Here is a 144,179-nt window from a genome sequence, read left to right on the forward strand (position 1 = left end):
TTATCCTGTGATCAATCCTTAGTTCAGATCGCTCCTTTGATAGATAGATTGTGGCTTACTGTGCTGTTCTATTTTAGATAGCACAATTGCAAATTCTATTATCACTTATAGTGTAACATTTAATGTTGAGATATATTGTTGCATTGTGCTTTATACGTTACCACTTGCCGATCTGTGGATACTTTCTCCCCCCTCTATAGTAATCTTTCTCCTGTCGGTGGTACGGCTGGATCGCAAATCCCGCTGCCCTCCGCGTCCCACGTGGTGAATAATTTGGGGTTGTGCCGGGCTTGTAGTGGAGTTCGGCTTTCTCACTGGTTAGTTATAAGTAAGTAGAAGTGCATTTAGATATCTCAATTCGCTGTTCGGCTAGTAGTTAGTGCATGGAATACACACTACAAAAATATATATATATGTAAGGTACACGTCCCTATGATATAGCAAACACAATTATTATGAAAGAGGACGCTTAAAATGGAGCAAAATAATAAATCTTTTATTGTGCTCAATTAGGAAAGGGGTGAGACCTATCTAAATCAATAGGGCCGAACCCGTCTATCCTGATTTATCCAGCCTCATACAAACATAGTAACACTACCTAAATAGGAGGACTTATCATAAATGTCATGAGGGGATAGACGGACTAATAATCTAAAATCCACCGCACTAATATTCGGATATGGTGCTCCGAAAGGCAAAATACAGCCTGTTTGATTATAATGTGCTAACGGAGGTAGATGCTGTGTGTTGTAACCCCTGGGAAGACTATTAATGTATAGAGATCCCACATTAATCACAGGGATTGACACACATTACAAACACTGGACTGACCAGTGACCAGCGAGTCACTGAGCAGCGGCGGTGAGTAACAGGAGCGGCCGTGCACTGTGCCGACTCACGGACTCAAACCACCATAGGTGAGTAAACCACATAGACACTTGCTGATGTTGGCAATAACACTCCAACAACCAGCCGGTCTAAACACTGAGCTACGGCTCTACGCGTTTCTGTGCAGTTGGTATATGCACGTCATCAGGAGCCAAGTAGCCACTACACCTAGACTGCCTAACGCCGATACCACAGGTTTGAGATCGGCTATCTATGCAGTGTAATTAACTAGAAGCACCGAAGCCTAGTGTGGGAGACGGTGTACTGTTTGTTGTAAACATAGTCTCGGCTCTGTAATGGCCGCGAGCGGCCAGGCAGACGCCGTGATTTAAAGGGACACACCACGCCCCCAAGAACACGCCTCCAGCCGGCAACCAATCCACCAGATGATACAGCCATACTGGGCTGGTCCGCTGACGGCAGTGGAAGAACACGGATGTGTTCAGGGGGTCAGTGCAGCAGCACTGTACAATAACAAAGTATCAGGGAAATATCAGCGGTTTATTAAATGATAGGCAACAGTATTTTGAAAGCAACATCGGAAAACCCTGAAGGTAGGCAATTAGTATCAGACCTGTAATGTTATGAAGTTACAAGAAATTACACTACTAGAATGTATGATGGATAGCCAAGTGTATATATAATGAATATCCAAAATATATGGATGAGAGAACAAAACACTCTATCATTCATAAAAGAACAATAACCAAGGACTAATCAAATACATATAATCTAGTGAGAGACAGAATGAAGAGAGGGAGGTACTATGATACCATTAAATAAATGGAACATAGGAGATGGCATCATTTAGACCATTAGGCTAAAAATCCATTGCGCCTCCTTTTGTAGGAGGATGCGATGCAAATCACATCCACGTGGTGTCCTCTTCACAGTGTCAATGCCCTGAAATTTAATGACGGACGCATTGCCACTGTGGCATTCAACCACATGGCTGGCGATAGGTGTGTCCTGACATTTATTAATATCAGATACATGTTCACCTATGCGCCGTCTTAGTTCGCGTATCGTTTTACCGACATATTTCAGGCTGCATATACATGTCATTAAATAGACCACACCGGTAGTTTTACAATTCACAAATGGTCTGATAAAAAACGTTGTGTCAGATGTGTAGCCGGAAAATGATTTGTTCTTATTAATGTAGCCACAAAACTTGCAAGAGCCACAGGGAAAGTAGTTAGTGCATGCACTACATATGGTGTGGAATTCAATATTTCTTGGTCACATATGGCGTGCTGGCTATCTTAATAACCCAAATACATTTCGGAGCGTAGATGCTCCTTCCTCAGTGGGTATTAATAGCCATCTTGTTTGATGGGTATATAAAAAGGTATGGGTCCGGAAGTAAATGGTCCATGATAGGTATGATAAAAAGCTGGACCGGACTTTACCTAGTTAGTGGACCAGATGGTCATATCTAAATCCCATAATATCAAATCAATAATAGATGCTCTTTTATTTCAAATATATACCGGAGTGCAAACATATAGCGTGAAGATATAAATATAAAAATATATATAATACACAATATATATCTCTTAAAAAAGTAGTTAGGGACCACTCAATTGAGACGACCTTGACGCGGTGAGTGGCTTACTATGCTTTGGCCAAAATATAAACCAATGTCTCATCCAGCATGGAGGGCAGAGTGCTGGATGCAGTGTGCGATCACATTTGCATTTTCCGTTTGTATATGTATTTCGCCATAGTGATCTGCACCTGCAGGCAGGTTGTGCTGACTCAACCTTCCACTTTTTTTCTTTGTAGCATATATTGGAGGCGTGGCGATCTCCTTTGAGTCAAGCACACCTGACCAGCCAATCTGTCCTGGAGGCTGGTTTTAAAGTCAGTATAAAACTGAGTCTGCTTATATAGAACCTACCATTAGCCATCTGGCTCCAGGAGAAGTATATGGTGGGTTCAGCATGCATGTTGGTACTTGCATCCCTGGATCCGATGAAAGCTGTAATGGCACCGGACGGGGTTACAAGCAAAGTGTACTTGGCTTGCATGCTGACCTGCATTCCCTGGATTTTATGTGGCTGTCATGGCCCATGAACAGGTAGGAACAAGAGTTAGGGACCACTCAATTGAGACGACCTTGACGCGGTGAGTGGCTTACTATGCTTTGGCCAAAATATAAACCAATGTCTCATCCAGCATGGAGGGCAGAGTGCTGGATGCAGTGTGCGATCACATTTGCATTTTCCGTTTGTATATGTATTTCGCCATAGTGATCTGCACCTGCAGGCAGGTTGTGCTGACTCAACCTTCCACTTTATTATTGAGGTATTCCTAATATATTCTCATATTAATCCTATGTTTTGGGGTTAGATGTACGTATAGTAGAGAGGGGTTGTGGATGGTTGAGGACCAGTTTAAGATAAATGCACGTTTGTGGCAATAGACTGTACTGCTTGTGGTCAGGATTAATTGCTTCTGTCACCTGACAAACTTCTGAGACAGACTGGCCATCCGTTGAAGCACTGCACCCAGAAACTAGGCACTGCGGAAGGTATTTTGATATTGCACGCCTGTGGTCATTTGGGAGTATTGCATAGAATATCTAAAGAGAGACTTAGAGTCCCCCACTGCACTCTACTCCACCTCACCTATCCCTGCCGCCTGGCGTTCTGCAAAGGAAGGGCGGTGAAACACATCCAAGGCCTAAGTGCACCGCCAACCCAGGTAATAGATGTATTATTCTAATTATATTGCATATTATAACTTCACTTATGCTGGCATTTAACCAAGACCTAACAAATTATAGCACAATGGTAACCCATGAATTGCGCGCCTGCCCAATTTCTAAAGAAAAGGTGTCATGTTGTTCAGTAATGCACCTACCCCCAACAATAATGGGCAGATTGTTGTGGCAGAACAGCTATTGCTGAGTTGGAGATTTAGAAGATTATATAAAGTGACTCAAACTGTAACCCATGTGTAGTATCCCAGACCTGGGGGCACTACAATTGATTTGTAATGTTATGCTTTGTAATATTCATGTTATGTCACACTTTATGCTATATACCTTGTGTGACGGACTGAACAGTCACTGGGGCTGCTGGAGTTACAAGGAACTATGAACCCTGATTTATGTGTGGAATTTATATGCCACATATTTCCTATTGCCCATTAAAAAGGCATGGTGTGGATTCAGCAACACAAAAAGGGTTAACTCTGCACTGAGACTCCCACTGATTGTGTTAGTGATGTGATTAAGTAGCTAATTATAGGAGCAGCCGACTCCTAGATGAGTAGATCACCATATGATACACTCAGGAGATAATCCAATCACATGTGTCTCCTCCCTCCCTATTCATTCATTATGGAGGGGGTGAAGATGTCTGTTTGCATGTTGTTCATGCTTGATTGCGTTATGTTGTTAGACTTCTTGAACTGTATATATATTGAGTTGATCTTCAATAAAGTGAGTTTCTGTTTTACCCTTCATCATGTTGAGTCTGGTGTTTGGGTAACTAATCAACACTGGGGATTGCTATACGCTTAAGATTTCCTTTACTCCCCTGTCTATAACTACTAGCTCTTGTAAGAGCTGTTTCTGCTCTCTGGATTTAGGAGAGGTTCACCCACTGGAAGCGGAAGCCCGGTCTTGGGTCCAGCTTGGGTGGAGGACAGTGAGACTTCAACCAAGCTTTGGCGGTTCATGGGGTCTGCAGTGCTTACGGTGTCAAGTGGAGTGCTTGGAGTCCTCGGGAAGCACTAGGAGCATCCATCGACGGAGGTACCCGGTCGGGGTGCCAGGAGATCCGTTACATTCCTTGTTAACCAGCAGATAAAGTATGGTTGGCAATGTTTGGCAACATTCCATTCCTGTAGGAGTGGGCTGGTCTGACTTCCTGCCAAGGGAGGAGCTGAGCAAGTTACAGTCAGTTTTGAAAAGAAAAGTGAGGACTGAGGGAGCATGTAATCCATCTCCTACTCCTCAGCTGCAAGGTGGTGGGTAACACGTTTCGCATCACGCATTGCACCCGCGCGGAATACTCGCTCGTGTGAAAGGGGCCTCAGTGTTCAGTCCGAGTGCCTTCCATTTTTACCATATTTATTTTACCTTTATTGCCCGTTCTGGGCTCTTGTCACATGACCATGCCCATGCAGGTCTTTCTTATTTCCTGTGATGTTATGTCCATGGACGTGTTAAAGCAGCAGTAGGGTCAGCGATAGGGGAGTGTCTATGTAACAAGTTGGTGGGAGGAGCTATAAACTAGCTGGGTGTTGTTAGGGGCAGTGATAGGTTAGTGTCTATGTAACTAGGTGGTGGGAGGAGCTATAAACTAGCTGGGCGTTGTTAGGGGCGGTTCTGTAGCTGGGTGGCAGAGAAAGGAGAAGTGCATCATGGGATTGGTTGGATACAGCAACAGAAAGTGCTACACACAGGATGGAAACAAGCAGTTTTTACATGTTTTGCATACATACACCTTTTTGATCACTTTCTATTAAATAATAAAGCTCACCATAATGCCCCCCACTAGTAATAAGATAATATACAAAGTCCCTTTTAGAGACCCTCAGGATATTATTATATTAATGCTGCAATGGTCAGTAAGACCAAGAATCCCTTTAGGGGTCCCTAACTGATATTTAAAATTATATCTTTATTGGTTAATTTTAAAAAAGTTCAAAAACACACAAAATAAAGAGGGGGGAACTTTAAAATTGTCAGTATACAGTGAAGTATAGGATGGTTCTGTCACGGAACCATGAACCAGACGTACAACAAGGGATAAGTGAAAATAAGAAGGCTTTATTGAAAATAAAGCTGTAAAGCAAAAGTCCAAACGGATGGCGAAACCGAAGCAGAGTCTTTGCGAAGCCAGAGGTCAGGAACCAGAAGGGTAGTCAGACGAAGACAGGATCAGGAACCAGCAGGGTGGTCAGACGAAGCCAGGATCAGGAACCAGCAGGGTAGTCGGACGAAACCAGGATCAGGAACCAGCAGGGTAGTCGGACGGAACCAGGATCAGGAACCAGAAGCAGCAGCAGTCTAGAAGCATGTGAACACAGGAGGACCAAGCAAGGAACTGAAGCCACAGACCTCCTATATATATGAGCTAGGCATCCAGCTCCTCCCAGTGGGAAGGAGGAGCCGCAGGGTGGGAGGCTACAAGAAACCCAGAAACCAAGATGGCCGCCAGCACATGTCAAACGAAGGAGAACAGCAAGAAGGTAAGACCATGACAGTACCTCCCCCTCAAGGGCCCCTCCTCCGCGGAGTAAAGAACGGTTTCTGAGGGAAGCGTGCGTGGAAGGCTCGGAGCAAGGCAGGAGCATGGACATCTGCGGAGGGAACCCAGGAACGCTCCTCAGGACCATAACCACGCCAATGGACCAAAAACTGCACCCGACCGCGGACCAGGCGTGAGTCCAGGATATTGCTCACCTCATACACCTCACGATTACCCACTTGGACCGGACGAGGCCGAGGAACCGAGGAAGTGAAACGATTACACACCAGTGGCTTCAACAGGGAGACATGAAACACGTTGGAGATCCGCATGCCAGGAGGAAGCGCAAGGGCATAGGCTACCGGGTTTACCCTGCGAAGCACTCGGAAGGGACCAACAAAGCGAGGCGCCAGCTTGGAAGTGGGCACTCGAAGGTTGAGGTTGCGGGTGGACAACCATACACGGTCTCCGACCTGGTAGGAAGGAGCAGGCGCTCGTCTGCGATCAGCCTGGAGTCTCTGGCGCTGCGCAGAGACCTCAAGGGACTTCTGGATCAGTACCCAAGAAGCACGTAGGACGGAAAGGTGATCCTCCACAGCCGGAATATCCTGGGGAGAGAATACCTCCGGTAACACGGCAGGTTGGAACCCATAATTGGCCATGAAGGGAGACGTCCCAGAGGAAGAGTTCACCGCCGTGTTCCTGGCAAACTCAGCCCAAGGCAGGAGGTCAACCCAATTGTCTTGGTGATCGGAGACATAGCAACGAAGGAATTGCTCCAAGGCCTGATTGGATCGTTCTGCGGCCCCATTGGACTGAGGGTGGTAGGCCGAGGAGAAGGAGAGATGAATCCCCAACTGGGAGCAAAAGGCGCGCCAGAACCTGGACACAAACTGACTCCCCCGATCCGACACAATCTCCTTGGGCAAACCGTGCAACCGGAAGACCTCCCTGGCAAAAATCGTGGCCAACTCTTGTGCAGAGGGTAACTTCTTGAGAGGAACACAGTGGCACATTTTGGAAAACCGATCCACAATCATGAGAATGACCGTATGGCCTCGGGATGCAGGGAGGTCCACAATGAAATCCATCCCCAGGTGTGACCATGGGCGCTCCCCGGTGGCTATGGGTTGCAGAAGGCCCAACGGAAGGTGCCGAGGGGACTTACTCTGGGCACAAACGGAGCATGCCGCTACATATGCGGCGATGTCGGAATGTAGGGAAGGCCACCAGAACAGACGTGAAACAGCCCAGGACAGCTGATTCTTTCCAGGATGCCCCGCGGTCTTGGAGTTATGGTAGGTTCGCAACAACCGAGTGCGCAACTCCTCAGGCACAAAACATCTGCCGTTGGGTCTCCCAGAGGGAGCACCAGATTGAGCCGCCAAAATCTGCTCACCCAGGGGAGAGGTCAGGCTGGTGCGAATGGCGGCCAAGATCTGATTCGGAGGTATGACCGAAGTCGGAATCGACTCCTCCCTGGACAGCTCGGAGTACTGCCGTGATAAGGCATCCGCCCTGATGTTCTTGGAACCGGGTAGGTAGGAGACCACGTAATTAAAACGTGACAAGAACAGAGCCCATCTGGCCTGACGTGGTGTCAATCTCTTGGCCTCAGAAAGGTAGGTCAGATTCTTGTGGTCCGTCAGGATGAGAACCGGAACCACCGAACCCTCGAGCAAGTGCCTCCATTCTTTAAGGGCCTGCACGATGGCCAATAACTCCCTGTCACCAATCTGATAGTTGCACTCCGCGGAAGACCGTTTCCGGGAGTAAAACCCACAAGGAAGCAGAGGACCCTCTGGTGTTCTACGCTGAGACAGAAGGGCGCCTACTCCCGTCTCAGACGCGTCCACCTCGAGGACAAAGGGCAACCCAGGGTTGGGATGCGACAGAATCGGAGCCGACACAAAGGCGGACTTTAGAGCCTCAAAAGCTCGGATGGCCTCGAGCGGCCAGACCTGGGAATTACTGCCCTTCCTGGTCAGATCCGTGAGAGGCTTGGCTAGCATGGAAAAGTCCCTGATGAACTTCCGATAATAATTGGCGAAGCCCAAAAAGCGCTGCAGGGAACGAAGACCACTGGGCTGGGGCCACTGTAAGACAGCCGAAACCTTCTCAGGATCCATGGAGAACCCCTCAGCGGAAATGATGTAACCTAAGAAGGTTACCTGGGATCGGTGAAATTCGCATTTCTCAAGCTTACCGAACAGCTTGTTCTCTCGTAACCGTTGCAACACTCGTCTGACATCCAGAATGTGGGCCTCCATGGATTCAGAATATACCAAGATGTCATCCAAATAGACCACCACACACTGCTGCAACAGGTCACGGAAAACATCGTTGATGAATTCCTGAAAGACTGCGGGCGCATTGCACAACCCAAAGGGCATAACCAAGGATTCATAATGACCGGTCCTGGTGTTAAACGCGGTCTTCCACTCATCGCCCGCCTTGATCCTTACCAGGTTATATGCCGCCCTCAGGTCGAGTTTAGTAAAGACCGTGGCCCCTTTAAGGTGATCGAACAGCTCGGAAATCAAGGGTATCGGGTAAGCGTTCTTGATCGTGATGCGATTGAGACCCCTGTAATCGATGCAAGGCCTCAACTCACCGCCCTTCTTTTTCACAAAGAAAAATCCAGCCCCTGCCGGGGACGAGGATTTGCGAATGTGTCCGCGTGAAAGCGCCTCCCTCACGTACTCCTCCATGGCCTCATTCTCCGCTACCGACAGTGGATAGACTTTGCCACGAGGAGGAACGGCACCAGATTGTAACTCTATGGCACAATCGTATGGGCGGTGCGGAGGTAGGGCAACCGCGCGCACCTTATCGAATACATCCCGGTACTCCTCGTATTCAGGAGGCAACAGAGAGTCCGAGGAAGTACACAGCAACTTGACAGACCCATGGATGCAACTAGCACCACACTGCGGTGACCACGAGAGGATCTCGGCCGATCTCCAATCGAAAGTCGGATTATGCTTCCGGAGCCAGGGGTACCCCAAGACCACCGAGTAGTGTGGAGACGAAATAACCTGGAGGCAGACCGACTCTCTGTGAACGGCACCAATGGCTATCCCCACTGGAAGGGTCTCATGAGTCACGTGTGGCGGCAGAAGGGGTCTGCCGTCTATCGCCTCAAGAGCCAGTGGGGAACCTCGAGCCTGCAGAGGAATGGAATTGGCGGCAGCAAACACATTATCAATGAACAAACCACCAGCACCAGAGTCCACCAACGCCTGGGTCGTCACCGAGCCCCCGACCCAGGAGAGGACAACAGTGATCAGTGGTTTGTCAACACGGGAAACCGGGGACGAGGAGACTCCACCCAAGATCTGCCCCCGACAGGATCTCAGGTGCGAGCGTTTCCCGGACGGTTCGGACATGCCAACCGAAAATGCCCACCGAGACCACAGTACATGCATCGGCCCTCGCGTCTCCGGAGTACCCTCTCCCCCTCGGACAGGCGAGCAAACCCCAGCTGCATGGGTTCACCCCCAGACAAGTCATCCCCAGGAGGCGTGGGAGGAGAGGGAGGCACGGGTGGGACAGCAAACGTAGGCGCCAATCTGTTAGAAAACCTCCGCAGGCTCTCCTTAAAGGAAGGTCTCTCCCTGAGTCTGGTGTCAATCAAAATCAGGAAAGAAATAAGAGACTCGAGCTCCACTGGTAGGTCCTTAGCTGCAACCTCATCCTTCAAGGCATCCGAGAGACCATGAGAGAAAGCAGCGACCAGAGCCTCATTATTCCAGCCCACCTCTGCTGCCAGGGTACGAAACTCAATGGCGTATTCAGCTACGGATCGTGAACCCTGTCTGATGGACATAAGGAGCTTCGCAGCAGAGGCAGCACGAGCCGGCACATCGAATACCTTCCGAAGAGAAGCAACAAAACCGGAAAACTCGGCAACCACCGGATTGTTGTTCTCCCATAAAGGGCTGGCCCAGGCCAAGGCCTTGTCCGAGAGCAGCGAGATCAAGAAGCCCACCTTTGATCTCTCAGTAGGAAAGGCATGTGGCAGCAACTCGAAATAAATGCCCACCTGGTTAAGGAAACCTCGGCACTGAGTTGGCTCTCCCCCAAAGCGCTGTGGAAGAGGGGCAGAACCGGTCATACCCCGAAACACCGCAGGTGCAACAACAGGTGTCGGGGTAGACTCTGGCGCAACAACCGGAGCGGCAGTAGGAGCGGGCCCAGGAGCGACAACCGACCCATCGGCAACGGGAGCGAAATGAGCCGTGCGTTCAAGCAGGGTTTGCAACGCCACAGCGAACCGACCCAACAGGTGATCCTGCTGATCAAGTCTGGCAACCAGCGTGGGTAGCGAGGATGGCCCTGTACCGTCAGAATTCATGGCTTGGTCCTAATGTCACGGAACCATGAACCAGACGTACAACAAGGGATAAGTGAAAATAAGAAGGCTTTATTGAAAACAGATGGCGAAACCGAAGCAGAGTCTTTGCGAAGCCAGAGGTCAGGAACCAGAAGGGTAGTCAGACGAAGCCAGGATCAGGAACCAGCAGGGTGGTCAGACGAAGCCAGGATCAGGAACCAGCAGGGTAGTCGGACGAAACCAGGATCAGGAACCAGCAGGGTAGTCGGACGAAACCAGGATCAGGAACCAGAAGCAGCAGCAGTCTAGAAGCATGTGAACACAGGAGGACCAAGCAAGGAACTGAAGCCACAGACCTCCTATATATATGAGCTAGGCATCCAGCTCCTCCCAGTGGGAAGGAGGAGCCGCAGGGTGGGAGGCTACAAGAAACCCAGAAACCAAAATGGCCGCCAGCACATGTCAAACGAAGGAGAACAGCAAGAAGGTAAGACCATGACAGGTTCCTATTGCGGTTGCTAACCACAACCACTTTTCACTCTTAGATGTCTGTGGAGTGCATAGGGAATATTTTATTCCAATTAGAGTTATGATGATCTGTTCACATTTGCTCTGTGAGGGTCCCTAGTTGGTTTATCTCATCCAACTTGTTCCCTTGGGATGGTATTAACTCTGATGTTATGATCTTATTGATACATTCTGGCGTTCTCTTGTGGGGAGCGACACCACCTAATATGTGATTGCGTCAAATCTGCAGGAAGCCTCCACTGTCTGTCCCCTGTACAGAGGGTTACAATTCTGGTGACAGTGTTGCTACCCCTTAGAGGTTGCCACTAATTGCGTCAAACTGCAGGTCGACCCTCAACTCACTAGACTTGTTCCCTAATATGGCTACGCTTGATCCTCTATTGCTATTGATAGAGGTCTGTATAGCACTGTCAATACCTAATCCCTCACTCTGTCACACTCCAACTAACTATGCTGCTATTGAAGCATCCACTAGACTGATCCTCACTATCACTGAAACTGTCTAAAATTCAGCCGCACTATACCACCCCTCCCGACATGTTTCGCCACATGCTGTTGCTTCGTCAGGGGATGTGGGGTATATGTATGCGCTCGCTCGCTAAGACCTCCCTTTATGCTTTTCCAGGCACCGCCCTCCTTTCACTTGCGGCCAATCACAGGCCATTTCCTGCGATCGGCACATCCAATCACAAACAGGAAGCGTCTGCTGACGTGTATCCTGTGCGCTCCCTTGCTCCGTCTCGTCACAGGTACTAGCAGGTAAACAAATGCCAATTCACCTATGTAATGATCATGTCGATTTGTCCATAGTAAGTGCGATCGCAACCAATCTCCGCCCCTTTTCCGTGACGTACCCCTTCCTTTGCAGCCGATCATTAACCCGTTCATGCCGGTCGGCCGGGATATCCTGCATATAATATGAGGGGATTACAATTCAGACTTGTTGTCAATAGTCATGCTCCATTACCTGACATCACTCCAAAAATTAATCTGGGGAAATGTGCATGTTACAGTTAGTCAGATGACAAATAAAGACTCCCACTCGCCTGTGGGTTAAGCCACGCATCCACTGGGGCTTTCAAAGTCACCCAGATATATTTGAAAAGAGTACAAAGTTTTAATAAAATCGCCATTCACAGACCGTACATGACACATTATTTTATTCTACAGGTATAGAGGTTATGCTGTGACTAGCCAAATCTACAGGGAGTGCAGAATTATTAGGCAAGTTGTATTTTTGAGGATTAATTTTATTATTGAACAACAGCCATGTTCTCAATAAACCCAAAAAACTCATTAATATCAAAGCTGAATATTTTTGGAAGTAGTTTTTAGTTTGTTTTTAGTTTTAGCTATTTTAGGGGGATATCTGTGTGTGCAGGTGACTATTACTGTGCATAATTATTAGGCAACTTAACAAAAAACAAATATATACCCATTTCAATTATTTATTTTTACCAGTGAAACCAATATAACATCTCAACATTCACAAATATACATTTCTGACATTCAAAAACAAAACAAAAACAAATCAGTGACCAATATAGCCACCTTTCTTTGCAAGGATACTCAAAAGCCTGCCATCCATGGATTCTGTCAGTGTTTTGATCTGTTTACCATCAACATTGCGTGCAGCAGCAACCACAGCCTCCCAGACACTGTTCAGAGAGGTGTACTGTTTTCCCTCCTTGTAAATCTCACATTTGATGATGGACCACAGGTTCTCAATGGGGTTCAGATCAGGTGAACAAGGAGGCCATGTCATTAGATTTTCTTCTTTTATACCCTTTCTTGCCAGCCACGCTGTGGAGTACTTGGACGCGTGTGATGGAGCATTGTCCTGCCCGAAAATCATGTTTTTCTTGAAGGATGCAGACTTCTTCCTGTACCACTGCTTGAAGAAGGTGTCTTCCAGAAACTGGCAGTAGGACTGGGAGTTGAGCTTGACTCCATCCTCAACCCGAAAAGGCCCCACAAGCTCATCTTTGATGATACCAGCCCAAACCAGTACTCCGCCTCCACCTTGCTGGCGTCTGAGTCGGACTGGAGCTCTCTGCCCTTTACCAATCCAGCCACGGGCCCATCCATCTGGCCCATCAAGACTCACTCTCATTTCATCAGTCCATAAAACCTTAGAAAAATCAGTCTTGAGATATTTCTTGGCCCAGTCTTGACGTTTCAGCTTGTGTGTCTTGTTCAGTGGTGGTCGTCTTTCAGCCTTTCTTACCTTGGCCATGTCTCTGAGTATTGCACACCTTGTGCTTTTGGGCACTCCAGTGATGTTGCAGCTCTGAAATATGGCCAAACTGGTGGCAAGTGGCATCTTGGCAGCTGCACGCTTGACTTTTCTCAGTTCATGGGCAGTTATTTTGCGCCTTGGTTTTTCCACACGCTTCTTGCGACCCTGTTGACTATTTTGAATGAAACGCTTGATTGTTCGATGATCACGCTTCAGAAGCTTTGCAATTTTAAGAGTGCTGCATCCCTCTGCAAGATATCTCACTATTTTTGACTTTTCTGAGCCTGTCAAGTCCTTCTTTTGACCCATTTTGCCAAAGGAAAGGAAGTTGCCTAATAATTATGCACACCTGATATAGGGAGTTGATGTCATTAGACCACTCCCCTTCTCATTACAGAGATGCACTTTACCTAATATGCTTAATTGGTAGTAGGCTTTCGAGCCTATACAGCTTGGAGTAAGACAACATGCATAAAGAGGATGATGTGGTCAAAATACTCATTTGCCTAATAATTGTGCACACAGTGTATTTGCTGTTGAGCTAAACTAACTATCTTATATTTGGTGGGTTGTACTAACCTGGATATATGCTGAGGTCTATTATATTATTCCTCCTTTTTTTACTGTCATGTTATTTCTTACTCTTTATACATTCTCTTATTATTCTATGTTCTATTTAAATGAAGGCCGTGTAAGAAAAACCTTCATTGAGGCCTCCTGGACTTAGGGTCTGCAATTTATGTATCCATCTGGCCTCTTCCTGCAGAAGTTTGACATCTAGATTGCCCCTTCTTGGTCCCAGAGTTTTTTTCGTCAGTCCCCAGAATTTTAGGACCTCAAGATTGCCACCATGGGCATATGTAATATGCCTATAGAGTGACGTGTCTTTGCCTGTATTTATGGCACTGATGTGACCAGATATTCTCCGCCTCAGCTCCTGTGTGGTCTTACCCACATACAACTTAGGACAATTGCAAGAGGCAATGTAAATAATGCCACTACTCCGGCAGTTGAAGAATTCTCTTATTGTATACTCACGTCCATCTATGGGGTTTTTTTTTTTTTTTTACTCTGGGTAGATATTTACAAAAAGTGCAATTACCTCAAGGAAAAGAACCAATGATGCTAGATTTTAACCAGTTTGTATTTGTTGTCTCTTTTTCAGGAAGGAAGCTATGGACAAGCTTATCCCTTAGATTTTGTCCCCTCCTATATGTAACGCTGGGATATGGTGGTAGTACGGTCCTCAATTCTTCATCACTGGTGAGTACCTTCCAATGTTTCTTGAGGATTTTCATTACCTGTTGATTGCCACAATCATATGTACCTATGCATCTAATCCTTTTTTAATCTTTTCTCTGATTCTTACCGTAATTCTGAGATATTAGATCTTCCCTGTTAATGCTTTTAACACGATTAAATGCCTTTTTTAGGCATTTTTGTGGGTAGCCTCTGCTCCTAAATCGATTAAAGAGCTCATCAGCCTCTTTCTTAAAAGTCTCTTCTGTTGTGCAGTTCCTCCTCGCTCTCAAATACTGCCCCACTGGTATTCCTTTCTTTAGTGCCACTGGATGCCAACTCGTCCAGTGGAGTAGACTGTTTGTCGAGGTGGGTTTTCAGAAAATTTCCGTAAGGATCTGCCCATCCATATCTTTCTGGATCAGCAGATCCAAAAAGCATATTTGATTTGGATGGATTTCGAAGGTAAAATGCATGCCTATTTCGTTATGGTTCAACATATCAACAAAGGTAACGAATTCCCATTCCTCCCCCTCCCAAAATAACAGAACATCATCAATAAATCTACCCCAAAATAAAATGTGACTAGTGAATTGTGCCATTGTGTCTGAAAAAACTATAGTGTCTTCCCACCACCCCAAAAACAAATTAGCAAAAGTCGGTGCACAAGGTGTCCCCATCGCGGTACCCTTCATCTGTTGATAGAAGGTACCGTTGCAGAGAAAATAATTGTGAGTTAGAATAAATCTTAATAAACATAGAATAAACTCATTGTGCTCGTGAAAATTAGTGCTCTTAGTGTCCAGGAAGTACTTTGTAGCCTTAATGCCCAGCTCATGATCAATGTTACTGTAAAGGGCTTCCATGTCCAAACTTGCCAGGTATGTGGATGGGGACAATGAAATTCCACTAATTTTTGTTAATACGTCAATCGTATCCTTTATGTAAGAGGGTAGAGATGACACAAAAGGCCTCAATATCTCATCCACATACTCGCTGGCAGGTTGGCTTAGAGAGTAATTCCCCGAAACTATTGGGCGCCCAGGTATTGGGTTCTTCCTCTTATGCACGTTGGGCAGTGTATAAAAGGTGGGAATCGTGGGGCTCTTGTTGTATAGAAAATCAAACTCATCTTTAGATATGAGGCTGTTATCTCTGGCTGATCTCAAGATCCCTTTGAGATCCTCCAGGTATCTCCTGGTTGGATTTTCCTGTAAGATCTGATACACTTCCTTATCCATTAACAGCCTATTCACCATACCTTCATAGTCATCCCTGTCCAAGATAACTATGTTACCCCCCTTGTCACTCGGTTTCACAATTATGTCCTTGTTGGTTCTTAGTTCATTCAGTGAACTGAGTTCTTCCTCTGTTACATTCCCAGGAGTTAGGTCCTTATTTATTCTTACTTTATTAATGTCCTGAGACGCAATAGGAACCTGTCACGGGGTTCCGAAGGTGCACTCGGTCCCCCATTGCCCGCAGAACTGTTGCTTAGCTTTTGGAATGAGGTTCTGTGTTTGACCTCATTCCCAGGGCGGCTTTACTAGCTAGGTGGCTCCTTGCTCCTAAGTCTGCCTTGAGCGCCGAGCTGATCACTCGGTGCTCGACTGGTTGGTCTGTCGGTCATGTGACGCTGGCCACGTCACATGACCCTCACTCCCCACTATAAATACAGGCAGCCTGCTGGCTACAGGTTGCCTGTTAATTTCTAGGTTCCTGGTATTTGTTGGACTGCTGAATACTTACCTGATCCTGTTCCTTGACCATCCTTTTGCCTGATCCTCCTGTACTGCGCATCCATCCTGGTATTGTGACCTCGGCTCCCACCTGACTACTCTCTTAGGACTCCTCTTGTACTTCTCTGCTCTCCTGGTATTTATGACCCCGGCTTCTCCTGACAATTCTCTGCTTGCTCCATTTGTACTTTGCAGCTTTCCTGGTATTGACTCGGTCCGTTCACGTCCTGTTGTTTGTCTGTCTGTCATCCCTGCACTTACTCCAAGTTAGGGATTGCCGTCCAGTTGTCCCCTGTCATTAGGACTCGCGAGGCAAGTAGGCAGGGCCAGGGGTAAGGGTGGAGCGCAGTGGTCACTTCCCTCCTCCCTGTGTGTGTGTGTACGCGACCGTTACAGAACCATCCTATACTTCACTGTATACTGACAATTTTAAAGTTCCCCCCTCTTTATTTTGTGCGTTTTTGAACTTTTTTAAAATTAACCAATAAAGATATAATTTTAAATATCAGTTAGGGACCCCTAAAGGGATTCTTGGTCTTACTGACCATTGCAGCATTAATATACCACTAGTAATAATTCTCAATATAATGTGATAGTAGAAGAATGCTGTCACAACCAGACAGCTGAGAAGCTCTGACAGAAGCCTTTCAGAACCTCCTCCTTGAGTTTTCTTTGTTTTGGTTTTCAGTTCCTCATCTCGTTAGTCTCTCTCAGCTGTCATGTAGTTGGACTGATTGCATCCCTTTAAATTCCTCCCCATAATGCATTAGTGTGCGGCTTATACAACTTCCTGGAGTGTGTGTGCATGCTGTTCCTATTTCCCAGTCTTCTACAAGATAAGTGCCGTACATTCATTTGTGATTTTCTGTTTGCTGGATCCCAGATGACCCTGACTCCCTCCGTGTCTAGTGTAGGGAGCCGGTGGTCGTGTCCCCTCACAATTGTAGGGTGTTCAGGGATTATATAGTCGAGGTACGGGGATATGCGATCATCCACCTTTGGGGTGTTCGCATAGGCTGAGCAGTCAGGGAGAGTACCAGGTCTCATGCAGGGGTCTCCCTTTTGTTCCTTAGTTTTGGATCCAGTGAGTCATAGATTCTTTTGCATTGTCTTGTTTCCTGTACACCTTCCGTGACAAATGCCCCCTAATGTGTGCCAGTACAAAAAAATGCCCTCTTAAAATGAGCGCCAGTACAAAAAATGCCCCCTTATAATGTGTGCCAGGGCAAAAAATTCAAAGGGCAAACTAGTAGAAAAATGCCCCATAGTGGCCCTCTCCCCCTTTTATCATAGTGCCCCCATAATGTACCAGTATAAAATGCCCCTATATAATGCCCCCAGTAGATGCACTCAGAGTGCTCCTCTTTTCCCCTTCCCCATAGTACCCCCCACAATGTGGGCCAGTATAAAATGCCCCTATGTAGTGTCCCCAGCAGATACCTTCATAGTGTCCCCCATACTGTGCCAGTATAAAATACCCCTTTTTAGTGCCCCCATAGTGCTTCTGTCCTCTCCTTCTCCATAGTGCCCCCATAATATGGCAGAAAATAATGCCCCTATATAGTTCCCCCATAGTGCTCCTTTTCTCCCCCCATCATAGTGCGCTCAACAGCATTGTGCCAGATGAAAAAAAACAAAACACTAAAACTTACCTCTATGCTTCTGGCAGTAATGCGATGCAGACCTTTTCTGGCCTGTGTCCCATGCTGTACTGTGCCCGGCTCAGGTGGCGCGACAATGATGATGTAATCGCGTTGCCTGCTCCAGATTCAGCCTCAGTTTGCCTCCGATAAGTCTCCATTCTGCTCTGGAGGCGTACACCAAAACGCTGTCTGCAGCGTTTTGCTGTCCGCTTGACAAAACTGAGCCAAAGGGATCCTACCTGGCACACAATGTAAGTCAATGGGGACGGATCAGTTTTCTCTGACACAATCTGTCCGTCTTCATGACGGATGCATGCGGTTGTATTATTGTAACGGATCCAAAACGCGAGTGTGAAATTAGCCTTAATAATAAAGTTATTACAGATATTCACACATACATGTGTTTGCCACATGTCTTTTGTAATTATTTTCTGTGCTATGTGCCATGTAGAACATTCATTATTACAAGTGTCTATGTACACTTGACTCTTAAGCTCCAGTAAAATCAACGACAGATTTCATGCTGAGCAGATATATTTACCATGCAGTAGGTTGTGGGAATTTAGTCACCAAGTCATCTTTCTCTACAGACCTGCTATGGTTTACGGCAGTGCTCCTCAACTCCAGTCCTCAGGGCCCACCTACCGGTCATGTTTCCAGGATTTCCTTAGTATTTAGCAGGTAATATAATTAGTGTCCGTACATCAGGACTTCCCACACTTTCCACACACTTTCATTCTGTCGGATTCCCAAAATCATGACTGGCAGGTGGACCCTGAGGACTAGAGTTGAGGAACACTGGTTTACGGGACAGAATTCTGTGTCTTTACCTTTCTAGTGTGAGAGATTTGTGTCTCCTGGTAACCCACCAGTACATCTTGTCTTTCGACAAAGAAATCAATTGCCTGCCTATTTCCTTGATGCATTTAAAAAAATGAACAATTAAAGAGGTTATCTCATGAAAAGTATTGCTATGCAATAAACAGAACATTTCAAATGAAGTATTATTCCAATATACATGCAATAAAAATATTATTTGGTTTATTATGTACATTACATTTTCCTCTCTGGTAGCGCCACTTGCTGTTTATCCTTCTGGTCCACCTTCTCCTGCATTGAGTGGTGGACTAACATTCTCAGTAACTTCCCTGCCCCCTCCTTTCTCTCAGGGCCAGTGTGGTTATCTCATAGAGAAGCAGGTGAAGTGACTCATATACCTTTCAGGTCTCACCATCTCCTACCCACCCTGGACCTACGACAAGGCCCCAGGCGGTGAACCTCTCCTACATCCAGAGAGCAGGAACCATGAACAAGCTCTTACAAGAGCTTCTACTCAGGGGAGTATTGTGATATAGCAATCCCCAAGAGTGTAGTTATTCCATCCCCCAAACATGAGCCAAGACTTCATGAAGGTATAAAACAGAAACACTTTATTGAGGGCTACCCGCCCGTATTTATGCAGGTCCCCATCTGGTGGACACGCCCCTAGGGGACCAGAAGGAAGACTGTGACACAGGACAGATACGTAGCACCCAGGATACACAGACACAACACATCCCCACAATGCATCATGGTTTCCTCCTCTCTGCCTGTCACGAGGGTATCAAGAGCCACGTCTGACTCCGTTATACCCGGGGTCAGGAAGTCGCAGCGGGTGGCTGCGCGCTCTATATCTAAAGATCACGTTGTCTTTTAGTGATTGTTTTCTGTGTTTGCCTTGCTATCCTTTTTGTCTCTCTCAGGGATCCGTAGCTTCTCCTCCTCAGCTGTTTCTTGTCTGCCACTCCCTACCTCCTTATATTCTCCCCTCACACTTCTCTAGTTGCCAGTTATAGAGCTTCCTGCCTGGACATCTATACTGACCCACTGGAGTGGTTAATCCTGGTTGTCGTTCCTGTGTGCTACCCTCCGGATCCCTGTTGGGCTTATTGTTGTTTCCTGTTGTCGCCCATCTGGGAATATATGTTGAGTCTGTGTTGTCTGTCCTCCCCTTGGTGTTTTCCCTTAGAGTTAGTGGTGCGGACTAGTGTTCCCATCGCCCTGTTCACTACCGAGGGTTCAGCTCAGGGAAAGCCAGGGCTTTAGGCACGTGATCGGCGTACGGGTGAGGAACCCGTCTAGGGACGTCAGGGCAGCCAGGTGCCAGCCGCCAGGTGAGTCAGCGGTCACCATCTTCCCTCTCACTTGGGCAGGGCCTTCCTCGTTCCCTCCCTCTGTGTCATGTATGTGATAGCCACGCCGACCGTGATATTATAACTGGCCCTTACTTTTTGAAAAAAAAAAAAAAAAAAAAAAAAAAAAATTAAAAATTTTTTATTTGTTTTTTTTTTCTCTCTCTCTACTTAGAATCCAATATGGATCCTATTGATGCTTTGGCAGAACAGCTTCAAAGCCTGTCTTTGGAGGTGACAGGATTGAAGGCGTCTGTTCTCCAACAACAGCAGCAAATGCAGCAGACCGCACCCCCAGCGGTTGCTATGGGTAACCAGGTTGTCACTGAACCCAAGGTTGCTCTTCCCGACAGATTTTCTGGGGGAAGGGACAAATTTGCGACGTTCCGTGAGGCCTGCAAATTATATTTTAAGTTGCGCCCTTACTCCTCAGGTCATGAAGAACAGCGGGTACGGATTGTCATTTCCCTGCTTCAGGGGGATCCGCAATCCTGGGCGTTCTCGTTACCCCCTGGTTCTCAGGCTCTTCGGTCAGTGGAGGGATTTTTTGGGGCTTTGGGTCTCATATATGATGACCCTGACCGAGTCGCCCTGGCTGAGTCGAAGTTACGGAGACTCCTACAGGGAGATCGGTCAGCAGAGGAATATTGCTCAGAGTTCCGTAGGTGGGCTACGGATACTCAGTGGAACGACCCGGCTCTCAGGAGTCAGTTCTGCTCTGGGTTATCTGAAAGGGTTAAGGATGCATTGGCGCTGTATGAGACCCCCCTTTCCCTTGATGCTGTTATGTCCCTCTCTATCAGAATAGATAGACGTCTTAGGGAGAGATCGAAAATTCCGGAGCAATTGGTTACCTCTCCCAAGCAACAGTCAGCCTGTACTGACTTAGATGAGCCTATGCAGCTAGGCGGAACTTCTCGTCAGGTCCGTCCTCCCGAGGTTCGCCGTAGGGGGGGGGCTTGTTTTTTCTGTGGGGGGAGGGGTCATTTCATTAATGTCTGTCCCTCCTTTCTCAAAAACAAAAAGACCGTCGGAAAACTACTAACCCCGGGCTGTGCGGAGGATGTCAGCCGGGGGGTATACGTTTCCTCCATACGAACATCTCAATTTGTGTTACCAGCGGTCATTGTTTTTGGTGTTAAGACGGAGTCTATTTCTGTTTTTCTAGACAGTGGAGCAGGGATAAACTTGATTGATGCCCATTTTGCCCGCACTATGGGTTTGTCTCTCAGTACGCTGCAGAGACCTATTCCCGTATTCGCTATAGATTCTGCTCCTCTGTCTCAGAGAAACCTCACCCACATTGTTCGTAATTTACACCTTCGGGTAGGGGACCACCATAATGAGTGTCTTTCATGTTACGTTTTGGAGGGCCTTCCCTCTCCGGTGGTATTGGGTCTTCCCTGGTTGATAGCGCACAATCCAGTGGTGGATTGGCAGGCCAGGGAGATATTGGAGTGGAGTGAGCATTGCAGAGAGAATTGCTTAGATAACAATTGCTTAATCGCCTCCATAGCTTCCCTACCTACATTTATTTCGGACTTTGAGGACGTTTTTTCTGAAAAGGGTTGTCAGAAACTACCACCTCATCGTCCTTATGATTGCCCGGTTAACCTGATTCCCGGGGCAAAATTACCCAAGTCCAGGTTGTATAATCTTTCGGGTCCCAAGAGACAAGCCATGAAAGATTATATCTCCGAGAGTCTGGCTAAGGGACACATCAGACCCTCTTCTTCACCCGTGGCTGCAGGGTTTTTCTTTGTTAAAAAGAAAGATGGGGGCCTGCGTCCTTGCTTAGATTTCCGTGAGTTAAACCAGATAACCATCCGTGACCCATACCCTTTTCCTCTCATTCCTGACCTTTTTAATCAGATTGCGGGTGCTAAGTGGTTCTCCAAACTTGATCTTAGGGGGGCCTACAATCTGATTCGTATCAGGGAAGGGGATGAGTGGAAGACAGCTTTTAACACCCCTGAGGGGCATTATGAAAATCTAGTTATGCCTTTCGGTCTGACCAATGCCCCTGCTGTCTTCCAACATTTCGTTAATGATATTTTTAGTCATCTCATCGGCAGGTTTGTAGTCATATACCTAGATGATATCTTAATTTATTCGGCTGATCTGAAAACACATGAGGTGCATGTCAGGCAAGTACTGCAGGTCCTACGGACGAATAAATTATATGCGAAAATTGAAAAATGTGTCTTCGCTGTTCAGGAATTACAGTTCCTGGGATATCTATTATCTGCTTCAGGTTTCCGCATGGATCCTGGGAAGGTCCAGGCAATTTTAGATTGGGATCTTCCTGAGAACCTTAAAGCCCTACAACGGTTTTTGGGTTTCGCTAATTTCTATAGAAAGTTCATTAAAAATTATTCAGTGATCGTTAAACCCCTTACCGACATGACTAGGAAGGGGACGGATTTTTCCAAATGGTCTGTCGCCGCTAAAGATGCATTTTCCTCTCTAAAGGAGAGGTTTACCTCGGCACCTGTTCTAATTCAACCTGATGTCCCCCAGCCTTTTATTGTCGAGGTAGATGCGTCAGAGGTGGGAGTGGGAGCTGTATTGTCTCAGGGTCCGTCTCCTGGCAAATGGCGTCCTTGCGCTTTCTTTTCCAAAAAATTATCTTCTGCGGAGAAGAATTATGATATTGGAAATAGGGAACTGTTGGCGATTAAACTGGCGCTTGAAGAGTGGCGTCACTTCTTAGAGGGAGCAATCCACCCCGTCACGGTGATTACGGATCACAAGAACCTTCTGTACCTAGAATCGGCTAAGCGTCTCACCCCTAGACAAGCTAGGTGGTCGCTATTCTTTACCAGATTTAACTTTGTAATCACCTATCGTCCTGGGGCAAAAAATACCAAGGCAGACGCATTATCTCGTAGTTTCCCTGGAGGGGGTAATGTTTGTGATCCGGTACCTATTTTACAAAGAGGTGTGGTTGTCTCTGCTGTACACTCTGTTCTAGAGGGAAAGGTGTTAGAGGCTCAGGGGGACGCCCCGGTCTCTTGCCCCTCAGAGAAATTGTTTGTACCGTTAAACCTGCGTCTTGAATTATTAAAAGAACATCATAATTCGGCACTTGCTGGACACCCGGGTAGTAAAGCAACCTTGGAGCTTTTATCTCGTCGTTTTTGGTGGCCAAGGTTGCGTCAGGATGTAATGGATTTCGTGTCTACTTGTTCTACTTGTGCACGCGCGAAAGTCTCTCATACACGTCCAGCAGGGTCTTTATTGCCACTTTTCATCCCCAATAGGCCATGGACACATCTGTCAATGGATTTCATCACTGACTTACCGTTGTCGGCGGGTAAAACAGTTATCTTGGTAGTAGTAGACAGGTTTAGCAAAATGGTACACTTTATTGCGCTACCCGCACTTCCTAATGCTAAAACTCTTGCTCAGGTGTTTATCAGTGAAATCGTGAAGCTTCACGGGGTCCCTTCCGATGTGGTTTCGGATCGGGGAACCCAGTTTATTTCTAAGTTTTGGAAAGCTTTTTGTTCCCGTTTGGGGGTTCACTTGTCCTTTTCCTCAGCTTTCCATCCTCAGTCGAATGGACAGACTGAGCGTACCAACCAAAACCTAGAAACATATTTAAGGTGTTTTGTGTCTGAAAACCAAGAGTTGTGGTCATCATATTTACCGTTAGCTGAGTTTGCCATAAATAATCATTATCAGGAGTCCACTGGCAAGTCACCATTCCTTGGTGCATACGGTTTCCATCCCCAATTTTGTACTTTCAAAGAGGGGGGGTCTTCTGGGGTTCCCGAAGAGGAAAGGTTTTCTTCATCTCTTTCATCGGTATGGCAGAAGGTGCAAGTTAACTTGAAAAAGATGAGTGGTAAATATAAATGCATGGCCGATAAGAAACGGTCGCCAGGTCCGGACCTAGGAGTGAATGACTATGTGTGGTTGTCTACTAGGAATATTAAGTTGAAGGTTCCTTCTTGGAAACTGGGTCCTAGGTTCATTGGTCCCTATAAAATAGTAGCCGTCATTAACCCTGTGGCTTTTCGCCTGGAGCTACCTCAGACTTTTAAGATCCATAACGTCTTCCATAAATCGTTACTCAAGAAGTATGTTCCACCTCTAGAACCATCGCCGCTGCCACCTCCTCCTGTCATTGTGGCTGGTAATCTGGAGTTTCAAATAGCCAGAATTGTTGATTCTCGTCGGGTCCGCCGCTCTCTTCAGTATCTGGTGCATTGGAGGGGTTACGGTCCCGAGGAAAGAATGTGGGTTCCAGCGTCAGAGGTAAACGCCAACAGGTTAATTCAGACTTTCCATGCCTCTCATCCGGAGAGACCTGGTCCTGAGTGTCCGGAGGCCCCTCGTGAAAGGGGGGGTACTGTCACGAGGGTATCAAGAGCCACGTCTGACTCCGTTATACCCGGGGTCAGGAAGTCGCAGCGGGTGGCTGCGCGCTCTATATCTAAAGATCACGTTGTCTTTTAGTGATTGTTTTCTGTGTTTGCCTTGCTATCCTTTTTGTCTCTCTCAGGGATCCATAGCTTCTCCTCCTCAGCTGTTTCTTGTCTGCCACTCCCTACCTCCTTATATTCTCCCCTCACACTTCTCTAGTTGCCAGTTATAGAGCTTCCTGCCTGGACATCTATACTGACCCACTGGAGTGGTAAATCCTGGTTGTCGTTCCTGTGTGCTACCCTCCGGATCCCTGTTGGGCTTATTGTTGTTTCCTGTTGTCGCCCATCTGGGAATATATGTTGAGTCTGTGTTGTCTGTCCTCCCCTTGGTGTTTTCCCTTAGAGTTAGTGGTGCGGACTAGTGTTCCCATCGCCCTGTTCACTACCGAGGGCTCAGCTCAGGGAAAGTCAGGGCTTTAGGCACGTGATCGGCGTACGGGTGAGGAACCCGTCTAGGGACGTCAGGGCAGCCAGGTGCCAGCCGCCAGGTGAGTCAGGGGTCACCATCTTCCCTCTCACTTGGGCAGGGCCTTCCTCGTTCCCTCCCTCTGTGTCATGTATGTGATAGCCACGCCGACCGTGATACTGCCCTGGAGACACCCGAGGAGCAATTAAATTATCTCCCAGGACAAAGGGAAATCGCCAATACACATGTGGATACAACAGGACAGAAATCACCACCCAAACACACAATGTCACACCCCCACAGCAAACACAGACATTTAACATAGCCCCAGATAGCTCAAGTCTGAGTGCATATCATTAGGTGAATGGCACTCAGAATAAGCGAATACAATAAAATGGGCTATCTGGGTACCCTCACATAACAAAATACAATTCCAAAGACAGATTTAAGCTGTGTGGCCGGTCTGTCTACTCCTTTAAAGTTAGGATGGGCCATAATCCTGAGGCAAGAGGCTGGTAAACAGGCCTCTCCAAAACCCAGTGGCGAGGTTGGTTTCGCCACACATCTCCCCGTCCCAGGGAAGACTAACCAGATACCTGACCTCATGCCGGTCGGTATCTGAGTTAGTCTGGCAGTCCACCCACAACCCAATACTGGACCTGTTGAATTTTGGGGCCTGGCTCTGTTCTGTATGTCCCCAGCTGTTGAGGGGGCATCTGCTACTCCTTGCTTCCTTGTTGCTCTCTAGCTTGGAGCTGTAGGTACTTGGTGGGCAGAGGCCGACTGCGCTCTGCCCAGATGCCAGCTCTTCCACTGGGGTAGCCTGTGGGAAGTCCGGCTCTGGAGAAGAGGATAGGGGAGGGCAGAGGCAGACTGCGCTCTGCCCAGATGCCAGCGCTTCCGCTGGGGTAGCCTGTGGAAAGTCAGCCTCTGGAGAAGAGGAGAGGAGGGCAGAGGCCAACTGTGCTCTGCCCAGATGCCAGCTCTTCCGCTGGGGTAGCCTGTGGGATGTCCGGCTCTGGAGAAGAGGATAGGGGAGGCCAGAGGCTGACTGCGCTCTGCCCAGATGCCAGCTCTTCCGCTGGGATGTGGTCAGGGAATCCTATCCCCAGGACCTTGTTGCAGATCGGCTGTGGAGAAGAAGATAGGGGAGGGCAGAGGCTGACTGCGCTCTGCCCAGATGCCAGCTCTTCTGCTGGGGTAGCCTGTGGGGAGTCAGGCTCTGGAGAAGAGGATAGGGGAGGCCAGAGGCCGACTGTGCTCTGCCCAGATGCCAGCTCTTCCGCTGGGATGTGGTCAGGAAATCCTATCCCCAGGACCTTGTTGCAGATCGGCTGTGGAGAGGAGGAATCGCTTACCTCCTCCTCCTGGCATTCCTGCAGGGTTGGTGGGGGATCTGAACCGGCCGTCCAGCATCCCGGTAAGCCTGGTGCAGAGACCGCGGTCCCATCTGCACCATCAGAGTTAGGGGTGCTGTCCCCCTGTGGTTGGGGAGAGAGATCAGTGGGTATAGCAGGCTCATCCACTGCCCCCAGAACTCGGTTGGGAAGTAGCTGGGAAGGGAAGGGCTCACTTACCTCCTCCTCCTGGTATCCCTGCGGAGATGGCTGGGGATCTGGACCGACCGTCCAGCATCCCTGTAGGACTGGAAGAGAGACCTCGGTCCCATCTCCACCTGCCATCTGTGGGTCCTCCCAGGACCAGTCTGTGAGGTCCCTCAACATTTGTGAGTAAGGACCACCTGCGTCCACACCTGGCAACTCCGGCTGCTGTTGAGAGTCTGGGCCAGCTGCCCAGCATCCCGGTGGAGAGACCTCGGTCCCGTCTCCACCTGCCTGTTGTGGTTCCTCACAGGACCAGTCTATGAGGACCCCTACTTTGGGTTCCTCTGGCCGCCTCAGGGGGAGACTGCTAACCTCCTCGGATGCAGCCTCTGCTCGGCTGCTGTAACACTCCTTCCGCTGGGCAATTTCTCTCTCTTTCGCCAGTCGGAATTCTCGTTCCATCCTTGCGTGCCGCTTGGCTGTGACCTGGTTCCAGATGGCCTGGTATATATCCATGGACACATTATCTCCATACTGGGCCACTCGCTGCCTCACCTCGGCCAGCCAGTCATCTTCAGAGCCTTCCATACTTGTCTGCTCCAAGTCGCTGGATACCTCTGCTCCCAGGGGCGCTGCACGAGTGCTAGCGTTGCCCTCAATTTGTAACTCCACACGTTACCAGTGTCTCTGAGCTGCTTCTCCTCGCACTAGGATGTCATCCCACTGCTGCCACCAATGTAACGGAACGCCTAGCACCCCGACCGGGTACCTCCGTCGATAGTTGCTCCTAGTGCTTCCAGAGGACTCAAAGCACTCCACTTGACACCGTCAGCGCTGCAGACCCCACGAACCGCCGAAGCTTGGTGGAGGTCTCACCGTCTCCTACCCACCCTGAACCTACGACAAGGCTCCAGGCTCCAGTGGGTGAACCTCTCCTACATCCAGAGAGCAGGAACCATGAACAAATGAACACACAATGTCACACCCCCACAGCAAACACAGACATTTAACATAGCCCCAGATAGCTCAAGTCTGAGTGCATATCATTAGGTGAATGGCACTCAGAATACACGAATACAATAAAATGGGCTATCTGGGTACCCTCACATAACAAAATACAATTCCAAAGACAGATTTAAGCTGTGCGGCCGGTCTGTCTAATCCTTTAAAGTTAGTATGGGCCATAATCCTGAGGCAAGAGGCTGGTAAACAGGCCTCTCCAAAACCCAGTGGCGAGGTTGGTTTTTCCACACTTGGCCAATTCAGATGAAATTATGGGGGGGAGCATTACATGCCATAATGTCTTTCTGGGACTACATGGGAGTGACTGTTGTCTATGCAGGGGAGGAACCATGAACAAATGAACAAGCTCTTACAAGAGCTTCTACTCAGGGGAGTATTGTGATATAGAAATCCCCAAGAGTGTAGTTATTCCATCCCCAAACATGAGCCAAGACTTCATGAAGGTATAAAACAGGAACACTGTATTGAGGGCTACCCGCCCGTATTTATGCAGGTCCCCATCTGGTGGACACGCCCCTAGGGGACCAGAAGGAAGACTGTGACACAGGACAGACACGTAGCACCCAGGATACACAGACACAACACATCCCCACAATGCATCATTGTTTCTTCCTCTCTGCCCTGGAGACACCCGAGGAGCAATTAAATTATCTCTCAGGACAAAGGGAAATCGCCAATACACATGTGGATACAACAGGACAGAAATCACCACCCAAACACACAATGTCACACCCCCACAGCAAACACAGACATTTAACATAGCCCCAGATAGCTCAAGTCTGAGTGCATATCATTAGGTGAATGGCACTCAGAATACACGAATACAATAAAATGGGCTATCTGGGTACCCTCACATAACAAAATACAATTCCAAAGACAGATTTAAGCTGTGCGGCCGGTCTGTCTAATCCTTTAAAGTTAGTATGGGCCATAATCCTGAGGCAAGAGGCTGGTAAACAGGCCTCTCCAAAACCCAGTGGCGAGGTTGGTTTTTCCACATTTGGCCAATTCAGATGAAATTATGGGGGGGAGCATTACATGCCATAATGTCTTTCTGGGACTACATGGGAGTGACTGTTGTCTATGCAGGGGAGGAAGGGGTTAATGAGAAATTATGGCAATGCAGGTGCTTGATGAGCTGCAGCCTCCCCACAGAAGGGTAAAAAAGCCCTCCAGATAAGTAGATGAGTAAAAAAAAAGTTTTCAATATTTAGGATAATCCCTTTAAGTCAGGGATGCTCAAACTACAACTCCCACCATTCCCTGCTGTAGGCTGTTCAGGCATGCCGGGAGTTGTAGTTTTGCAACAGCTGGAGGGCCGCAGGTTGGGCATGCCTGCTTTAAGTGATATATATTTAGCTGCTTTGTGTACTGTAGTTTAATTATGGAAAACTCAGACAAGAGGTTTTGTGAATTGATTTCTTATCAAATATAGAATAGACTGCAGTAATGAGAGTGTACTGAACGTTTGGCTTAACACTACTTAAGGCTTTTAGATGTATTAATGTAGACAAGGCTTTTCCAATCAAAGCCCCATTAGGCTTTGTCTAGTTGATTATGAGTAAAACAAATGTGTAAATGTCTGTCCTCCATTGCTTCCAGGGGTTCTATAAACCACATGGAAGTGATGAGAACAGACAAAGAGTCATCAATACTTTACAATGGGCTTGCTGTGAAAACTAATACCCGATTCACGACTTTCGGATTTGACAGTGGAATTATTGATTTAGTCTAGTTTGTTGCTATGCTTAACTCCTCCATCCTGTATTTCCAGGATACTTTAGTTTATAGAAAATGTAGAGGGTATGAAGCCCATGAATTGGAGAAATGTCTTGAGGCTAATTATATAAATACCAATGCTTTAGGAATACCCGGTATGTGGGCTGATAGGATGAGTTCTGCATTTACAATACATCTTTCACATCCCCCTTCATCTTTCTTATTCTAGGGTCACTTAGAATTCATAAATTGTGCCCATAGGATGGTTCATATTGGTATAGTATTGGGGGCCAGGAGAACTTCAGCATGGACATATATGTACAATGTTTCCTGTACCCTATGTAATTTGCATCATGTCTAGTCATGCGTTTTGCTTTACACTGATTTGATGAATGTAATCCTGCCTAATTATGCTTGTTGACAATACGTTACTCTGCAGGGCATTGTTCCCCAAAGAAAGATACCTGGAAACATTGTATCTATGTCTTTCTCTCTGATGCATCGTAAAGGAATCCATTTGAACCACGCTGACAGACTTGAAGGCCCATTGAAGTCTCTCCCAAATTCCAGAGAAGAGTGTTTCCATAACAGGGGGTAATATAATAGTGACTCTTAGGGTTCGGCTACGTGGCGATCTTGGTGGCAGGACAAATGTTTCACCCAAGAATTGCAGTGTGGCGGTGCTAGCATAGAAATTAATGGAGACGCAGCGTGACTCCCATTTTCCGCAATCGTGGCTGTGCTGGGGTTCGAGGTTGTGGCACACATGTAAGTCGTGATACGAACCCATTCATTTCTATACTAGTACCGATACACTGTGATGCACTAGGATACTTGGGTGCACAACTAAGATCACCATGTAGTTGAACACTTATAGGTGGATGAACATCTGATACCTATTGCACTGTGGGTTCTGCTTTGCATAGTTTGCATGTGATATATGCATTGTGAATTTTCTTTTTTAAAGTATTTTTTTTCCAGAAGGATTCAAAAAAAGAGAACAAAGTATGAACAAAAAAAGCATAAGAGAAAAAACATATGCACATCCATACATGTCATGCCCAAAGCCACGAAAAACAAAGGAAAAAACTAATATATTTAATTAATAGAATGACATTTTATTATAACTATAGGGACAAGACCTGAGAATTGCTTCTGCACAAAATGCAAGCTTATCGACATACTGTTTATGACCCGCACATTGAGTCCCATATGTACAGTGGAACAAGAAACAATATCTTCAATAGATGATTTCCTCTCAGCAAGTACCACCAGCTAGCTCCAGTAACCTATGAACCAAAATTGTAAAGCTGGGTACTAAGGTAGGAATGGATTACAACTCATATGTTCTTAATAAATGTCCTATACACAACTTAGGCTACTTTCACACTCGCGTTTTGGGCGGATCCGTCATGGATCTGCAAAAACTGATCCGTTACAATAATACAACCGCATGCATCCGTCATGAACAGATCCGCTTGTATTATCTGTAACATAGCCATTGAAAAATCAGTTTTCTATCGTGCCAGATTGTGTCAGAGAAAACGGATCCGTCCCCATTGACTAACATTGTGTGTCAGGACGGATCCGTTTGGCTCAGTTTCGTCAAGCGGGCAGCGTTTTGGTGTCCACCTCCAGAGCGGAATGGAGACTTATCGGAGGCAAACTGATGCATTCTGAGCGGATCCTTTTCCATTCAGAATGCATTAGGGCAAAACTGATCCGTTTTAGACCGCTTGTGAGAGCCCATGACGGATCTCACAAACGGAAAGCCAAAACGACAGTGTGAAAGTAGCCTTAAATAACCGTAAAAGGTCTGTGCTTGTTCCTGATGCTATGGTAATTAAAATGGACATGACATAAAAACAACAAAAGAAGACTTTCTAGAAGAAATCATATCTCATCATCATATGATATTCAGAAGGTTTGGAAAAGTAGACAACAATTCTCATGTGTACTTATTAGGCCATTTTTAAAGCCATCTTCCAGCCAAATTCTGAAAACGTACCTAAGAGTTGGACCTGCAAGTTGCCATAACCATGCGTCATGTAGTTCTGACTTTCTCACCTGAGTATTTTATTATGTGTAGCAGAGGAATGGTGGTTATAGTGCCATCCAGTTCAGCCCTGCTCAATAAAGGATCAAGCACATGAAAGCATATGGAATCTGACAGAAAACAATTGCTTTAGGTCAGTGTATCTCCATGGTGTGGTATACAGTGACACACAAAGTGCCTCCTGCTCTATACTTCACAGCCATAAGGACCCTGTGTCAGGTTATATAAGCTCTGTGTGCCATGGCATGCAAAAGTTTGGGCACCCCTGGTCACAATTACTGTAACTGTGAACAGTTAAAGGGGTTGGCCACTTTCTGGTTATTGTTGACCAATGTGTATATAAGATAATTCTAAAACACTAATATAGCCTTTGTTGAAACTCTGCACCATTTTCTATATTTCATAAGGTGCACACAGTCTTTTGTGCCGTCGACACAGAGGTTTTGTCCATAAAATGGCTGATGATGGAAGATCATGTTACAAAGCAAACCACCCCCATGTGATGTCTCCTTCATTCACACACGCTGTACCTGCACTAAACTCCAAACAGAACAAGTGCAGATGGCAGGGGCAGTGTATCTGTCACCGCCAGTTCTGTGAGAAGGTCTGGCAGATGTCCTTCTCTACCTCTTGCATGATGTTCTTTGTTTTGGTTTCACTTCGTCATCTCCTTTCCTTCTCCCAGGTGTCACCTATTTAGACTAATTGTCTCCCTTTTATATTCCCTCCCATACTGCCTCACTTTGCGGTTTATACTACTTCCTGGATGAAGTGTTCACTGCTGGAGGCTGCTGCTGCTGTTTACTCAGATAAGTGTTTTCATGTATTGTGTTTCCTTGCTGGCTTGATTCTAGGTGACCCTGACTCCTTCCGTATTAAGTGCAGGGAGCCGGTGGTCGTGTCCCCTCACTATTATAGGGTTTTCAGGTGTCACACAGTCTAGGTACGTGGGCATGCAATCGTCTACCATTGAGACCCTTGCATGGGCATAGCAGTCAGGGAGAGCTCTTAGGGTTTTATAGGGATCACCTATATGCTCCTTAGTTTGGGATCAAGCCAGTCTGACGTTTATTCATTAGTTCCAGCTATCTGTAACATCATCCGTGACAGTATCTGAATGGAGGATATGATTTTCCTGGTCACATGACCCTCCATCAGCAGCCATTTTATAGACAAGACCTCTGTGTGGACAGCACAAAAGACTTTGTGTACCTTATGAAATATAGAAAATGGTGTAGAATTTCAACAAAGGCTATATTAGTGGCATATGGTCATCTTACATACACACTGGTCAACAATAACCAGAAAGTGGCCAAATTCCTTAAGCAAGTTGAAGATTAAATGATCTCCAAAAGGCAGACATGTTTACATGCACAATGATTGGAAATGAACTTTCATATGAATGTTCATTCTGCCAATTACTGGCCTGTGTAAATGGACCTTAACCTGAACCACCAAAATACTATAACAAATATTTTAAATTGCCATTGCGACAAAATTTAGTCGCAAGTGGTGTTTATGCTCCTCCCTCTCCAGTTTCCCAAAACAAGTGTGCAGCAAGAATGGATAATGCTATCAACTAATATGACCAAAAAGGCAGTCTTTACAAAAACAAAGATGAGTAAGTAATTGGCCATTCTCCAGTTCTCTGCCAGTCTAAAAACCATACTCTATGTAAGAAGTTGTACTTCTTCTTTCATATAGGGGATTTAGAAAGTGTCTAAATGATGAACTCTAAAGTCTCTCTAAAAATTAAGAACAGCTACTACTACTAATGACAACCTTGTGATGCTAAGGATACAGAATTTTGGCTGAAATAACCAATTACACCCTTGTTTACGATTGTGTTTATTGCAAGTGAACTGCAGATGGGAATTTAGAAATCCAGATCTAGATTTGGATATTTTCCACCTGTAGAGAGTGCTCAGCACATGTCAATTCTGCACAAATTGGAGATAAATAGAACAGCATCAGGCAGTTAGTTTGATTCGCCATTTCCAGATGGGTTTATTTGGGATTTACATAGCACCATGGAGGCTTTTTTAGGCAAGTTTATATTCCATGCATCCACATCTTAAGTGCAATTTTAGCAGCATTGTTCACATGAGTCGAGGTTCAACATGTTGAGAGTAAAAAAAAAGTCGAGTCAAGGGTTAAAATGAGGCTCAGATACAATGGAATGTAAATGGTGCTGACAGGAATCAAACCTGTGAACTTGCACATTCAGATTGAACAGAAATGCATGGTCACCTCCATTCCACATGCAGCACGTCAACAAGTATTGGAATTTACTGCAATAGTTTTGTCTTCCTATACTCAGACAGGTTCTCCATTTTCACTTGTCGAGATTGTATGTATTTTAATAGTTGGAATATTGTGGCATGTGCGTATTTGCTCTGTGCCAATGCAACAGCAGGCCCGTAAAATTGACTTACTGCTCACCCTGGCAGTTGAACGGTTTGAGAAGTCCTTTGGTGGTCCATATGGAGAAGATGGACTTGGTACTGGTGAAAAGTATTTCCATTCACAGACTCCATCAGACTTTGTGATCTTGTAGAATGTCTCTCCAGAACCTACTGGGATTCTCACAACATCTCTTTGCTCCTCTGGACTTCGATGCACTGGGCTGCTTAAGATGTATCCTGATGAGAATTTACTTGAAGCCTGTCTCCTATGAGAGCAGCGGCCATGCAGAATGTTCTGAAAGGCTTTCCTAAACTCACGGCTGGAACAAGGGTAGATAACTGGGTTGATGCAGCTGTTAAAATAACCCAGCCAAAAAGTTATTTTGAAAATGGTCACAGATGGTTTGGCTGAAGGGTACAAGGAACCTATAAAAGAAACAAAATCCAGTCAGCATTACTATGCCACAATGTAAAGTAAACAGATGTATACATTTACTGAATTTTGGGGAAATATTTTCTATATTTTTGTCCAAGAAAATTTAAAAGTTAAAAGAACACTCGCAGAAAAAAAATTATACACTATGTCCTACCTATTATGGTCCTGAAGATGCGGTGCATGACTTCTATTTTTGGTGTTCTTTAAGTTATGCACTGCTTCCTATGATCCTGCACTAGTCAAAACATGGTGTAACAGTTTGTCCTATAATGTTGCTTTAAAATGTAGATCACTTGGTTTTATAGCTCACATTCAGTCTGGACATTTTGTTTAAAGTGAAAATCCACATTGACATGTCACAGTGGTAAGCCATAAAATGTTAACAGCACGAGTCCTTGAGCTTGGGCACTGATTCTTAAACTGAAAGGGGCCTTAAGAAGCATCTGAATTCCTCTGCCATAGTTGGAGATTTTCTTGACTGTAAATCTCCAAACCAATTCTCTATCAGTATGTTTCTCTATGTCCATTGCATACTCAATCTACTAAACAGACCATGCCCAAATGTACAGTACACTATTCATAAAAAGTTAGAGATATTTGACTGTCGGGAGAAATTTATGGAAAGCGTAAAACGGTGATATTATATCATGAAAGTAGGACATTTAAGAAGAAGCATGTAATGGTGATTTCCTCATCTCAAACTATTTATTAACTCCTAAAGGACCCAGCCTTATTTCACCTTAAGGACCAGGCCATTTTTTGCAAATCTGACCAGTGTCACTTTAAGTGGTGATAACTTTAAAACGCTTTGACTTATCCAGGCCATTCTGAGATTGTTTTTTCGGCACATATTGTACTTCGTGACAATGGTAAAATGGAGTAAAAAAAAAAAACAATTTGCCAAAAATTTGGGAAAATTTGCAAATTTCCAAGTTTAGATTTCTCTACTTCTATAATACATAGTAATACCTACAAAAATAGTTATTACTTTACATTCCCCATATGTCTACTTTATGTTTGAATCATTTTGGGAATGACATTTTATTTTTGGGGGACGTTACAAGGCTTAGAAGTTCTCAGAAATTTTCAAAAACCAACTTTTTAAGGGCCAGTTCAGATCTGAAGTCACTTTGTGAGGCTTACATAGTAGAAACCACCCAAAAATGACACCATTCTAGAAACTACACCCCTCAAGGTATTCAAAACTGATTTTACAAATGTTGTTAACCCTTTAGGTGTTCCACAAGAATTAATGGAAAATAGAGATACAATTTAAAAATTTTACTTTTTTGACAGATTTTCCATTTTAATATTTTTTTTCCAGTTACAAAGCAAGGGTTAACAGCCAAACAAAACTTAATATTTATGTCCCTGATTCTGTAGTTTACATAAACACCCCATATGTGGTCGTAAACTGCTGTACGGCACACGGCAGGGCGCAGAAGGAAAGGAATGCCATACGGATTTTGGAAGGCAGATTTTGCTTGACTAGTTTTTTGACACCATGTCCCATTTGAAGCCCCCCTGATGCACCCCTAGAGTAGAAACTCCAAAAAAGTGACCCCATTTTAGAAACTACGGGATAGGGTGGAAGTTTTGTTGGTACTAGTTTAGGGTACATATGATTTTTGGTTGCTCTATATTACACTTTTTGTGAGGCAAGGTAACAAGAAATAGCTGTTTTGGCACCGTTTTTTTGTTTTGTTATTTACAACATTCATCTGACAGGTTAGATCATGTGTATTTTTATAGGGCAGGTTGTCACGGATGCGGCGATACCTAATATGTATACAATTTTTTTATTTATGTAAGTTTTACACAATGATTTCATTTTTGAAACAAAAAAAATCCTGTTTTAGTGTCTCCATAGTCTGAGAGCCATAGTTTTTTCAGTTTTTGGGCGATTATCTTAGCTAGGGTCTAATTTTTTGCGGGATGAGATGACGGTTTGATTAGGCCTATTTTGGGGTGCATATGACTTTTTGATCGCTTGCTATTACACTTTTTGTGATATAAGATGACAAAAAAGGCCTTTTTTACACCGTTTTTATTTTTTTACGGTGTCCACCTGAGGGGTTAGGTCATGTGATATTTTTATAGAGTAACTTATTACGGACGCGGCGATACCTAATATGTATACTTTTTTTTATTTATGTAAGTTTTGCACAATGATTTCATTTTTGAAACAAAAAAAAAAATCATGTTTTAGTGTTTCCATAGTCTGAGATCCATAGTTTTTTTTAAGTTTTTGGGCAATTATCTTGGGTAGGGTATGATTTTTGTGGGATGAGATGACGGTTTGATTGGGACTATTTTGGGGTGCATATGACTTTTTGATCGCTTTCTATTACACTTTTTGTGTTGTAAGGTGACAAAAAATGGTTTATTTAGCACATTTTTTATTTTTTTTATGGTGTTCATCTGAGGGGTTAGGTCATGTGATCATTTTGAAGAGCCGGTCGATACATTCATTTTAGATACTTGTATACCGAAGGGTTTGAACAGAAAGCATGATTTAACCTTGCAGTATATGTAGTGCACCAGTATATGTTTCTGAATGTGTAATTCTTTGAATTGCTGCGTCCCCACCAACGTATTGCTGGGAGGGTTTTCCTAATCTGGGAGCACCTGGGTCTGGGACGCAGCCTTCATCCAATTAGAGAAGGAGGAGGAGCCCATTTGTGTTGTATATAAAGCACTTGTTTTTAGTACACTTTGTATTGTCTTGATGAAGGGCTCAATACCATAGCCCGAAACGCGTCACAATCTATCTGTGTCTCTCCATGTGACATTTGTTGGATCTTAATACTGCAAGCCGAATAAAGAATACTTTTTATACGTCAAAAGCTGGAATCAACCTCTTTGTTTTTTGGACATTCCAATACCTCTGTATTGGAATGCATTGGCTGTATGAGTAATACTGTGTGCATTACTCATACAGCTTCCGGCCTGCGAGATCCAGGGGGCTGGATCTCACAGGCTCGTCACCGGAAGGGGACCCGATGGCACCGCTGCCACCGCAATTGGTAAAAGCCGCAAACCGCAGGTCTGAATTGACCTGCGGTTTGCGGCGATCGCTGACATGGGGGGGTCACGGGATCTACCCGTGCATTTAGCCGAGGTGCCTGCTTAATGATTTGAGCAGGCACCGGCTTCCGATCACTGCCCGCCGCGCGGCGGTGATCAGAAATACACAGGGCGTACAGGTACGCCCTGTGTCCTTAAGTACCAGGACATCAGGGCGCACCTGTACGCCCTGTGCTGAAGAGGTTAAAACAAAAGCCAACACCAGTGGTGGGCATACCCCCACAAAAAGTCTTAATGTCTGAAAAACTTGTCATGTGGCCTTGAGCATGAATTACAGCTTAAAAACAACGTCTCCTGCTGTTAACAAGTCGACTTCTTGTCTGCTGATGCATGGCATCCCACTCTTTTTGAAGGGCGGCCCTCAGGTCATTGAGGTTCTAGGGTACAGAGTTACAAGCCTCTACACGGCGACTCAGCTGATCCCATAAGTTTTCGATGGGATTCAGGTCTGGAGAAAGGGCAGGTCACTCCATTTAAGGTACCCCAGTCTCCAGCAGCCATTCCCTAATGATGCGACTTCAAAGAGCTGGCGCTTTGTCGTCCATGAAGATGAAATTAGCCCTGTGTTGTTCATGCAGAGGCACAATGACTGGATCAATGATGTTATTCAAGTAGTATGGGCTTGTCACTGTACCATTCACAAAGTGTAGGGCAGTTCTGTATTGACTAGACACACCTGCCCACACTGTAACGCCAGCACCACCAAAGGCCTGTCTGGTGACAACAGCGGCTGTTGCATAGCGCTCTCCTTGACGTCTCCAACATGTTTGGCGGCCATCATTTTTGCTCAGCATGAACCAACTTTCATTAGTGAACGGTTTCGAATGATCTGACGTGACACTTGGATGCCTCTCAGCTCCCTTAAATCTGCCTGGAGTTGTGAGGCATTCATCATGCGGTTCCGCAGGCCATTGTTCACAATGAAGGAGTCATCAGTGTGGGATGTGGCCAAAGAACGTCCACTTCTATGGCTTACTGTGATTCTTCCAATCTCTCTGTATCTCTGTTGCAACCCGCTGATGACACTCTGTGACACTCTAAGCTCAGTGGCCACTTCTGTCTGAGAACATCCTGCTTGAAGCCTTACAATGGTGAGGTACTGTTTATCAATGGTTAGGTGTTGTCTTGGTCTCATGATGTCAAAATGTGAACGGCATGATGAGCAGGACTGTTTAGATAACAATTCTAATGGAACCAGGACATTTATTGGGCAATTCAAGGATCTAATACATGTTGTGAATTTTGCCATTAAGCTCCTTGTTAGAGAACAGCAAGTTGTGCAAAAAGTACGGAAAAACTGAATAGTTGGATATGTGCATTCAAAAGTTTAGAGAAGGTCACATTAAGTTCACCTGTAAAGGTTAGAGTGCATTTTAGGTTCATCCTGTAATATCACCCACAAGTCAAATATTCCTAACTTTTTGTGAGTAGTGTATAGTGACTAGAGCTGAACTACATTACACTAAGACTAGAAGAACTCAGTAGGTTCACACCTCTAGCACCTAACTTCAATAGTCTAAGCCGGCAGAGGAACAGACTACCAGCATTACCATATCTGGCATAGCCGGATAACACTGGGAACCGCTGAATGCCCCATAAATGCCATATTTCTGAAGGACAAATAACCCTGCCTGCTTTTGGATGGACAAATAGCATTGCATGCAGTTGTATTTGTCTGGCCAAAAGCAATCATTTATGCCGTACAGCTACTGGATCCAATTATAATTAATAGGGTTCCAGCAGTGCCCAATGGTATACAGCTCTGCTGGATATGATAGCTACGTTAGTCTGTATCTCTGCTAGACCAGACTACTGGAGTAGGTATCGGATGTTTTAACCTACCCTTACAACCTCAATGGCAGCAGGAAAAAATGGTCGCAGAATTAAGAGGCATGGGCAAGAAACTGCCAAACTGTAGTACATCCGGGACGAGGCAGAAATGAGAGCGGCTACTTTATATTGACAATGGGTTATCTATGATTACAAATGAGTGAATCTGTGAAAATTAACTTTGCCAGCAGTTTGCTGACAGATCAGTTTCCTTTCATAGATCCTTATTTCAGCTTCCATTGTCTTGGGTTTTGTATAGGAAATTTGCTTATTAAAAAAAAACTATGATGTGAAATTATAAAAGTTTTTTTCATCTCTAACCATTATAGCACTTTACTTTAAATCTACTATGCAGACAGCAGTGTAGACAATGGATTCTTTCATACAGGTTACCATGGCTACAACCTGTAAAATGTAAATATGCAAATACAGTACAGTGTTTCCTCTAGTCTCAATGAATTCAGAAAGTCTTCAGACTCTTTCACTTTTTTCACATTTTTTCCCCATCAATTTGCACTCAAAACAGAATGTTCGAAATCTTTGGTAATTTATTGAAAAAGAAAAACTAAAATCTTGCATTGAAATAAGTATTCAGATCCTTTACTCAGTACTTAGTTGAAGAATCTTTGGCAGTGATAACAGCCTCCAGTCTTCATGGGTATGATACCACATGGTTTTCACTTGGATTTGGGGATTTTTTGCCATTTTCTGTAGATCCTCACAAGCTCTGTTAGGTTGGATGGGGACCGTCGGTGGACACAGCCTTTTTCAGGTCTCTCCAGAGATGTTTGATTGGTTTCAAGTCAGGCCTCTGGCTGGGCCAGTCAAGGACATTGACAGAGTTGTTCCTAAGCCACTTCTGTGCTGGGTACTTTGGGTCATTGTCTTGTTGGTATGCAGAGCACTAGATCAGGTTTTTATAAAGGATATCTGTGTACTTTGCTCCATTCAGCTTTTCCAACCCTGACCAGTCTCCCTGTCCAAGCTGAAAAACACTCCCATAGCATGATGCTGCTACCACCATGCTTCACTGTAGGAATGGTGTTGGGTAGTTGGGTATGCGAATAGCAGCGCCTGGTTTCCTCTAGACATGATGCTTAGAATTGAGCCCAAGAAGTTCCATCTTGGTTTTACGAGACCAGAGAATAATGTTTCTCACAGTCCTTTCTTTAGGTGTTCTTTTTTTTCCTGCAAACTCTAGGCTTTCATGTGTATTATACTGAGGAGAGGCTTCTTTTTGACCATTCTACCAAAAATATTTAGTACACATACAGTCCTGATCAAAAGTTTAAGACCACTTGGCAAAAAATCATATTTTACATTGTTGGATCTTATTAAGGTTCCAAGTAGAGCTTCAACATGCAACAAGAAGAAATGAGAGTGAGACAAAACATTTTTTGAGCATTCAATTAATTGAAAATAACGATTAAACTGAAACAGGCTGTTTTTCAGCTGATCCAAATTTTAGGACCACATGAGTTTAAAAGGCCAAATCTGTGCAAAGATGTGGATTCATTGTCATTTTCTGTCAGGTAGTCACACGTTGTGATAGAAAAGGCAAAAAAACTCTCCCTTTTTGAACGTGGTTGGGTTGTTGAACTGCATAAGCAGGGTCTCTCACAGCGCGCCATAGCTGCTGAGGTGGGACACAGTAAGATAGTCATTTGGAATTTCTTAAATGATCCTGAGGGTTATGGAACAAAAAAGTCAAGTGGAAGACCCAAAAAAATTTCATCAGCACTGAGCCGGAGGATCCAATTGGCTGTCCGTCAAGACACTGGACGATCCTCGACCCAATTTAAGGCCCTTACTGGTGCTGACTGCAGCCCCATAACCATCAGGCGGCATCTGAGACTGAAGGGCTTCAAAAACAAAAAAACGTCTTCAAAGACCTCGTCTCCTTGAACGCCACAGAACTGCTCGTTTGGACTTTGCAAGAGAGCACCAAACATGGGACATTCAAAGGTGGAAGAAAGTTTTATTCTCTGATGAGAAAAAATTTAACCTTGATGGTCCTGATGGTTTCCAACGTTACTGGCATGACAAGCAGATCCCACCTAAGATGTTTTCTACGCGCCACAGTGGAGGGGGCGCCATAATGGTCTGGGGTGCTTTTTCCTTCAGTGGAACAATGGAGCTTCAGGAAGTGCAGGGGCGTCCAATGGCCGCTGGCTATGTCCAGATGTTGCAGAGAGCATTCCTCATGACTGAGGGCCCTCGTCTGTGTGGTAACGACTGGGTTTTTCAACAGGACAACGCTACAGTACACAATGCCCGCAGGACAAGGGACTTCTTCCAGGAGAATAACATCACTCTTTTGGCCCATCCTGCATGTTCCCCTGATCTAAATCCAATTGAGAACCTTTGGGGATGGATGGCAAGGGAAGTTTACAAAAATGGACAACAGTTCCAGACAGTAGATGGCCTTTGTGCGGCCGTCTTCACCACTTGGAGAAATGTTCACACTCACCTCATGGAAACGCTTGCATCAAGCATGCCGAAACGAATTTTGTGATAAAAAAAGTGATAAACAATAACGGCGGAGCTACTCATTACTGAATTCATATTTGGAAGTTAGATTTCTGTTTTGGGGGGGGGGTTTATTTTTTTTTTTGGAGGTGTTGTCCTAAACTTTTGATCAGCTGAAAAACAGCCTGTTTCAGTTTATTCGTTGTTTTCATTAAATTGAATGCTCAAAAAATGTTTTGTCTCACTCCCATTTCTTCTTGTTGCATGTTGAAACTCTACTTGGAACCTTGTTAAGATCCAGCCATGCTAAATATGATTTTTTGCCATTTTTCAAGTGGTCTTAAACTTTTGATCAGGACTGTATAATAGAACACATGTGAGTAAGTTAGCACATTGTTATAGAAAAAAATCTAACTGATAAAGTTATGGACCATATAAACCTACAATGTTGTTGAGTTACCTTACCTCCCGACAAAGCTAAGGTGAAACTCGGGTCGAGGTTCCTATCCTGAACTGTGCCTGCTGTATCCACCCTCCATCATGTCTTGTGGTATGCCTTGATTTTGATCATTAGTTATTTGCTGGGCTCCTCTATATTCTTTATTATAGGCTATGTGAATTGTTATATTTTGATGGTCTAACCTTTCCCTCTATCACTATATTCTAGCCTTTGCTTAAATCTTCTTCTGACTGATTTTTGAGTTGAGCCCTGTTTGGTGGCCATGCATCAGGGTGATGACTGTATGTTTTACACTTAGTAATAGCAACATTATTAATGTTGCTTCATGCAGAATCACCTTGATAGATACTACCTGTATACCCGACATGTCCTCCATCTTTTGGTGGGTGACAGCGGCATAGGCCAGTGGATTGCGGCATCCACCTTTCTGCTGTTTCTCTACTCATCTTTAGTGTTTTATAAATCATGATATGTCTATTATAATTAAATAAACTATATTTTTGGAATATTTGGGCATTCTTTTTGTTGTTTGTTCTTCAACAACATTGTAGGTTTATATGGTTTGTAATCCCTTGCACATACGTATAGATTGTATATTGAGGCGTTCTTTTTTGGTTCTTTATTGATAAAGTTATGGGCGGCAAGGCTCTTGCATAGGCAGCGAAGGCCAGCCCATCAGTTAATGCTTGCTTTGATAAAAAGATGTCAACTATCAATAATATTTACAACAGGCATGTGTGCATGAGAACTTGTACATTGCTTATCAGAGGAAGAGAAGGATGCAGTATAGAAATTACACAAGCTGGAGGAGACAGTGAGATACTCTGAGCGATGTTCTGCTGGGAAACCTTGGCATTTATGTGGATGTTATTTTACACATACTATAGTATCTATCTAAACACTCTACAGACTGAATATAACTCCCTCATGGCAGTGGCAGTGGTATTCCCTAATAGCCATGGACTATTTCAGCAGAATAATACCTCTGCGACACTGCAAAAATTGTTCAGGAATGGTTTGAGGAACGTGGCACAGAGTTCAAGCTGTTGACTTGAGCTCCAAATTCCCCAGATCTCAATCCACTTGAGAGAGAGAGAGAGAGAGAGAGAGAGAGAGAGAGAGAGAGAGATGTGAGGTGTCTTATAGGCCAGGCAATGCTCCTCTGGGTTTCTGGGAAAAAAGATATGCAAATTAGCTTTCATTCGAAAAAGAAAAGAAAGCTAAGCATCTTCTTCCACCACATGTAAGGTAGCTATCCTATAAGTCAATATTTGACCTATTAAACAGGCTTTGAGGAATTACTTGGATAATAGCTGTTTCTCCTGCCTAATTGGAGTGAGCAGTCTTATCGGCTAGGCAACACTCTTGCAGGTTTTTGGGGAAATAGATATGCAAATTAGCTTTCCTTACAAAAAGAAAAAAAAAAGGGTGGCTTCACACATGGTGCAAAAATCCACCAGAAAATATGCGGGCGAGGATTTTTGCAAAAGTGAGTATTTTGCAACACAAGGGGAACCTACACAAAGTTAAGGTTATGGCTAATCCATCTATATACACATATAACACTAACCTCTAATGTCAGACACAATATTTTCTATTTTTGCCCTGACCCCATAAGGCTCCCACATTCCAAACATAGCTTGCCAAACATAATTTATTTTGCATTACTATAGGATCCATACAGTAATTTCTTGATTTGACAGATCTGACATTTCAAGATGGATTTAATGTTCATCACACAATGCAGCCCCTTATTTTATAAATTACCTGTGGAAGACACATGTATAGTACTAAGCAATCTTTTACATTAATGTATTAATGGCTGAGGAGTTTCATTTTGCATTGCTTAGAAGAGACAAAAAGTTGTTGCTGTCAGTCTTTGCTTGTACAGATGTAAAGATCAATCACTAGCTACCTTGTCTGCTACAATGCAGAACTCTGGAAATATGGTAAAACAAACATGAAATATGAGATAAGAATCGACTTCACAACACTATAATATCATGAAAGTGGATGACATGCCAGGGACTGTCCACTTTTTGAAACCTCTTTAACTAATAATAATCATCATTGTCATCATCCTAAATTATTATCTAACATATGCCTGAGAAATGACAAAGCTCTAATAAAACAGCACCCATTTGTACTATCACATTGCAATACTTCATCATCTGAAGAGTTACCTCGTCTATAGCCAACAGTTTAAATAGAGTCACAAAGCACTGAAGGCCATGCAGCACTGAAAAGAACCTGTCCCATTGTACAGGGTGGGCCATTTATATGGATACACCTTAATAAAATTGGAATGGTTGGTGATATTAACTTCCTGTTTGTGGCACATTAGTATATGTGAGGGGGGAAACTTTTCAAGATGGGTGGTGACTATGGCGGCCATTTTGAAGTCGGCCATTTTGAATCCAACTTTTGTTTTTTCAATAGTAAGAGGGTCATGTGACACATCAAACTTATTGGGAATTTCACAAGAAAAACAATGGTGTGCTTGGTTTTAACGTAACTTTATTCTTTCATGAGTTATTTACAAGTTTCTGACCACTTATAAAATGTGTTCAATGTGCTGCCCATTGTGTTGGATTGTCAATGCAACCCTCTTCTCCCACTCTTCACACACTGATAGCAACACCGCAGGAGAAATGCTAGCACAGGCTTCCAGTATCCGTAGTTTCAGGTGCCGCACATCTCGTATCATCTAAAGGCAATTGTCTATGCTGTGAAGATACGAGATGTGCAGCACCTGAAACTACGGATACTGGAAGCCTTTGCTAGCATTTCTCCTGCGGTGTTAACTATCAGTGTGTGAAGAGTGGGAGAAGAGGGTTGCATTGACAATCCAACACAATGGGCAGCACATTGAACACATTTTATAAGTGGTCAGAAACTTGTAAATAACTCATGAAAGAATAAAGTTACGTTAAAACCAAGCACACCATTATTGGTTGGTTGGTTTTGGCATAATGGGGCAGCATGACCGCGTATCTCTTTACGCAGATGATATCCTGGTTTTCATCCATCAAACAGATACGACTCTTCCTCGTATAATGGACTTGGTTGGCCACTTCTCCGAGTTATCTGGACTTGAGATCAACTGGGATAAGACCGTCCTTCTTCCTATAGATGAGTTGCGAGGCGAACTTAATAATCAGGTAATGATCTCTGATTCAATAAAGTACCTGGGGATAACAGTTTCTGCTAAACCTCAAGAATATTTACAACTTAACCTAATTCCTTTGTTAGTAAAGTTAAGAGCAAAAATTAAGATATGGCAAAAAATTCTTCTAGCAAGAGCGGATAGAATTTCAATAATAAAAATGGTAGTGCTTCCCCAGGTTCTTTATGTCTTGCGCAACTCGCCTATATGGATTACAGATAAACACTTTAGATTGATAGAGCGGGTGCTCAATGATTTATTATGGGGGAGGAAGCGCGTGAGATTGAAGGCACTCTATTTTTCTATGCCCTACAATCGGGGAGGTCTTAACCTCCCCTATTTTAGGGGCTACTTTGTGGCCTCCCAACTCTGCCTTTTTAATGATTGGGAAAATAGCCCCTTCTGCAGTAAAGTGGTGAAAGATGCAGGTTTTTCCGATTTTTTTACCGTACTGGAATCTGATTATTTGTCAAATTCTATAAGAGGGTTTACACTGTTCTGCAGAATGGCTATAAAGACTTGGTCGGCCATAAGGAGCTGGTGTGGAGTTAAGGCATCGCTTATCTGCACCCCATTATGGCATAACCAAAAACTTCTTAATTTAAAAGACTTAAGTTGCCGCCAGTACTGGAGGACCAAAAATGTGCAATACTTACATCAAGTAGTTAGTGGAGGACAAATTTTGCCCCTTATGGAACTAAGGGCAAATTTAGGCGAGGTGGCTTGGTATGCATATTTCCAACTGAGGTCAGCACTTTCTAATACTTTGAATAGTCACCTTTTTATTATAGATACTTCTGTATTTTTACAGGACTTAATTTGTAAGAAAATTGTCACGAGAATTAAACTATCTCACTGTTACAGACACTTAATGGATAATTTTTTTTTGGATGTTTTCTCTCCGGGACAGAGAGCCTGGTCTTCTCTCCTTTCAGAGGCAGGCCCTCCTAACTGGGAGAATATAGGGGAAAGTTTAAAATTGGTTTCACATAATTTTAACCACACTGTTGTACAATTTAATATTTTGCACAAAATTTATGTAACACCCATATGGTTATATAGAAGAGGACTCAGGGCTTCCTCTGACTGCCCCCGTTGTGGCGAGCCCGAGGCAGATCATCTACATCTGTTCTGGGACTGCCCAATGGTGAGTAGTTATTGGAGCATGGTCCAAAAGAACCTGGCGAGTAAACTTAGAATTGTGGTTCCCTTGTCTCCCAGGATATGGGTCCTGGGAGATTTATCTGAGGTTAATTATCAACCCATAAAAAGCCATTTGTTGACTAAGGTGATGTTCTTAGCTAGGCTCCTGATTTCTAGATCCTGGTTTTGTTCTTCCGCCCCAGACTGTAATAACTGGCTGGGCTTGGTAGAGAAAGTGAAAAGTTACGAGAAGATCCTGTACAAAAAAAGAGGATCCTATTTAAAGTGGAATAGCTTATGGAAAGATTGGGATACGACTAATTAATTATGATCCCTTTTTCTTTTTTTTTTTTTTTTTCTTTTTTTTCCCTGCAAGGTGGGGGGGGGGGGTGGGTTTATGGGGTGAGTTGGGGAAAATTCTAGCTGTCCGGCTGTTCTGTATGTATTATATTGATTAAGAATGTGGAGGTATATTGGAAGCATGGGAGGGTCTCCAGGACTGAAAGAGGGGGGACTTCCCGGTATTAAATAATGGTAAAAATTTTTTTATCCAGGTATAATATCGAGCGGTACATGGGTAGGGGACCGTGACTCGAGGTCTGGAGGTGCCCGGATATCGGGCGCGGCTCGGGATACGGCTCTTCCCGTCAGACATGGGGCTCGATTGCGGGCAGGGAGGTGACACACGCGGTGGGCGCGCTACTATGTGCTCATTTTAAGAGACAGAGCAGGTATCTGGCTTTGTTTTTTGCTTATATCCTTTTTAATTGCTGAGTGACACTCGGTTCGAGTTCTCTGTCGCATGAAATATCAATGCGAATAAACGCAAAGTATGGTGAACCATGCAACCGATAGCTGACTTAATCATATGGGGATGAGGCAGTAAAATATACGAGTGGGTTTCTACCACTGTGGTAAAAGACTGCTGGACTCCCCTCTCTGGTTTTTTGCTTTATCAAATGCCTGCGATTAAAGATCGCTGCAAGCTCGCCTTTAGGCAGCATGTGAGCATAAAGCGATCGGCCACATGAGTGCCAGTCCTTCCGCTCGTACTTGCCCGTGTCTGGGGGAGGGCGTGCGCGGGCGGCGCTCGCTGCCGGGCGGCTGTCTGGATTTCGGGCCCCTATCCCTGTAGCGAATGGAGAACCTGGGCTAAGTGGGTTGCTTTTTCCACTTGCATTATCAAGCCTAGGATGTCGGGTGAGCCCTGTCACCCTCCCCAGTAGGAGACCTCCCTTTGATTTTCAAATACTGACATATTATGGATATTTGCATGAAATTATTGTCAATTATGTTTACAGATCAGAATTGGCGGATCTATGGAATTTATAATATCAAGTATGTAATATGGATTTAAATTTTTGTATTATAACAATAAAATATTTATAAAAAAAAAAAAAAAAAAAAAAAAAAAAAAAAACCAAACACACCATTGTTTTTCTTGTGAAATTCCCAATAAGTGATGTGTCACATGACCCTCTTCCTATTGAAAAAACAAAAGTTGGATTCAAAATGTCCGACTTCAAAATGGGCGCCATGGTCACCACCCATCTTAAAAAGTTTCCCCCCTCACATATACTAATGTGCCACAAACAGGAAGTTAATATCACCAACCATTCCCATTTTATTAAGGTGTATCCATATAAATGGCCCACCCTGTACATGTAGTCCTATGTGTAGGAATTGATTTTATTTTCATATTCATATCTCTCTTTTTGCTAGGGATAGGAGTCTAGTGGGAGGAGTGATAGAGATGGCTGTCAGTCACTGATTAAAACCAGAAATTATTGGGCCCCATAGCAACAATCTGAATTAGGCCTCATGCCCTGTTCCTAGTCCCTCCGACTACCTGTCCCTTGGTGCCACCACTACCTGCCCTAGCTCCTCCTCTGCACCGCCCCCTTTTCACCTGCAAACTCAGGAGTAGTCCACCTTGCGTGCCGGCCAAAACGTTTCCTTATGTAGTGATAGATCTCCTCCTGCATAATGCTAAACAGCTAGTAACAATACCTACATTCACACGACCGCATTTTCAATCCACGTCTGATCAGCATTTTTTTGTGGATAGCATGCAAACTGGATTTTGAAGCCCACAGTGAACAGAGATTAAATGAATAAAGAACAAGTTATCCTGAATCTTTTTCCACAAGAATCTATTGAGAGGAATATCGATGGGAGGAATTTATCATGGAGAGAATTTTGAAAGTCAATTTTGCAGGAGTCTGTGTTGCCATGATTTGCACCAAATTTATCACGTTACACAATGTTTCAAACATTTGACGCATCTTTAAGTGGAACATGCCTGTCTTGTGATGTTACTCCACTTTTTATGTTACCTCTTTACTGATAAGATTGACACAGAGTTCGAAACTCAAAAAAATAAATAAAAAGTTACAATTGATAAATATGGCTTATTTTGTGACTTTTTGATACCAGAACTCTTGAGTGCATGCCTTTATAAAATCTTCTGGCAAAAGAACTAGTTTCCAGCAATATTATTTAAGGTATGGTCACATGTGGCAGATTTTTTTGCAGAGAAGGTGTTCCATACACCTGAATGGAATAATTTCTGCAGCATGTGTTAAGAACCCCTATTCACACATATGGCACAGTCAGAGGAACTTCTACAACAGGTCTGCTTGTGACCATGCTCTTAGGCTAGGGCTTGCATGCTAGCTCTGGCCATACAGCACAAGGAGTGCAATTTGGCATTGTGACATTGCATCTGATGATTGTCAAAGAGAATTTTTGGAGGCATTCAACATGCAGAGACTGTGGCACAACCATGGCCAGAAAATCCAAACTTGTTGAACTTTTGGCCACAGGTCTTAAGTTGCGCGTGATTTTGCTATCATAGACCACAATGGAAGCTGCATGCTACTGCTTGTGACCAGCCCAAAATGTGGTTGTTTTTTTATAGCCAAACTGAAATTCTAAAATAGTTGTACAACAAGTTGCAAACAAATTGTACAACTACCTTGACTGCATTATTTGTCTGAGACTTGATGTCATATGCTGAAAGATACTGTGTGGCCCTGGTCTAATCGTTGTCTAACAATATGAGCTTAAACTGATATGTGCTCACTTATCAAAGTGTGGCTAGATTAATTTTCCATTCAGCAAACCACTCATACACAGGGAGCATAGAATCATTCAGCCTTTTGCTGTCTAGACCTCCAAACCATTTCCTGACCTACTCCCTTGATATTTGGAATAGTGCTGGCTATTTTTGTACATCATTTTAATTTTCCCCTGACAATATGCATAGCTGAGCATTTTGTATTTTACTTGTGAACCAAAGGATGACATGAGATTGAGGGATATGTTTAGGGACTAGGCCCCTATAAGGGAAAGGTTCCAGGTGGGGTCGTCCCTATCGAGGCGGGTGCTCCGTATTGCTAGGTAGGGACGGTTTAGCCCCTATCCCAACCAATGTCTAGGGCATTTACTTAGGGGGCTATGTAGTTTTATGTCCCCGGAAGAATTACAGCAATTATACGGACCCCGTCATTTGATTATCTAGGACGGTTAAAAGGTAGACATTCATCTACAATCTCAACTAATTGGTAAGACATTTCCATTTATTTATGGCTTTTTTTTTATTTGTATTTTTAATACGTCCTTTTGTGTCATATTTTTTATATAGATTTTCTCACCGTTTTTTTTTAGCACTATGTTGGTTTATCCTTTTAATTATTATGAGTAAAAGCTATTCAGCTTTAATGTCTTCAGCCTAGGTCTTTTTTCTAAGGATTTCTTGCTGTATTTTACTTCTGGTTACAAAAGCTCTGATGGGTCTCCCCTTGCTTCCCTGGCCCAGTCCCAGTCTTGGTAATTTAAGGGTATGGCCGTATATTCAGATTTTTTGATGTGGTTTTGGAAGCCAAATCAGCAGTGGATTCTAAAAAGGGAGAAAAAAACTACTTCTTCTCTTTTCTGAATTCACTCCTGGTTTTGGCTTCCAAAACTGCGTCAAGAAACTGAAACGTGTGGCCATATCCTTAGTGAATCTATAAATGATTTTGAAATAACTACAAGTCAAAATGCTAAATGTATGGGCCAACTGTCGAGACCTTGAGGCAGATTAAAGAGCTGCAAAACACAAAATCTGTAAAAGGGTCTACAACGTACTATTTATAAAATTGATTTCTTCTTATTTGGTAGAAGGCTCCTATCAGGACTGAGGTGCGACTGTTACAGTAGGGCTGCACCCTGTCTATAGAATGGGAAAATTTTGAGTTTCAGAGTATCTACAGGGTGGGCCATTTATATGGATACACCTTAATAAAATGGGAATGGTTGGGGATATTAACTTCCTGTTTGTGGCACATTAGTATATGTGAGGGGGGAAACTTTTCAAGATGGGTGGTGACCATGGCGGCCATTTTGAATCCAACTTTTGTTTTTTCAATAGGAAGAGGGTCATGGGACACATCAAACTTATTGGGAATTTCACAAGAAAAACAATGGTGTGCTTGGTTTTAACATAACTTTATTCTTTCATGAGTTATTTACAAGTTTCTGACCACTTATAAATTGTGTTCAATGTGCTGCCCTCTTCTCCCACTCTTCACACACTGATAGCAACACCGCAGGAGAAATGCTAGCACAGGCTTCCAGTATCCGTAGTTTCAGGTGCTGCACATCTCGTATCTTCACAGCATAGACAATTGCCTTCAGATGACCCCAAAGATAAGAGTCTAAGGGGGTCAGATCGAGAGACCTTGGGGGCCATTCAACTGGCCCACGACGACTAATCCACTTTCCAGGAAACTGTTCATCTAGGAATGCTCTGACCTGACACCCATAATGTGGTAGTGCACCATCTTGCTAGAAAAACTCAGGGAACGTGCCAGCTTCAGTGCATAAAGAGGGAAACACATCCTCATGTAGCAATTTCGCATATCCAGTGACCCCCTTAGACTTTTATCTTTGGGGTAATCTGAAGGCAATTGTCTATGCTGTGAAGATACGAGATGTGCAGCACCTGAAACTACGGATACTGGAAGCCTGTGCTAGCATTTCTCCTGCGGTGTTGCTATCAGTGTGTGAAGAGTGGGAGAAGAGGGTTGCATTGACAATCCAACACAATGGGCAGCACATTGAACACATTTTATAAGTGGTCAGAAACTTGTAAATAACTCATGAAAGAATAAAGTTACGTTAAAACCAAGCACACCATTGTTTTTCTTGTGAAATTCCCAATAAGTTTGATGTGTCCCATGACCCTCTTCCTATTGAAAAAATAAAAGTTGGATTCAAAATATCCGACTTCAAAATGGGCGCCATGGTCACCACCCATCTTGAAAAGTTTCCCCCCTCACATATACTAATGTGCCACAAACAGGAAGTTAATATCACCAACCATTCTCATTTTATTAAGGTGTATCCATATAAATGGCCCACCCTGTATTTACTTTCATAAGCACAACTTGCCAAGATACTAGCAAGCATGAAATAAAACATTACTTATAGACACTGATGGAACCCCACCCCACCTGAAGAGAAAGATGATCAATGAGATTTTGCAAAATGTAAATGGCTTTACAGAGCGGAGCTCCAGAGACACCGCGGGATTGTGCTGTTTACTGATTTCTGTGATGGCAAAAGTCATATTTTTGAAAGCGGATGAGGTTGGAAATTTTAATGTAATCCCCTGAAGCAACACTGCTAAACAATTATGGATTTGAAGGCCCTGAGCAGAATACAAATACACATAGAGCAATCCCTCGCTCCTTGAGCTGCTCTTTGAAAGGCTACTTATATCTGCACATGTTGGACAGTTGGAGGTACAGATAAGGAAGCTTATTATAAATGTCAATGTAAAGACTCAGCAAAGTGTTTTATGTTCTTTATGATGTGATAACTCGCAAAACAGAAGTTTATGGATTTCTAGGATTATGAATTTAAGTGCCCAGTGACTGGCCCTTTATCTGTTGTATGGTTTAGCTATTATTCAGTAAATAAGCAATGCTTACTGCTATACGAGAGCAGGTACCAACACCAGTATATCAGAAAGAAACATTTATTTTGCCTTGTATCTTTTTATTTCTTTACCTAATTTTTTTTTTTTTATCTTACAGCTTTCTATTACTGTCTCTTTCTTTTTCAGGTTTACACAGCTGTATCTTTTTTTCTGTGCTTTATTTGGGCCATTTTTCATATATTATAATTTGTATAAAAACATATTGGGCACAGCCTGACCTCCTGTAGCATTTGTCAGATGACCTTCTGTCCTGTAGGCCCTAACAGAGACTTCCAATTCTGTATCTGTTCTATTGTTCGTTTCTTCAAGTATAGAAATAACTAAAGGCACATTTACTGTAGATGCTGTGAGAAGCAGTTGATTGTTGGAAAGGACAATTGGCTGCCCGTTAAGTGGAGGTGAAGTGCTCTGTTTACATGCAGAAATCCCCTCCACAGCATGAGGACAAGCTATTGCTGCTGTTATCATTCGTCCCCATACAAAATCATTGTTCCTGGGCAGCAGAGTTCTGTTTAGACAGCATGATCTGCTACCTGGGAACGATGATTGAGGTGTACGCACCTCAGATCATTTCACCCGAGTGTTTCGCTTGTTCATCGGTGATCTGCGGCACCTTTAGATGGGCAAATTATAATCCAGCTTTAGTGCTGTGTACCACTAAAGGAGACTGCAACCACCAAGCTTGTTGTGCCTCTGCGTAAGACACATAAACATCTTGTTTGGTACCAAAGAGTGTCTGCGGTGTCCTACATGTAAGACAATCCAAAAATGGGTCTACCCCCATGATCACTACTTTATCTCATTTATAATACAGGGAGTATGTATCACATTTACTTATGTTTGTGTGTGAATAATATTTGCAGCTTCTTTTATAACCTTAACTTTTCTAAGCTTTGGCTTTAGATCTAAAGATCTCTTTATTCTCTCTTATTGTTACTTCTTGGGTCCAGCCAACATAAGGACAGTCTGAATGAACATATTGTTAGCAGTTAATTGGATTCAGCCAAATAAGTAGGAGGGAACAGCTGTAAGGTGAAAAGTTCTATCCCTTTAAACAATCCATGTTATTTCGATATGCACCACACGTCTCTTAGAATGGCTCTCCATAATTACTAAAATACAGCCATAGATCGTACTACATATCAAATGTGGGGAAAGAAAGTAGTTAGACTAGATGTAAAGTAATTAACATGTTAGGGATGTCATACACCTTGACAAGATCCATTTTCGAACAATATTCATTGGCGATTATGTAGGACACAAAACCACAGGGAGGGATACCAAGATACTGGTCTAATGAATGCTAGCAGATCCACTATTAGCATGTCAAGGCCTTCTGGTCACTTACAACTCAATACCAAAACTTAAAGGGCATCTGTCACCAGCGACCTCTCTATCCAACTGTTTGCATAGACACATAGCTGTGGTTCCCCAGATTAAAACACAGTTTTTGTTGATCTGAGGGTTGGTTCCCAAGTTACAATACTTTTTCTTAATATGCAAATTAGGCATTTGGTGCAATGAGGGCATCACCATTGCTCTTGTTGTAGCTGAGCTCCGCTTTTTTCTATGGCCAGCCAATTGCTGCTTTGCCACTGCCTGTCCCTATCAATCAAAGCAGCCTAAGAGTGGTTGGCCACAGAACAGAGTGGAGCTTGGCTGCAACAAGAGCAATGGTGGGAAGGGATCCTTGGATCAACAAAAGAAAAACAGCTTTTTAATCAGGTGAACCACAGCTACTGTATGTGTCTAGGGAAACGGCTTGATGGTGACAGATTCCCTCTGAAATCCCTGCCTGGCTATAAATGGGATTACTGGATTATTCTGTCTGTATCTACATCAGGCGAACATTGGGATTACTTCTAGAACATTAGCTTTAGAGCTCATGCACAAGGCCGTTGGTCGGCCGTTCCGTGCATTGGGAACCACAATTTGCGGTCCGCAATGCACGGACAACATCTGTGCGGATTCCGCAGATGGAATCAGACCCATTCAACCTAAATGGGTAGATGATCTATACGCACCGGGAAAAAAAATAGAACATGTTTTTTTGCGGTGCGGAGGCACTGAGAGAAACCCCACAGAAGCACTCTGCAGTGCTTCCGTGTGGTCCCATGCCTCTGTTCCGCACTGCACCTTCAAGTGAAAGGGTTCGCATCCGTGATGTGGGGTGCATCCAGCTGGTGCCCACATATTGCGGACTTGTTTGCGGTGTCGCCATACAGGAACGGCCGGGCAACGGCTGTGTGCTTGAGCCCTTAGTGAAATTTCTTCTAATATCACTAAATCTACATATATTTATCAGTATCTTCCTATTGCCTAACTTGCAACTGGTGGATCATGTTTATTTGTCAAATTATGGAGATAACGCTATACATTCACTAGTCAGATTTGGGTTGTAGCTGTGTACTTTGTTTTTCTTTTCAGTTATGTTGAGGATGTCAAAGAAATGGTGTCTTTACTGAATAAGAGAGAGTTGTCCGACAAGATAGAAAGTTTTAGATTAGGGCAGAATGGGTTAAAAAAAAGAAAGAATATTATTCACCTCAAAATCCCACTCCCAGTGCTTACTGGGTCCCTGCTGGCCTCCACTTCTTAGTCCATGCTCGACACACTGGAAATGGCAGGAAATGCCCGCTCCCTCAATCCCTGGCTGAGACGAGTCACCGCTGTGTCCAGTCATTTTATGCCACTTCCTGTGTGTTTAGCTGGGACCAGGAAGTGGAAAAGAATGGGAACCCGGTAAGCTTTAGAACAACAGTGACGGGGATTGATGAATTGGGTAATGTTTCCTTTATTTTTTAACCCATTCTGTACCTTATCTAAAACTATAACCACATTTACAACTCCTTTAAGATATATAAATCCCACCTCAGAAATGAGAATAAGATGCAGATATCACCAAAAAGTTTAACATGTTATAATAACCATCATGTATGTCTTTGTGCTGCATGTTTTATTTATGGCTTGTGCATTTCATAATCCCATATCATGGTTTATGGAAGCTACTGATACCCCTTGTAGAGTTTCAGCTAGTTGTAGGCCTTAAAGGGGTTATCCGAGACTCGAAATGGCCCCCCATATGCCCCGGGCCCCTCACTCTGAATCTACTTACCTGGCTCCCCACTCATTGCACTGCTCCTGGTCTCCACACTGCTGCAGCTGCTTCTCCCCATGCACGGAAGAAAACATCCGGTGTCGGGGGGAGCAGCCAATGGCAGGCGGTGATGCTAGGGAGGCTTTTCCCTCTTCACCGCCTGTCATTGGCTGCTCCCCCCCGACAACGGATGCTGTTGAGAAGCAGCTGCAACAGTGCGGAGACAAGGAGCGGTGCAGGGAGTGGGGAGCCAGGTAAGTAGAATGAGTGTGACGGGCCCGGGCGTATGGGGGGGCCATTTCCAGCCTCAGGTAACCCCTTAAATGTAATATTAGTATGCAAAGTAGCTCTTCTCCAGAAGAAAAACTGTGTTTCTACTGCCGACTAGAGGTGGTATAAACATAGAAACATAGAAACTTGACGGACGAAAAAGACCACCTAGTCTATCTAATCTGCCCTTATATTATTTATTTTTCATCTTAGGATAGACATGTTTAAATTCACTTACTGTTCCAAGCTACAACCACTCTTTCAGCAAAATAATATTTCTTGACAATGCTCCTGATCTAATTTCAGATTGTGCCCTCTTGTTCTTGTGTAGGGATGAGAGAACCCGAACTGTATAGTTCGGGTTCGTACCGAATTTTGGGGTGTCCGTGACACGGACCCGAACCCGAACATTTTCGTAAAAGTCCGGGTTCGGTGTTCGGCGCTTTCTTGGCGCTTTTTGAAAGGCTGCAAAGCAGCCAATCAACAAGCGTCATACTACTTGCCCCAAGAGGCCATCACGGCCTTGCCTACTATTGGCATGGCTGTGATTGGCCAGTGCAGCATGTGACCCAGCCTCTATATAAGCTTGGGTCACGTAGCGCTGCACGTCACTCTGCTGATTCAAGCATAGGGAGAGGTTGCTGCTGCGACATTAGGGCGAGATTAGGCAGATTAACTCCTCCAAAAGACTTCATTCTGTGATCGATCTGCAGCTGTGGATCATTGAAGTGCTAATATCGACTTGCTCACTTTTTTGAGGCTGCCCAGAGCGTTTTTAGATCACTTTTTTCTGGGGTGATCGGCGGCCATTTTGTGGCTTGTGGTGCGCCAGCACAAGCTATCACCAAGTGTATTTAACCATCAATAGTGTGGTTATTTTGTGCTATATCCTACATCAGCTGCAGGCTGAGCCTGTGTCACCGAAGTGCATTTAACCATCAACAGTCTGGTTATTTTTTGGCCATATACTACATCTGGTGCAGGCTGAGCCTGTGTCACCCAAGTGCATTTAACCATTAATAGTGTGGTTATTTTTTGGCCATATACTACATCAGGGGCAAGTTGAGCCTGTCACCCAGCGCCTAAAAAATAGACCTGACATTTCTATTCAACCAAATTTGTACTGTTTTAGCTGGTCAAGTTATTTGTAGTGACCGTAAAAGCACAGTTTTTGTTCTGGGTTGAAAAACTATTCCCAAATTTGCCATTCTCAAAATTGTGGTGAACGGGAACAATGAGGAAAACATCTAATAAGGGACGCGTACGCGGACGTGGACATGGTCGTGGTGGTGTTAGTGGACCCTCTGGTGCTGGGAGAGGACGTGGCCGTTCTGCCACAGCCACACGTCCTAGTGAACCAACTACCTCAGGTCCCAGTAGCCAGAAGAATTTACAGCGATATTTGGTGGGGCCCAATGCCGTTCTAAGGATGGTAAGGCCTGAGCAGGTACAGGCATTAGTCAATTGGGTGGCCGACAGTGGATCCAGCACGTTCACATTATCTCCCACCCAGTCTTCTGCAGAAAGCGCACAGATGGCGCATGAAAACCAAGCCCATCGGTCTGTCACATCATCCCCATGCATATCAGGGAAACTGTCTGAGCCTCAAGTTATGCAGCAGTCTCTTATGCTGTTTGAAGACTCTGCTGCCAGGGTTTCTCAAGGGCATCCACCTAGCCCTTCCCCAGGGGTGGAAGAGATAGAATGCACTAACGCACAACCACTTATTTTTTCTGATGATGAGGACATGGGAATACCACCTCAGCACGTCTCTGATGATGACGAAACACAGGTGCCAACTGCTGCGTCTTTCTGCAGTGTGCAGACTGAACAGGAGGTCAGGGATGAAGACTGGGTGGAAGACGATGCAGGGGACGATGAGGTCCTAGACCCCACATGGAATGAAGGTCGTGCCACTGACTTTCAGAGTTCGGAGGAAGAGGCAGTGGTGAGACCGAGCCAACAGCGTAGCAAAAGAGGGAGCAGTGGGCAAAATCAGAACACCCGCCGCCAAGAGACTCCGCCTGCTACTGACCGCCGCCATCTGGGACCGAGCACCCCAAAGGCAGCTTCAAGGAGTTCCCTGGCATGGCACTTCTTCAAACAATGTGCTGACGACAAGACCCGAGTGGTTTGCACGCTGTGCCATCAGAGCCTGAAGCGAGGCATTAACGTTCTGAACCTTAGCACAACCTTCATGACCAGGCACCTGCATGCAAAGCATGAACTGCAGTGGAGTAAACACCTTAAAAACAAGGAAGTCACTCAGGCTCCCCCTGCTACCTCTTCTGCTGCTGCCGCCTCGGCCTCTTCTGCTGCTGCCGCTGCCTCTGCCTCTTCTGCTGCTGCTGCCGCCGCCTCGGCCTCTTCCTCCGCCTCTGGAGGAACGTTGGCACCTGCCGCCCAGCAAACATGGGATGTACCACCAACACCACCACCTGCGTCACCAAGCATCTCAACCATGTCACACGGCAGCGTTCAGCTGTCCATCTCACAAACATTTGAGAGAAAGCGTAAATTCCCACCTAGCCACCCGCGATCCCTGGCCCTGAATGCCAGCATTTCTAAACTACTAGCCTATGAAATTCTGTCATTTAGGCTGGTGGACACACACAGCTTCAAACAGCTCATGTCGCTTGCTGTCCCACAGTATGTTGTTCCCAGCCGCCACTACTTCTCCAAGAGAGCCGTGCCTTCCCTGCACAACCAAGTGTCCGATAAAATCAAGTGTGCACTGCGCAACGCCATCTGTGGCAAGGTCCACCTAACCACAGATACGTGGACCAGTAAGCACGGCCAGGGACGCTATATCTCCCTAACTGCACACTGGGTAAATGTAGTGGTGGCTGGGCCCCAGGCGGAGAGCTGTTTGGCGCACGTCCTTCCGCCGCCAAGGATCGCAGGGCAACATTCTTTGCCTCCTGTCTCCTTCTCCTCCTACTCAGCTTCCTCCTCCTCTTCTTCCACCTGCTCATCCAGTCAGCCACACACCTTCACCACCAACTTCAGCACAGCCCGGGGTAAACGTCAGCAGGCCATTCTGAAACTCATATGTTTGGGGGACAGGCCCCACACCGCACAGGAGTTGTGGGGGGGTATAGAACAACAGACCGACGAGTGGTTGCTGCCGGTGAGCCTCAAGCCCGGCCTGGTGGTGTGCGATAATGGGCAAAATCTCGTTGCAGCTCTGGGACTAGCCGGTTTGACGCACATCCCTTGCCTGGCGCATGTGCTGAATTTGGTGGTGCAGAAGTTCATTCGCAACTACCCCGACATGTCAGAGCTGCTGCATAAAGTGCGGGCCGTCTGTTCGCGCTTCCGGCGTTCACACCCTGCCGCTGCTCGCCTGTCTTCGCTACAGCGTAACTTCAGCCTTCCCGCTCACTGCCTCATATGCGACGTACCCACCAGGTGGAACTCCACCTTGCATATGCTGGACAGACTGTGCGAGCAGCAGCAGGCCATAGTGGAGTTTCAGCTGCAGCACGCACGGGTCAGTCGCACTGCGGATCAGACCCACTTCACCACCAATGACTGGGCCTCCATGCGAGACCTGTGTGCCCTGTTGCGTTGTTTCGAGTACTCCACCAACATGGCCAGTGGCGATGACGCCGTTATCAGCGTTACAATACCACTTCTATGTCTCCTTGAGAAAACACTTAGGGCGATGATGGAAGAGGAGGTGGCCCAGGAGGAAGAGGAGGAAGAGGGGTCATTTTTAGCACTTTCAGGCCAGTCTCTTCGAAGTGACTCAGAGGGAGGTTTTTTGCAACACCAGAGGTCAGGTACAAATGTGGCCAGACAGGGCCCACTACTGGAGGACGAGGAGGACGAGGATGAGGTGGAGGAGGATGAGGATGAAGCATGTTCACAGCGGGGTGGCACCCAAAGCAGCTCGGGCCCATCACTGGTGCGTGGCTGGGGGGAAACACAGGACAATGACGATACGCCTCCCACAGAGGACAGCTTGTCCTTACATCTGGGCAGCCTGGCACACATGAGCGACTTCATGCTGCAGTGCCTGCGCAACGACAGCAGAGTTGCCCACATTATAACGTGTGCGGACTACTGGGTTGCCACCCTGCTGGATCCCCGGTACAAAGACAATGTGCCCACCTTACTTCCTACACTGGAGCGTGATAGGAAGATGCGCGAGTACAAGCGCACGTTGGTAGACGCGCTACTGAGAGCATTCCCAAATGTCACAGGGGAACCAGTGGAAGCCCAAGGCGAAGGCAGAGGAGGAGCAAGAGGTCGCCAACGCAGCTGTGTCACGGCCAGCTCCTCTGAGGGCAGGGTTAGCATGGCAGAGATGTGGAAAAGTTTTGTCAACACGCCACAGCTAACTGCACCACCACCTGATACAGAACGTGTTAGCAGGAGGCAACATTTCACTAACATGGTGAAACAGTACCTGTGCACACCCCTCCACGTACTGACTGATGGTTCGGCCCCATTCAACTTCTGGGTCTCCAAATTGTCCACGTGGCCAGAGCTAGCCTTTTATGCCTTGGAGGTGCTGGCCTGCCCGGCGGCCAGCGTTTTGTCTGAACGTGTATTCAGCACGGCAGGGGGCGTCATTACAGACAAATGCAGCCGCCTGTCTACAGCCAATGTGGACAAGCTGACGTTCATAAAAATGAACCAGGCATGGATCCCACAGGACCTGTCCATCCCTTGTGCAGATTAGATATTAACTACCTCCCCTTAACAATATATTATTCTATTCCAGGGCACTTCCTCATTCAATACTATTTTTATTTTCATTTTATCATTATATTGCGGGGCAACCCAAAGTTGAATGAACCTCTCCTCTGTCTGGGTGCCGGGGCCTAAATGTGTGACAGTGGCCTGTTCCAGTGGTGGGTGACGTGAAGCCTGATTCTCTGATATGACATGAAGACTGATTCTGCGCTGACAAAAGGCCAGATTCTCTGTTACGGGACCTCTCTCCTCTGCCTGGGTGCCTGGGCCTAAATGTGTGACAGTGGCCTGTTCCAGTGGTGGGTGACGTGAAGCCTGATTCTCTGCTATGTGAAGAAATCCGTGGCACACCAAAGTAGATTCAATGCAATTTAATAATTAGTTGATGTTTTACATCGTTTCATATTTCATATATTCACATATATAATCAATAAATCCGGATAGGAGATGTTTACAGTTGTATAGTGTGTCCCAACGTTTCGGCCATATGTCTGGCCTTTGTCAAGGGATCTGTAGTTATTGACTGTGGAGACGTCGACCGGATGACGTCTCCACAGTCAATAACTACAGATCCCTTGACAAAGGCCAGACATATGGCCGAAACGTTAGGACACACTATACAACTGTAAACTGCTCCTATCCGGATTTATTGATTATATATGTGAATATATGAAATATGAAACGATGTAAAACATCAACTAATTATTAAATTGCATTGAATCTACTTTGGTGTGCCACGGATTTCTTCACTTACTACGTGACGACCCCTCGTCCTCCGTGGGCACCCTTTACCTAATAGGGTGTGCGGATCTCATTACCTCCTATATGATTCTCTGCTATGACATGAAGACAGATTCTGTGCTGACATAAGGCCAGATTCTCTGTTACGGGACCTCTCTCCTCTGCCTGGGTGCCGGGGCCTAAATGTGTGACAGTAGCCTGTTCCAGTGGTGGGTGACGTGAAGCCTGATTCTCTGCTATGACATGAAGACAGATTCTGTGCTGACATAAGGCCAGATTCTCTGTTACGGGACCTCTCTCCTCTGCCTGGGTGCCGGGGCCTAAATGTGTGACAGTAGCCTGTTCCAGTGGTGGGTGACGTGAAGCCTGATTCTCTGCTATGACATGAAGACTGATTCTGCGCTGACATGAAGCCAGATTCTCTGCTATGGCATGAAGAGACTGATTCTCTGCTGACATGAAGCCAGATTCTTTGCTAAGGCATGAAGAGACTGATTCTCTGCTGACGTGAAGCCAGATTCTCTGCTATGGGACCTCTGTCCAATTGATATTGGTTCATTTTTTTTTTTTTTTTTTTAATTTTAATTCATTTCCCTATCCACATTTGTTTGCAGGGGATTTACCTACATGTTGCTGCCTTTTGCAGCCCTCTAGCTCTTTCCTGGGCTGTTTTACAGCCTTTTTAGTGCCCAAAAGTTCGGGTCCCCATTGACTTCAATGGGGTTCGGGTTCGGGACGAAGTTCGGGTCGGGTTCGGATCCCGAACCCGAACATTTCCGGGAAGTTCGGCCGAACTTCTCGAACCCGAACATCCAGGTGTTCGCTCAACTCTATTCTTGTGTTTAGCTTCTTATTGAGAACTCTTCCCTCCTGAGCCTTATTTAATCCTTTAACATATTTAAAAGTTTCGATCATGCTCATCCTTTCCCTTCTTTCCTCAATGCTATACAGATTAAGGCGGTCATTTAATATCTGATTTACTCCAGTTTGTGGTGTAATTAGGTTTCAGATTTTTTTTTCCGCAAAAAGGTGTTTTGCAACAAAATCTGTGGCTTTATCCCGCTCACGCCACTTTTGCGAAGTGGAATAAGGAGACATGGCATGGGTGGGGAAGAGGGTAGGCCTGCACCTCTACATAACTTTGGAGCATCCACCGCTGAGGGATTAAGACCCCCTCCTCTAACTTCTCTGCATCCGTTCTATTTTATCTATGTCTTTTTGTGGGTTCTGGTTGGGCCTCCAGAACTGGACACAGTATTGCAGATGTGGTCTCACTAGCGCTCTATACAGCAGGATAATAATCTCTTTCATCCTACTGGATATACCTTTGGTTATACAGCCAAGCATCCTACTTGCTTGTCCACACTGTGCACTCATTTTGAAGCTGTCTGATGTCAGGACAACTAAATCCTTCTCTTCTGAAGTCCTCTCTTACACAGAGCTGCTAATACGATATTCAGACCGAGGGTTCCTTCTCCCCAAGTGCATAACTCAATGTCCGACCCTTTGGAGAACTTTGGTACATGGTGCTTAAGGTTTCAAAGCAGGAGTTTCTTACACCTCAGCCGTGTTAGCCCCCCCATATCAAAATTTTTGAACAAAACATATGCAATTGGTTAGATCTTTGTTAGATCAGGTTAGATTAATTGTTGTTTGCGTTAGATCTCATACAGAAGTAGAGATATTAACAGTTATTTGCAGGGGGGCTAACCCGTCATCAGCCCCCCTTATCAAAAAATTGACCAAAAAATTTGCTATTTTGGAAGATATTTGTTAGATCAGGTATGATCAACTATTTGTTTTGTTAGATCTCACATAATTACAGACTTATTAAGTGATTAATGAGGGGGGCTAGCCCCCCCACATGCAATTTTCAGGTAAAATTTGATGCAGAGTAATAGGCCTTCGTTAGATCCGGTAAGATCAAGTGGTTTCAACGTTAGATCTCATTTAATTACAGAGATATTTCACATAAAAACACAGATATTAGGTAGTATTAAATAGGGGGGCTAGCCCCCCCCACATGCAATTTTCTGGTAAAATTTGATGCAGACTAATAGGCCTTCGTTAGATCCGGTAAGATCAAGTGGTTTCAACGTTAGATCTCATTTAATTACAGACATATTTCACATAAAAACACAGATATTAGATAGTATTAAAAAGGGGGGCTAGCCCCCCCACATGCACATTTCTGGTAAAATTTAATTCAGGCTAATAGGCCTTCATTAGATCCGGTAAGATCAAGTGGCTTCAACGTTAGATCTCATTTAATTACAGAGATATTTCACATAAAAACGCAGATATTAGGTAGTATTAAATAGGGGGGCTAGCCCCCCCACATGCAATTTTCTGATAAAATTTGATGCAGACTAATAGGCCTTCGTTAGATCCGGTAAGATCAAGTGGTTTCAACGTTAGATCTCATATAATTACAGAGATATTATGGATATATGGTATTACGTCAGGGGGGGCTAGCCCCCCCACATGCAATTTTCTGGTAAAATTTGATGCAGACTAATAGGCCTTCGTTAGATCCGGTAAGATCAAGTGGTTTCAACGTTAGATCTAATTTAATTACAGAGATATTTCACATAAAAACACAGATATTAGGTAGAATTAAACAGGGGGGCTAGCCCCCCCACATGCAATTTTTTGGTAAAATTTGATTCAGGCTAATAGGCCTTCATTAGATCCGGTAAGATCAAGTGGTTTCAACGTTAGATCTCATATAATTACAGAGATATTATGGATATTTGGTATTACGTCAGGGGGGCTAGCCCCCCCACATGCAATTTTCTGGTAAAATTTGATGCAGACTAATAGGTCTTCGTTAGATCCGGTAAGATCAAGTGGTTTCAATGTTAGATCTCATTTAATTACAGAGATATTTCACATAAAAATACAGATATTAGGTAGTATAAAATAGGGGTGCTAGCCCCCCCACATGCAATCTTCTGGTAAAATTTGATGCAGACTAATAGGCCTTCGTTAGATCCGGTAAGATCAAGTGGTTTCAATGTTAGATCTCATTTAATTACAGAGATATTTCACATAAAAATACAGATATTAGGTAGTATAAAATAGGGGGGCTAGCCCCCCCACATGCAATCTTCTGGTAAAATTTGAGGCAGACTAATAGGCCTTCGTTAGATCCGGTATGATCAAGTGGTTTCAATGTTAGATCTCATATAATTACAGAGATATTATGGATATTTGGTATTACGTCAGGGGGGCTAGCCCTCCCACATGCAATTTTCTGATAAAATTTGATGCAGACTAATAGGCCTTCATTAGATCCAGTAAGATCAAGTGGTTAAAACGTTAGATCTCATTTAATTACAGAGATATTTCACATAAAAATACAGATATTAGGTAGTATTAAATAGGGGGGTTAGCCCCCCCACATGCAATTTTCTGGTAAAATTTGATGCAGACTAATAGGCCTTCGTTAGATCCGGTAAGATCAAGTGGTTTCAACGTTAGATCTAATTTAATTACAGAGATATTTCACATAAAAACACAGATATTAGGTAGTATTAAATAGGGGGGCTAGCCCCCCCACATGCAATTTTTTGGTAAAATTTGATTCAGGCTAATAGGCCTTCATTAGATCCGGTAAGATCAAGTGGTTTCAACGTTAGATCTCATATAATTACAGAGATATTATGGATATTTGGTATTACGTCAGGGGGGGCTAGCCCCCCCACATGCAATTTTCTGGTAAAATTTGATGCAGACTAATAGGCCTTCGTTAGATCCGGTAAGATCAAGTGGTTTCAACGTTAGATCTCATATAATTACAGAGATATTTCACATAAAAATACAGATATTAGGTAGTATTAAATAGGGGGGCTAACCCCCCCACATGCAATTTTCTGGTAAAATTTGATGCAGACTAATAGGCCTTCGTTAGATCCGGTAAGATCAAGTGGTTTCAACGTTAGATCTCATATAATTACAGAGATATTATGGATATTTGGTATTACGTCAGGGAGGGCTAGCCCCCCACATGCAATTTTCTGGTAAAATTTGATGCAGGCTAATATGCCTTCGTTAGATCGGGTAAGATCAGGGGTTTCAACGTTAGATCTCATATAATTACAGAGATATTATGGATATTTGGTATTACGTCAGGGGGGGGGGCTAGGGCTAGCCCCTCACATGCAATTATCTGGTAAAATATGATGCAGACTAATAGGCCTTCGTTAGATCCGGTAAGATCAAGTGGTTTCAACGTTAGATCTCATTTAATTACAGAGATATTTCACATAAAAACACAGATATTAGGTAGTATTAAATAGGGGGGCTAGCCCCCCACATGCAATTTTCTGGTAAAATTTGATGCAGACTAAAAGGGCTTCGTTAGATCCGGTAAGATCAAGTGGTTACAACGTTGGATCTCATTTAATTACAGAGATATTTCACATAAAAACACATGAGATCTAACGTTGAAACCACTTGATCTTACCGGATCTAACGAAGGCCTATTAGTCTGCATCAAATTTTACCAGAAAATTGCATGTGGGGGGGCTAGCCCCTCTATTTAATACTACCTAATATCTGTATTTTTATGTGAAATATCTCTGTAATTATATGAGATCTAACGTTGAAACCACTTGATCTTACCGGATCTAACGAAGGCCTATTAGTCTGCATCAAATTTTACCAGAAAATTGCATGTTGGGGGGCTAGCCCCCTCTGACGTAATACCAAATATCCATAGTATCTCTGTAATTATATGAGATCTAACGTTGAAGCCACTTGATCTTACCGGATCTAATGAAGGCCTATTAGTCTGCATCATATTTTACCAGAAAATTTCATGTGTGGGGGCTAGCCCCCCTATTTAATACTACCTAATATCTGCGTCTTTATGTGAAATATCTCTGTAATTAAATGAGATCTAACGTTGAAACCACTTGATCTTACCGGATCTAACGAAGGCCTATTAGTCTGCATCAAATTTTACCAGAAAATTGCATGTGGGGGGGGCTAGCCCCCTCTGACGCAATACCAAATATCCATAGTATCTCTGTAATTATATGAGATCTAACGTTGAAGCCACTTGATCTTACCGGATCTAACGAAGGCCTATTAGCCTGAATCAAATTTTACCAGTAAATTGCATGTGGGGGGGTTAGCCCCCCTATTTAATACTACCTAATATCTGTGTTTTTATGTGAATTGTCTCTGTAATTAAATGAGATCTAACGTTGAAACCACTTGATCTTACTGGATCTAACGAAGGCCTATTAGTCTGCTTCAAATTTTACCAGTAAATTGCATGTGGGGGGGCTAGCCCCCCTATTTAATACTACCTAATATCTGCGTCTTTATGTGAATTGTCTCTGTAATTAAATGAGATCTAACGTTGAAACCACTTGATCTTACCGGATCTAACGAAGGCCTATTAGTCTGCTTCAAATTTTACCAGAAAATTGCATGTGGGGGGGCTAGCCACCCCTGACGTAATACCAAATATCCATAATATCTCTGTAATTATATGAGATCTAACATTGAAACCACTTGATCTTACCGGATCTAACGAAGGCCTATTAGCCTGAATCAAATTTTACCAGTAAATTGCATGTGGGGGGGTTAGCCCCCCTATTTAATACTACCTAATATCTGTGTTTTTATGTGAATTGTCTCTGTAATTAAATGAGATCTAACGTTAAAACCACTTGATCTTACCGGATCTAACGAAGGCCTATTAGTCTGCTTCAAATTTTACCAGAAAATTGCATGTGGGGGGGCTAGCCACCCCTGACGTAATACCAAATATCCATAATATCTCTGTAATTATATTAGATCTAACGTTGAAACCACTTGATCTTACCGGATCTAACGAAGGCATATTAGCCTGAATCAAATTTTACCAGAAAATTGCATGTGGGGGGGGGTTAGCCCCCCTATTTAATACTACCTAATATCTGTGTTTTTATGTGAATTGTCTCTGTAATTATATGAGAGCTAACGTTGAAACCACTTGATCTTACCGGATCTAACGAAGGCCTATTAGTCTGCTTCAAATTTTACCAGAAAATTGCATGTGGGGGGGCTAGCCCCCCTATTTAATACTACCTAATATCTGTGTTTTTATGTGAAATATCTCTGTAATTAAATGAGATCTAACGTTGAAACCACTTGATCTTACCGGATCTAACGAAGGCCTATTAGTCTGCATCAAATTTTACCAGAAAATTGCATGTGGGGGGGCTAGCCCCCCTATTTAATACTACCTAATATCTGCGTCTTTATGTGAAATATCTCTGTAATTAAATGAGATCTAACGTTGAAACCACTTGATCTTACCGGATCTAACGAAGGCCTATTAGTCTGCATCAAATTTTACCAGAAAATTGCATGTGGGGGGGGGCTAGCCCCCTCTGATGTAATACCAAATATCCATAATATCTCTGTATCTATTTGAGATCTAACGTTGAAACCACTTGATCTTACCGGATCTAACGAAGGCCTATTAGTCTGCTTCAAATTTTACCAGAAAATTGCATGTGGGGGGGCTAGCCACCCCTGACGTAATACCAAATATCCATAATATCTCTGTAATTATATGAGATCTAACGTTGAAACCACTTGATCTTACCGGATCTAACGAAGGCCTATTAGCCTGAATCAAATTTTACCAGTAAATTGCATGTGGGGGGGGTTAGCCCCCCTATTTAATACTACCTAATATCTGTGTTTTTATGTGAATTGTCTCTGTAATTATATGAGATCTAACGTTGAAACCACTTGATCTTACCGGATCTAACGAAGGCCTATTAGTCTGCTTCAAATTTTACCAGAAAATTGCATGTGGGGGGGCTAGCCCCCCTATTTAATACTACCTAATATCTGTGTTTTTATGTGAAATATCTCTGTAATTAAATGAGATCTAACGTTGAAACCACTTGATCTTACCGGATCTAACGAAGGCCTATTAGTCTGCATCAAATTTTACCAGAAAATTGCATGTGGGGGGGCTAGCCCCCCTATTTAATACTACCTAATATCTGCGTCTTTATGTGAAATATCTCTGTAATTAAATGAGATCTAACGTTGAAACCACTTGATCTTACCGGATCTAACGAAGGCCTATTAGTCTGCATCAAATTTTACCAGAAAATTGCATGTGGGGGGGCTAGCCCCCTCTGATGTAATACCAAATATCCATAATATCTCTGTATCTATTTGAGATCTAACGTTAAAACCACTTGATCTTACCGGATCTAATGAAGGCCTATTAGCCTGAATCAAATTTTTACCAGAAAATTGCATGTGGGGGGGCTAGCCCCCCTATTTAATACTACCTAATATCTGTGTTTTTATGTGAAATATCTCTGTAATTAAATGAGATCTAACGTTGAAACCACTTGATCTTACCGGATCTAACGAAGACCTATTAGTCTGCATCAAATTTTACCTGAAAATTGCATGTGGGGGGGCTAGCCCCCCCTCTTTAATCACTTAATAAGTCTGTAATTATGTGAGATCTAACAAAACAAATAGTTGATCATACCTGATCTAACAAATATCTTCCAAAATAGCAAATTTTTTGGTCAATTTTTTGATAAGGGGGGGCTGATGACGGGTTAGCCCCCCCTGCAAATAACTGTTAATATCTCTACTTCTGTATGAGATCTAACGCAAACAACAATTGATCTAACCTGATCTAACAAAGATCTAACTAATTGCATATGTTTTGTTCAAAAATTTTGATATGGGGGTGCTAACACGGCTGAGGTGTTTCTTACAGTTACTACTAGGGTATCTCACACAGCCAGACAGGACCCTAGCCTGTACTGATGAGGAACAACAACTCTGAAACAGTGTTGCCTACAGATGGGAGTCAGTGGATAACCAAAGTCTTGTTTCAAAGGTCTTTAAAGGGTCATACACTCTCTTACAGGGTAGGCTCCTGCAGGTGGCACTTGAGTTTTTTCTCTTCCCGCAGGAAAGCTCATTTGCAAAACTGCAGTTTAAAACTTTGTGGTAAATTGCGATGCAGATATTTTTATGCAATAAAGATATAATTAGATATATGGGTCACAAATGTATTAAGTTACCTCAATTGTAATGCTTTTTATGTTGAGTTTAGTACTCATATATGTAAAGTAATATGTACCATAACATACCTAAATCCTGTTTATATTGATCGCTCCCTCTCTAATCAGCTCGGCCTCACAGGGCACGTCACCTCCATTGAGTTAATGTAAACAGTTTATAAGTGGCAGGACTAATCTGGTGGAGATTACTGCTAACACTTCAGGCTTGCTTTTACTAAAATGACTTTTAGCACCCTTTGTCCTATGAAAGTGAGTACAACAAATACCTGGGCAGGCTGAGTTTATGGAAAATGACTAGTCCTTTTCCAAACACAGATTAGTTTAACCGGTTCTCTTAAAATACACGACCACTAAGCATGTTTAAACATTCTTCTCTGTCTTTTCAGTGGAGGTCTCAACGTGATATCAGTAGCGCACCCAGGAGTCCAAAAAATATTAGAAATATTACAATTAGGGAAAAAGTTTGACAAGAGTGAATCATAGTATGGTTTAGTGAATAGGTATTTAAACTAGAGTTGAGCGAATTGAATCCAACAAAGTGGAATTCGATCCGCATTTCAGGATAAATTCAATTTCGAATTTCCTTGTGCTTAATGATAGCAAATTGATTAACCTGAAATAGTGTAAAAATCATACTTACCTTCTCCATTTGCTTGCGATGGGCCAGCCGCCACCATCTTGATTGAAGATCTTGGCCGAAATCCCATGCGTGGTGACGTATCACGCCACCACACTGGTTGGCGGAACGACGTCATCTCTGGCGAAAGATTTCGCGCAAGATCTTTGAACAAGATGGCGGCGGCCGGCCCGTTCCGAGCAGATGGAGGCAGTGAGTATGATTAAACAATTTTTTCTTTTAATTTTACACAGTTTTTACACTCAGATGCCGCGATCATGTATGAATGCGGCATCTGAGGGATACAGTGATGGGGAAGCAAATTTTTTGGTAAAATTCGGGGAAGCAGCCAAATTTTATTTTCCAAAATCTCTAATTTAAACATAAAGAAATTTAGAGGAGACCTATTTGAATTCCCTACTTGAATTCCCTATGAGATAATTCTGGAGCGTCTTTCTTACAACTTGCATTGTACTATTCCTCTACTATCCCTCCAGGAAATGTATGAGCTTTCCTGCAGCAGAGATTTATTACAGAAATGCTTGGAAATGCAGGCAGAAGATATGCCTCTTGGCTTGTGTTCTCAGTCATCAGAAGTGAACTGGTTGCTTGGCCAGAGGAGTTGAATGCAAGTCCTGTACATGACTTGATAACCAAGTGGCTGGGAGTGAGGAGCTAAAGATAGAAGCTTCATGAATAGACAGCTTGGAGGAATTACCATAGAAATCTAATTCCCTCAGTAGCTTGAGGACAATCCTTTTACTTTTGCTATGTATGCTCTCTGAATAATATCATTCAGTATCAGGAATTAACATTGTTACCCGTAACGCTGCTGGTGGTCACACAGGAAATACAAATCTACCAGCTGAGACATGACCTCTATTCTGCCCACAGCCCTGTCTCTACTACTTCAGTTGCCTTGTATCCAGGGCTTGACACTAAAGAAGATAATCTTTTTGGCCATAGCTTGATGATTCTCAAATCTGTCTTTAATTTGAAAGCCACTAGTTTGCATTATTCTAGTGATTTATCAGCTTTAAAAATCAGCTTCATACAGACCTAGGCGTTTCCATAGTTACAGACTACAAACAAATCCATTGTAGTCTGATCCTGCAGTCACAATGTTCTGTCTGTCTCCTACATTTAACGACCATACATTTGGCAGGAGTCAGGGGCGTAGCTATAGTGTAAGCAGGGGAAGCGGCTGCTATAGGTCTTGAACTCAGAAGAGGGGAGGACAGAAAGATTATATTGTCAGGGCCCCCTCACAGTATTATGCAATGACATTATATACAGTGACATGACATACAGTATATACGTGTGGGAAACAGACATAATGGATGCCAGGTCTGGTCTGAGAAAGCGATCTTATCTAGCCACAGGAGTGAGGGTTGTACGGGAGGATGAGGTTTCATCTGGCGGGAATGGGGGGGGGGGGGGGGGCGTTGTCATTCAAAGATTTTCTGTTGGGCCCAGTCACCCTTGGCATGAGCATGAAGTAGAGGACAGCTAGAATGCTGTTTGTCTGGGACTGTGGGAGTGCACATAGGCTGGTGCTTTTTCCTATAGTGTGCTAGCACGACCACCACTGATTGATTTCAGGGTGGTCGTAACCATACAAACGAGCAGTGTATAATGTGATGTAAAAATGACTTCAGCCAGCAAAGGAGGCAATATGGACAATCACAATACATTAGTAAGTCCCTTGTATTAACTTTCTCTACATGATAAATGCCATTTGCTGAAGTGACACAACCCCTTTACCGAGGAGTCCAGGCATTTTACTCTTGTTTTGTGGGAGCGCAGCGCCAGAAAGCGAATATGAAGATCAAAATGACATAATTGGACTCAGCACCACTTACACTATTCACATCGTACTCTAGTTTGGGGGTATTTTGGAGCTGACAGATTGTGTGTTACTGTAATGCTCTGCTGTAATACACTGACGGAACGAGCAGCAAAACACATAATGCTTGTCAGTCTTTCAATGTATTACAGTGGAGCTTAAAGGGGTATTCCAATCTTAGACAATGGGGGCATATCGCTAGGATATGCCCCCATTGTCTGATAGGTGCAGGTCCCACCAATGGGACCCGCACCCATATCGAGAACTGAGCGGGGAGCGCTGTGGCTGGAGGACCCCAGATTTCCCGGGGTCCGTCCACCACCAAGCGCTAATCCCCGCCTCTCCCATAGAAGTAAATGGGAGCGTGCCGCGCATGCGCGGCCCATGCTCCCATTCATCTCTATGGGGCAGACTGGCAATAGCGAGCCAGCGCTCGGCTATTTTTCGGTGGCCCCATAGAAATTAATGGAGACCCCTTCTCAAAATAGGTGCGAGTCCCAGCGGTGGGACCCGCACCTATAAGACAATGGGGGCATATCCTAGCGATATGCCCCCATTCTCCGAGATGAGAAAACCCCTTTAAGGAAATATGTCATCAGAAAATGACCTATTGTTTAAAGCACATTTTTATGTTAAACACGTTTTTAAAGAATTTAAATACATTTTCCATAACAAGATCTATATTTAAAAACATACATCCTGCAGTTTTAACACCGGCTACTAAGCCTAATAATAGGAGCCACTTCTTGTTCTATACCTGTGATGGCTAACCAGGAATATTGCACACATGGTGATTTAATGGCTCTGTTACAGATTTCTTTGGCTACCAAAATAAATGTTTCGAAATAAAATTTATAAGAGGTAAAATGTACCAAAGGTAAAAAAAATAAATATTTTTAATAATTTTTAAGTTTGCAAATTCATACTAATATGAGGTATTAATATGGGTTCCCTATTTTTTTTTGTCCTTTTTGATACATATTATGTATGGTTTTTGGTGAATCGCCTGCTCGCTAGCAGAGGAGACCACTGCTATTACATCAACATTACAGCGATCTCCTCCTCAGTATAGGGAGGAGCGATCGCTAATGCCATCGCACATAATCACTGTTTGCCGGCAGCTAGATGTAATAGCAGTGGTCTACTTCGCTAGCGAACAGGCGATCACCTACAGAATCTGCAGGAGTAATAGGACCTTTAGATTTCAACAGCTATGTAATGTGTATAGACAATCACTTTGCGTCTGCCCTATTAGGTCATATGGACATAATAAAGGGGGAAGTAAGGTATCCTGCGCGAGATCCCCCCTTTGAACCAAAGATGAATATTTATCAGAACGGCCAGTAAGTGATGCTACATTTTTCCTCTAGTAAATAGTTAATATATAAAGGGGTTCTGCAGTTTGTTTAACCCCTTAAGGACCGGGCTCATTTTCACCTTGGACCAGGCAATTTTTTGCAAATCTGACCAGTGCCACTTTATGTGTAAATAACTTTAAAACGCTTTACTTATCCAGGCCATTCTGAGATAGTTTTTTTTGTCACATATTGTACATTATGACAGTGGTAAAAGGGAGTCAAAAAAATTCATTTGTATTTATAAAAAAATACCAAATTTACCAAAAATTAGGAAAAATTTGCAAATTTCCAAGTTTCAATTTCTCTACTTCTATAATACATAGTAATACCTCAAAAAATAGTTATAACTTTACATTCCCCATATGTCTACTTCATGTTTGGATCATTTTGGGAATGCCATTTTATTTTTGGGGGACGTTACAAGGCTTAGAAGTTTAGAAGCAAATCTTGAAATTTTTCCAAAAATTTCCAAAACCCACTTTAAGGACCAGTTCACGTCTGAAGTCACTTTGTGAGGCTTACATAATAGAAACCACCCAAAAATGACCCCATTTTAGAAACTACACCCCACAAGGTATTTAAAACTGATTGTACAAACGTTGTTAACCCTTTAGGTGTTCCACAAGAATTGATGGAAAATGGAGATGAAATTTCTGAATTTTACTTTTTTGACAGATTTTCCATTTTAATAATTTTTTTTCCGTTAACAACTCAAGGGTTAACAGCCAAACTAAACTCAATATTTATTGCCCTGATTCTGTAGTTTACAGAAACACCCCAAATGTGGTTGTAAACTGCTGTACGGGCACACGGCAGGGCGCAAAAGGAAATACCATATGGTTTTTGGAGGGCAGATTTCACTGGGATCATTTTAACTTGCCATGTCACATTTGAAGACCCCCTGATGCACCCCTAGAGTAGAAACTCCCAAAAAGTGACCCCATTTTGGAAACTATGGGATAAGGTTGAAGTTCTGTTGGTACTATTTTAGGATACAGATGATTTTTGGTTGCTCTATATTACACTTTTTGCGAGGCAAGGTAACAAAAAATAGCTGTTTTGGCACCGTTTTTATTTTTTGTTATTTACAACGTTCATCTGACAGGTTAGATCATGTGGTATTTTTATAGAGCAGGTTGTTATGGACGTGACAATACCAAATATGACTTATTTTTTAGTGTCTCCATATTCTGAAAGCCATATATTTCTTTTTTTTTGGGAGACTGTCTTATGTAGGGGCTCATTTTTTTTCGGTATGAGATGACGGTTTGATTGGTACTATTTTAGGGTTTATATGCCTTTTTCATCGCTTGGTATTACACTTTTTGTGATGTAAGGTGAGAAAAAAATTGCTTTTTTGACACCGTTTTAGTTAAAAAAAAATTTACGGTGTTCATATAAGGGGTTAGGTCATGTGATATTTTTATAGAGAAGGTTTTTACGGACGCGGCAATACCTAATATGTCAACTTTTTTTATTTACACTAATAGAATTTTTGAAACAATAGTCTGAGAGCCATAGTTTTTTTTAATTTTTTGGGCGATTGTCCTATGTAGGGGCTCATTTTTTGCGGGATGAGGTGACTGTTAGATTGGTTCTATTTGGGGGGGGCATACGCCTTTTTGATCGCTTAGTGTTGCAATTTTAGTGATGTAAGGTGACAAAAAAGGCTTTTTTTGACACTGTTTTTATTTTTTTATGGTGTCTATCGGACAGGGTGGATCATGTGATATATTTATAGAGACGGCCGTTACGGCTAAGCTCTGTTCACTTGAATGGAGCTTAGCCCCGCCCAGGCCAGTTGATACTAGTCATGACGTCACTGGGCCTGCGGTAAACAGTGAGAAGGCCGCGGCGCTGCTGGAGCACCACTGCCTTCTCAAACAGCTGATCGGCGGGGGTCCCGGGTGTCGGACCCCCGCCGATCAGAAGCTGATGATCTATCCAGAGGATACAAACTGCAAAACCCCTTTAAGTTAGGCCAGTTTCAGATGAACAGGTTCATGGCGTGAAACAAGCTTTGTGTTGGGAGCGTGAATTCCCATAGTGAACTTGACCGGCATTATAAGGATTTATAAAAAACTATCTATATACAGATAATACCATTAATACAAATCATTATAGTTGAGGTGGGGCAGAGACACGCAGCATTATAAATCCTACGGGAATTCACGCAGTGAGCACGCTCGTCTGAAACTGGCCTATGTATTATACTATTTCACGCTTTCTGTGAGAAGAGGGTTGAGGAGCAGGCGACGGATCACAGTATGTGGCCTTGGGGACAGGGCACAGTGCTCATGAGCGTGGAAGAACATCACATCCTGTAGTGCCTGCCTCTAATCGAGCAGAGATCGGGCAAAACTGACAATTAGAGATGAAGCCTGCAGAGGGGATAACGGCTGAAAAATACATGACCAGGAAAACACTGTGGACACAACTGCAGCTATTATTCAAGGACATACAGGACAGCGTATTCTGAAAATTCATCTGGAATAATGAGTACGTTTTAAAAGGTTCTATAGTGTGACGACACCTTATGTATTATTCAGGCTCTACACATTACATTTCTCTCCTCGAATCCTAGATAAATCATTGTACCACCTGTATAAAGCACAATGACATAGCTTACAGTTTTTGTGCCACTGTTTTGCATAGTTTTTTTTACCAGTTCTGAGATTACGATATTAATACCTGGCACTGTAGGGCATGTTAAGGAGATGTAATATATATATATATATTTTTTTTCAGATATGCCACTCCATTGGGGCACTTTGCCCCCCATTCTATTTTGCCGCCCTGTATGCTAATCAGTAGCATCAGTATAGGGAGGAGGAGACGGCCATGTTTCTCAAGGGGCGTCTCCTTCTCCCTGTGAGCTGCCCAATAACAGCGGAGAGCGTCACAATCATTGAGAAAAAAAAACTGCTTACCTTCTCACTGTCTGTGACGCGGTCCGCTCTGATTGGGCAGCTCCAGTGGCATAACTAGAAATGACTCGGCCCCACAGCAAATTTTTGAATGGGCCCCCTTCCCCCCACAACAACTTCTTTGCAACCTTCACTCCTGTGGCTAATCAGAGCAGACCTGGCAGCCGCTCCGTCTGTTTCCTACAGTGTCACTGTGTATAATGTCATTGTATAATGTTGTTGAAAGGGTCCTGACAATAAAATCTTTTAGTCCTCCTCCTGTATTGGCGCCTTCTAAGTTGGGGCCCCAAAGAAGCCGCTTCCCCTATAGCTACAACCAGGGAGAAGGAGACGCCCCCTGAGAAAAGCTGTTGTCTCCTCCTCCCTGTACCGATGCTATTGATTAGCATACAGGGGGGCAAAAGCAAGTGGGGGGCACAGCGCGCCAGAGGGAGTAGTGTATCTGAAATTTTTTTACGATATCACATCTCCTAAACATGCCCTACAACTCCCGGGCCCTCTGTAGTTTGATTGACAGGGCCAGCTGTGATGATGTTTATGCTGCCTGGCCCTGTCAATCAAAGTGAAGAGGGTGCGGCAGTTGCAGAGAGAGCAGGGCCTCTAGGTGTAATGGTAACACCCACGGCGCAGGCGCAGTGAGTGAAGGACGCGCTCCTGCTGCCGGCTTTCTCACTGCGCCTGTGCCGAAGGAAGGAAGCCGACACCAGGAGCGCGTCCTCCACTCACTGCGCCTGCGCCGAATACTAAACGGGACGGCGTAGGCGCGGGATTTACGTGACGATGAGAAGAACTCGACAGTCAATCAACTGGACCTGGGGATGCCAAAGGGTGAGTAGACCGAGCCTCTAGGTGCTGAAGCAACGCCCCAGTAGCACCTAGAGGCTTATTAGCATATTTTAAAAGTCTTTATTTAAAGAGAACGGCGGCAGGCAGGGAGTTATAAAGCATACTGTCATGTACTGCTGACATCGCTAATGTCAGTCAGCTACATAACGTTATTTCTGATGTCAGAAACGCTTTAAGTGAAGGGGGCTGTCTTGCAATACCAGATACAGCCCATGCTCAAGAGAGGCGCTGTTTCATTTTAGTATATTTTGCTAATCTGTCCAACACTCTTTGGCTCTATTACCACTACAGCAGGGATCTGTATGGAAATAGAGCCCTTTTATTCTCTTACTTTCTGAGTAGCATTGTTGAATTTCCAAGGTGTTGAAATGCTAAGCAATTAAAGGCAATGTTGAATTTTTCCCTTTATCAATGACCCTTGGGTCCTTTCATGTGGATGAAAAGCATCGTAGCAGCATGTAACCGTTCCTGGCTTCACCATGAATAACAAGTACTTGGGAGAAACCTTCTTCTGAAATGCCCATGGACTCATTCTCATGCTCTGAGGTAATTCAGAGGGCCACAGCTGAATGGGAGAGGACGGCGCGCAGAACACAGCCTCTACTCAGTGCCGACTGCCTGGAAATATGGCCAAGCACACACGGAAATAAAGACCCCACAGTTTTATAGAGAAGTGTTTTGGTTTATATTATTTCTAAGAATTTGGAACACACTGGAGCACATTTACGGACACTCGCGCAGGGCCGAGCGGTATGTCGGTATATAATTACACCGCAATGTCAATAGAAGAACATGGCATAGTTAATAGGCTGGACCTGGTATATTTCACCTGCACATTTTTACACAGAAATGTACCTGGACTAAATCAATGACAATTGTCCTGTGCTATGTCCCTACTGAAAGACAAATACCAAGAGGTGGTGAGAGTTTTATAAAGATGGCACTTTTATAAAAATGTCATTCTTTTCAGCTGCATTAAAGGGGTTTTCTGAGATTTTGATACAGATGACCTCAGGATAGGTCATCAGTATCTGATTGGTGGCGGTCTGATACCCAATACCCCCGCTGATCAGCTGTTTGAGAAGGCACCAGCGCTCCTAAGCACAGCGCCGTACATTCACTTCAATGGGGCTGAGTGCAATATCATGCACAGCCGCTATACAATGTCTGCCGCTGTGCTTCGTAAGCACAGAGAAGGCCGCAGCGCTCACAGGAGCACCGATGCCTTCTCAAACAGCTGATCGCCGTGGTCCCAAGTATCGGACCTCCACCGATCAGATACTGATGACCTATTCTGAGGATGAGATAACAGAAGATTTCACAGCAGCATATCCAGTGTGACTTTTATTGGGAACCAAGAGTGCACACACATAGCAACGACGTTTCGGCTACGCAGTACCCTTTCTCAAGTATACTGATTCAAAAGGTGATCAATCATATACAGTACAGACCAAAAGTTTGTACACAACTTCTCATTCAAAGAGTTTTCTCTATTTTCATGACTATGAAAATTGTAGATTCACACTGAAGGCATCAAAACTATGAATTAACACATGTGGAATTATATACATAACAAACAAGTGTGAAACAACTGAAAATATGTCATATTCTAGGTTCTTCAAAGTAGCCACCTTTTGCTTTGATTACTGCTTTGCACACCTCTTGGCATTCTCTTGATGAGCTTCAAGAGGTAGTCCCCTGAAATGGTCTTCCAACAGTCTTGAAGGAGTTCCCAGAGATGCTTAGCACTTGTCGGCCCTTTTGCCTTCACTCTGCGGTCCAGCTCACCCCCAAACCATCTCGATTGGGTTCAGGTCCGGTGACTGTGGAGGCCAGGTCATCTGGCGCAGCACCCCATCACTCTCCTTCACGGTCAAATAGCCCTTACTTTCAAAGTTTTCCCAATTTTTCGGCTGACTGACTGACCTTCATTTCTTAAGTAATGATGGCCACTCGTTTTTCTTTACTTAGCTACTTTTTTCTTGCCATAATACAAATTCTAACAGTCTATTCAGTAGGACTATCAGCTGTGTATCCACCTGACTTCTCCTCAACGCCACTGATGGTCCCAACCCCATTTATAAGGCAAGAAATCCCACTTATTAAACCTGACAGGGCACACCTGTGAAGTGAAAAACCATTTCAGGGGGACTACCTCTTGAAGCTCATCAAGAGAATGCCAAGAGCGTGCAAAGCAGTAATCAAAGCAAAAGGTGGCTACTTTGAAGAACCTAGAATATGACATATTTTCAGTTGTTTCACACTTGTTTGTTATGTATATAATTCCACATGTGTTAATTCATAGTTTTGATGCCTTCAGTGTGAATCTACAATTTTCATAGTCATGAAAATAGAGAAAACTCTTTGAATGAGAAGTTGTGTACAAACTTTTGGTCTGTACTGTATATGATTGATCACCTTTTGAATCAGTATACTTGAGAAAGGGTACTGCGTAGCCGAAACGTCGTTGCTATGTGTGTGCACTCTTGGTTCCCAATAAAAGTCACACTGGATATGCTGCTGTGAAATCTTCTGTTATCTACTACTACACGTGGGATGACGGTGGATTGGTGGTCCCATCTCGGCTGATGCATTCCGGATAGGTCAGAAGGTCCATTTTGTGCTGCTCTACAACTACTTCTTATCACTATCCTGAGAATGAGTCATCAGCATAAAGATCCCGGAAAACCCCTTTAATAAATGAGTCCCTCAAAAATGCTATCTATCTGTCTATCTATATAAAAGGAAACAAGGACTACAAGTAGCAGCCAGGGCCGTCTTTAATATTGATTGGACCCTGGGCAAAAATTTACTTGGGCCCCCTGGATCCCGCCTTCCCACACCTTAGGCAATCACGCCCTCCACCACAACACACACAAAAAAAATCCACACATCTGGTAGAGTACAGTGAATGACTGTAAATACTTCCAGTTCTGAAGACTCCAGCGGGTCAGGATCAGTGCTCTGGGCAGCTGGGCTCAGGCTGGAAGTGGGCACCGCTCTGCAGGAAGGAGACCGGGGCTCGGCTTACCCTAGTGTTACCGTGCACCCCAGCACCCCACAGTATGCAGTATAGCACCCTATAGTATACAGCAACCCACAGTATGCAGTATAGCACCCTATAGTATACAGCACCACACAGTATGCAGTTTAGCACCCCACACTATACAGTACCCCACAGTATATAGTAGAGCAGTATAGCACCCCACACTATACAGTACCCCACAGTATATGGTAGAGCAGTATAGCACCCCACACTATACAGTACCCCACAGTATATAGTAGAGCAGTATAGCAGCCCACAGTATACAGCACCTCACAGTATACAACACCTCACTGTATACAGCACCCCAAACTATACACGATACAGCCCCCCACACTATACAGTACAGCAGTATAGCACTCCACACTATACCGCACCCACAGTATACAGTATACAGACCCCTACAGTATACAGTACAGCAGTATAGCCCCCCACACTATACAGGCCCCCCACTATACAGGCCCCCCCACACTATACAGGCCCCCCCACACTATACAGGCCCCCCACACTATACAGGCCCCCCCACAGTATACAGGCCCCCACACAGTATACAGGCCCCCACACAGTATACAGCCCCCACAGTATACAGCCCCCCACACTATACAGGCCCCCCACACAGTATACAGCCCCCACACAGTATACAGCCCCCCACACAGTATACAGCCCCCCACACAGTATAAAACCCCCACACAGTATACAGCCCACCACACAGTATACAGCCCCCCCCCACAGTATACAGGCCCCCACACAGTATACAGTCCCACACAGTATACAGCCCACCACACAGTATACAGCCCCCCTCCAGTATACAGGCCCCCACAGTATACAGGCCCCCACACAGTATACAGCCCACCACACAGTATACAGCCCCCCCCCACAGTATACAGGCCCGCACACAGTATACAGCCCACCACACAGTATACAGCCTACCACACAGTATACAGCCCCCCCCCACAGTATACAGGCCCCCACACAGTATACAGCCCCCACAGTATACAGCCCCCCACACTATACAGGCCCCCCACACAGTATACAGCCCCCCACACAGTATACAGCCCCCCACACAGTATAAAACCCCCACACAGTATACAGCCCACCACACAGTATACAGCCCCCCCCACAGTACACAGGCCCCCACACAGTATACAGTCCCACACAGTATACAGCCCACACAGTATACAGCCCCCCCAGTATACAGCCCCCCCCCCAGTATACAGGCCCCCACAGTATACAGGCCCCCACACAGTATACAGCCCACCACACAATATACAGCCCCCCCCCACAGTATACAGGCCCGCACACAGTATACAGCCCACCACACAGTGTACAGCCTACCACACAGTATACAGCCCCCCCCCCCCACAGTATACAGGCCCCCACACAGTATACAGTCCACCACACAGTATACAGCCCACCACACAGTATACAGCCCACCACACAGTATACAGCCCCCCCCACAGTATACAGGCCCCCCACACAGTATACAGCCACCACACAGTATACAGCCCCCCCCACAGTATACAGGCCCCCACACATGTATTACAGAGCCCCCCACAGTATACAGGCCCCCCCACAGTATACAGGCCCCCACACAGTATACAGGCCCCAACACAGTATACAGCCCACCACACAGTATACAGCCCACCACACAGTATAGAGCCCCCCCCCACAGTATACAGGCCCCCACACAGTATACAGCCCACCACACAGTATACAGACCACCACACAGTATACAGCCACCACACAGTATACAGCCCCCACAACAGTAACAGGCCCCCACAGTATACAGGCCCCCACAATATACAGGGCCCCCCCACAGTATACAGGCCCCCTACACAGTATACAGCCCACCACACAGTATACAGCCCCCACACAGTATATAGGCCCCCCACAGTATACAGGCCCCCACACAGTATACAGGCCCCCCACACAGTATACAGGCCCCCACACAGTATACAGCCCCCACTATACAGTAGTTTACAGTATATTAACATAACAGCCCCTGTCACCTTTTTCTGATGTAATGTTCACACAAAAAAAGCTCCACAGCAACACTCCTGGTAAGGACCTGTGATGACCTCATAGCCATGTGAACAGTAATTGGCTAGGTTACTGGTCACATGGTGATGATGTCATTAAGGTCCTGAAGTGATCACAACTTTAACACAGTACGATCATGATGCCTGGACTCAGTGCAGGCAGGCATGGCAGCACTCCTGTGTAGCTGACAGCTTGACACCCGGGGCAGTGGCTAGCAGGGCTCAAGAGGCAGCTGCCTTGGGCCCCCCAGGAGCAACTGGGCCCGGGGCAGCTGCCCCTTTTGCCCCTTGGTAAAGACGGCCCTGGTAGCAGCACCAACAGAGGCAAGCCTGTCGGTGTAGGTCCTGTCTGTTAGAAGCCACCTTTCAGCTGGTAGATTGGTCAGACATATTATCGATCAAAAATATGGGCAAAGAGCTTCTAATTTGTTCTTGTTTTCAATGTTTGCAAGTGTCTTTGTGCGTAAAGCAGTATGCTGCTACTTGTAGTCCTTGTTTGCTTTTGCATTGCAGGAAAGGTAGCATGCACTTGAACTCCCCTTACATATACTGTAGTTTGGAGGTTCTGGTCGGGCTCTTTATTGCATTATCTATCTATTTGGATGGGAGACCTAGTTGCAGTGATATCACTTGTCATCAAAACAACATAAATGAAGCCCAAATCAAAAGCTGACAACTGACTACTTTCATAAATTCTAATAGTCTGTCACTGCTAAGTGTTTTTAGAATAAATGGTTATCCTCAATTCAGTGAATGAGATAAGGCTAGCTGGTGAGCAATTCAGTAGTGCAAGAATTGGAACAGGGGTTTAGGCTGAGTTCACATGTATCACTTGTCTCCGGCCAGTTGTCTTAGGTCTCATTCACACGTCCGTGCCATGCTCAAATCCATGAAAAGGTAGTCAGTGATGCCTCTGTGAAGATGCCTGTGAAGGATCCGTGTGGTGTGTGTGTCGGTTTTTTGCTGTCCATGGGTCATTGGTGTTCCACGGACACTGTGAAGCTGAAAAATAATTTTCAAAGCATCTCTTCCTAATGATCCGTGAAAAATAGATGAAACACAGATCCATGGTTTTCACGGACCAATAGACTATAATAGGCATAATGAATCCATGAACACGGACAAAATAGAGCATGCTTCCATGCTATAACCACAGACTCACAGACTGTGGTAAAACATGGAAAATCAATGGGGGCGTGTGCTGTTTATGGAGAACACGTACAGAATACGTCTGTGGAACACTGGCATGTGAATGAGGTATTAGCCTGACACAAATGATGACACCAGGGACGTGCACACATAGGGCTCAAAGGGGGCTTGAGCCCCTGCCCCCTTCTATGGCCTTTTTTTTTTTTTTATGTTGTCCCAAGCCCAGGGCCGTCTTCAATGCGGGGCAAAAGGGTCAGCTGCCCCGGGCCCAGTTGTTCCTGGGGGGCCCAAGGCAGCTGCCTCTTGAGCCCCGCTGGCGACTGCCCACAATTTCAATTACATCAAGTGGCGTGCTGGAGGGGGAGGGGGCTGTCCTCCCCCGGTGTCAGGCTGTCAGCTACAGGGGGGTGCTGCCATGCCTGCCTGCGTGCCAGTAAGGTATAGTATTCTGACAGAACACTGGCACTCCAGAGCGAACTGTGAGAGAGTGAGAGCTGTGGGAGAAAGGACCTTACATGACATCATCACCATGTCACCAGTAAGGCTACTTTCACACTTGCGTTGTTCTTTTCCGGCCTAGAGTTCCGTCACAGGGGCTCTATACCGGAAAAGAACTGATCAGGCATAACCCCATGCATTCTGAATGGAGAGTAATCCGTTCAGTTTGCATCAGGATGTCTTCAGTTCAGTCGTTTTGACTGATCAGGCAAAAGAGAAAACCGTAGCATGCTACGGTTTTATCTCCGGCTAAAAAAACTGAAGACTTGCCTGAATGCCGGATCCGGCATTTTTTCCCATAGGAATGCATTAGTGCCGGATCCGACATTCAGAATACCGGAATGCCGGATCCGTCCTTCCGGTATGCGCATGCGCAGACTAAAAAAAAGGTGAAAAAATAAATGCCGGATCCGTTTTTGCCGGATGACACCGGAAAGACGGATCCGGCATTTCAATGCATTTTTTCGACTGATCAGGCAATTTTAAGACTGATCAGGATCCTGATCAGTCTTACTAATGCCATCAGTTAGCATACATTTTGCCTGATCCGGCAGGCAGTTCCGGCGACGGAACTGCTTGCCGGATCTCTCTGCCGCAAGTGTGAAAGTAGCCTAACATGGCTTTATTACTGGTCACATGGCTATGAGGTAATCAAAAGTCCTTTCTTTCTTCCAGGAGTGTTGCTGCAGCCTGCAGGAGAAGGGTAGGTCACATAGGTCGGCAGCGTTCTGCTATCACAGGCACTGGCCGACTGCAGAGTAGGAAGATCAGGGATGGCTGCTCAGCAGCGTCTGTAGAGGGGAGAGAGTCTGTCAGCGCCGGAGAGGTGGATGTGACTACTGGGGAGGGTCTGAGGATTGTATGCTGGGGGAGGCTGTGTGGGATTATATACTGGGGAGGGGGCTGAAATGTGGGATTATATAGTGGGGGGCTGCTGTATGAGATTATATACTGGGGGGGCTGCTGTATGAGATTATATACTGGGGGGCTGCTGTATGAGATATACTGGGGGGTCTGCTGTATGAGATTATATACTGGGGGGTGCTGTATGGGATCATATACTGGGGGGTGCTGTATGGGATCATATACTGGGGGCTGCGGTATGAGATTATATACTGGGAGGGCTGCTGTATGAGATTATATACTGGGGGGCCTGCTGTATGAGATTATATACTGGGGGTTGCTGTATGGGATTATATTCTGGGGGCTGCGGTATGAGATTATATACTGGGAGGGCTGCTGTATGAGATTATATACTGGGGGGGCTGCTGTATGAGATTATATACTGGGGGTGCTGTATGGGATTATATACTGGGGTGGGCTGCTGTAGGAGATTATATACTGAGGCCGGGGGGGCTACTGTATGGGATTATATACTGGGGGGCTGCTGTGTGGGATCATATACTGGGGCCAGGGGGGCTGCTGTATGAGATTATATACTGGGGGGGGGGGGCTGCTGTGTGGGATTATATACTGGGGAGCTGCTCTGTGGGATTATATACTGGGGGCTGCTGTATGAGATTATATACTGGGGGGGCTGCTGTATGAGATTATATACTGGGGGTGCTGTATACTGTGTGGTGCTCTACTGTATATTGTGGGGTGCTGTATACTGGGTGCTATACTGCTCTACTGTATACCGTGGGGTGCTGTATATTGGGTTCTATACTGCTCTACTGTATATTGTGGGGTGCTATAATGTATGCTATAGGATGCTATACTGCATACTGTGGGGTGTTATACTATGTATTACATACTGTGGGGTGCTATATACTATAGGGTGCTATACTGCATACTGTGGGGGGTTATACTATGTATTGCATACTGTGGGGTGCTATATACTATAGGGTGCTATACTGCATACTGTGGGGTGCACTGTAACGCTAGGGTGAGCCGAGCCCCGGCCTCCTTCATGAACTGCAGAGCGGTGCCCACTTCCAGCCCAGAGCACTGATCCTGAGCCTGCTGGAGTCTTCAGAACTGGAAGTATTTACAGTCATTCACTGTAAGCTATATTATATATAGTGGTGGAGGGCGTGATTGCCTGGTAGGGTGTGGGAAGGCGGGATCCAGGGGGCCCAAGTAAATTCTCACCCAGGGTCCAATCAATATTAAAGACGGCCCTGCGCAAGCCGACCCACTACAAGCGCGCCGCCAGTCCGCACGCACCCCACCCCTCCATCCCGCCGGCGGCAGCGCAATTTATTCACCGATACAATTTATTCACTAGTCCGCCCGCTCACCAGTGCAGGGTCAGGGTGACAGGGTCCTTTAAGGCTAGCGCAGGGGCTGCCTGGGTAGCGGATGTGCTACGTCACGTGACCCCCCCAGCGGGATTAATGCAGGGGAGCAAGTGCCGGCCTGTGTGACTCCATCTGCTGCCTAAGTTTCTTTAGTGCCTGTCTGCCCTCAGTGCCCGCCCTGGCAATATATTGTATATAATTTAAAGTCCAGGAACAAAACAAGTATGCAAAGGTACAATAGTTGTAGTGCTTTGTCCCTTTGCATACTTGTGGTTGTAGTGCGTTGTCCCTTTGCATACTGGGGGTTGTAGTGCTTTGTCCCTTTGCATACTTGTGGTTGTAGTGCGTTGTCTCTTTGCATATTAGAGTCTGTAGAGTCTTGTAATGACATCACTCATTTTACCATAATATGTACGGTGAAACCAAAAAAGTAATATTTGTGGATTCGGTCGTGTTTACAATTACAGTATCAAAAAATTCATGGAGAACAAGGTAGGACTTCTAGAAAAGTAAGCTTCGTGGTACAAACATTTTTTGAAATTATGACAAGTGCCCCTTTTTTTTTTTTTTACTTAAGTCCCTGCCCTTCAAAATGTCTGTGCACGTCCCTGGATGACACATTGTCTATTTGGCGCAACATAGACTCAAATGGGGCACAGTGCTGGACCTGTTACCATGCTGCAGTCAACACCAGAGGCAAACTAAGCAGGATTGCTGGACATATGTGAATGTACTCTTCGGCCACATGCATATGGTTCACATGCATTTTTCGCTGGGATTTTTGTGCAGAAAATCCGCAATGTCGTACAGTACCAGCTAAGTTGATGAGAGTTGCAAAATAACATCTACACGGTGCAGAAATTTTCTACATTTAAGGCTACTTTCACACTTGCGGCGGGGGAACAGCCTGCTGGATCCGTGCTACTGCAAGTCCACCGTGCCTTCGGAAGTCCCCTCCGGCCCCATTCACTATAATGGGGGCGGACCGGAGGTCCGGCCGCAGCACGGTAAAAATGCGGAAATGCGCCCGGACAAAAACCGCAGCGTGCTGTAGTTTTATTCCGGCCGCCTCTTGGCTACCGCAAGTGTGAAAGTAGCCTAACTTGACCTGTGGTGCAGATTTTGAAATCTCCAGCATGTCAATTGTTTGTGTAGCTTCTCAGTGCAGATGTCAAACAGCTCGGATTGGGTGTGGATTCCTTGTGGATATGCAGCGAAATCCGTGATGAAAATTCTTATAAAGCACACTGTTGCTGCGGCGGGTTGCAGAGGAATCACAGGGAAGAAAGGAGTGGAAGTGGCTATGATGGTGTTAGTATTACTCGGAATTAATGGTGGCAGTTCTCTCTTTTGTGCCTCCAATGCCATGCACTGTGAATGGAGGGCACTCCCTTTCTTCCCTCGGGACACTCCCTGACTTTCTGGGGCCACTGCCTAGTGGTTGTTGAGATGCCATTGACTTTAGGAGGTAGGCAGGGTGCAAAGCGGGAGTGGCAGATGGATGATGGAGTCCATCATCAAGCCCGTTGGTTGCAATAAATCAAATCTTTCTTTACTAACTCTCTTCTGAGGGGTGTAATGTGAGGATGAGGCGACTGCAGGTGCCCTTGCCCATACATTACTATTAGGTGTACATAGTGCATAAGGAAATAAGTGCTTTAACCCTTTGCAGTAGTCCCCTGAGGCACTGCACTGTGTGCATGTACCCTTAGGCCTCTTGCACACGAACGATACGGATTTGGTCCGGATGCGTTCAGGGAAACTTTCACCATTTCGCAAGCAAGTTCAGTCAATTTTGTTTGCGATTGCGTTCAGTTGTTCAGGTTTTTTTTTTGCACGGGTGAAATGCACATTGATGCGCTTTTCACGCGCGTGATTCAGTGCGGGCGCAATGCGTTCGCATCATGCATTGCACCCGCGTGGAAAACTTGCTCGTCTGAAAAGGGCCTTAAGGTTGTACTAGACACCCCGATCACACAGACACAGACGTTCCCTCTCGACAATCGCCTGCTCGCTTGCTGAGGAGACTGCTGCTATTACATGCAGCGACCTCCTCAGCAACATGGGGAGGAGCGATCGCTATGCCATCGTTTGTCCCCAAGCTGTACAGTGGTTTGCCGCCGACAGATCATAATTAGACTGCACAATCTCCACCGGCAAATCCTGATCTTTCTGCTTATTCATTGTGCAATCAGCGGCAGCATTAGACTGCCAGCTGATCGCTAGCAAGCGTTACTACGACCGCTCGTTAGCATTTATCGGGTAGAAAATCTGCCCGTCTAATATACCCTTTAGGCCTTGTTCACGTGTATGCAATCAGTTGTTGATGCCTTTTTCATGCAAGTGAAGAAAAAATGAAGAATAACGCACAGCATCTCCAAGCAACCATCAATGAGAGCCAGGCTACATGTGGATGTCGTGTGTGTGCTGTCAGATTTTTTTCACTGACCCATTAACTTGAATGGACCTGACCAGCGTGAAAAACGGATGAAGACAGAGCGGACAGTCGGTCAGTGAAAAACAATGCTCATGTACATATACCCATTGAAATGAATGGACCAGGATTCAGCCTGGATGCTGTCCGTGGCAAAAATGGAATGCATCCGGACGCAAAACTCGCTTGTGTGAAATAAGCCTTAAGGGTAGGTCCACAGGTGACTGAAAGGTCGCAGATTTTTTTTTAGCAATTCTTATCCACATGCTGGTGAAAAATCTGCATTGGAAATTGAGCTGTGGTGCAGATTTTAACTCTGCAGCGTGTCAATTTATTTTGCAGATTTTCATTGCAAATTTCCCCCCTTGCAATGCAAAGAGTGAAATCTGTCAATAAAATCAGCAACAAAAAGCGCGTCGTATAGTGCGTTTTTTTCAAGCAGGAAATCTGCAGTGACCTGCATACATACCGTAAAGGGGTTTAGTATTACTTACAACTCAGTCCAATCCTCTTTAATGGAGCTGAGGTGCAATACCACATGCGATTCATGGACAGGAAGAAGAAAACGCAGCCGTGCTTTCTAATCCTGGACATCATCATTAACTAGAATTGGGGCAAGTGTTGCAGATGCAGCCAGTCCAAGGACCAGAGGTGCCCGCAGAGTAGACCAGTACTATAAATGAAGTGTAATATTTGTGGGGACCATAAAGTTACCCCTCAAAAGTCACGTTTGGCTTCCTGTACTATATAGCAGTGAGACCTCCAGCTGTTGCAAAACTACAACTCCCAGTGTGTACTAACAGACTGTGTTGCTTTCAGCCCCCTCCCCCCATACCCTGACATGTTAAGTCACATAAAGTCAATCAGGAGTCTGATACAAGGCAATGAATAAACATAGTAATAAAAATCTGTCAGGAAAGTCATGGAGCTGAACTAATAAAAGTACAATACAGAATGTGAACATGTGTCACAGCCTTGTGGGTCCTTTAGTCGGCAGCGCAGAAGACAGATGGATCTGGTAAATTCTCTACGGATGGACTTAATTAACAAGAACGTGTAACGGTCTATCAGAAACATAATCAAAATCAAGGGGGCAATCATTCACTCATAAAAGCCACACAGAAATGAACCGGGAAGACTAATTAATAAAAGTGCAATTAGTTGCGAAAACAATTTCCTTCCATGATATTCATTAGGGTTTCTCTGTTTTCAAAATGATGTAAAGCATGACTAGAAGGGGTTAGATAGGCAGGGAGGGTCTTAGTTTGGTGGGTGCCCTGTACAGCAACTTCTATTGACTCTCTCCTTATGGGAGTATGGGAGCTATGTGCAAGCTCTGGGTGCCCAGGCCATTAAGGCTAGTGGTCCCCTTTATTAGTGACAAGTTGGGACCCTGTTCCATGGCCCTGTAGAGTGTAGTATGTGCAAGTCCGCCACTAATTCCAGCGTAGGTGAGCCATGCCATAATGATGCTACCTGTAGACCTGTATCACTATTTCATCCCTGTGGGGAGTAAAGAAATGGGCGCTTACCTATAGAAACAATACGGACAAGCTAGTGTAGATGCATAGTACTGGGTGCTGTAGGTGTGATACAGGGTGGTCAAACACAGGCACTATACACCAGACATGCCTCATAGTACAGACATAAGCATGTCACAAACTGGTACACTAATACACCAGGCATTGTAGTGATGCCAAAGTGTCACAGGAAGGCACTATAGGCACAGTGCGCAGTGCCCACACAGGGCAAATATCAAACAGGAGGTGGTGCACAGTACTGGCAGTGGACAGGCACAGTAGTAGTGGTAGATGCCTGCCAGTGTGCAGGTGTTGTATACAGGTCAGCCATAAACATACTTGCAAGTTTTGCACGAGGTTGCCTTACGCCGTCGGAATTTGTTCCAGGCATAGATAGGGCAATTTTCCTAAACAATGCTCCCTTTAAGGTAGACCACACCAACTTTTAGGTGCTATGGTACCCCTGTTTGGATGCTAGGGCTGAGTCTGATGATGCAGCATCTCATGGCCACACACACTGTTAGGTCTACTCTGTGAGAGGTGCTGGGAGGATTCTGCAGCACCTGGGAGATCTGTCAACTCTTCCGGGATTCCAGAACCTGTAGTATGGCATGAAGTGTAATGCAAACAGGGGTGGATTGGCCATAGACCTTACAGGGAAATTTCCCGGTGGGCCGTTGCCCCCCGGGTCTGCCTGAGCCCTCCTCACAGCCGGCCAGTGAAAGTTTTTGGGGGATGTATTTTGTGCTGCTGGCAGCAGTATTTTGTGATGTACTGTGGTATTTGGCTCTGTTGGGCTGGTATAATATGTCACAATATGTATTGATGGCCCTGCCGACTTGTGTTGGCCCTGCCTTCCATTAATTTGGACCAGACTACAAAACAGGGCCACTTTTAGTATTTTTTCCAGGGCCACTTTAAGTTCCCAGTCCACCCCTAACTCCAAAACAGGCTAACCAGAACAAGAATAGGTCGGAGCATGGACAAGAATATGGGCAAAGTCAGAAGGGAAGGGTTTTCAATCAAGCAGAACAATGGTACAATCCATTTTACAGGTGACAGCGAAGTTCACTAAAACTCAGGGGCGGACAGGGAACTTAAAGTCATTCTATGATTGTAGATGGGCCAAAATTGACAGAAGGCAGGGCAACATAAGTAGATGAGGCCAACTAGTAGGCAGGGTCAGCAAAGCTACCGTGCATCACAAAATATCATTCCAGCAGAACCAAATAGCACAGTGCAGCAGAATATACTGCCCTAGATGCTGTGCCTCTGCGGTGGCCATTAATAGCTGGCATGTTCTGTCCTCCTTCTCCACCAATTGTCTCTAATTAAGACATGGAGCAGGGGGCTTAGAAGGTGAGATACAGCCACAGCACCAAGCCAGCCCAACCTTCAGCATACTGCTTGTACTTCCGCTAGTAATGACCTTCTATAGTGCTCCAGTAGTATGCCCTCCAAGTGGCCAAGGGAAAATGAAAAAATAAAATATCTGAGTGCCCTTCCAAGTCACTGTCTCCGAGGCCGGCCTTTGTCCAGAGATGCTTTTGTCCCTGCACCATTTCTACACTGCCTCATATAGTGGCTTGTAGTCCAAGAGGGTGAACAGCATGCAGCCGTAGTATTCAACTTTATCACCGCCCTGGGGACAGAAATACAAATGAATTCAAGAGAGCATTTGTGGCCGTCAGTCAGGTACAAAAGTACCTGATTCCTTAGATCAATACGTGCAGCCAGCGACAGTAAGGAGGTCTTGGGCGGCCCCCTGGGCATCGGCCCACCAGAAGATTTTCCTGTAGGGTCTACATCCAGTCCGTCCCTGCTAAAGCTAGTATATCTGCATGGTCAGACTCACAACCTTTTCTACATACCCGCTGTTTAAATTGGGAACTAGCCTATTTTACTTTACAAATTTAACAACATTTAATATGATTGCACTGACCGAACTCAAGAATTAAAACAGAAGTGTGTTAACGAAGAACTGTTCATTTTCTTGCCACCACTGCCATTATAGTTTTTTTGATTCAGCTGACTGATTTCAAAAACATCCATGCCAACACTTTTTATGTATCTTGTGCTAGTTCTCAGATTATAAACTAAGGATACAATTTTGTATATCTTTATTGCTTTTCCATGGTTTACTGCTTGATAAAACAATGGTGACAGGACTATGGTAGATCCACCAGCAGAGGAAATCAGTGGATTGGACTTCCAAAAACTCAGTATTCTGCTGCAGATATTTTGAGTTAAGTTTTAAGAGGTTCAGGATAAAAAGGATTTACCCTGCCCGATCTGGCAGGCAATTATCGGGAAGGAACTGTTCCTCTGACTGCAACTGCAGAGGCCTTATGGTCATTAAAAAAAAAAAGATATTAATTAAATGCTTGTGTTGATAGAACACCCCATTATGCACACACTGAAACTAAAACTCGGTTGCACCTGGTAAATAATAACAGAAAGGTTGCTTCACTGTGTCGCTGGGCACAAATAATTTTACTAAACTGGTAATATTAGGGCTGAGCCACTTTTTTGTGTTGAGAATCAGAATCTTGCCCATAGGGTAGTATATTTAAGTAATACAGCATGTCATGAAATGTGACAAAGTTTGAAGTAACACCTCACTGCAGTATGGGGGAGATTTATCCAGACAGGTAATTTTTGTGTGGGCATTCATATCCCCTGCACTGTCGGAGGATGCACCACATTTATGATGAGGAGCAGGCCTCATAAATTAGGTGTATCTTCCGGTAGTCCGTGCGCCTAAACCAGGGGCGGACTGGCAACTTAAAGTGGCCCTGGAAAAAAATACTAAAAGTGGCCCCTTTTTGTAGTTGGTCCAAATTGATGGAAGGCAAGGCCAACACAAGTAGGAGGGTCTAGCAATACCATATTGTGGCACATTATACCACCCCAACAGAGCCAAATACCACAGTCCATCACAAAATACTGCCAGCAGCACAAACTGCATCCCTAAAAGCTTCCAGTGGCCGGCCTTGAGGAGGGCACAGGCAGCCCCCTGGGCATCGGCCCACCGGGAAATTTCCCTGTTATACATAAATATATGACAACTCAGAAAAGCCATAGATTTCTGGCTTCATTTGCACCAGAAAAGTGGCGTAAATGAAGATAAATTTGTCTCAGCTGTTGGTTCCGCCCCTTTCCTGTCTTTTCCATGCCTCCTTTTTGAAAAGACACACCTTTTGAATTTTTCTAGCCACTTTTCTGGTGCAAGGAAAATGATAAATCTCCCCCTATGTGCCCACACTATAGGGCAGAAGCAATAGCGACAAAATTGTGATAACAGTAGCTTATCCTCAACAATGTGAGCCAAATGTCTTCTCAAGGACACTGTGCAAACATATTTCTACTGGTATTTTATCTTACCTATTGGCATAGCCAGGAAAAATGGCAGCCAGCACAGGACAAAACATCCTACCACGATTCCCAATGTCTTTGCTGCTTTTTTTTCCCTAGAAAACTTGAGGAGTCGCACTGAAAAGTGAGTCTTTTGCTTTGTACTGGAATTGTAATTTATACTATTTGGAGTGCTCTTTCGATGTATCCTTAGGGTTACCTCTTCAGAGTCCGATTTATCACATTTCATCCCACGGTTAAGAACTTTTCCCTCCCTTTTGGCCACAATGTAGACCCTAAAATACATGATGAGGATGATGGTGAGCGGAAGGTAGAAAGATCCAAAGGCCGAGAAGAGAGCATAGCCTGGCTCTTCTGTGATTTCACAGATTGTCTCATCTTCTGGCGCTGGTTCTTTCCAACCAAACAATGGTCCAATTGAGATTACAAGGGACAAGACCCATATGCAAAGGAGGGCAAGAAGACCTCGTTTTTCAGTCATAATGCTGGGGTATCTCAATGGGTAACTAACACCAATGTATCGGTCTATTGATATAACACATAGGCTCATTATGGAAGCTGTACAACAAAGGACATCAACAGCTGCCCATATGTTACAGAAGATGCGGCCAAATAGCCAATATCCTTGGATTTCAAAAGTGGCAGAGAAAGGAAGCACCATGGACATTAAGAGAAGGTCTGCAACAGCAAGGTTGACAATGAAATAATGGGTCACAGTCTGTAGATGCCGATGGCATGCAACTGAAAGAATGACTAAAATATTTCCAAGCACTCCAAAGGTGATGAATATTCCAAAGATGACTCCAATAATGATTGATTTGGAAATATTGTTTGTTGAGGTCTGGTGGGTACAGTTTAAGCAGAGAGGTATGGACTCTACTGAGATACTCTGATTAAATAGGACCATGATCAAGATAATTCCTAACCCAATGTTTCGACACAAGAAACCTTGTTTATATGCAAAAGCTCCAGAGAGAGTTTTTTTTTACCAAGATGTACAGCCAGGCACTGATTAGTGCATAAAAGTTTTATTCAGCCAATATTATGTTTACATTCCCGTTAGTTATGATTGACGAGAAGATGGCAACTTTCTATTTTTTTGTATTGTTTCCTTTCAGTTTGGATTCTTCCCGCTTAGCAAGATGATTTACAGATGTTGGGATAATTCATTGGACATCATTTCTTTGGTGGAATTAACGTTTTAGTACTTCTTGCTAGTTTCAAGCACAACTTATATTATAACAGTGTCATTGGGTTAAGGTGTTGTTTGTTGCTGTTTTTGGCAGTACATCATTGAGAAGATCAGCAGCTATTGTTCCTTTTTGGCTTAAACGTAAAGATTTTACTATAGTTTGGTTTGAGTTCTTTTGGATGAAAGTGTGAAACACTGTACTATTATCCGTCAACTCAGATGAACATCTGGATGATTGCTCCTGGAGTTCACAGATAGATTTTAATGTACTCCAATCCAAGCCTTTAGAAGATGTTGCTGTAGAAGAGTCACAGATGTCTGCTACCCAAAGTAGTATAAACCAAAGTGCATGCTGTTTAGGACAGTAAGTTCTTCTCATGTTAATCCAGTTGTGAATTCACCTGAAACAAAATGAAAATGGTCAAATGGGTCTAAAATCTAGCATTTTCAGTATTGTGTGACCAATGTCTTAATACATATGCATGGTATACTTTTTTTTTTTACATGGCAGTATGTGGGCGAGGTGTGCCACTATATAACTATACAGCGGCATACAATGGAGCCTGGGTGGACAACACATATATTTTTTTTTAATATGGCGAATGTTATTCAATGTTTCTAGTAGGAGATTGTTCAATATTCTCATAATTGTATCTGACTTTATTATGATGGAACCAAACTTTTCCAAATGGAGTTTTTGTATTTATTGTGACGCTAATAAAGTAGCACAAATGTTTCCTATTTACTGTTTGGAAAAGCAATACATTATTTTTACATTACTGAATGGAAATAATCCTCGTCGAGAAGAGGTCAAAGAGTAGAAGACGTTCCCCAGGCTTTTCTTAGTTTATGCTAATCATATGTGGCAGGAACTTTTTCTGTTTCCTTTTACTCCCTAAAAGCAATGGTGAATGAGAGAAATGTATATGGACTACCCCTTCTAAAATGTACTATTGCAGTAAGATGAGATGATAAGATGGAAAATAAGAAAGCAGGATAATCAGAAAACTGAAATGGTGTTATTTGGTTTTTAACATCACTTTTATGTGAAGTATTACATTTCCAAGCTTATTAGAAACCAATTGGTTTCAAATTAGTTAGGAACCAATTTAAATGTTATCATACATTCAGGTTCTAAGAAGTTATCCCCTATCCATAGCAGCTGGACCACCACCTATCACAAAAAGAGGGGTCCCTGTATCTTAAAATGAATGGAGGGGCTGGTCTAGCATGCACCATGCCTCTCTATTCATTCTGTACGGGGCTGCCAGAGATAGCCAAGTACAGCGCTTGGCTATTTCCAGAAGTCCCATTTACTAGAAGTTCCATTCATTCTGGGGCATATGGTACCTGTTATTATGATGAGTGGGGGTTCCAGTGGTTGGAACACGCTCAATCTAATAGTTATTCTCTTTCCTGTGGCTAGGGGATAACTTTTCATAATCAGAATACCTCTGTAAAGGGTTTGTCTATTTGGACAACTCAGGACCTCCACCTCTTTGATACAGAATTAAACCTGCTAGAAAGAGTGATTCTTTCATGGTGACCATGTATTATCATATGGTGTCCCACTAAATGGTGTTAAATATAATTCTTCACTTTAAATGCTAACCTTATATCAGAACGATACATAGCTAAATGGGAGTTACAGAAACAGAGTAGCAAAGCAAGTTATGCTGTAACTTGTGATGTGCGAAAATAGCGTAGCTTGCTGGGACATGCATCTATCAGACATTCAGGGCATATACCGTTGAGGGGAATAGACCTTTAATTGTAATATGTGCAAGGGTTAAAATGATCTTTGGAGCTCAGCCAGAGTAACCATTGGGTGCTTGGTCACCACTCTAACCGTTCTTCCTGTATTAGGAATATTGGTTGTTTCAGACTTCTTTCATTTAAAGGACTTCTGTCACCCCACTAAACAGATATATATTTTTTTGTGTACTTATAATCCCTATCCTGCCATATTGCTATACCTTATGTTATTAATAATTTTTGTTCAGTAGATTTTGCAAAAAACTTACTTTTATAATATGCTAATTACCTTTCTACCAGCAAGTAGGGCGTCTACTTGCTGGTAGCAGCCACAGAAAACCGCCCCCTCCTCTTGTTGATTGACAGGGCCAGCCGCGATCTCATCCTCCGGCCAGCGCTGTCAGCATTTCAAAAATTGCGCGCCTGTGTTGATTCGGCGCAGGCGCTCCGAGATAAGGAGGCTCGCCTCCTCAGCACTCCCTCAGTGCGCCTGCGCCGATGACGTCTTCTCTTTCGGTAGAAAGCCCTACTTGCTGGTAGAAAGGTAATTAGCATATCATAAAAGTATGTTTTTTGCAAAATCTACTGAACGAAAATTATTAATAACATAAGGTATAGCAATATCGCATGATAGGGATTATAAGTACACAAAAAAAAAAAAACTGTTTAGTGGGGTGACAGAAGCCCTTTAAGAATTATGGAGGCTACTGTGCTTTGGGGAATTTTCAGTGCAGCAGAAATATTTTTGTACCCTTCCCGAATTCTGTGCCTCCATGAGATCATGTCTCGGGGCTCTATAAGAGGTTCTTTCCTCCTCATGGCTTATTTTGCTTTGCATTGTCAGCTATGAGATCTGAGATAGACAGGGCTGTGCCTTTCCAAATCATATGCAATCAACTGAACTTACAAGTAGGCTCCAATCAAGGTCTAGAAACATCTCAATGATGATCAAGAGAAATTGGAGGCCCTCAGATCGAAATTTCCAGTGTCATTGCAAAGGGCCTGAATACTTAGGTCCATGCAAAATATTAGTTTTTCCTTTTTAAGAAATTTGCAAATGTCATTATGAGGGACTGAGTGAGTAATGGGGAAAAACTTGATTTTTCATTTTATTTTAGCACAAGGCTGCAACATAAAAAAACACTGTAGCAACTGATTGTAGACATTTATTTATGACAGAAGTAGAGATTTTAGCAGTGCACTCCATTTTAAAAGATGTCATCAGTGTTAACTTGACTCCAGACGTGCCATGATGGTCAATTTAACACAATTTGATGTATTACTGTAATGTGATTTTAATGTGTTATGTTTTAAGCCAGTCAAGATAACTGCTACATCTGTACTTCCAATTTGACCGTGGTCAAGTGGCTACCTTGGGTGACTTTACAAAAAACAATCTTTCATGGGAGGAAACCCATCAACATAGCAGAATTGAAGCTGTTTTGTATTGAGGCATGGGCTAAAATTCCTCCATGCTGATGTGCAGGACTAAGGCTACTTTCACATCTTCAGTTTGAATTCCGGCAGACTGCTCCAGCAGAGAACAGCCTGCTGGAATTCTCCGGATCTGGCACTGCCGGATGCGGAAGAAATGTCCGCCAGCCCTATTAAGTATAATGGGGTCCGGTGGAGATCTGGACGCATTCCGGCAGACAAGCGGAGAACCGTCTGGCTGCATGCTGTGGTTTGTGTCCGGCCGATCCTCCACCTGTCTGCCGAAACGGCCATGCTGGTGTTTCACACCGGAGGTCTATTACTGGAAACATTTAGTTTCTGCGCATGTGGGTCACAAGAGATACTGAATACAAAGGTTCACAAATAGGTAAATAAAACAGGTCACCCTTTCACACCTGATTGTCATCCCATTGATTGAAAACACCTGACTCAATTTAACATTCGTGTTATCTGCTAATCCTAAAGGTTCACATACGTTTGCCACTCACACTCCTCAATAAATAAACAAACAACCAAGTCTAATATTTTTGACTCCTTTGTTTGATTCGGTTACCTTTATCTACTCTTATGATTTGTGTAAAAAGCTGATGTAATTTTAGATCAAATTGATGCAAAAAAAAAAATATAAGAAAATCCTGAAGGGTTCACAAACTTTCAAGGACTCCTGTATATGAAGCATGACATTACTAACTCTATAGTCTAATAAGAATATGTTTTCCTCAGGAAGTTGTGTTATTCTGCCGCAGGCCAAATATGAAGTCTATTAGCTAAGATAACATGACAGACCTCACAGGGTAAATGAAGCGGAACAGTTTTGTCTATTATTTGTTTATTAATTATGAACTCTATGGCAGGAAATTTGACAGAGGAAATTAGCAAATTTGCCCAAGTATATATACGGTATGCAAATATTTATTTCCCTGTAAACCTTGATTCAATGTCTGAACTAGAGATGAAAGAATCGAAGTTAACGAAGTGGAATTCAATCCGAATTTTTAAGAAAAATTCGATTCGCACCAAATCCAATTTTCCTCACGCTTCGTGGTAACGAATTGCATTTTTTCCTAAAATGGCTGCTGCACGTGTTATGACATGGAGCAAGGAACTCTGGGAACAAGGGATCACCCACAATGCCATGCATGCAGCCAATTAGCAGCCAGCCAGCCCTGTGATGTCACAGCCCTATAAATAGCTTTAGTCATCTAGGATTCAGCCATTTTCCAGTGTACTTAGTGCAGGGAGAGACGTCAGCAGGCGCTAGGGACAGTGCTAGAAAATACTTTAAAGGGATTCTGTCACCTCCCCTAACCCAAAATCGGTTTTTAAAGCAGTCATGCAGCACAGCTTACCTTGAATCGGCTGTGCTCTTCTATCTTGTAATCCGTCCAGTAGCTTATGATAAAAACGACTTTTATGATTATGCTAATTAGCCCTGAAGGTGCCCAGAGGGGCGTTTTATTCCTCTTAGTGTGCCCAGTAACGCCCCTCTTACAGTGCCCAGAACGCCTTCCTTCCGACTGCCTAACCGCCCACAGCCTCTCATCCCTCTCCTCCCCCTCCCTCACGGCCGAACGAACTCTCGCGCAGGCGCAGTACCCACTGAGGGCTGCGCCAGTGCGATTTGCTGGAGACTGAGGGAAGAGCGAGCATTGGACGTCACTGGGCTCGGCGCAGGATGAAGCTCCTGCCCTCAGTCTCCTGCAGATCGCACTGGCGCAGCCCTCAGTGGGTACTGCGCCTGCGCGAGAGTTCGTTCGGCCGTGAGGGAGGGGGAGGAGAGGGATGAGAGGCTGTGGGCGGTTAGGCAGTCGGAAGGAAGGCATTTTGGGCACTGTAAGAGGGGCGTTACTGGGCACACTAAGAGGAATAAAACGCCCCTCTGGGCACCTTCAGGGCTAATTAGCATAATCATTAAAGTCGTTTTTATCATAAACTACTGGACGGATTACAAGATAGAAGAGCACAGCCGATTCAAGGTAAGCTGTGCTGCATGACTGCTTTAAAATCCGATTTTGGGTTAGGGGAGGTGACAGAATCCCTTTAAAACTTTTATATTTTGCTGTATAGAAGTTCAGGGAAAGGATAGGGAGGAATCCACAGTATTGAAGCAGAACAGGGATCAGTAGGGGAGTTTACAGCCTGGGTAATAGGAACAATCCTATTACACCTTGCTGCACTGACTGCGGATCCAAATTGCCATTATACAGCTCTGTAATTCCAGCAAACCGTTCTTGTTATTGGGGTGCAAGTGCTGTTTGATACAGCCAATAACAGGGTTTATTACAAGGAAAATAATTCTACGTCTTATTTGCCCTTGTGCGGTGCAGTTATATGTTCTAAAGCATTTTTGGCTTGTATTAGTGGGAAAAAAGGGCTCATTAGCCGTTGTGTGATGAAGTGAGAAAATTACAGCCCTTTTTGGCATGTATTAGTGGCAAAAAAATATATATTATTTGCCGTTCAGTGGTGCAGTTATATGCTCTAAAGCCTTTTGCGGCGTGTATAAATAGAAAAAAATAAGGGCCTATTTGCCGTTCAGCGGTGCAGTTATATGTTCAAAAGCCATTTTTGGTGTGTATTAGTGGGGGGAAAAAAGGGCTTATTAGTCGTTGTGTGGTGAAGTGAGAAAATTACAGACTTTTTTGGGGTGTTTTGATTTCCTTTTTATTTAATTATTTGATCTAACAGTATGTCAGACAGAGAAGTGCCAGGCCCTCTGCACAGGGGAATGGCAGAGGCCTACATTTTTCTGGCGCAGGCAGAGGTCTCAGCAGAGTAAGGGGGAGTGGCAGCAGGAGTCGCAGCAAGAGGTCTGAGTTCCTGGTGTCATCTAGCTGCCGTGTCTTCACCAGCAACCCAGCGGTTCTTAAATGGTTGACTCGGTCCCAAGTGACATCAGACACCCCCAGCCAAGAGTCGTGGGTTCATCAGACACAACCCTTAGTTGGCATGGCCCGGGAGCAGGCCCTCTGCCCTTACCTGTCCTCAACCTGCCTCTCTCCTTTTCTATTCCCTCAGCCAGAGAAGTATTATATGCTGTGGGCTTAGCTCCACTATACAGAGAGGCTGAGCTACTAGAGGATAGTGTTGAGCGCAAATATTCTAATCAAGAATTTTTATCGTGAATATCGGCACTTCGAGAATTCGCGAAGATCTAGAACATAATGCTATATCTTCGTAATTGCGAATATTCTAGATTTTTTTATCCTTATTATGCTATCTATCTTCCATATCTTTTTTTATAGTTATTATTTAATAGTGTCCTGTCTGACCCAGGAAGAAGTACAACAGTGACTTAAAAAGATTAAAATAGACAAATTGCCAGGATCGGATGGCATACACCCCCGTATCCTAAGGGAATTAAGTAATGTCATAGCCAGACCCTTATTTCTGATATTTGCGGACTCTATACTGACAGGGAATGTCCCACAGGATTGGCGCATAGCAAATGTGGTGCCAATATTCAAAAAGGGTCCAAAAACAGTCTGGAAACTATAGGCCGGTAAGTTTAACATCTGTTGTGGGTAAACTGTTTGAAGGTTTTCTGAGAGATGCTATCTTAGAGCATCTCAATGGAAATAAGCAAAAAAAAAGCCATATCAGCATGGCTTCATGAGGGATCGGTCATGCCAAACTAATTTAATCAGTTTCTATGAGGAGGTAAGTTCTAGACTTGACAGCGGCAAATCAATGGACTTCTCCAAAGCATTTGACACTGTACCACATAAAAGGTTAGTATATAAAATGAGAATGCTCGGACTGGGAGAAAATGTCTGTATGTGGGTAAGTAACTGGCTGAGTGATAGAAAACAGAGGGTGATTATTAACGGTACACACTCAGATTGGGTCACTGTCACTAGTGGAGTACCTCAGGGGTCAGTATTGGGCCCTATTCTCTTCAATATATTTATTAATAATCTTGTAGAAGGCTTGCATAGTAAAATATCAATTTTCGCAAATGACACTAAACTGTGTAAAGTAATTAACACTGAAGAGGACAGTATACTACTACAGAGGGATCTGGATAGATTGGAGGCTTGGGCAGATAACACTGACAAATGTAAAGTTATGCACATGGGAAGGAATAATGCAAGTCACCCGTACATACTAAATGATAAAACACTCGGTAACACTGACATGGAAAAGGATCTAGGAATTTTATTAAACAGCAAACTAAGCTGCAAAAACCAGTGTCAGGCAGCTGCTGCCAAGGCCAATAAGATAATGGGTTGCATCAGAAGGGGCATAGATGCCCGTGATAATAACATAGTCCTACCACTTTACAAATCGCTAGTCAGACCACACATGGAGTACTGTGTACAGTTCTGGGCTCCTGTAAACAAGGCAGACATAGCAGAGCTGGAGAGGGTCCAGAGGAGGACAACTAAAGTAATAACTGGAATGGGGCAACTACAGTACCCTGAAAGATTATCAAAATTAGGGTTATTCACTTTAGAAAAAAGACGACTGAGGGGAGATCTAATTAATATGTATAAATATATCAGGGGTCAGTACAGAGATCTATCCCATCACCTATTTATCCCCAGGACTGTGACTATGACGAGGGGACATCCTCTGCGTCTGGAGGAAAGAAGGTTTGTACACAAACATAGAAGAGGATTCTTTACGGTAAGAGCAGTGAGACTATGGAACTCTCTGCCTGAGGAGGTGGTGATGGTGAGTACAATAAAGGAATTCAAGAGGGGCCTGGATGTATAATATTACAGGCTATAGCTACTAGAGAGGGGTCATTGATCCAGGGAGTTATTCTGATTGCCTGATTGGAACCGGGAAGGAATATTGGCTTCTACCTCACAGTTTTTTTTTTGCCTTCCTCTGGATCAACTTGCAGGATGACAGGTCAAACTGGATGGACAAATGTATTTTTTCGGCCTTATGTACTATGTTACTATGTTACTATTTTACCTATCATTAATGCATTTTTATTAGAAATATTTTTTAACATATCATTAATAATTTCTTTTTATGGATGTTATATTATAAAATCATTACATATAACATACAATTCACAACATATAACATACAATCACACAAAGGCTGTATACTGTGAGGGATGAGACTCCATCTTTGTGTCTACAGCGGCCATTTTATATTGTTTGACCTTTTTTGAAGTTGAGAGATCAGTGACTTTTGTGTGTGTATGTCAGTATGTGCATACAAGAGAAGGATTAATTTAGCCCCCACCTTTGCTATTCTCAAGAAATGGAAACTGCTTGGTGGGCTATATCTACTTCCTCTATTCTGATAAATGTATGTCTTGTTTTTGTATAGAAAGTCTGCGGTTAACTGACATTTACACCTTCTACTTCATAAGCATTTCTATATGTCCTATAACCGGAACTGGCCCCAATGTGGTATAAGTATTTGCTTTCCATAAGTAAGACTTGCTTAGATACAACCTTGATGTCTGTGTCATTCAATTCTCCCGAGTACTCGTTACCTATTTGCCATACTAATTTGGAACTCAGCATAATTCAGAGTAGGGGTCTTTGCCCTGACAATGCCAACAACCTATCCATGAGACAAGTACAGTCAGTATACCTTACAATGGCAGCCTTGTGCACTACGAGACAACTAGCAATAATCACACCTTGGATAAACCTCATGGGCTATAATATTGCCATGACCACCTCTCATCTGACTGAGAGCCAGTAAGCCTCAACATTGCTTGATTTAAGTTGGATGGCTTGGGGGGACCTGCACACCTAGATCATTATCATTAGGGTGACAAAAATAGTAAATAATTTTTTTTTGGATGTCAGCTAACTCTTCTCTCACTGCTTAGGAAGGCTGCATAAAAATGTTCAGTTTTCTAATTGTCCTAATATTATATTCAATAACCTTTCTATACTGTTTTGTCATGTAGACTAATTTGCATAAACTTGAATGTACCGGCCCACAGGGTGAATGTGGTTCCTGCACAGCCACGCCAGCAACTTGGCCAGGTGACACCGCTTCCGCCGCCAAGTTTTCACGATGTTGGTCCTTCAACAATGTTCGCCTCTGCCTCCCCATCCTCCACTGTGTCCTCAGCCTCCACTGCAGCATACCACATGTGCAGGGCACGGCGGTGTCACTTTGTTCTGCACCTCGTCTGCCTGGGCGAATGGAGTCACACAGGGGAGGAACTGCTCCGTGTCCTTCATCAAGAAATCGAATCCTGGCTTTCTCCACGACAACTCAAAATTGGAACCATGGTGACCAACAACGGGAAGAACATGGTGTCAGCGCTGCATCAAGGAGGGCTGAGCCATGTGTCCTGCATGGCACACGTGTTCAATCTGGTTGTCAAGCGGTTCCTGAAGTCTTCCACCCATCTGCAAGACATCCTAAAATGGGCAGGAAACTTTGCATGCACTTCAGCCACTCATACACCACAAAGCACACCCTCCTTGAGCTGCAGCGGCAGAACGGCATCCCCCAACATAGGCTGATATGCGACGTTTCCACCCATTGGAATTCTATCCTCAATATGTTGGACCGACTATACGAACAGAGAAAGGCCATAAATGATTTCTTGATGATCCAAGTGGACAGGTGTACTCCCCTGTGTAACTTCAATGTCAGCCAGTGGCAGCTCATGAGTGACACCTGCCGTTTGCGCAGACACTTTGAGGAGGCTACGTTATTTGTCAGTTGCCAGGACTACGGGATGAACAACGTCATTCTACTGCTTCATGTCCTGGAACAGATGCTGGTAAATCTGGCTGGTCAGGGGACTGGAAACGTGGTGCCTAGATCTCACAACCACATGAGCCCTGTGGGGGCTAAACTGGAGGAGGAGGAGGAGGAGGACATTGGAGCACAAGCAATGTGTAGCGAAATAGGTGGTTTTGCTACACAGGTGACAGGAGAGGAGGAGCAGGAGCAGCCAGAGGAGCTACAGGGCCATAAGGAAGACGAGGCAGAGGACCCAGACACACCGTGGCAGTATGCAGTGGAGATGGAGGCAGGGAGTCCCTCCGAGTCACTTGCACAAATGGCCCCTGATGCATGCTCACTTCCTTGCGTAGTGACAGCCGAATTGTCACCATTTGGCAGAGGGAGGACTTCTGGCTCTCCACCTTGTTGGATCCTCGCTACTGGTCCAAAATGGGAGCCTTTTTTACACCCGCTGAGAGGGAGGGCAAACTGAACTACTATAGACACATCCAATGTAGTCAGTTGGCCACTGCCTATCTGCGCCATTGTCCATCCTCTCGCAGGTCTGACCGGGGGGCCATCTGCGCTCACGTTCCTCTGCCATGGCTGCTGTGGCAGAGTGGGGGGTAGGAGCAGTTCAACCAGCAGGTGGTGGCATACTTGGACAGCACCCTGCCACGCCATATTGAAGATCCGCTGGACTACTGGCCAGCCAAACTGGATTTGTGGCCGCAACTGGCAGAGTTTGCCATGAAAAAGCTGTCCTGCCTGGCCAGTAGTGTGGCATCAGAGCGGGTGTTTAGTGCGGCGGGGGCCATAGTTACCACAAGAAGAACTCAACTGTCCACCCAAAACCTTTGTCAAGATGAATCACACATGGATCAGCCAGTATTTTCACCCACCAATGCCTGATGCATCAGACTAGAACATCCATGGTGCCACACCAACACTTTGAAAAAAGAGACAGCTTTCTTCTGGCTACCTGCCTCAGATACTATTCTGATGCTGTCAACCGCCTGATGCCACACATCTGATGCCAAATGCTCCTTCTTTCACCCACCATCTTCAGCTGGTACTGGTATTGCCACCCACCTCCCCACTCTGTCACCGGGTCACTCTGTGGTCTCCTGATGCTGTTGCCACCTCCACACTATGTCACTTTGCCACTCTGTGGTCTCCTGATGCTGCTGCCACCTCCACACTATGTCACCTTGCCACTCTGTGATCTCCTGATGCTGCTGCCACCTCCACACTATGTCACTTTGCCACTCTGTGGTCGTCTGATGCTGCTTCTACCTCAACACTATGTCACCTAGCCATTCTGTGGCCTCTTGATGCTGCTACCACCTCCACACTGTTATTGTGCCACCCTGTGGCCTCCTCCTGATGCTGCTGCAGCCACCTCCACACTCTGTCATTGTGCCACTCTGTGGCCTCCTGATGATGATGCTGCCACCTCCACACTGTCATTGTACCACCCTGTGGCCTCCTTCAGATGTTTCTACCACCTCCACACTGTCATTGTGCCACTCTGTGGCCTCCTCCTGTTGCTGCTGCTGCCACCTCCACACTCTGTCATTGTGCCTCTCTGTGGCCTCCTGAAGCTGCTGCTGCCACCTCTACACTGTCATTGTGACACTCTGTGACCTCCTCCTGATGCAGCTGCCACCTCCAGACGCTGTCATTAGGCTACTCTGTGGTCTCCTCATGCTGCTTCCACCTCACCACTATGTCATAGGGCCACTCTGTGGACTTCTCATGCTGTTCCCACCCTCCCTACTTCATGACTGGGCCACTATTTTACCTTTCGGCCTGGCTGACATCATCATTTATTTGACCCTTCTTCTGATCTGTCAGAAGGAAGGAAAAATGAGACGTACAACGGATCCTGTACATGTAACAGCTGTAAGGTCTGCATGACATGGTCACTATTTTGCATCAGAATTGGCTTATGATTTGGTAGTCAAAAGCAGGAGTGGGTACAAAACACAGAAGACATGTAAATATTCAATTCACGTGGCATCTCTGTTTTGGATCCACTCCTGTTTTTTTTTGCTTTAGCAATACTGATGGATTGCTGACCGAGTGAAGGCGGGTGCTTCACAGACAGGATACGTTATTTGGGGGTTATTGTTCTGACGGATCAGAGGAAGGGCAAAATAATCTGTGACATCAACACAAACTTACTGCTGACACCCTCTCCACTCTGACGGGGGGAAGGGGGGCTCTACTTGTATAAGCGTTTAATAGAACAGGTTCTGTAGACATCTATGTGGAATCAGCTGCCGACGGTGTAAAAGGAGTGTGCTTCTTATTGACGCTAACACTGACCTGTAAGGCTAGTTCACACTTGAGCTATTTGGTCAGTTTTGGCCCCGTAACTGCCCAAATAAGTGAAGTGTGCAGTGATTCTAAGAGCGACGCCTGTCATCTGTATGTCATACTGACTCACAGTATTGTTTCACTACCACAGCAGACTCCCTATGCGTGTTACTGCAATGCACAGTGTTCTACACCACTATAAAGGCTCTCTGCAGCCAGGAAATAGCTGTTTTTTTAACGAGATTCGCCACAAATAAATTCAGATTGAACCAATTTTTTTCGAAAAATACGGCGATACGGCCGAATCTAATTTTTTAACAATTTGCTCATCTCTAGTCTGAACAACAGGTTCCTAGTCATTGTAAATTTCATGTCAATATATAGAAAACATATAATAATGGCATCATCTCCTGTAATGTCTAAACTGTATGTGACCAGGACTGGCCTCTGCATGATTATATAGGTTGAATGATAAATGTCTATAAGTTTACCCTCTCTCAGATCAAGCATTTGACCCAGCGATTAAAATCCTTTCTGAAATGTGCAGAGTTTTGTCTTATGGGGGAAAAAACATTTCTTCTGATATCACATGGACTGTGTATGATATATATATAGGGTATATGTCCCTGGTTCATGTATTCTCTAAGCTTTACCTCCATACTTGTAATTATGATAATGCTCAGTACAATAAGTCATAAGATAAAGGTCTAAAGCTGCCCATAAACATTATACTATTTTTGAGAAAGGTGGGTTCAGCCGACACACAAATTTTTGCCCCATCATTTTGTTCTCTGGGGAGATTAGCCGCCTACCGAACTTTATGGCAGACGCTTTCTCCACTGTCCCCATAGCGGCCGAACCAAACCTGTGTGTGTATGAGGAAGCTTGGAGGGAGATGGGAAAGATAGCTGTCGTCTGAACGATTGTTCGGCTCACAGCTATTGAATGTGTACGGCCGGCTTAATTACCTGTTCAAATCAGTGTTATGACTTCTGATCTTAATGGAGCCAGGAAAGCTTTGATGGGTCCATTTTGAAATTCATCTTGGCACATGGTAAGGAAAAGGCATTGTGAGACATTTAACACTGGGCCCCCGGAGCCTCAAGTCAAGGAGTATGGTTGGTTTGGCAACAATCTAATGTGCATGGGGAGCTCCTGGGTCAACCCTGACTGATGATGCTGGGGAAGAAGAAGCTCCCAATTCTCCACTGATCTACAGTATGATGCTGGAGAGGAGAAGGATCTCATATTTTTGCCCAATCCTTTTGTTCTCCTAGGAGATAAGTCCTTACCAGAGGTAGCTCTTTTCTCTCTTCTCACTGACAACACATAAAGACTCTGTCGAACGTGTATAGGGGAATCAGGAGGAAGTCGGGAGAGTCAGCTGTCAGACTGATGAATGTTTAAGACCAGCTTTATGCTTCTGCTGTCAGGTTTCCATTTTTGATAGCAAGAATAGCACTGTGATATTATTGAATTGAAAAAAAAAAATCTAAAGCCCAACAGAATGTACAGTAGAGTATTAACAGTGTGAACAGAGCCTATTTCTGTTTTTACATTCTGTAGATTTTCCATTTTCACCCACTGTAATGGGTCCTACTAATACAGTCTTGTGAAAAAATTAGGACACCCTTTGAAAGCATGTGGTTTTTTGTAACATTTTTAATAAATGGTTATTTTATCTCCGTTTCAACAATACAGAGAGATTAAAGTAATCCGACTAAACAAAGAAAACTGAAGAAAAGTCTTTTCAAGATCTTCTGTAAATGTCATTCTACAAAAATGCCTATTCTAACTGAGGAAAAAGATAGGACACCCTTGCCCCTAATAGCGAGTGTTACCTCCTTTGGCTGAAATAACTGCAGTGAGACGGTTCTTGTAGCCATCTACCAGTCTTCGACATCGGTCTGAGGAAATTTTACCCCACTCCTCAATGCAGAACTTTTTCAGCTGTGAGATGTTTGAGGGGTTTCTTGCACGTACAGCCCTTTTCAAGTCACCCCACAGCATCTCAATGGGATTCAAATCTGGACCTTGACTTGGCCATTCCAGGACTCTCCATTTCTTCTTTTTCAGCCAATCTTTGGTTGATTTACTAGTATGTTTTGGGTCATTGTCATGTTGCATGGTCCAGTTCCGCTTCAGCTTTAATTTTCTAACTGATGGTCTCACATGTTCTTCAAGCACCTTCTGATACACAGTAGAATTCATCGTGGATTCTATGATGGTGAGCTGACCAGGTCCTGCTGCAGCAAAGCAGCCCCAAACCATGACACTTCCACCTCCATGCTTCACAGTTGGTATGAGGTTCTTTTCTTGGAATGCTGTGTTTGGTTTACGCCAAACATGTCCTCTGCTGTTGTGTCCAAATAATTCAATTTTGGACTCATCTGTCCAAAGAACATTATTCCAGAAGTCCTGGTCTTTGTCAACTTTATCGCTGGCAAATGTCAGTCTGGCCTCGATGTTTCTCTTGGAAAGCAAAGGTTTCCTCCTTGCACACTTCCCATGCAAGTTAAACTTGTACAGTCTCTTTCTGATTGTAGAGGCATGTACTTCTACATCAACAGTAGCCAGAGCCTGCTGTAGTTCTCGGGATGACACTTTAGGGTTTTTGGATACCTCTTTTAGCATCTTGCGGTCTGCTCTTGGGGTGAACTTGCTGGGGCGACCAGTCCTGGGCATGTTGGCAGTTGTTTTGAAAGCCCTCCACTTGTAGACTATCTTCCGGACAGTGGAATGGCTGATTTCAAAATCTTTTGAGATCTTTTTAAATCCCTTCCCAGACTCATAGGCTGCTACAATCTTTTTTCTGAAGTCCTCTGACAGCTCTTTTGCTCTCACCATGGTGCTCACTCTCACTTCAACAGTCAGGAGCACACCAAACTAAATGTCTGAGGTTTAAATAGGGCAAGCCTCATTCAACATGCAGAGTAACGATCTACTAATTATGTGCACCTGGTGTGATATACCTGTGTGAGATCTGAGCCAATTTAAGAGGGAATACATGTGAGGGTGTCCTATCTTTTTCCTCAGTTAGAATAGGCATTTTTGTAGAATGACATTTACAGAAGATCTTGAAAAGACTTTTCTTCAGTTTTCTTTGTTTAGTTGGATTACTTTAATCTCTCTGTATTGTTGAAACGGAGATGAAATAACCATTTATTAAAAATGTTACAAAAAACCACATGCTTTCAAAGGGTGTCCTAATTTTTTCACATGACTGTAAGTCCTACTAATTTTCTATATGCCGCAATATCACTCTACAGAGTAAAAAATACATTATATTATAGAATATAAATATAAAATGAAATTTACTCTGGAAATCTAATGGAAAAATGTTTTTTACCAATTGCAGTTTGAAACTTCTATTCTTTTATGTCATAGTGATAAATGGGTTATATAACTTGACTAAGCACCAGTTTCGCCTTCACAGCTGAAATAATGATCCCTATCTCTGTGTGTGTGATTTTTCCATTTAGTACTAAGAGAAAAATGATATATGAATTGAAAATTTTGTTCTGTTATGGATGTACAGTATATGATGAGGAAAAAACCTGGGAAATACTGTAATAGTAGTAAGGCCAGGTTCACACACAGTATTTCTTCATATTGCATTGCTTTCATACTTGTATAGGTATGAAGCAAAAATACCACCAAGATGGTTTACTATAAGTACACCTCCATGAACTTACTGTTTCTGCTGCAGTATGACTGCTATGGAAATCTAATTACATATGTCGCATTAAGAAAAGGTAAGGCAAGACAAACAACGGCATGTATTATGGTTACTGTGAGCTAAAGCCGGTTGTACAAAGCACAATTGTTAGGCAGAATATCGGGAATGAACATTACTACAAACGCTCGTTCCCAATAATCTGACTGTGGAAATGCATGAGGCCCCAATCCCATGAATGAGCAAAACACTCATTCATATGGTGAAATGCTCTTTCATGCAGCACATTAAATCATCATTTCTGGACAGGAGATATCCTGCCCAAAAACAATTAACCTATATAATCACGAGTGATGGCAGTATCCATCTCTCGTCCCCATACAGTGGAGGAGTGCTGCCTGTAAATGTAGCTCTTCACCTCCACTGACAAGCAAGCAGTTATTGGGAAGGAAAGTCCCTTCCCAATGATTGCCTGCTCTCTTGACGCATCTAAATGTGCCATAATCCTTAAGGACCCTTTACATTGGGAAATTATCGCTATCTCCAAATTATTGACCTGTGTAAACAGTATTTAAGGCTTTTGGCACATTTAAATGCGGCAAGTTAACGCTTGTTCATCACATGAAAGCAATGTTTGATGCTGATGTAATACTACCTACATCATTTCTGGGCAGCAGATTGTATTGTCTAAACAGTGATCTGCTGCCAAGAAGCAATGATTCTCCATGGGGACGAGCAGTCACAGTAGTCCTCATATAAAATAGTTGATTGCATGTGAATGCAGCTCTCACCTCCTCTGATGACCAAGCAATTATCAGAAACGAGCCTGCTGTGATGACCTGTTTAATCCCTTAAGGACCCATGACGTACCGTACGGCATGGTTCCCGAGTCCTTAAGGACCCATGATGTACCGGTACGTCATGTGTATTTCCGATCACCGCCGCCTGGCGGGCGGTGATCGGAACCCAGTGCCTGCTCAAATCATTGAGCAGGTACCATGGCTAAATGCGTGACCCCCCGTGTCGGAGATCGCCGCAAACCGCAGGTCAATTCAGACCTGCGGTTTGTGGATTTACCTGCGGTTTGCGGTGGCGTGTGGCGGTGCCATCGGGTCCCCATGCGGCTGTAGGTCGGACCTGATGGCATGGAAGGCAGCGCGCTGCCTTCCGGTGACGAGTCTGTGAGATCCAGCCCCCTGGATCTCACAGGTCGGAAGCTGTATGAGTAATACACACAGTATTACTCATACAGCCAATGCATTCCAATACAAAAGTATTGGAATGCATTGTAAAGGATTAGACCCCCAAAAGTTCAAGTCCCAAAGTGGGACAAAAGATAAAGTGAAAAAAAAGTTGAAAAAAAAAAGTTTTCCCCCCCAAAAATTAAAAGTTTCAAGTAAAAATAAACAAAAACATAATTTTCCCCAAATAAAGTTAAAAAAATAGGTAAAAAATAGTAAAAAAAAAAAAGTATACATATTAGGTATCGCCGCGTCCGTATCGACCGGCTCTATAAACATATCACATGACCTAACCCCTCAGATGAACACCGTAAAAAATAAAAAGTAAAAAATAAAAACTGTGTTAAATAAACCATTTTTTGTCACAAAAAGTGTAATAGCAAGTGATCAAAAAGGCGTTTGCCCACCAAAATAGTACCAATCTAACCATCAAAAAATGAGCCCCTACCTGAGACAATCGCCCAAAAAATAAAAAAACTATGGCTCAGAATATGGAGACACTAAAACATAATTTTTTTTGTTTTAAAAAAGCTGTTATTGTGTAAAACTTACATAAATAAAAAATAAGTATACATATTTGGTATCGCCGCGTTCGTATCGACCGGCTCTATAAAAATATCACATGACCTAACCCCTCAGATGAACACCGTAAAAAATAAAAAATAAAAACTGTGTTAAATAAACCATTTTTTGTCACCTTACATCACAAAAAGTGTAATAGCAAGCGATCAAAAAGTCACACACACCCCAAAATAGTGCCAATAAAACCGTCATCTCATCCCGCAAAAATCATACCCTACCCAAGGTAATCGCCCAAAAACTGAAAAAATTATGGCTCTCAGACTATGGAAACACTAAAACATGATTTTTTTTGCTTCAAAAAAGAAATCATTGTGTAAAACTTACCGTATTTTTCGCCCTATAAGACGCACCGGCCCATAAGACGCACCTAGGTTTTTGAGGAGGAAAAAAAGAAAAAATATATTTTGAACCAAAAGGTGTGCTTTTGGTGGGTTTTGAACTAATTGTGGTCTGTGGATAGCGCACTGTTATGGGGGATCTGTGGGTGACGCACTGTTATGGGGGATCTGTGAGTGACACTTATGGGGGATCTGTGGGTGACACTTATGGGGGATCTGTGGGTGACACTTATGGGGGATCTGTGGGTGACACTTATGGGGGATCTGTGGGTGACACTTATGGGGGATCTGTGGGTGACACTTATGGGGGATCTGTGGGTGACACTTATAGGGGATCTGTGGGTGACACTTATAGGGGATCTGTGGGTGACACTTATGGGGGATCTGTGGGTGACACTTATGGGGGATCTGTGGGTGACACTTATGGGCGATCTGTCGGTGACACTTATGCTTCATTCATAAAGTGGGCAGTGCAGGCGCATGACGTAGTGACTCACGCTGCCAGAGCCCGTCCTCCCGGCCTGCCTCCTCCCTCCTCTCTGCTACCGAGCGCTTGTAGTTGTAAGTATACAGGCGCTGATTACCCGATTATATACATAACAATTAACTATTACAGATACGATTATACAGTGAGCGGGGCCCGTGTAGTAGAATACAGTCACTGCATGGGCCCCGCTGTCATTATAAAAGCAGATGCCGGCCCCCAGCCCCTCCTCCCTCACAGCTGATACACCCGCGGCATCGCGGCGGATGTATCATTGAAAATTCAGCAAAATCGCAGCATTCGCCCCATAAGACGCACTGCTATTTTCTCCCCACTTTTGGGGGGGGAAAAGTGCATCTTATAGGGCGAAAAATACGGTACATAAATAAAAAAAAGTATACATTAGGTATCGCCGCATCCGTGACAACCTGGTCTATAAAAATGTCACATGATCTAACCTGTCAGATGAATGTTGTAAATAACAAAAAATAAAAACAGCTATTTCTTGTTATCTTGCCTCACAAAAAGTGTAATATAGAGCAACCAAAAATCATATGTACCCTAAACTAGTACCAACAATACTGCCACCCTATCCCGTAGTTTCTAAAATGGGGCCACTTTTTTGGAGTTTCTACTCTAGGGGTGCATCACGGGGGCTTCAAATGGGACATGGTGTCAAAAAATACAGTCCAGCAAAATCTGCCTTCCAAAAACCGTATGGCATTCCTTTCCTTCTGCGCCCTGCCGTGTGCCCGTACAGCAGTTTACGACCACATATGGGGTGTTTCTGTAAACTACAGAATCAGGGCCATAAATATTGAGTTTTGTTTGGCTGTTAACCCTTGCTTTGTTACTGGGAAAAATGGATTAAAATGGAAAATTTGCCCAAAAATTCTAAAATTTCATCTCCATTTGACAATAATAGGCCTGACAGAACAACAAACGTGCAGGTTGGGGGACACCTGGGAAATAGTGACCATAAAGTAATAACCTTCCAATTATCATTCAAAAGAGCGTTTCTACAGGGAGGAACAAAAATTCCAAACTTCAAAAAAGCTAAATTTAGCCAACTAAGAGAGGCCATAGGCCTAACTAACTGGGACAAAGTCCTCAAAAATAAAAATACAACCACAAAATGGGATATCTTTAAAAGCATCCTAAAATCTCATTGTGAGAGGTACATACCATATGGGAATAAAAGGTTAAGGAACAAAAAGAAACCAATGTGGATAAATAGAACTGTAAAGAAAGCAATAAATGACAAAAAGAAAGTATATAAATCACTAAAACAGGAGGGTAGCACGGAAGCACTGAAAAACTATAAGGAAAAAAATAGAACATGTAAAAAACAAATAAAAGCGGCCAAACTAGAGACCGAGAGATTAATTGCCAAAGAGAGTAAAACTAACCCTAAAATGTTCTTCAATTATAAATGTTAAAAAGTATAAATCTGAAGGTGTCGGCCCTTTAAAGAGTAATGAGGGGGGAGTCGCAGAGAGCAACGAGGAGAAAGCAAAGCTGTTAAATATTTTTTTCTCCAATGTATTCACTGAGGAAAATAAACTGTCAGATGACATGCAGAATGTAAAAATAAATTCCCCATTAAAAGTGTCCTGTCTGACCCAGGAAGAAGTACATCAGCGACTTAAAAAGATTAAATTGACAAATCGCCAGGACCGGATGGCATACACCCCCGTATCCTAAGGGAATTAAGTAATGTCATAGCGAGACCCTTATTTCTGATATTTGCAGACTCTATACTGACAGGGAATATCCCACAGGATTGGCGCATGGCAAATGTGGTGCCAATATTCAAAAAGGGCTGGAAACTATAGGCCGGTAAGTTTAACATCTGTTGTGGGTAAACTGTTTGAAGGTTTTCTGAGAGATGCTATCTTAGAGCATCTCAACGGAAATAAGCAAATAACGCCATATCAGCATGGCTTTGTGAGGGATCGGTCATGCCAAACGAATTTAATCAGTTTCTATGAGGAGGTAAGTTCTAGACTTGACAGCGGCAAATCAATGGACTTCTCCAAAGCATTTGACACTGTACCACATAAAAGGTTAGTATATAAAATGAGAATGCTCGGACTGGGAGAAAATGTCTGTATGTGGGTAAGTAACTGGCTGAGTGATAGAAAACAGAGGGTGATTATTAACGGTACACACTCAGATTGGGTCACTGTCACTAGTGGAGTACCTCAGGGGTCAGTATTGGGCCCTATTCTCTTCAATATATTTATTAATGATCTTGTAGAAGGCTTGCATAGTAAAATATCAATTTTCGCAAATGACACTAAACTGTGTAAAGTAATTAACACTGAAGAGGACAGTATACTACTACAGAGGGATCTGGATAGATTGGAGGCTTGGGCAGAGAAGTGGCAGATGAGGTTTAACACTGACAAATGTAAGGTTATGCACATGGGAAGGAATAATGCAAGTCACCCGTACATACTAAATGGTAAAACACTGGGTAACACTGACATGGAAAAGGATCTAGGAATTTTTCTAAACAGCAAACTAAGCAGCAAAAACCAGTGTCAGGCAGCTGCTGCCAAGGCCAATAATATAATGGGTTGCATCAGAAGGGGCATAGATGCCCGTGATAATAACATAGTCCTACCACTTTACAAATCGCTAGTCAGACCACACATGGAGTACTGTGTACAGTTCTGGACTCCTGTAAACAAGGCAGACATAGCAGAGCTGGAGAGGGTCCAGAGGAGGGCAACTAAAGTAATAACTGGAATGGGGCAACTACAGTACCCTGAAAGATTATTAAAATTAGGGTTATTCACTTTAGAAAAAAGACGACTGAGGGGAGATCTAATTAATATGTATAAATATATCAGGGGTCAGTACAGAGATTTATCCCATCATCTATCTATCCCCAGGACTGTGACTGTGACGAGGGGACATCCTTTGCGTCTGGAGGAAAGAAGGTTTGTACACAAACATAGAAAAGGATTCTTTATGGTAAGAGCAGTGAGACTATGGAGCTCTCTGCCTGAGGAGGTGGTGATGGTGAGTACAATAAAGAAATTCAAGAGGGGCCTGGATGTATTTCTGGAGCGTAATAATATTACAGGCTATAGCTACTAGAGAGGGGTTGTTGATCCAGGGAGTTAGTCTGTTTGCCTGATTGGAGTCGGGAAGGAATTTTTTATTCCCCTAAAGGGGGGAAAATTGGCTTCTACCTCACAGTTTTTTTTTTTTGCCTTCCTCTGGATCAACTTTTAGGATAACAGGCCGAACTGGATGGACAAATGTCTTTTTTTCGGCCTTATGTACTATGTTACTATGTAACTCTTGTGGAACACCTAAAGGGTTAACGACGTTTGTAAAATCAGTTTTGAATACCTTGAGGGGTGTAGTTTCTTAGATGGGGTCACTTTTATGGAGTTTCTACTCTAGGGTTGCATCAGGGGGCTTCAAATGGGACATGGTGTAAAAGAAAACAGTCCAGCAAAATCTGCCTTCCAAAAACCGTATGGCATTAGTTTTCTTCTGCGCCCTGCCGTGTGCCCGTACAGTAGTTTACGACCACATATGGGGTGTTTCTGTAAACTACAGAATCAGGGCCATAAATAATGAGTTTTGTTTGGCTGTTAACCCTTGCTTTGTAAAATATTAAAATGGAAAATCGGCCAAAAAAGTGAAATTTTGAAATTGTATCTCTATTTTCCATTAATTCTTGTGGAACACCTAAAGGGTTAACAACGTTTGTAAAATCAGTTTTGAATACCTTGAGGGGTGTAGTTTCTTAGATGGGGTCACTTTTATGGAGTTTCTACTCTAGGGGTGATTCAGGGGGCTTCAAATGGGACATGGTGTAAAACAAAACAGTCCAGCAAAACCTGCCTTCCAAAAACCGTATGGCATTCCTTTCCTTCTGCGACCTGCCGTGTGCCCGTAAATAAAAATGAAATTTTTTTTACTTAATTTTACCAGTGTCATGAAGTACAATATGTGACGAAAAAACAATCTCAGAATGGCATGGATAAGTCAAAGCGTTTTAAAGTTATCAGCACTTAAAGTGACACTGGTCAGATTTGAAGTCCCTAAGGTGAAATAGGGCTGAGTCCTTAAGGGGTTAAAGAGGCCTTTAGGTTTCAGTCTATTCAAGAACATTGTGAAGGGGGCATGGCGTCTGTACATGTATATAGTATGAAAAAGATAAGGACTCTATGTGCTGCCATATGGTGGGTCATGATGCACTGCACTCTACAATACCCAAAGAATTATCTGTATACATTTAAAGGCACACAGAGGTAAAGCATTGGCCCCATCGGTCTACAGGTGTTGCATTGTGGATCTGTACAGCACATGTTAGTTCATACTAATAGCTGTGAGCACAGCTAGTAAATGTTAATCACAATGGAATATTTTGGGTAGTATCAGAAAGACTCATTTGACATTCAGGGGGACTTTTATCAAATCTGGTACGTCAGTTTTGTGGCACAAAAATGCTGCAAGTGTGCAACATTTTGTGCATTTTTACGACTTTTGGTGGAATTTTTAGACATTTGTTTAGCTTTGCGACTTTCAAAGGTGGAGTGACATTGATGATGTGTGACTTTTTTAAAAGTTTTAAAAAGTTACATCTCCACACCTGGCAACCCCCTGGTATACTTTCGCAGACAGTGGCTAAACCACATTACACTTTTGCGCAAAATGTATTATTACTGTGTGCTATTTCATAAAGAAGGTGCACAAGCACAAACCAGGGCAGACAGATCATAAAAGGAGCACACATATAAAGGAAATATTTGAAGTCAGTTTTGCTTGAGTCTCTGTTGGTGTACTTTATTATATCTCAGCCTGAAAGAACGTTAAATATGAAAATAATGACCATGTTATAAGGGAAAATAATAAAATTTACAGGATACTGAACCTAAACCCGAACTTCTGTGAAGAAGTCCGGGTCTGGGTACCAAACATAGTGGGGAAAAAACATAGTGATTTTTTCCCCGCTTTGCACTCGCGGGGAAAAAAATCGCGCATGTTCCCGCAACGCACCCGCATCTTTTCCCGCAAAACCCGTGTGAAACCAGCCTAAGGATTCCTTCAAATTGATTAGCAGGTGTGGTCAACTCCAACATAAATTTCTGCCCCACCATGGCACAGCTGAAGTCTTTTCTTGGATGGTCTGCTTTTGAGAAGATTGTTGGGTAGTGTCTATTGGTACACTCACAATGTCTTGGAAGGTTACTAAGAGCAATCGGGCAACATTTTACTGCTTTGTTAATGTCACGCTGCTATTGCTCAGTTTCAGAAGGAGGATTGGTACCTTCCTCAGGTTCAGAAGGCGGATTGGTACCTTGCCACTAAACGTCTTACTACTTGTACCATGGTATGCTCTTCCAGATGGATGAGTTCTAAAAGGGCCTGGTAGTTTTGGACTTGGTTACCTGGTCAGGCTCAGCATCATAAGAGGGTTTCAGTACCAGGTTTCAGGATCATTAGATGATTATCTTTAATGCAGGCATGGCAGATCTCCCCTTTTGCATTGGCAAACATCTGTTTAGCACTCAGCACAAGGATTGTCTGTTAAATCTTAGTGGTATGGGAGGATGTAGGCATAGACTTGCATTAGGGCAGTGCTTCTTAATTATTTTCTGTCATGCCCCCCCTAGGAAGAAGAAAACATTTTGCGCCCCCCGCGCGACTGTAAATAGTATCATTTGTCTATAAAATTGTTATAAGTACACCTCTGCATAACACTGTATCCTTCTTAACGTATAAGAGAATAAAGAGAAAAAAGAAAGAAATGTGGATCGGACACACACTTATGGGGGGATCTGTGTATGACGGACACTTATGGGGGATCTGTGGATGACGGACACTTATGGTGGGATCTGTGGATGATGGACACTTATGGGGGGGATCTGTGGCTGGCACTGTTACAGGGGGATCTGTGGCTGGCACTGTTATATATGTGCCATCCACAGACCCCCCACCCCATAACAGTGCCATCCACAGTGCCCCCCAGCCCATAACAGTGCCATCCACAGACCCCCACCCCTTAACTGTGCCATCCACAGATTCCGTGTGCCCGCCGTCATTCATAAAGCAGGCGGCGCAGGCACGTGACATCACTGAGGGACGCGCCGACCGCCCGGCCTGCCTGCCGGCATTATACAGAAGAAATTCGCACACCCCAAAGGCCGGCCCTGAACGAGCCCCCCTTTACGGAGACTGGCGCCCCGCCCCACTATTTGAGAAGCACTGCATTAGGGCATCTAGTATTTCTCCACAGCAGTTTCTGAGGACATTTATTCCAAGCCCTAATGGAGGAGTGTTATCTGATACCTGCAGTACGATGATGAATTGCTGTGGTAGTTTTGTCTCTCCTTCTTGAAGAGTTGGTTCCCAAAGCCCATACCTTGCCATTACTGGCCATAATGTTCAGCCAGGATTCTGGTTGCTGTATTAGCAGTCGCATGTCCCAGTATTTTTTAAATGTGGCCTGCCGGATGGTTGAAACTTCAGAAGTGGCATCCAGCAGGGCAGCAAAGGAATTATTTTCGAGGACCACTTCAGGATGGAGTCCCATGTACGTAGACATCCAGCCTTATTCTTCTGAACTTACAATTTTTCCACTCCCGAATCTCAGGGGTGCACTTTTAACTGCCAGGACATGCATTCTGTAAGGGCACATTTGTGGTAGCATCTGCAGATAGGTCTCTTTTGTTCATCACAGCAATCGGTGGGCAATCTGCCAGGGCTCTTGTAGTAAGTCTCATTAGGATCAGAAGGGGGTCGTCTTCTAGGCAGTGAAGACTCACTTTCTGGCTGTAGAGGTTTTTCCAGTTCCTCAAGTTTTTGGCACATCTTCTCCATAGTTCTAGGAGAGAGAATTGGTCTCTTAGAACAGTGACAACATCTGGAACTAGGGCTTGAGCTCCTTGGCTGGCTATGAGATTACTCTTGGGAGTACAGCGTACTTTTTAACAGATAATACAGCAGGCTTAGCAGGTTCTGGTTTGAGGTCTTTTCCTTCTTTAAAGGAGAAGGTGCCATATATTGTAAAGTGCAAGTGCAAACTGCAAATAAGCAGTAAGAAATAGCAGTAATAACTCCACAGGAAGACCGCACACCCCAACGCGCGTTTCGGTGGAAACCTTCCTCTGGGAAATGCGCGTTGGGGTGTGCGGTCTTCCTGTGGAGTTATTACTTTAAATTACGGTATGTGACTTTTCTTGCTTACATTGTATACACCATTCCTGTTGAGCCTCTGAATAAGCTTTCACCATGTGTTTTTGCCACTTGTTTGTGGCTTGCACATGCACTTCATCATGGTATTTGTTGCACCTTATTAAATAGATGTCTACTTAATTGATGATCTATGTACTCGCAGAGCTGCTATTTCTTACTGCTTATTTGCAGTTTGCACTTGCACTTTACAATATATGGCACCTTCTGCCTTCATTGATTAAGACATCTATATGTACATACATATTTTATGCAGTAGATTTTTGTCTTTAGGCTCCATTGTTAGGTCACTTGTTTTACTAAACTCTCCCAGGACTGTACCACACCTTTTTCAATTACTGATTTGTCTGTCATCTCTCTGTCCAGTTGCAGAGAGAGCAGAGCCTCTAAGTGTAATGGCAACTCCCCTGTTGCTCCTAGAAGTTAATTTGCATATAATAAAACATCATTTTTCTCAGCAATGAGGACACATATGAACATGGGACCAACACAGATGCCTGCAGCTGCCAAGCGCACATGTAACAGGTCAGCCAGTGCCCTAGGTACAAATCTGCTGACAGGTGCCCTTTAAGGCTGGGTTCAGACCTCAGCGTATTTTATATGCGCGTTTAACGCGCGTTTTTGTCGCGCGTTTTTATGCGCGTTTTTTGCAATAGTAAACGCGCGTTTGACGCGCGTTTGTGTGATTGACTGCAGTGTCCTATGGCCACAAACGCGCGTCAAAACGCCCCAAAGAAGCTCAAGAACTTGTTTGAGCGTAGGGCGTTTTTCAGCGCGTTCAAACGCGCTGTAAAACGCTCAAGTGAGAACCAGGGCCATAGGGAAGCATTGGTTTTCATGTGTTGAGCGTTTTACAGCGCGTTTGAACGCGCTGTAAAACGCTCAAGTGTGAACCCAGCCTTAGGCTCAATTCACACCTGAGCGTTCTGAAAGGAGCGCTTTGTATGCGCGATTGTACGGACGTTTACAAGCGCGCATACAGAGACAAGTGTGCACACAGTGTCGCGCGTTCCCGAAAGTCTATGTACGGGAACGCGCGACAAGCGCCCAAAAAAACGCTCCTGTACTTGTGTGAGCGTCGGGCGTTTTACAGCGCGATCGTACGCGCTGTAAAACGCCCAGGTGAGAACCATTCCCATAGGGAAGCATTGGTTTCTCCTTGTTGAGCGTTTTACAGCGCGTAGGAACGCGCTGTAAAACGCTCAAGTGTGAACCCAGCCTTAGGGTACTTTCACACTAGCGTTTTTCTTTTTCGGTATTGAGTTCCAACACAGGGGCTTAATACCGGGAATAAAACTGATCAGTTTTATCCTAATGCATTCTGAATGGAGAGCATTCCGTTCAGTATGTATCAGGATGCATCAGTTCAGTCCCTCTTACTTTTTTTGGTCGGAGAAAATACCGCAGCATGCTGCAGTTTCTGAACACTTTCCGGAATGCCAGATACTGCATTAATTTCCATTGAAATGTATTAATGCCGGATCCGGTACTAAGTGTTCCGGAAAACCGGATCCGGTTTCCCGATCTGCGCATGCGCAGACCTTTAAAAATGAAAAAAATATATATACCGGATCCGTTTTTCTGGATGACAACCAGAAAGACGGATCCGGCATTGCAATGCATTTATCAGACGGATCCGCATCCGGATCCGTCTCAAAAATGCATCTGTTTGTGTCCGGATTGCCGGCGACAGAACTGCCTGCCGGAATCGTTTGCCGCAGGTGTGAAAGTACCCCAAAAAAATAATTTCTTTACTGTGCAAAATTATAAAATGTCAAAAAAATATATATATTTGGTATCGCTGTAATCATACTGATCCAGAGAATGAAGTTATTGTGTTATTTATGTAAAAAAAAAAGAAAATCACTAAATTTATAACTTAAAAATTCAGTAGTATTATTGCTGTTTTTTCCCATCTCCATCCCGGAAACAGTTAATAGAAGTTAACCAGTAAGTTATGTGTGCCCCAAAATGGCAACATTACAAACTACAACTTGTCCTGTAAGCCCTCATATGGCTACGTCGATGGAGAAATAGAAAAGTTATAGCTCTTGGAAGGCGACAATGAAAAAATGAAAACGAATCACTTAACAGGCCGGTCACCAAGGGAATAAAGTACAATACATTAACCCTTGCAGTGGGGACACCGTATTAATTGTGCAAGCAGAGATCATTTCTAGTCATAACTGTGTTCTCCAGACCGAATATGAAGTTATGGGTTGAACAGGAGCAGCAGGGCTTGCGAAGATGAAAATGAATGATAAACGGCCGTATGAACAATAATACCCTGGTGATGTTTTATTGCAGTAAAACAGATGTAATGTTAAACTGCAGAATGAACAAACCGCAAAGTACTTTAATGTCACCATTATCCCTGACACTTTGATAATGATAAACTGCAATGAAACAGCCGCCATCGAACAGGGCTGCGTTCCAGTGCATGGAGAAGACATCACTAGGAACTGGTACCTGGTCAGTGTCCGGTGTCAGGGAGCTCATACAGCATCTTACTTTCCAGTCTGTAGATGAAAAGCATGTACAGGGGCTATGGCGGCTTCATAAATTCCCTCATGGTTTTCTTAGCGCACTGTATAAACATGAATGACTACAAATTGCCCAGAACTCCCAATGGAGCCCGCTAACTCTACTGAGCAAACAAATCCTGAAACAGACCTTTCTCTCAGACACAGTACATTTCAGGAAGACTCAGAATGTACAGGCGACCTTACATAGATAGGATCCTCAACCTAATACACACAAAAGGCCCCATTCACACGACCGTATTTTTGGTCCGCATCCGATCCGTAAAAAAATAATGGACCGTTCATTTCAATGGGGCTTTGCAAAAATGCAAGATAGTACTAAAGATGTCCTATTCCTCTCCGATTTGCAGACAAGAATAGGCATTGTAGGCAATGGGTCTGCAAATAAGAAAAACAAACAGATGCAACACAGACACCACGCGGACGTCATCCATATCTTTTATGGATCCATGTTTTGCGGACCGCAAAAAAACATGCCCCCTAACAGTTCATTTCACCAGAAAGATATGGTGATTGTAGGCCTTATTTACTTATTAAGTAGTGCCATACTTTGTGTTAACATTCTCCGAAGTTTATATACACTTCTTTATATATAAAGAAGGACGTATCTATGTATGTGTGTGTGTATGTATGTTCAGCGATCACTCATAAACGCAACCATCGATTTCAACGAAACTTGGTATACACATCCCTTGCTATGTTGTGGGGGATCAAAGCTCTCTAGAATGTACCGTTCCTGAGATATTCTCCCAAAATGACCTGCATTAGCCAATACAAGCCTGCAAGTCTTTCTCTTCATATCCCAACTGTCATACACACGGTCACATGACCCTTATCAGCCAATAGAAGCTTGCAGGCTCTTAGTCTACACATACACACAGTTTTACTCCAGGTTTCCATAACAACCCAGCCATTTTTCTTCACTGCTGTAGGTCAGCTTTAGGCTAGGCTACACAACACATAGAGCACAACTACACTGCTTCATGCATCCATATTGGATGGATTTTTTTCCGACTGTAGTGTCGCAGTCGCAGCAGTGTCGCAGTGCAACACCATAGCTCATCATTATAAAAAATTTGCGTGACATTAGTATGACAAAATGTTGTGCAACACATGTCGTCATGTAGTCCTAGCCTTAAAGGGGCAGGGCGATGTGGAGGTCACTGTTAAGGTGGCAGGGGCCACTATTAAAGGGGCGGCAGCTGCTGTAGAGGTCAGGTATGGGTCCTGTCGGAGAATATGCCAATGTTTTTCAAGGCTTTTCTGAATATATTCAGAAAAGCCTTGAAAAATGTTGGCATATTCTCCGACAGGACCCATACCTGACCAAATACTTCCCAGGCATCCCCAAAATTACTTATAGGAGAGCACCAACCATTAAAAACATACTGGCTCCAAGCAGACCAAAACAACACATGGAACCTAAAATAAAAAACACACCTAACAACGACACCAAGAAGGAACGCTACAGATGTGGGGCAAAGAACTGTCTGTGTTGCAGCATCATCACACACAACTTAACAACTTTTACTTCCAACCACAACAGCACTACATTCCCAATAAAATACCATCTTACATGTCATTCATCCTACGTCATATATCTGATCGAATGCGGAATACAATATGTAGGCCGCACCACACAAGCTCTCCGTTGCCGGGTCAATCAACACAGATACAACATCCGGAAACAATATTTAAAGCACAGTGTCTCCAGGCATTGTGGAAACACCCCCGAAAAAGAGAAACACAAGCTCATAATCACTCCGATCGACTTCATACCCGAAAATCCATGTAATAGGTTTGAGAACCTACAGAAAAGAGAAGTCTATTGGGTATACCAGCCAGACACGCTCACTCCACATGGTCTTAACTAAATAACCGAGACCATTCTATAACATCTTCAACAGTACCAGTCCACTAAAGTGACGATCTTCCTTTCCTAATAATTCCCTCCCAACAGCGGCAATCTATGAAAATCGGATATCTACCATTACACTGTTCCCAGATACACTCCCATAACAAATAATTCATTACGATGCTTCGACCCAAACCCAATGCCCTTCTCTAGCAACACCGCATAGGGTGTAACAACCAAGAAGCCTTCAAGCCAGCGATTGGTAGCAGCACCCCCATACTGTGCACCAGAAGTGCTGCTAGTTTAGTGTACACGGTATACATACACATAGGCATCCACTAATGTAATTCTACTATTTTATCAGTCTGATTAACATACTAAAAATACGCTTCCCATAAACCCCCCCCACGTCTGTAAGGTTTCCGCCTGCCTAACTAAGCAGGTGTGAACCTCTATATGGATTTTATTCTTGTTGTCATTTTATCTTTTTTATTATTCATTTTTTACTGGTATTTGTCCTCAATTTTACTGCTATTTCTAAACCTATGGTATGTTTGCATATATTGATTTACTTGTTTATCTATGTATTTTATGTACAGTTCTAAAACTTAGGCATGTCTTTTTCCTTATTGGAGCGAGTGCCTGTTGTTGATAAAGCTCTTTAAAAAATAAATAAAGAAAGACACGCTCCCTTTTTCTCCTGCAGGGCGCCAAATCTGTTTTAAATATGTTCTTATCGACACTCTGTTAAGCATACTGTCCTGAAGAAGAGGGCGCCCTTGAAATGTGTAGACAGCAGATCGATTTATATTCCTACAGCGCCGGAAAGTGGTCCTATTTTTCTTCAACCTTAAAGGGAACCTGTCACCGGGATTTTGTGCATAGAGCTGAGGACATGGGTTGCTAGATGGCCGCTAGCACATCCGCAATACCCAGTCCCCATAGCTCTCTGCGCTTTTATTGTGTTAAAAAAACGTTTTGATCAATATGCAAATTAACCTGATATGTGTCCTGTGTCCGGAGATGAGTCCAGCGGAAAGGAGCCCAGCACCGCCCCGCGTCCTCCCAATCTCCTCCTTGCTGGCTGATGTCACAGAGCTGGAGCGCCAAAATCTCGTGATGCGCGAGCTAGCGCGAGCTAGCGCATGCATAGTTCGTTCCCTGTGCTGATGCCAGCACAGTGAATGAACATGATGCTGACACTGCGCATGCGCTAGCTCGCGCATCGCGAGATTTCGGCGCTCCAGCTCTGTGACGTCAGCCAGCAAGGAGGAGATTCGGAGGACGCGGGGCGGTGCTGGGCTCCTTTCCGCTGGACTCATCTCCGGACACAGGACACATAGAGAGCTATGGGGACTGGGTATTGCAGATGTGCTAGTGGCCATCCAGCAGCCCATGTCCCCAGCTCTATGCACAAAATCCTGGTGACAGGTTCCCTTTAAAAATCGACTACCCCTGAACCTCGTGGTGACCGGACAGGACGGGACCAGGCAGCAGCAAGGCATCCCCTTAAGCCGGTGAGGACAAACACCAGCAAGGCTTCTATAGCTGTTGTGACTCCTCACAACAGGATCCGGTAAGAGCAATACGCACCATTTCCTATTAATTTTAGTCCAGACGTACTGCACATGAGGCGCTGTTTTTTGTCTTTTTTTGTTTCTATATAGGACACTGTTAAGTTGGCAAAGGCCACTATTAAAGGGGCAGCTGCTGTGGAGGTCACTGTAATGAGGCAGGGGCCACTATTAAAGGGGCAAGCCGCTGTGGATGTCACTGTTAAAGGGGCGGGCACTATGGAGTTCACTGTTAAGGGGGCAGGGGCCACTATTGAAGGTGCAGCTGCTATGGAGGTCACTGTTAAAGGAGTGGGCACTGTGGAGGTCATTGTTAAGGGGGAAGGCCGCTGTGGAGGTCACTGTTAAAGGGGCGGGCACTGTAGAGGTCACTGTTAAAGGGGTGGGCACTGTAGAGGTCACTGTTAAGGGGGGCAGGGCCCACTATTAAAAGGTCAGGGCACTGTGGAGGACACTGTTAATTTGGCGGGGGCCACTATTAAAGGGGCAGCTGCTGTGGAGGTCACTGTTAATGGGGCAGGGGCTACTATTAAAGGGGCAGGCTGCTGTGGAGGTCACTGTTAAAGGGGCGTTCACTGTGGAGGTCACTGTTAAGGGGGCAGGCCGCTGTGGAGGTCACTGTTAAGGGGGCAGGCCGCTGTGGAGGTCACTGTTAAAGAGGCTGGCACTGTGAGGTCACTATTAAGGGGGCAGGGGCCACTAATAAAGGTGCAGCTGCTGTGGAGGTCACTGTTAAGGCAGCAGGATACTGTGAGGTCACTGTTAAGGGAGTGGGGTACTGTGGAGGTCACTGTTAAAGGAACAGTTGCTGTGGAGGTCTCTGTTAAGGGCGCAAGTAACAGTGGAGGACACAGATAAGGGGAAGGTCCCCTATGGAGCTCAGTGTTAAGGGGCTGGGTGCTGTAGAGGTCTCTGTTAAGGGGGTGGGTCCTTGAGGAGGTGACTGTCGAAGGAGTGGGGTGCTGTGAAACTCACTGGTAAAGGGGAGGGCTGCTTTGAAGGTCAAAGTTAAGGGGATGGGCTGCTGTGGAGGTCCCATTTTAAGAAGGCTGGGCACTGTGGGGGGGTCAATGTTAAGGGGTGGGGGAGTTCACTGTTATGGGGGATACTGTCGATATCTTTTAACGACACACACAAACATTAAGTAAAATAGATGAAATATACCCATGCAAAGCCGGTTTCTTCTGCTTGTGGTCTTATAATAATCTAGAATAAATAAATAATTTTACTACTACTACTTTATATTGTATTGGCGGGCCTCAGCACACACACCCAAAGCATCTACTGACCAGAACTATAGACCTGGATGATGGGATCGATACCTGTTCATCTGATTTAGGGTTCATGAACGCAGCCATAACAGTTTTTGTGGTCCGCAAAGTGCGGATCTGCAAAACACGGAGAGTCTGCAGCCATAACAGTTTTTGTGGTCCGCAAAGTGCGGATCTGCAAAACACGGATACCAGCTGAGAGTCTGCAGCCATTTTTTTCATTTATTCACAAATGTCTTTATTTATTGTTTTGCAGGGCCAAGGAACAGACATACTGATGTGGACAGCACACAGCATCTTTTGCAGCCCCATTGAAGTGAATGCGGATCGGATGCGGAAAGAAAACACAAGGCCTTAGTGAGAGGGGAAATGTGTGTCATTGTCGCTGCTCACAAAAGGAATGAAAATGTAGATCGGCGCTGGATAGAACACCTTAAACTATACAACTCAATATTTGTGCCAGCAAGCTGGGTTACTGCAGCTCAGCTCTCCTTGACTTCAATGGGATTGACCTGCAGTAATCGGGCTCGGTCCCTGTGCTTCCTGTTCCAGGTGGGGGTTCGGTGTGCTGCTTGTAGATACATCACTGCTGATGCCAGTCATTGGCTGGAGCGGTGCATGTGACCATGCCCATGCACTGCCAGATATAAACAGTGCAGGGACTAGAAGATGGAGAAAGCGGAGGTAGTGCGGAGGATCACTTCAATACTACTTACCATTTTGTTGCCCCACCATTTCCATAATCTGGGCCGTGCTCATGTCATTGTCAAACTGGCTTCGGGCTCATATGATGATGTCTGGATGAGAATTTTTACAAATTCTTTGCCACATGCTGCAGAAAATCTCTGCAATGGAATCTGCATTTAACTTGACCTACAGTGGGAATGACAACTCCACAGCATACCAATTTAGGCTGCAGAATTCCGCTGCTGCAGTAAATCTTCCATATTTTACTATGAATTCTGCAGCAAAGTCAGCACCATTTGGTGTGGATATTATTACTGTGGACTACCAGCAGATACGCATCCCGTGTGGATGCACCTTTAGTCTATCCATGCATGAAATGATTCAAGGTGTACTGATCTTAATTTAAAGGGAACCTGTCACCTTAAAAATGCATCTACAACCGCCAGCAGTACCTCGTAGTAGCCCGCAGCCTGTTAATAATCATATATTTCATCCTGTTGTCTGATGCTGCGTAAGTTCAAAAAACACAGTTTTATTCTCCATCAGCTCCATAGTGCCGGCCAGCTTGAATTCAAGGGGGCAGCGGCCTCCTTGCTTCAAGTCAAGGTAACCGTGCCCCCTAACCGTCCCCTCTTGCCTGAGAGTGACAGCCTGCAGTGCGGCCACGATTCCCCAAGTCTCGCGCATGCACATAGCGCCGCTGAAACCCGGCTAACAGCGGCAGCAGGAGATGGGATAGTGCATTACTACAGAGCGCACCAAGCATGCGCGAGACTTGGAGAATCGCAGCCGCACTGCAGGCTGTCACTCTCAGGCAAGAGGGGACGGTTAGGGGGGGGCGTCGTTACCCTGACTTGAGGCAAGGAGGCCGCTGTCCCCTTGACTTCAAGCTGGCCGGCACTATAGCGCTGATGGAGAATAAAACTGCGTTTTTTGAACTTACGCAACATCGGACAACAGGATGAAATATATAATTATTAACAAATTCTGAAACTCATTTGAAACTCCGTCTGCTCAATGCATTTAGAGGGTTTGAATATTCATGACTTTTCATGTGTCCATGGCGAGATCATAATTACTGATATTTACCATCTAAAGGCACGGTAGCTGAAAATTGCGCACTCCATGAATCCCATTCTTACACAGTACAGCTGTGCTGTGTACATACTTATAAACATATTGTTTTGAAGTCAATAGGAAGCAACGGGATTCAGTATTCCTCTAAAGCTGTTCTGGCGGCACAGTTTTAGTCATTCTCCGCATGAAATCTCACATGATGTAATGGCAATTGAGTAAGTGGTTAACAAATACTATAGCTTTGTTAAAACTATAATTATAATATGATTATACTAGCCTGGAACAGCATATTACAACTTGAAGTAAATGGCCACTTTTTAGCACCATGTTGTTTTAGGCCCATTATTCTGTGCTCTTTAGTTTCTTAATACATAATTTTGTCAGAGCTTTGGTTATAGTTTATGACATGTGCCCCAAAAAGTTAAATAGTATTGTTTTAGCTTCCTGCAGCCACCACTAGAGGGAGCTTGTGATCTTGCAGCATACTGATTATACATTGGATTCAATAATAGCACATTAAAAGTAAAGCTGAGTTCACATCAGGTTTTTGTCCCACATTTAACATACACAAATGATGTTAAATGGATGCCTCGGATGGATGCCATAGAGTGCTGGACTCTGCGGGATGGAAAAGGGTAGGGTATTAAGCTTTTACATCCTTTTTTTTTACCCAGAGTATGTTAAACGTGGGACAAAAACATGATGTGAACAGCCCCTGAGCTAGAGGCTTCTTCTAGTGCATCCAGGTATTTGTCCAGTTAAAAGGGTTTTCTGAGATTCTGATATCGACGATCTATCCTCAGGATAGATCATTAACATCAGATAGGTGTGGTCCAATTCCTGGCACTCCCGCCGATCAGCTGTCTGAAGAGGCCACAGCACTCAGGTGAGCGCCACGGCCTCTTCCTAGGCCACTGACATCACATTTATTGATGGCCTAGTGGCCTAGGCTCAGTGCCATTCAAGTGAATGGGGTAGAGCTTCAATACCAAGCACAGATGCTATCTCACGAGTCCCGCTGCCTCCTCAAGCAGCTGATCGGCTGGGATCCCGGGTGTCGGACCCTCCGCTGATCTGATATTGATGACCTATCCTGAGGATAGGTCATCAATATCAGAATCTCAGAAAAACCCTTTAACTCTCTGTCTACTCAGGGGATTTGGAGGTCGGTATCAGCAAAACAGGGTTCTGGCCCCTATAAAGATGTTTAAGAAGCACTATGTTGCTGGTAGCTCCAGATACTATAATGCACTACCGAGGGGCTCTAGCTTCAGATTACTTAACCACAAGAGCGTTGCTACATGTTTAGTATGCTAGTATTGCCTTAAAGGGGTTGTTTTCTCCAGCCTACAGATATTGACAGATATAGGTCATCAATAACAGATTAGCGTGGTCCGACACTCCGCATCACCACCAATCAACTGCAGAGTTGGAAACTATACAGTGTTGGTTAGCACTGGTGCCTTGTAGCACTGGGGTCCTAGGTTCGAATCCGACCAAGGACAACATCTGCATGGAGTTTGTATGTTCTCCCCGTGTTTATGTGGGTTTCCTTTGGGTTCTCTGGTTTCCTCCCACACTCCAAAGACACACTGATAGGGAACTTAGATTGTGAGCCCCATTGGGGACAGTTGTATGCTAACGTCTGTAAAGCGCTGCGGAATATAATAGCACTATATAAGTGCATAAAATAAATGTTAGGGAGCTGACTTGCAGTTCCCTGGCACGGCCACTTTCAGCACCATACACTGTATAGTCTCCGGCACCGCTGCTGCCCGATCAATGCTGATCAATGGAGGTACCGGGTGTCACTGAGGATAGTCTGGACATCCCCTTTAAAAAATGAACAGCTCACTTCAATGATCTTTATAAACAATTAAACTTCTTTCTTTGTACTCTGCATCCCCAACGTACATTCTAGCCTCCTTCCCCATTTTCCTATGATCTATGGTATTTACAACCCTCCAGCAAAGCTGTATCACTCCCACTTAGTTATGTTCGGACAGATAAATAGCAAAAGAACAGAAACAGACAGTTGCTCTCAGTAAAGGTTAAGATAAAATGCTCTTTGCATAATATATTTTCAGGAACAATCAGTCCAAGTAATTAGGAATAGATGGTAATTATATCCTCATAATAGACGTTACTAAAAGCTATGACAAAGGGACAGAATCTACAGCTCCTGGTATTGTGAACTAAGGATATTTCTTAAAGGGAATGTGTCATCAGAAAATGACCTATTGTTCAAATCATATCTTTATGTTAAACATATTTTGAAAGAATTTTTGTATTTTTTTTTTTTTCAATTTTCCATGTCAATATCTATATTTAAAATAATCCTGCAGTTTTCTCATGGGCCACTAAGCCTAATAATAGGCGCCACTTTTTGGTCTGTACAGATCACTTTACTGCAGTTATCTGCTTATAATTACAGGCAGGATTAGGATGACAGATATCACCTATATATAGATAACACCAGAGCCACATTCACAATAGGTGATATCACAGGTTATCTAATCCATCCTGACCTCTGCCTAGAAATCTCTCCCATAGAAGTCAATGGGTTAGCTTCTGTCCACTGTGTCAATTCTTTAAATGCTGTTTCAGAACAGCTCAGGCAAGATGGCCGCCCCCATAATTATGTTCAGGAAATAGAATAAAAAAAAAAAAAAATGCAATCAGAAAATAAAAACATATTAGAACTATCTGGGTTTTAACTGGCAGAATTTTTTTTGGGGTGACACATTTCCTTTGATGCTCAAGCCGAGGTCTTGTACAATATACAGGAAAATGTACTGCAGTTTAGCTAACCCCCTATAAATTTTAAAGAACCCCAAATAAGAAGTTGATCACAAGAAAATCCCGTTATGCTCAGTTAGGCATATTTTGCATCAGTGGAGCCATTTCTATCTGGGATCCGTTATTTTAGATGGAAAAAAAAAGTCCTACACAAAGTATTTTTTCCATCTATAATAACGAATCTCAGATGGAAATGGCTAAAATAGACGCCAAATTTGCATAACTGATGCTCAGGATCGTTTTTTGTTTTGTTTATTTTTCTGTTCTTCTAACGGGTCATAAGAACGGAAAACTAAACGGTGATGTGAACACAGCCTTATTGGGAATTGCCTCCCCAATAAGTTTTTTTGCCCAAGTTCCTTCACCAACTTTGATCCGAGCTTAGGTATTCGGAGACAAGCCTAAAATTAGAATAGGTATGGCTATGCAGCGCGCCAATTTTCCGTAAGTTTATTCTTTCCCTCCTCTATTTTTAGTGCCATTCTATTTTGAGTAGTCAGCGCCGACTTTTCAGGATTTGCTCTTGAATAGAGTTTTTTTTATTAATTGACTTAATGGACAATACAGCTTCTGCTGTTCTGCGTGCCACTTAGAGAAGTTTCCCTAGACCTATTAATTGGCAGTTCTGTCAGGGCTCTTGGCATTGCTGTCACGGCATAAAGGTTACCAGTCATCGAGGGCAAGAGCACATTGCTGTTCACCGCACGTTGGCATATAGGTAATCGGCGAGATTAAAATAACAAATGAAAAACAGATTAACAGCAGGCTTCTAAGCTCCGTGGTGTAAGTTGTGATTTCTTGGTTGTCAGCTGGCAGCTGACGTTTCATCCGCTAGAGTAATACAGATTTGATTAAATTCCTCTCTAGGTATTAAACATTCTTGTGCTTGTTCTAAATCAGAAAACATCAAGTGGACTTTATTACAAAGAAAAACCTTACAAACACAGCAATTACCTGTTTCATTAGGGAATAGATTTAATTCTCTATCTTTCAGCTTTCAAAAAAAAAATCAATTACTTTAATAAATGTAATTGTAACACAGTGAGCTGAATGAAATGTGGACGAGTTATGTATCAATCACACACAATGGCATCCAGTCACTTATTGTGGCAGAATAAAGGAACTGTTTGAAGTAATTGTGAATATCAGAAAATAGCGGTGGTTCTATTACATTTACATAGAGCCATGCTGCCTTTTTTTTATACATGGTCAGGTCATTAGAAATAGCCTGCACGCAAATTAGAATTGCCGCCTTCTCACAATGTTTATTTACCCAACTGTTTCAAGCTCATTTGATAAGGAGTTTGGCTTAATATTTAAAGTCTATGTCAATTTTTGTTTATGATTGCATTTTACTCATTTTTGGCTAAAAATCATATTTTCAATTGGCCTTTATTAAAAATATTGAGCCATTTCCGTTTTTCTAACTGTGTGACTGGTACTTTCACTTGCACTTTGTGCTGGCCATCTAATAAACCTTATCTCTAAAATTACTCAGAGGTCATAGACAATTATTTAAGCCACATTCTTATCACTGAGGATTCCATATTTTTAATAAAGACCAATTAAAAATGGATTTTCAAAATAGGTAAAATGCAATAATAAAACAATTGCCCCCAAAGGTGAACATAGCTATAACGGATCTCCTGGCACCCCGACTGGGTACCTCCGTCGATGGATGCTCCTAGTGCTTCCCGAGGACTCCAAGCACTCCACTTGACACCCATACCACCACAGAAACCAGGAACAGCTCTTACAAGAGCTAGTAGTTATAGCCAGGGGAGTATAGCAAATCTTCAGCGTATAGCGATCCCCAGTGTCGATCAGTTACCCAAACACCAGCCTCAACATGATGAAGGGTAAAACAGGAACTCTTTATTGAACACGCAAGCATTGACTTATATACACATTTTACAACAAGGGTACCACCCCCGTGGACCTGGTTGGGAACTGAGGACATAACATAGCAGCCAATAATTTACAGTTTTACAGTTTAAACACAAAAACTATACATTCAACAAACACAATGGCATCGTCTGTGACGCAATTAACAAGCACAATGGCATTGCCTGTGACGCACTCAATAACAGAAAAGGTATTGTCTTTGACGCAATCAACAAAATACAATTATCAAAACACAATGGGCTCTGCCTGTGATACAATTACCAAACATAATGGGCTAACTTAATCACTCACAGGCAGAAAACACACATTTTTCCTCAACACACAGAAACCACCTCATATCCCCATAATTTAATTCCATGAAAGTCACATTTGGCCGACCGCAAGCATGGCTTTCCTGCCCAAAACAGTTCCACAGATTTAGGCTGTGCGGCCGGTCTGTCTTCTCCTTCAAAGTTAGTATATGGGCCATAATCCTGAGGCAAGAGGCTGACAAACAGGCCCCTCCAAAACCAAGTGGCGAGGTTATTTTTGCCACACAAGCCTTTAAAACTTCACTACAAGACCTGTTTTGTTGATTATTGCCACCTATAGGGGACAGTATAGAATTTTTATTTTTAGCTTTTAAAAGTTTTCTCGGCTTAAAAGGGGTTTTTCTGTTCCACAGGATAGGTGATAAATGTATGGTCGTTCAGAATCTGACTGCTGAGAATGGGGCTTCATGTGTAAATGCAGTGGAAGTACGCATGCATGACCACAGTTTCTATGAGACTGGTGGAGAAAGAGCTGAGCACTGTACTCAGTAGTCCTATAGAAATTTATGAAGCAGATGGTTGCTCGTGTGCACGACTGCTTTATTCACACAGGGAATTCCTGTTCTCATGATTGTGGGAAAAGCCCTTTAAGGGCTTATGCACACTACTGAAAACCTAGTTGAGAAACAGTACTCTATACATTTATAGGTGGTGATCTATTAAAGAAGCACTCCCACAAAAATCTTTATTATCTGGCCCATTAGAAAGGTCCGTGATGTAAATTTTAGTGAAGATAATCTTCTCACCAGTGACTGTATTTGTGAGTTACAACCTCCCTTCTGATCCTGAGCTGTGTTATGTGACCAACTCTCTGATTTCCAACTGACACAGTGACAGGACAGGAAGTCAATTACTTCTCTATTCATTCCTATGAGACTGACATTGAGGCTCCCATAGGAATACATTGAGAAACTGACTTCCTGTCCACACATAAGATGCTACATTATTTGGTGAGTCAGAGTGCTGGTCACAGGACACAGCTGAGGATCATTAGGTTATAACTCTAACCAGTCACTGGTAAGAAGATTACCTTCACTACAGTTTACATCCTGTACCTTACTAACAAGTCAGAGAATACATTTCTTGCAGGAGTGCTTCTTTAACCCCTTAGGGACGCATGACAAACCGGTACTGCATGTTTCCCGAGTCCTTAAGGACCCATGACGTACCAGTATGTCATGTGTTGTTCCGATCACCGCCGCCCGGCGGGCAGTGATCGGAACACGGTGCCTGCTCAAATCATTGAGCAGGCACCAAGGCTAAATGCACGGGGGGGTCCCGTGACCCCCCCGTGTCGGCGATCGCCGCAAACCGCACGTCAATTCAGACCTGCGGTTTGAAGCTTTTACCTGGTGCGGCGGTGGTGCCATCGGGTCCCCATGGGCTGTGGGGGGGACCCGATGGCATGGAAGGCAGCGCGATGCCCTCCTGAGGCATCTGCGCTGCCTTCCGGTGAAGAGCCTGTGAGATCTAGCCCCCTGAATCTCACAGGCCCCGGAAGCTGTATGAGTAATACACACAGTATTACTCATACAGCCAATGCATTCCAATACAGAAGTATCGGAATGCATTGTAAAGGAATATACCCCCAAAAGTTCAAGTCCCAAAGTGGGACAAAAAATAAAGTGAAAAAAATAAGTTGAAAAAATAAAAGTTTTCCCCCCAAATAAAATAAAAGTTTCAAGTAAAAATAAACAAAAACGTCATTTTCCCCAAGTAAAGTAAAAAAAATTGGTAAAAAATAGTGGGAAAAAAAAGTATACATATTAGGTATCGCCGTGTCCGTATCGACCGGCTCTATAAACATATCACATGACCTAACCCCTCAGATGAACACCGTAAAAAATAAAAACTGTGCTAAATAAACCATTTTTTTGTCACCTTACATCACAAAAAGTACAACAGCAAGCGATCAAAAAGGCGTTTGCCCACCAAAATAGTACCAATCTAACCGTCACCTCATCCTGCAAAAAATGAGCCCCTACCTGAGACAATCGCCCAAAAAATAAAAAACTATGGCTCAGAATATGGAGACACTAAAACATAATTTTTTTGGTTTGAAAAAAGCTGTTGTTGTGTAAAACTTACATAAAAAAAAAAAAAAGTATACATATTTAGTATCGCCGTTCGTATCGACGACCGGCTCTGTAAAAATATCACATGACCTAACCTCTCAGATGAACACCGTAAAAAATAAAACTGTGCTAAATAAACAATTTTTTGTCACCTTACATCACAAAAAGTGTAATAGCAAGCGATCAAAAAGTCATACGCACCCCAAAATAGTGCCAATAAAACCGTCATCTCCTCCCGCAAAACATGAGACCCTACCTACGATATTCGCCCAAAAACTGAAAAAACTATGGCTCTCAGAATATGGAGACACTAAAACATGATTTTATTATTTTTTTTTAATTATATTATTGTGTAAAACTTACATAAATAAAAAAAAGTATACATATTAGGTATCGCCGCGTCCGTATCGAACAGATCTATAAAAATATCACATGAACTAACCCCTCAGATGAACACCATAAAATTTTTTAAATAAAAACTGTGCTAAATAAACAATTTTTGTCACCTTACATCACAAAAAGTGTAATAGCAAGCGATCAAAAAGTCACACGCACTCCAAAATAGTGCCAATAAAACCGTCATCTCATCCTGCAAAAATCATACCCTACCCAAGGTAATCGCCCAAAAACTGAAAAAATTATGGCTCTCAGTCTATGGAAACACTAAAACATGATTTATTTTGGTTTCAAAAAAGAAATCATTGTGTAAAACTTACATAAATAAATAAATAAAAAAGTATACATATTAGGTATCACCGCATCCGTGACAACCTGGTCTATAAAAATATCACATGTTCTAACCTGTCAGATGAATTTTGTAAATAAAAAAAAAAAACTGTGCCAAAACAGCTATTTCTTGTTACCTTGCCTCACAAAAAGTGTAATATAGAGCAACCAAAAATCATATGTACCCTAAACTAGTACCAACAATACTGCCACCCTATCCTGTAGTTTCTAAAATGGGGTCACTTTTTTGCAGTTTCTACTCTAGGGGTGCATCAGGGGGGCTTCAAATGGGACATGGTGTCAAAAAAACCAGTCCAGCAAAATCTGCCTTCCAAAAACCGTATGGTATTTCTTTCCTTCTGCGCCCTGCCGTGTGCCCGTACAGCAGTTTACGACCACATATGGGGTGTTTCTGTAAACTACAGAATCAGGGCCATAAATATTGAGTTTTGTTTGGCTGTTAACCCTTGCTTTTTTACTGCAAAAAATGGATTAAAATGGAAAATTTGCCAAGAAATTGAAATTCTGAAATTTCATCTCCATTTGCCAATAACTCTTGTGGAAAACCTAAAGTGTTAATGATGTTTGTAAAATCTGTTTTGAATACCTTGAGGGGTGTAGTTTCTTAGATAGGGTCACTTTTATGGAGTTTCTACTCTAGGGGTGCATCAGGGGGCTTCAAATGGGACATGGGTGTCAAAAAAAACAGTACAGCAAAACCTGCCTTCCAAAAACCGTATGGCATTCCTTTCCTTCTGCGCCCTGCCGTGTGCCCGTACAGCGGTTTACGACCACATATGGGGTGTTTCTGTAAACTACAGAATCAGGGCAATAAATATTGAAATTAGTTTGGCTGTTAACCCTTGCTTTGTAACTGGAAAAAAAATATTAAAATGAAAAATCTGCCCAAAAAGTGAAATTTTGAAATTGTATCTCTATTTTCCATTAATTCTTGTGGAACACCTAAAGGGTTAACAAAGTTTGTAAAATCAGTGTTGAATACCTTGAGGGGTGTAGTTTATAGAATGGGGTAATTTTTGGGTGGTTTCTATTATGTAAGCCTCGCAAAGTGACTTCAGACCTAAACTGGTCCCTAAAAATTGTTTTTTTGAAAATTTATGAAAAATTTCAAGATTTGCTTCTAAACTTCTAAGCCTTGTAACATCCCCAAAAAATAAAATATCATTCCCAAAATGATCCAAACATGAAGTACACTATTTTGGAGGTATTACTATGTATTATAGAAGTAGAGAAATTGAAAGTTGGAAATGTGCAAATTTTTTAAAATTTTTGGTAAATTTGGTATTTTTTTATAAATAAAAATGATTTTTTTTTACTTCATTTTACCAGTGTCATGAAGTACAATACGTGACGAAAAAACAATCTCAGAATGGCCTGGATAAGTCAAAGCGTTTTAAAGTTATCAGCACTTAAAGTGACACTCGTCAGATTTGCAAAAAATGACCAAGTCCTTAAGGTGAAATAGGGCTGAGTCCTTAAGGGGTTAATATAGGCCACAAAGTCCACAGTTAAATACAAAACCAAATTCAAGCTATAAAATGTGCTTAAAAGTTGCTTATAGTTAGATAACAGGGTTAATAATGGTGTTGGATTTCAACATTCTGTATACAGTTTAATCACCTGGGACTTTGTTTTCCCATGTATATGTCTGAAAATGGCAAATAAAATAAACTTATAAAAATTTAAATGTAATCTTAAAGAGGACCATTCATGGGTCCAGACATTATGAAATAAGTCGCAGGATATGTAGGACATAGTTCCTGGATGTAATATCGCTTACTATTGTGTCTGTTCGGCGCTCCGTTCCCCCGCTGTGGCCCCTGTTCACATTGCCTGCCTGGTATGCTAATGAATAGCATCGGTACAAAGAGGAGGAGACTGCCCTGTTGCTCAATGGGCGTCTCCTTCTCCCTGGCTGTAGCGCGGTCCAATCACAGCGGAGAGCGTCACAGCCAGGGAGAAAAAATAACTCACCTTCTCCCTGGCTGTGACGCTCTGCGCTGCGATTGGACAGCGCTACAGCCAGGGAGAAGGAGACGCCCATTGAGCAACAGGGCAGTCTCCTCCTCCCTGTACCGTTGCTATTCATTAGCATACCAGGCGGGCAAAGTGAACGGGGGCCACAGCGGGGGAACAGAGCGCCGGACAGACACACTAGTAAGCGATATTACATCCCTGCTCTATGCCCTACACAACCCCCTACTTATTTCATAATGTCTGGACCCATGAAAGGTCCTCTTTAAGAGCTGGCAGATGACTAATCGGTACCTGTAAAGGACCCTTTACATGGGCCGATGCATAGACAATGATTAGGAACAAGCCATTCATTCCACTGCCAAATCATTAAGCAGAGATGATAGCTGCTTTTACATATCTGGGGATGAACAATTGCTATTGTGATCATTCATCCTATACATATTGATTGTCTTCTGATTGCAGATCCTTGGCAAATTATGATTTTATGTGCCACATGAAATATATGATTACTTATAAGACTTTGCTCATTTGTTCCTTGATCGGTGGCAAATTTAGATGTGGCAATTATCGAGAACAAGCATTTTAACAATGTGAAAGGGCCTTTAAGGGTTTTCTAAGATTTTTATACTGTTAAACTCTCTTCAGGATAAGTCATCAGGAGGGGCCTTGCTAGGGTCTCAAAAGATCCAGGGCCCAAGCCTCAATGAATATGGCCCAGTTCTCTAAGTCTCAAAATCCCCCCTCCTCCCACACCGCAGTTTGCTGTACTTGCTATACAGCAGCACATACCTGTCACATCCAGGGCCTCCAGGTGACGTCTCCTCCGATGTAGATCTTCTCCGTCATCATCTTCTCCATTCGGTCCGGACACTTCTCTCAGCCGCCTCGCCTCTGCAGAGTGTGACGCACAGACATCTTAGCTTCCTTACTTTTCTGTGCTCCCAAATACTATCCTGAAGAAAAATGAGTGCCCCCATAGTAACTACTCAGAGGCCCACCAATAGTTCCTTTCTAGAATGCTCTCATTAGTATTACTGCCCCCTACTGGACCCAACTGTGGTAATGCTCCACAAGACTGCCTCCATTAGTAGAATAGCCCTTCAGTATTAATAATACCCTCACAGAGCCCCCAGTAGAAATACGCCCCCTATTATTCCCCCAGTGGTAATAAAGCTCCCTACAGACCCCTCAGTAGTAATAAAGCCCCCATAGTGCGGATCTATAAGTCCCTCTTATAGAGCCCCCAGTAGTAATAAGACACCTAATGTCCCCTGGATTTGCAGTGCCCCCTGCAGTTATATTCCTCCCTCCATCATACAGTCCCATGTAAATAACATCACACATCTCTCCTGCCCCCTCCAAAATACAGTCCTATGCAAATAACATTACTCCGTTCAGCCCCTCCAAAATACAGTCCCATGTAAATAACACCATTTCCCTCCCTCCGCCATAGAGTCCCATGTAAATAACATTACACTATCTCTACAGCCCCCTCCAATATACAGTCCCATGTATATAACATCCCTCTCTATCTACAGCCCCGTCCAAAATACAGTCCCATGTAAATAGCATAATCTCCTCCCCAGCCGGCTTCAACATACAGTCCCAAGTAAATAATATCACCCCCTCCCCAGCCGCCCCCAACATGCAATCCCATGTAAACATCACCCCCTCAACATTCAGTCCCATGTAAATAACATCATTCCCCCCAACCATCCACCTTCAAGATACAGTCCCATGTAAATAACATCGCCCCCTCAAAATTCAGTCCCATGTAAATAACATCACTCCCTCAGGCCCCTGTAACATACAGTCCCATGTAAATAACATCACTGCCTCCCACAGCCACCTTCAACATACAGTCCCATGTAAATAACATAATTCCCTCCCACAGCCCCCTTTAACATACAGTCCTATGTAAATAACATCACACTTCCCCAGCTCCCTCCAACATTCAGTCCTATGTAAATAACATCACTCCCTCCAACAGCCACTATCAACATATAGTCCCATGTAAATAACATTACCTCCTCCCAAGCCACCTCCAACACACAGTTCCATGTAAATAATATCCCTCCCTTCAGCCCTAACATACAGTCCCAGTTAAATCACCATAACTCCCAGCATTACTCTGCCTCTCCCTTCACTTACCTTTCCTCATGTAGCAGACCTCACCACATCTTTTTCCCCCAGGACTTCTCCTCTTCACTGCTGTCCTCTCCTGCACTGGTCACATGATGGTGACATCATAACAGGTCCTTCTCAACCACTACCTGTGATGTCACCAAAGGTCCTTCAACTCTTCCAGTGCATTAGATTCAATTGTATTGCCATCCTGAGGATGGCAATACAGTTGTACCTAGCTGGCAGGCAGGATATTTGGGGCCTGGGACAAAACATCAGGGACCCAGGCACCGAATGTTTTTACCTAGCAACGCCCCTGGTCATCAGTATCTGATTGATGAGGGTTTGACAGCCGAGACCCCGTTGATCAGCTGTTATGAGAAGGCATCAGCGCTCCTGTAAGTGCGGTACATTGTATAGTGGCTGTGCTTGGTATCACGCTCACATGAATGGGGCTGAGCTGCTCCTAGGGCACGCGACACATGAACTTGTCGTTATTCGGCCAAGGAAAAGCAGTGAGAAGGCTCAAGCGTTCACAGGAGCGCCGCTACCTCTGCAAAGAGCTGATCGGCGGGGGTCCCAGGTGGGACCCCCACCAATCAGATACTGATGATCCCTTTCAGCTTATAGGTGTCCTTATCTGAAGAGATCTGCCCTGGTGACATGTACCCATCCACCTACAGAACAGCACTGTAATGTGAATTGCTTAATATTTGCCATGCACAAAACTGTGCTCTAAACCAAGGGCTAAATAAATGATGAAATATAAAATAGATGCTGCTTAAATAAATGCAGTATTTTTCTCATTTATAGCGCATAGGGAATAGGTTTTTCAAGTGGTATCCAATGAAATAGTTATTTTTCTTATAAGTGTTGAGGGCTTGAGGGCACAGGTAAAGGAATAATTTAATTTGCAGAAACCAAGCTGCCTTCTCGAAGGCAGGGAAATAAGAAACATTTCTCAATAAAAGTAGCATAAGAAATATTTTGAAGAGAAGAAATTATTTGAACTGACACATTGAATATATCCATGTGCAAAAATGGGGTGACACCTGAGCCACAGCATGCTGTTCAATAAGCTCAACCTCAGTTGTAGGAAATACATTTGAAGGCTCTCTAATTGTCATCAGGAGTCAGGACTAGTTTTCAAGGCCATGCAAGAGCGAATATTTTCCGAATAAACTTTGTTTACATAGAACAGTTGGATTATTAAAAGAAGAAAATAATACGCAAATAACATGTAACTACATGTTACTCCTACAAGACGTTCTGTGTGCGGCTCAGCGGGGCGCCGCCTACCCCATATGGCCGCGCTACTGCTGCCTTCTCCTTCTTTTTCCGACCGGTAGAGGAGGACTGAGCACACAGCAGCAGAGCGCTCTCCGCATCTTTTGCGGCCCCATTGAAGTGAATGGGTCCGCATCCAAGCCGCAAAACAACGGTCGTGTGCATGAGGCCTAAATGTATGAGGAGAGGAGGAAGTGTCTGGTGGTGTAGGTAGAAGCGGCGGTGAAGGAGGTAGCCAACACTGTTTTTGTAGTTTTTTTCTTTTTCTTTTTTTTTCTTTATTTCGTTATTTTTATGAATTTGGGAAGACCCCAAAACATTGGGAAATATAAAATAGAATGTAATGAGAAAGTGCGCTGGAGTATAACAATAGCTGGGTGCGGCCGGTATAGTTGTCTACTCAGCAGTTGTCTACAAGTCCTGTGGGATCCATGCCTGGTTCATTTTAATGAAAGTGAGCTTGTCCACATTGGCTGTGGACAGGCGGCTGCGCTTGTCTGTGATCAAACCCCTCCCCCCCCACCGTGGTGAACGTACACTGGCCGCAGGGCAGGCCAGCACCTCCAAGGCGTGAAGGGCAAGCTCAGGCCATGTGCCCAATTTGGAGACCCAGAAGTTGAATGGGGCAGACCCATCAGTCAGTAAGTGTAGGCGTGTGCACAAGTACTGTTCCACCATGTTGTTGAAATGCTGCCTCCTGCTAAGATGTTCTGTACCAGCTGGTGGTGCTGGTTGTTTGTTCCACATTTTGGCCATGCTCACCCTCCCTTCTGAGGTGCTGGCGGTGCCCCAGCTGCTTTGTCAACTTCTTCTTCCTCCTTTGCCTTTGCCTTGTGCTTCCACTGAGCCCTCGCTGTCAGGTGGGAATGCCATTAGCAGCGCGTCTAACAGCGTGCTGCTTGTACTCGCGCATCTTCCTATCATGCTCCAGTGACGGAATTAAGGATGGCACATTGCCTTATAGTGGGGATCCAGCAGGGTGGCCACCCAGTAATCAGCACTGGTTAGAATGTGGGCAACTCGGCGGTCATTGCGCAGGCACTGCAGCATGTAGTCGCTCATGTGTGCCAGGCTGCCCAGAGGCAACGAAAAACTGTCCTCTGTGGGAGGCTTATTATCTGTGCCCTCTGTATGCCCCCAGCCACGCTCCAGTGATGCCCATGAGGTGCTTTGGGTGCCACCCTGCTGTGAACACAGTTCCTCCTCCTCATCATCCTCCTCCACATCCTCCAGAACTGGGCCCTGGCTGGACAGTTGTGTACCTGGCCTCTGTTGGTGCAGGAACCCACCCTTTGAGCCACTTGTGAATGACTGGCCTGATAACCGTGGAAATTATCCCTCTTCCTCCTCCTCTTCCTCCTGTGCCAAATCCTCTTCCATCATCGCCCAAAGTGGGATAAGGGGATATGATAGAAACTTTTAAATACATAAAGGGAATCAACAAGGTAAAAGAGGAGAGAATATTTAAAGAAGAAAACTGCTACAAGAGGACATAGTTTTAAATTAGAGGGGCAAAGGTTTAAAAGTAATATCAGGAAGTATTACTTTACTAAGAGAGTAGTGGATGCATGGAATAGCCTTCCTGCAGAAGTGGTAGCTGCAAATACAGTGAAGGAGTTTAAGCATGCATGGGATAGGCATAAGGCCATCCTTCATATAAGATAGGGCCAGGGGCTATCCATAGTATTTAGTATATTGGGCAGACTGGATGGGCCAAATGGTTCTTATCTGCCGACACATTCTATGTTTCTATGTTTCTAAAGTGTTTTTTCAAGGAGACATAGAAGTGGGATAGTAACGTCATGTTGGTGGAGTACTCGAAACAGCGCAACAAGGAACACAGGTCTCGCATTGAGGCCCAGTCATTGGTGGTGAAGTGGTGCTGTTCCACAGATGACTCACCCGTGCGCGCTGCAGCTGAAACTCCACTATCGCCTGCTGCTGCTCGCACAGTCTGGCCAGCATGTGCAAGGTGCAGTTCCACCTTGTGGGCACATCGCATATGAGGTGTTGAGCGGGAAGGCCGAAGTTACGCTGCAGCGCAGACAGGCGAGCAGCAGCAGGGCGAGAACGCCGAAAGCGCGCAGAGA

At 44.1% G+C, this 144,179-nt stretch overlaps 1 protein-coding gene across 1 annotated transcript; it reads right to left on the bottom strand.

Annotated features, from left to right (window-relative positions):
- Positions 1-33,487: 33,487 nt before the first annotated feature.
- On the bottom strand, positions 33,488-93,835 carry LOC120986063 (alpha-1A adrenergic receptor-like). The gene is made up of 2 exons (XM_040414379.1): positions 92,938-93,835; positions 33,488-34,002 (listed from the first exon to the last, which is right to left on the bottom strand). The coding sequence occupies exons 1-2, from the start codon at positions 93,833-93,835 to the stop codon at positions 33,488-33,490; spliced, it is 1,413 nt and encodes a 470-aa protein (XP_040270313.1).
- Between the last annotated feature and the right edge of the window lie 50,344 nt (positions 93,836-144,179).

Source organism: Bufo bufo, chromosome 1 (assembly GCF_905171765.1).
Source record: "Bufo bufo chromosome 1, aBufBuf1.1, whole genome shotgun sequence".
Lineage (NCBI taxonomy): Eukaryota > Metazoa > Chordata > Amphibia > Anura > Bufonidae > Bufo > Bufo bufo.

Bases quoted from the DNA above. Each gene is read 5' to 3' on its own strand.
- LOC120986063 (XM_040414379.1), bottom strand. From the start codon at position 93,835: ATGGTCCTATTTAATCAGAGTATCTCAGTAGAGTCCATACCTCTCTGC. The intron at 34,003-92,937 runs GTAAGATAAAAT...TTTCTTTTATAG, and splicing joins TTTCCTGGCTATGCCAATAG to GTTCCTTGTACCCTTCAGCC.